Source organism: Acanthopagrus latus, chromosome 16 (genome assembly GCF_904848185.1).
Source record: "Acanthopagrus latus isolate v.2019 chromosome 16, fAcaLat1.1, whole genome shotgun sequence".
NCBI lineage: Eukaryota > Metazoa > Chordata > Actinopteri > Spariformes > Sparidae > Acanthopagrus > Acanthopagrus latus.
Window position 1 is genome coordinate 18,993,180 of NC_051054.1, and position 144,179 is coordinate 19,137,358.

At 44.3% G+C, this 144,179-nt stretch overlaps 3 protein-coding genes and 1 long non-coding RNA gene across 6 annotated transcripts; 3 read left to right on the top strand and 1 right to left on the bottom strand.

The window, feature by feature from the left end:
• Positions 1-2,254: 2,254 nt before the first annotated feature.
• syne3 (spectrin repeat containing, nuclear envelope family member 3) lies at positions 2,255-32,117 on the top strand. Of its 2 annotated transcripts, none has more exons than XM_037071697.1 (18): positions 2,255-2,413; positions 4,172-4,329; positions 4,839-5,011; positions 5,389-5,698; positions 8,219-8,374; positions 9,041-9,400; positions 12,217-12,353; positions 15,865-16,039; positions 16,627-16,809; positions 17,595-17,738; positions 18,388-18,522; positions 19,981-20,142; positions 20,485-20,657; positions 20,806-21,457; positions 22,877-23,020; positions 24,373-24,552; positions 25,066-25,116; positions 28,556-32,117. In XM_037071697.1, exons 2-18 carry the CDS (start codon positions 4,186-4,188, stop codon positions 28,736-28,738), a joined length of 3,462 nt encoding a protein of 1,153 aa, XP_036927592.1. In that variant the 5' UTR covers positions 2,255-2,413; positions 4,172-4,185; the 3' UTR covers positions 28,739-32,117. The 2 variants fall into 2 exon arrangements, with proteins under 2 accessions (XP_036927592.1, XP_036927593.1); XM_037071698.1 differs by having other exon boundaries at positions 25,066-25,107.
• Positions 32,118-44,101: 11,984 nt separating this feature from the next.
• Positions 44,102-82,573, top strand: clmn (calmin). Its single transcript, XM_037125219.1, has 13 exons — positions 44,102-44,571; positions 66,330-66,391; positions 69,019-69,114; positions 69,270-69,353; positions 69,442-69,534; positions 71,912-72,108; positions 72,217-72,410; positions 72,720-72,802; positions 72,912-75,164; positions 77,331-77,509; positions 78,048-78,138; positions 78,244-78,296; positions 80,182-82,573. Exons 1-13 carry the CDS (start codon positions 44,487-44,489, stop codon positions 80,303-80,305), a joined length of 3,594 nt encoding a protein of 1,197 aa, XP_036981114.1. The 5' UTR covers positions 44,102-44,486; the 3' UTR covers positions 80,306-82,573.
• LOC119034331 lies at positions 71,938-85,900 on the bottom strand. Of its 2 annotated transcripts, none has more exons than XR_005079538.1 (5): positions 85,744-85,900; positions 84,090-84,226; positions 83,113-83,234; positions 72,184-72,404; positions 71,938-72,079 (listed from the first exon to the last, which is right to left on the bottom strand). It is a non-coding gene; the product is annotated as an uncharacterized LOC119034331 (long non-coding RNA). The 2 variants fall into 2 exon arrangements; XR_005079539.1 differs by lacking the exon at positions 85,744-85,900 and adding an exon at positions 84,322-84,449.
• On the top strand, positions 84,593-108,524 carry dicer1 (dicer 1, ribonuclease type III). The gene is made up of 29 exons (XM_037125218.1): positions 84,593-84,936; positions 88,849-88,957; positions 89,200-89,400; positions 89,548-89,710; positions 89,872-90,002; positions 90,211-90,345; positions 90,548-90,708; positions 90,942-91,110; positions 91,658-92,130; positions 92,688-92,820; positions 94,405-94,647; positions 94,818-94,972; positions 95,060-95,192; positions 95,373-95,448; positions 95,537-95,676; positions 96,177-96,356; positions 96,506-96,719; positions 96,830-96,983; positions 97,139-97,321; positions 98,116-98,221; positions 98,392-98,567; positions 98,904-99,678; positions 100,008-100,160; positions 100,675-101,319; positions 101,417-101,672; positions 102,463-102,731; positions 103,802-103,964; positions 104,153-104,228; positions 104,407-108,524. Exons 3-29 carry the CDS (start codon positions 89,287-89,289, stop codon positions 104,570-104,572), a joined length of 5,742 nt encoding a protein of 1,913 aa, XP_036981113.1. The 5' UTR covers positions 84,593-84,936; positions 88,849-88,957; positions 89,200-89,286; the 3' UTR covers positions 104,573-108,524.
• The last annotated feature ends 35,655 nt before the right edge of the window (positions 108,525-144,179 follow it).

The window sequence follows — 144,179 nt, forward strand, 5'->3', positions numbered from 1 at the left end:
CATGAGACATGAAATGACAAATAATGTTATCATATGGAGAGTTTCATTCAATAAAAGAAGATAAAGATCAATAAAAAGAGTTGTGTGTACTTCTGATCATTGTTAATAGCTCTCGGTGACAGAAGCCCTGACTTGGTCGTGCTGCAGGGAGGATATCGCCATGAGCCCTGATGCATGTGTGGATTTAGTTACAGGCAGGTGATCTTTCGGGTTGAGGAGGAAGTCTTTTCGCCTTCATCTTTTCTCTCTCACAGTCTGTCTTTGCTCCTGTAGTTTCCAAGTCCCTTTCAATATTGTAGCTGTCGTCAATAATGGATTAAACTCAGTGCCAAGAGCACCAACATAACCTGGAGCACAACTGAAAACTCCTCTTAGGACTTAGAAAAACTCAGACTGAAGTCTCTTATGAAATAGCCCACTGTATTATACACAGCGTTAAAAAAAACACACACAATTTCAAAGTGTTGCATATTTTAAAGCCATTGGATGAAGGAGTACCAGTTAATGATACACTCTCTGCATTACATAATAGTACAATAATAACCATTTTTAAATGATTTAGTAATTCATTTAAACAGAACTCCAATAAACCAAAACTAAGTAAAGCTTGGCTAAAACTGCAGCACAGAAGAGATTTCTGTTCAGTTAATGAACCTGAACTTGGCTGCATGCCGGCTGCTATTTGAATAAGTTGGCTGTGTGGACCGTTTGTGATTTCCATAGATAGAAAAGGAGGGAGACGAATGTGACTGGAAAGAGAAGGAGGGCAGTCACATGTTGGGATAGACAAAGAGAAGATAACAGTGTCCTGCAGAGTCTCTACTTACTGGTTCTCTCTCCCCACATTTGCTGTTTTTGAGACACAATTTTGTTCAAACTGACTGGTCTGAAGGGCTCAATCGACCCGTATCACACAAGCATTTTTTCTTTTCTTCCAGTGGCAGACAGCAGCAAATTGTATTTATCTGGCAACAGTTGGTGAGACATTTGCTCCACGAGTCATAGACGTAGATTCTGTCTGCCAAAGAAAGAGTCCCTCTCTGAAAGCTGGCGACAGGGTGTTCCTTGGAGGGACACTGACTCTGGAAACAGATGTTGCTTATTTTTTACATCTTTCGATGTTGCACCCTTAAACTAATGGAGACATTTCATGCTTTGTTTATTTTTTATGTTTTATGTATGAAAATTCACCTGACTTCCTATTGCAGTGGCATCAATGATAATTGATAATGAATAATCATCATTGGGTGAAATTATCCTTTAAATTCCATTTACCGTACCTGTTTTGTAAAATGTTGAGCTGTAATGCTCTTAGTTTGTAGCCAAAGACTTGTGTGGGAATGCATCCTTCTCTTGTTAGCCACACTTCTGTGAATTCAGTTAATTTAACAGATTAATATATATACATATTAATAACTATATGTTTACTATAAACATGCTGAGTTCACCTAACCAATATGAAATCAAAGGAAACCCATTGTCGTAACATGCTTTAAATGGTTATTTTCTTATGTACTGTATGTTTTCATGAAATGTACTTTCAGTGAAACTCGCGTGAAGCTCTGCTGGACAGCATGGAGACTGGGTGGGAACTGTTGCTCTTCTTTCTGCCAATAGGAGCACACTTGTGAGGCGCGCCCTGCAGTTTGAATCAGTGGCTGTGGCTCCTGACAGCAGCTGCTCTGGATTTGTTCCTCTGCTGGTTCAAGCTGGTCTGCTGATGAGTTCAAGTGCAGCTGGAAAAACTCAAAGGCAATATGAATGGAACTTATGAAATAACTCACACTGTACGCGTCCAAGTAAGATTTTAAAGAAATAAAACAATATCCATTATGCAGCCTTTTTTTATAAATGACTGCACTCAAATGGGAAGCTCTGTGGTCTCCCGTTGCCTCCCACGTTAGCGTCAACTTGTATTTTTTTTAATTATAATGTGAATGAACATGAACATAAACAACTGTAATAACAATATTTGTTCACACACACACACACACACACACACACACACACACACACACACACACACACACACACACACAAATGAGCTGTTTTTTTTGTTTGTTCCACTTTCAATTGCTTTTTTAGAATTAAAGTCCCTGGATATAATGGTAATACAAATTATCTGCATGTTTATTATTTCAACAGATGTTGTTTATACTACAAATAGATCAGAGCATATTCTACTTTTCATCCTAGTTTTGCAGAGTGAACCGAAGACTGCATAGTGATGGATTGTCGGGAGATGTTGTAGTGAACAGGGAGTCAGTGAACGCCGCATGACGGCGGCCTCAGCTCAACTTCCTGCCTGCCGTAAGTTGACAGTAGACAAACCCAGCAGGACTGGACGGGACGGGACGGGAAGGGACGGCGTTCACACTGACGGCGGCGCCTCACACCTGATGAACAAAAAGCTGTAAGTGTTTTTATTTTCCCTGAGCCCGACCGGACCAATTAAGCCGCACCGCGGCTCGGCTAGCTGTACAGTAACGTTAATAGGCCTGCATGTACATGCAGACTTGATCTGCCTGTAGTGGCTCGAGCCTCTGACTAATGGAGCCCGTGATACCACAGTGAGCTGCCGATATTACAGTACCCTCCTCGGTGTATGAGCCAAGACATTACCGTAAACCAGTCCGGTCCTGGCGTTAACTCTTCACCTTAGCATATAAAGTTAGCATATCGTACAGGTGGTAACCAGCACACTGAAGTTAGATGTAGACTCTGTGGTGTGTGCTGTAAACATTCATACACGTCCTAGAACCGGACACAAGTCCTGCAGCCGAACCTCTGACAGAACACAGAGACAGTGAACGTATCACCGCAGTCAGCGGCACGTAAAGGTGAAGTGGATTAAAGTTAATGCGAGTTTACTCCACGAGCTGTCAAAGTCAGGGGGAGGGGCTTCACCGTGGATACCACACACTGGTATACACGGAACCACCAGAACCGAAGCTGCTACACTGTACCCGACCAGTGACCACCAGAACCGAACCTGCTACACTGTACCTACGCTGTACCCAACTAGTGACCGTACCAGAACCGAGCCTGCTACACTGTACCCGATCAGTGACCACCAGAACTGGGGCTGCTACACTGTACCCATCTGGTGATCATACCATAACTTCAAACCACTACATGATCTAACAGTAGCAGCATTTAGCACAGTAGCAGCATGTAGCGTAGTGTGAATGTGTACAGAGGATAGAGGCAGAGACATGAGTAGTGGCAGAGGTACAAACTATGATTTAATACTCATTGCTTCAGGTCCAGATTAGCCGTTGAGTTAACCCCATGCTCCTGTTGTAATGTTGTTACAGTGTCATTGTAGGTTTGTGTGCTTTGTCTCTTCTAAACAACTAGAACACACATTTGAGGCACAAATCCCCCCTAAGAAAGTGTTTTTCCCAGTTTCTTCAGTTGTCATTGTTCAGGCTTTAAAGAAAGGTTTGACATGCTTTGTTAGCCTTCACTGTGGGCCAAGTTCTCAACAAGAGTCTGAGGCAGAAGAAGCATATATTGGGTAGAAGGAATGTTGTGGTGGGGAGGAATGAGTCATTCAGGAAAATGGCCCGTGCGGCCTGCAATTTATTTTCCCTCAAAGAAAAGCTGTGGTGCCTCTTTGTGCTGCCCGGGTGCCAGGACTCCTCCCTCACATCATGCTGTTGACTACCTCTGTTACTTTTGTACTCTCAACGGTTTCCCCCCCAGCTGCATCTCCTGAGGGCACGGCCAGGTTCTGCAGAGCTGTACTGACTTTACTACAGTCGAAGGAATTCGTGGAATTTTACCAGTTCCATGTGTATGAAATGCGTACAGTGCGTGTAAGTTGTATTTAGAAGGTGTGAGTAGTTCAGCAGTTAATGTTTTTGAAAATATCAGAAAATTGAATGAAGATTTTCTGTGTAGAAACTGTGTTTTCCTCCTCATCGCCTGGCCCTGTAATCTTTCTCCTGCCCCTGAGATTCATCTCGAACCCTGTGGGGACCACTAGCGTAGGTCGAGGGCACTGGAACCAGCAGAGCTGTCTTTTGTGTTGTTGCTGTGTTGCTCAGCAACTGCATGACAAGTCACCAGAAGTGTGTCTTCTGGTTTCCATCTTACAAACCACTTCTGTAAAACGATGAGCATTTTGTGCCTGTTAATAGTCTCTGAGTCCCGTTCGTCTTCTCAGGCCCAGCACTGGTCATGACACAGCAGGAGCAACAGGAGTTCACGGAGAGCCTGGAGGTGGCCCTCTCCTGGATGCGTGCCATTCAGGACAGGCTGAGGGCCAACGACAACACCCAGGGGCCCCGTGATGCCCTCGAGGCTCGGCTCAAAGAAACAGAGGTGAGTTACTGCACTTCCTGTTTGACCCTTCACCTCTGACCCCTGCTGCTACTTTAGTCTTCAGACTCCAGAGTGGAGGCAGCTGCAGTACTTGACAGGTGTCACCTGTGCAGTGCAGCACAATGTCTTAACAATCTGACAGCTAACTTGGCGTTTGGAACAACTGCCTCAGAAGAAGCAGTCAAACACAAGCATGTATAACTCCTGTACATCATGTTTAATCATGTAACGAATAAACTGGTCCACAAGGTTGATGCTAACATGCAAATGAGTGACACGCCTGGAGACTTCTGGAATACTTTACGACAACAATTTGTAGCATGTTAGCTTCAGCACTGATTAGCACTAATTTAACATGTTGTGTGAGTCAGTCATCTCAGTCTAGTGTTCTTTCATCCTCAGTGGTTTTAGTGTTTGTTTTTCAATGTTCACTCGAACATACACTGTGTGTAGTTTGTATGGGTTCATATGCCGCTGACCCAAACCCCTGCACCCTGCTCAATGTGTAGAAGATCCATCAGTCGGAGCATGAGGGCCGCGTGAAGATGGACATGGCACTGGTGGCTGCAGAGAACCTTTTGCATAGCGGCGATGAGGAGCTCAGGATCCACACCCACACTAAACTCAAAGAACTGAAGACCCTGTGGGAGGAGACCTGCACCTATATCATCCACTGTCACAGGTGCTGCTCCACCCACTGCACCCACACTTAGATCACTTCACAAGGACATTTTTTTTAAAAATTTTGTTCGCTCTGTGGGAAGTTCTGGCCACATTCTTTGGGTGTGTGTGCCTTCTGGGATTGTTCCACAGTCACAAAAAGACACACGTGCACGTACAGTACTGCTGTTTAGTGATATAGATATGTAACATGCAGACTTTATAAGAACTAGAATGATCTTTAAGACAAGCCGTTTAATTATTAGACAGTTGCTGTTAAAATAAATACATTTTATGAACTATTTCCCTGAATTAAAAACATGTTCATGAACACAATGAAAACAACCACACCCAAACTGCTCAGCCTAACTCTTCTTCATGTGTTTACCTCACACCCAGTCGGATCGAGTGGGTGTGGCTCCACTGGAGCGAGTACCTGAAGGCCTATGAGGAGTTTGAGCAGTGGCTGACCAGGCAGCAGCGCAGTCTGGACGTCAGGGTGGAGCTTCAGCTGGGGGTGAAGGAGAAGCTTTGGCAGGTGGACCAGCAGAGGGTGGTGGCGAGCGACATCCACAGCCAGGCCACGCTGCTGGAGAGGCTGCTGGACGAGGCCGCTGCACTGCACAACAGAACCCAGGACCCCAGTGTGGATCCCCAGGCCCAGGAGAGGCTGCAGGAGGCCTACAACAATGTCCGAGACAGAGCTGAGGTGAGCCGAGGTCTCACTCACAGATTTACTGCACAGGACATCATGTCTTTCTGGATGTCTGCAGTAAATATTGTTTATTCTGTTAACATAACATTCAGCTCACAGCCTGGTCATACCTCTTTGTTCTAACACTGTCTGGCACCCACTGAGTAGTCTGCCCCCCCCCCACCCCCCCAAACCCCAAGAGGCTGGTGACAAAAAAGTCAAACCAAGATGGAGGTAATTGCTATCATCACCTTTGTTTGGGAAGAGTCTAAACTGGGGACAGATTGGAGAGACTGAATTTGGGTCTTTATCTTGTATCTTGTTGTTTTTTGCTTAACTCTGAATTCTAAACTGTGTTTTGGTGAGTATTATTCATGCTCACTTCTCAGCACTCTGCAGCGTAATGCTGAAGTATGTGTTTGTTGATGATCTGTGTTGCATTCTGATTAGTGGTTTAGATTGAAGTGTGTTCGTGATATGGTCCTGCTACACATCACTGCCTCAGGACAGAGCCCGTGGGTTCATGTGTCCATGTTAGAGTGCAAAGATCTTATCTGTGACAATTACTGCAAGTTAGACTTACATGTATTATGTATTAAGCTTATGCTTGTTTATTTGATTAATTGATAAAAAAGAATAAGCAATTAAGCAAGCAACATCACGGCATAGGTAGTAGCATGATTATCTTACAGAGACCACCCACCACTCCTGTGATGAAGTGATACCAGGTCAGTTCATTCTGTTCAGCACCACTTTATGAAGGAGGATGCACCACGTGAGCACAAAGTACAAAAAGTAGATTGTGACATAGATGCCCTCTACAGAGACGGGACTGTTTCTGTACATTAGTATTTAATCAAATTATATTTGATGAATTGACACTCTGGTACCTGAGGCCCCTGAGGAGATTGGGTCCCTGGCTCAGTCGGTTGTGTTTCACCTCAGTGAGGGGTTTACAGCCTAGAATACAAACCAGGTATTAATCCAGTCAGTTCATTTTCTTTTTATGTTTTGCCCCATAATGCACCACGTCACACTGTTTCTGCTTAAGGTGCTATACAACTTGACCCTGGGTAGCTCAGACCCATGTGCTGTGTTTTGTGCTCATGCACGTTGTGATCAGCGTCTTGCACTCTTGTCTGTGTGCAGCCTGTGACAGCCCTGCTTATGTTAATGCAGGAGGAACAACAGCACAGCGCCTTGTGGTTTAAGTACACCACACAAATGTTTGTGTAGTACAATACCTTAAAAAGCATGACGCACAGAATGAGATAAGACTAGTAAACGAATACTAAAGAAAAACTAAATTAATGCTTGAAGACTACAAATGAAATTAAAGCAGGAAATGAAAGCATGTTAATCCTCTAGAGTCAGACAAAAGAGTTCCTTTGTTAGAACGAGGAACAGCCTTCTTGTAACAGGAAGAAAAAGCCTTGAGAAACTGCAGTGATGAAAGCTGTGGCTTCAAATAGACTCCTTACAACACACACACACACACACACACACACACACACACACACCAACTCACCTTAAACTTCATCAACAATATGTGTGTGTGTGTTCTTCTGTGCTTTACTTTCAGTGTAAAGATGCTGCTGGATTAGTCGACATTACCAGAGAGAGCGCTTTCACACTGCCATTCAGATTCAAGCACACACTCACATCGGTGTCATTACATCTTCTGTTCACATGAAATCTGTCCTTTTGACTCTAAATGGGAATGTTGTGATTTAAAGTAGAAAAAGGCAACTTTTCAATCCCCCCTCCTACCATCACTGTCACAAAGACACAAAGACAGCGTTAGCAACACGGCTGCTGCTGACAGCTTGGCTACTGTCCAAATCAAAACCAACCGTCAGAATCCCAGTTTGATGTAGAAACCCAGAAAACAGTGCTGTGTGAGAGGCAGAGGAAAACAGCCGGTTGTGTAAAAAAGTGTGCTGGTTTGTTACTAACTGATCAGTCTCCCTCCTCACTTTCTTTGCCTTTTCCATCAGCCAGGTTCCTCTTCTTGTCTAGTGTAGAGCTAGTTACCTGGGGATAGCGACCAGGGAAAATAATGCCCCCTCTTGTTTTGGTTGAACAATGGCAGACATGCTTGGTCATGCTTGAAATCATGCTTGGTGGGCCAAATGTCACCGTGAAAGTAAGTTTATGGTGAACTCTATGTGGAGGGTGTCATTTTTCTACAGCCACCACACTGTTGGAACAGCGTTTACTTCAGAATGAGTAGTTGAAGTGGAGAAAGTACTATGTTGACAGTTTGAATAGTGATGTGTTTAATGAGATAATGACTCCAGTTTGCAGCTCCTGCCTGTGAAGTGGCTCTTTCTAGTCTCTGTGGTGGCGTTTAAACTCTGAACAGGCTCTCAAAAATTGTGCAGTTGAAGAAACAGACAACAGAGCGTCTCACATAACAATTCACATTCGGGCTCCTCGCTCAGATACTCAAATGTGAAGTCTGTGATGTTTGCATTCATTCTGAACAGTGCGATGCTAAAAATTACCACAAGTTGTTGTCTCTTGCTGTTCTAGGAGCGCCTGTCGCTGCTTCAGAAGATTGCTGAGGAGCACCAGACATACCAAGGCTGCGTTCAGAGGTTCCAATCCTGGCTGCTGTCAAAAACCAAGGAGCTAACTGATCTGATGGAGAGGGAGGATACAGCCGAGAACAAGCTCAAAGCCCTACAAGTGAGACTCACTGAAAGTGAATTAGGGTGCTGCTGTTTGATGTTGCCATGTTCACAGTCTCAACAGCTGTCACTGATTCTATTTAGAGTTTGAAAAAATAATCTCAGATGTGCAACTTTTGTACTCTAAAGATTGTAACTAAATAAACAGTGAATATAATTATTCTCCTGGTAAACAGGATGCCACAGTCCTAAAACCCATGTAGTAATGGTGTAGTAAGACTCTTAGTGGTGGTGACGGTTAAGTCATGCGACCGTGATGTCATCTGTTTATAGCCTAACATTGGCTTTTTACTGCTACACATTTAATTTAGCTTCAAGCATCACAGAGCGGTGTCCATCTGTGGAGATTATTCTGATGAACAGAACCTGGAAGAATCATAAACGTGTGTTTGACACACAGCTCATTAACGCATCATATGTTGAGACACAAAGGAATGGAAAGCTGAAATGGGAAGCTTATAATAAACTTATTATTCTTATGATGATGGAGGCAGAGAGGACACACTTTCAACATTCTGTGTGTCAGCCCCAAATAAAACATGAAGCCCAGTCTTCACTGAGGTGTGCCGGGGAGAATCTCTGTTCATCATTAACATTTCAGCTGTTCAGTGGTCACAGATATGTCCTAACACTTTGATTGTAACACATTGTAATGTTTGGTCAGGCTCTGGATGACTGCGTGGCCAGTGAGGAGAAGACGCTGCAGCATATTGAGGGCGTGGCGGAGGCGGTGAGGGGCAACACCTCGCCTGCTGGGGCGGACATGGTGGTGGAGGAGGCCGAGGAGTTGAGACTTGGCTGGCAGAGGCTGAGGCAGGGCTTTTGTGAGGCTGACGAGGGCCTGCGTTCCAGCCTGGACTCCCACAGTCAGTACATGGCCAGGTGTCAGCGGCTGGGAGAAGACATCAGCCGGCTCAGGCTGTTAATGCAGGGGCTGGACCAGGACCTGGAGGAGAGCCGGGAGGCCGGGGACCGCACTGATGGCACCGAAGAGCAGATGGTGGGCCAGTACAATAAATACATGGTAGGTTTATAAAACATGGTATCATTGAACCTGTGGAAATGTTGTCTAGATGCAGGAGATACTTGTGATCCTGGATATTTACTCAAGTTACATTTACACTAGTTACTCCAGCCATCCTGGAGCTTGTCTGCCATACTGTACATATATGGGTCTCCAGAGATGAGATGTCATCAGTCATGTTGAACGTAGACTGCTGCACGCCTGCATCCAAACTGACACTGGCCTACTGGCTCAGTAAGCCAGCCTCTGACGACCATACAGGACAGTCAGACAGGTTGATGGTGGTCTGTGACTGATATGGTGTTAATACAGGCGATGTACAATTCAACATGGAGGACCTTTTCCTTCTGTCCTCCTCATGCTTCAGCAGGATTTCACCCAGTGCTCACACTGGAGACCAGAACCTTAATTGCAGCATTCAGGATGATATTTGATTTGATTTATGTGCCGTAACTTTCCCGTCACTAGTTTTCTTTTAATTCGTTGCCATTTCCTCTTTTGATGGTGTCAGATCCTTGAAGACAGGGAGCAGGTGGCTGTCAGGAACAACACAACTGTGCTGCTTTTCTGGGTTCTGGTGGGCGATGAAACAATATTGACTGCCAGGCGATCAGAGGATTTACATGCACTGAGTGAAATGTATTTACATGAACTCGTAGCCCGGTTACTGATGTCCTCCTTTACATGCCACAGGTCATCAATCTGATCCCTGCCTAAGATTACAAATCTAATCACACGCTTAATGTCAAATTCAGAACTTGACAGTTGATGGCGCTCAGGGCTGCGGAGACAGTTCAGTCAGGAGAGAAAGAAAGCAGCCGTTGGTTTGACTTCTCTTTGCGTCAGTGTCACCCTGCTCCTTTGCAGCATACTAAAACATTTGGCTCTCAACCTGTCCTCCCCATCTCGTATTCTTCTTTCTGTTACCCATTCTCCCCCAAGATTGCACAACTTCATTTTGTGTTTCTTTCTCTTTCTTTTGACTTTCTGCTGCCTCCTCCGCATTTCATTCCTGCCCACGTCCCTGGTAGAGGTGATAAAATCTACATGCCCTGACGTGATGACTCTTGACTGCATTGTTTATCTCATCGGAATATATTTTACAACCTATCTCACATGCCTGACACACCTGAAACACAATCCAGCAGCCCTGGCATTGAAGCTGCTTATCACTTTAGTGGATCCACTGAGTGGCTCAGAGAGGCGTGGTGGAGCCACAGAGTCATTATCATTTCCATCCGGCTGCCTCACATTGTGACATATTCCAAATATATCCACCCCTTTTTCTCACAAATCACGACTGGTTGTGGATTATTAAGCAGTCTTCTGCCACTGAGTAGCACAGAATGTATCTTTCAGATGTTTTGATGTAAGTGTTTGCAGCATGTGACTGATAAACGCGAGGAACCAGCAGGAGACCGTTCACAGAATCTTTTAGAAGAATAGTTCTGTACGTGCGGACCTGTGGAGCTGCTTCTGCTGGGTGTGACTGGAATGCATAATGACGCTGTGGACTCATCTGTCTGTCATCTGCTGCAGTCGAGACAGACTGTCACCTCTCTATGACACAGTCTCTTCTCACTTTTAGTTGAAGTCGTGAAATGGATTGTTAACTGCTTCAGTTTATCTTCATCCCAAATATTCCACTGTAGTTGAAATATGTTTTACTGCTAAGACAGGTAATGGAAAGAAATGCCAAACCATTATAGGACGTAAAGCACTAATGGATCTAACCTTAAACAGAGTACATCCCTGTGCTGTGGTAAACAGAAGGATTTTAATAAGTCCTCTTAAGTCCCCCTCTTCTTTAATACGTCCTTTTTATTCCTCTGTGGTCAAGACTGAATATATACTTTAAGTAGTTATGCTACATATCTGGTCAGCCCAACAGAATAAGAGGTCCACATTTCAACATATGTCTGTCTACATGTCTATGTGCCTGTCTGTGATGTGAAAACATCACTTTTCCACACAGTGAAGAAAACCTGAAACTTGCCCATAGTTCAGTTATAAAATCCCAGCGCACCATGGAGCGTCTCTCCTGTTGGAGCAGCTCTTTTGTTGGCTGCTGCCGGCACTGTCACAGCAGGGCTGCCTTGACACATTTTGGGGCCCTTAGGCCAGATTAGGATTCTGCTGAATCGAGCTTCTGTCATCAGATGACCAGCATTATATGTTGTCAGTTTGATTTGTGTTGCAACTAATGCTGCAGCTGCTATAAAAATACATTTATTGTTAACTTTATAAATAATCCCTCACTGAGATGTTATGCCTGAGCACTTTATAAGCTTCTATTTTGTATCCTGTTTCTGTAATAGACTTGTAATGAGTCTCCAGCTGACTGACTCATTAACTTTGAGGGGGCAGCTGTAGATCTACCACTGTTTTGCTTTCAGATTTGGGATTGGATCTGTTTATTTTCAGATCCATTTCCATCAAGCATAAAACCATGATTATAGAACACTAGTTTAATTTTATTGGTGACTCACTCAAATGACCAGCTGTGGGTCTAGAGGACTCTGTATGGAAAACCCGTCAGCATCACTGTCACTTCTGACGATGAGTCCATCTCCTTTCAGTTTACCTGGATGACAGCATTAGTGTTCATCCTGTGTTTCACTCCACAGTCATCTCAGGTTTGAAGTCACTGAGTTTGTTCAACTGGGATGTTTTGTCGCTGTCCGTAGTTCACATCTCCAGCTCAGAATCAGAGAACTGTGACTGACTCGTATCTATGTTTCATTGTATATAACAGTATAGAGCTATCTGTAGTAAGAACCACACCCTTGCTTGTGTTCTGTGTTTGTCTCCTGCAGGGTGTGAGGAACACTCTGGCAGGAGAGGAGTCCCAAGTGGAACTTCTCAAGGCTCAACTCAAAGAGCTCTTCAGGTTCTCAGAGGACTCGCGCCACCTTTCTGACGACGTCCTGGCTGTTGTCAAAGAACATCAGAGGTATGTGACTAGAAGCCTGCTGCTGTGTGAAAACCCTGAAAGTCAACATTGTGGATCACATGGAGACTAAGTGGCAGTACCAACTGTTTGGATTGGCCTCAGAACTGAGCCCACTCATTTTACTGAACTGAGCAGTACAATAAAGACTACAGTGCAGTACGATGGATAAAGCAAAGGGTCTGGAAGATTAATTTGATAAAATGTAGCCCTTATTATAAGAGCTGAGGGGTTGAGTAGGGTTTCTCAGAGCTTGTTGAGGATAAAAACTTCAGGTCAGATGACTGATTTCTGTCCCTCACACTGCCAGACATCTGGGAGATCTAGATGGTTTATAACAGAGCAGCAAATCAGACATGTAGTTCAGTCCTGTACCATTCACAGCATTATGAACCATGTAAATGTTTGACTCACATGAAGCCAGTGTGAAGATCTGAGCTGAGGTGATGTGATCCACTGTCCTGGTCTCAGTGAGGGCTCAAGCCACGGTGCTGTTAATCATCTGCAGCTGTCTCAGTCGAGCCTAGTAACGATGACTACCACCACATCACATGGTTACTTTGCTCATGAATCTAACTAGAGGAATCAGAGGGAACACATTCGACTCTCTCCCCTTGTCATTGTATTGTTCTGTTTGAACAGCAGAAGGCGAGTCGTACCTCTCCAGAAGACAGAGACCCACCCTACTCCACCTCTGATTGGTTGGCTTTGTTGGTAGCATTCCCTGTTCTTGACTCACAGAGTAACTCTGGTTATTTTCATTATCTATTAATCTGTGTATTATGTCCTCGATCAATCAGTTAGCTGTTTGTTATATTAGATGTCAGTGTTTGTCGGAGCCCGATATGATGAGCTGTTAGTGTTGTCCTCCACCCAACGATACTCAACACCACAGAATATTTACAGTTTCAGAATTATTGCTTTTTTTCTTCAAATGTTATGTAACTGATTATCAAAATATTTGGTGATACATTGAACAGTTGACAACAAATTGATTAATCATTGCATTGTGTTGTGCTGATGTTGAATGGAGTCTTGGGTGGCACAAAACAGGTTCTGGACTCAAACCAGTGTCACATTGTAATGTAGTATGTTGTGGTCGACCGTGTTGACTGCAGCACTGAGATCAGATCAGAGCAGTCTTGGTGCTGTGGTGTGGTTGACTTCCAGCCTGAAAACTTCTGAAACATTGTATAGAGTCAGGGAGGTATGAAGCTGTTATTTTCTATGATCATACATAAAAATAGGAGATAATGTCCATTATATATGGGTCTATAATGGCCGTTAGTGAGCTGCTTAATAAGTGCAGTTTAAATGCTCTGTGTAAAATAGTCTGAGATTAGAGAAGTATTGATGTTTAGCACATCTGATGACATGTTTTTGATAAAAAGCTGTAGACAGAAAATCAAGGCAGCAGCGGGAGGAGGAATCTGAATGTTGAAGCGCTTCCTCTTTCCTCGCGGCACAATTAGTCACAAAATAATCAACATGGCAATACGGCCAAGTGCTAAAATCCAAATCCAGAGCTGCATGATTCTGCTGAAGGTAACGTGAGACAAACAGCATCATAATGAAGTATTGAGGAGCTGCAGTCAAGTGAAGTCAAGTCAGCAGCAAACTGTGAACAACCCAGCACAAGAGAAGCTGATGTAGCTGCTCACTGCTGCTGCTTTTCTGCCATTAACAACATGTTAAGCTCATTTAGTTTTGCAGTGTTTAGTTACATTTACAACATGCAAAATCTGAAGAACCTCTAGGAACATGGTCAGCTCAGGGTGAGTTTGTTCTCATCTGCCACCTAGTGGATATACCTTTGATTACACACAGAGACGAGGCCATGTTATTAACAGTCATGCTCATGTTGCAGCCACGTGCATATGTACTGCAAACTGCAACAATGTGGTGGATTTCAAATGTAAAGGTCAGAAAACATCTAGAGGAGACTGTGACCCATATATGACCCTATGTAAAGTACCAGCTTAACTTAGTGCTGCATATTCACATTTTACCAAACTAAATAACTGTCAGTCAAATTACTGCAAACTGCTAACAGAGCCTGGGGGGTCTGGGGCCTCTGGTGTGCAGCCTGCGACCTACTGACAGTGTGTATGATGAGTTAGTGATGATTCAACAGTTTGTGGTTATGACTGAATTTGTTTTCTCTCTTTTGCCTTTTTACTGAATAAACCAGCCAAATTAAAAGTAAATATTCTACACGTGTGGACTCTGAGCCCCTGCAGCAGGCTGTCCTACTTAGCAGTAGAGCTACTTTCAGAGATGTGTGGGGCTGAGTGGAGTGCTCCAGTTTTGGATATTCAAAAAACTCAGACATGTGTTAGCTGTTTGGAGATGCGTGTTGCTGTAGCTGGGAGGTAATGGTGACCAAGGTAATATTATATTTTAGTAACAAAGTCTTCAGTAAATTTACTAAGGAGACATTTTAGTGAATTTAGTTAGTTCTGTTCAGTGTATAAGCATTTGTCTTTACTGAAGAGTATCTTTAACAGCTCCATTTTAAACCCCAGCTGAATTATGCATTGATAAAATTTAAACGAATGCTTGCCTGTAACTACGTTTCACATTCCATTTTTGGAGACTATTGGTTACGCTAGCTTATCAGTTAATTGGTTTCCATTAACTGTAAGTATATCCATTTAACTGTCTGTGTTTTATCAGTGATTAATATAAAATCACATCTGCTCTTTCCCACAAAACCTCCAAGAAAATTAAATGGACATTATGAGGAATATTTGGGCCTGAAAGATAAATCTCCTGAGCTTTAATAGTTGTGCTGTCTAAGAGAGAGAGAAGACATGGAAGACATCTAGGTTGTTTGTTGCAGAATTACAGAATAATCACTGGCCTAATTTATAGGAAACTTGCTGGAAGGCTGAGGTGTCAGCTAAGTAAGAGCTGAGTCTGATCTGAATCACAGGGCAGATACCGTAGTTGTCTTTCACTTCCATTAACACTGAGAGATGAGGCATTTGGCCCTGGAGGAAAAATTGCAAAACATCTTAAAACCCAGTAGATGGTAGTGAAGTTCAATAGTGACAATACATCGTCAGATTTAGGTATGAGATGACTCCATATTAAAGTCAGAGACACAGGTAGAAACAATCCTCTGAGATCGCTGAAACTTGTAGAAACTCAAACTTTGTAGGCAGAGCAGGTGTTGGCACTTTTCTTAAAGGAATGTGTGGCTATGGAAACATAAATGAACTACACCAGAGATATTACAGTGTTTTATGATTCACGAGAACAGGCAATGATATTAATATTAAGTTTGCACATGTGACACAAGATCTGAATTTTTGCCTCGGTGAAGGTCTGTGCTCTCCAGGTGCCCTTGTAGTTATGTGGTATCCTCACCACCTTGTGTTCTTTCCTCTGCACACTACCTCCTGGAAGCATTTGTTTTTGACTGTTCGGTCTCAAACTTCTGCAAGTTCCCTCCAACTTCTTAGCATCAGTTTTGAACTGGTCCTTTACAGAACGTTCTCTCATGTTGCAGTGTGAAATGCAGAGCGACGAGGTTGTGTTCAGAGTCCGAGTCGGGGCTGAGACACGTCCTCCAGGACCCACTGCTGGTCTACGCTCAGTGGAGCCACATGGTCTCTCAGGTTCTGGAGGCTTCTGCTGAGGTCACTGACTTCTCCCACATCGCCATGTTGGTCCAGAACATAGAGGTAAACGCACTAATTCCCAACAAGTGGCTATAATCTTTTTTATTTTTTAAGGCAACAATGTTTGAATTTACAGTGTATGCATGTGACCAGAATGGACCAGAACGGCTTTACAGGATTTTACTAGAGGCCAGTTATCTCAGTTCAGCTTCCTCCCAGAGCGTCTTCTTTCACTCTACAGTTACACCACCACAGAAAACAGTCGTGATAAACAATATGATTAACTACACTGATGGGATCTGGATGAGTGTATCCAAGGGTCACCAAGAGAAAGACAAAGAAACATCCTGCTAATATTAGATCACAACGCTTGTGTAACAGTTGCATCACTGTGGCAGCAATGTACTGTCATAGAAATTCTGTATGAAGTTCTGTATGGAGACATTTTCTAGAGCTGGACATTATTAAAACATATCTGAATGGGTATCTGTGTGGATTTGATTATAAAATGCACAGATGTGTTATTGCTGCACTGATATTTATGAGCCTTGTTGCTTTGGTCAGCAGTGGAGCATTTAAGAGAGGTTGTCTGAACAAAGGTTTATAAACCGCACACTTCATGTGTCCTCCATTTCTGTCCTTTATGTTAGCATCTGCTGAAGAACAGTGTCCAGCTGCAGGAGCGTTTCAGTCAGCTGCAGGGGAAGGGAGACCTGCTGGACTCTGTGTTTGGCCCCGAGAGGTCCGAATGTCTGCAGAATGAGCTGAATGCCGCCATGAGGAACAGAGAGCTGCTGCACTCTCAGCTGCTGCAGAGGAAGAGCAGACTGCAGGTATCAGACAAATTTTGGGAAGTGAAACGTTTGTCCTGCTCCAAGCATTATTTTTCATCTATAAATCTGTAAACTTGTAGTTTCAGCCACAACGGACGCTGACTCAAGACTCGTGATTTGAGGCATTGTATCAAACCTCCTCGTTTTTAAACAAAAATGTCAAAGTTAGCTGGTTCTGCCTTCTCAACAGTGAAGAATACTGCTTTTCTTCTTTTGAATGAAGACACTGGATTTGAAGATGTGACTTTGGGCTCCAGTGAAATTGTGATGAACTTTTTCACAATTTCTGACATTTTCTGACTAAAGGATTAATCGATGATTTGCAAAGACAATCAGCAGATGAACATAATCTGGTGTTTGCAGCTCTAAATCAGACTTCAAGGTGTGATTGTAACTTGTTTCAGAACGTGTCCTTAGGCACACAGTGAGGTCAGTATTCCTCCTGGGGGAGGATTTACTGTGTTTAAATGAAATATATGGTAGCAGAGTTTGAGGCTGTCAGATGAGCAGCAGGTAGGATCTAAAAATAACAACACATGCCCTGTAGTTTTTCATTTATTTCCTTTGTCATGTGCAGTGGGGGAGATGAAAGATACATATGAGCTCAGAATTACACTCTGCACATCATCAGAGGTTGAAGCACTAAAACTCCTTGTGCAGACTGATTTCACTTTAAAAAAGGCAAACAGTCAATCCAAAGGTGGAGATACTCTGACTTCAACATACAATCCTGCCATGACTGGCTGTGTAACAAGACATTTAATGACATTTTTTTCCACTCACAGGGCTTAATCTCCAGAACCAAGGACTTTGATGACACCTATGAGTTGATCCGCTCCAAGCTGGCCAGTGTCCGGCACCGGCTGATGGCAGCTGACGGCCCCCAGCCCGACATCCTGGCTAAGAAAAGCCAGTCTGACCAGTTCAAGGTGAGTTTAATCCCCGGTCAGAGCAGAGCCAGGGCCAGAGTCGGCCGAAATGTCTGCTGGAGCACAAGGCTCGCTGTGTCATGTCGTAGCCTCTAGTGTGTAGTGCAGCTGCTCCAAAGCTACAGTCCGTGACCACAGTGAAACGTCAGACAGTGACTCAGTGATGTGAAACATACGTATTTTTTAATCAGAGAGACGCTGGTGCAGTCACGTTCTCATAGTTGGATCAGTGACCAACAACAAGAATAATGCTCTGTTGTTGATTTACTACATTTATTTATATATTAAACAGACTAGAAGATATTTTCACAGCTTGTTGTTGGGTTGTAATGTATTCTGCTACCTTCAGGCAGCCATTGGTTTCAGTTCATTACAGTTCACAGTGAGAATCCAACTGCAGAGCCCTGAAACTGTAGTAATTATTGTGTCTGCATTCATTGTTGTCAAAGTGATAGATGTATTCATTATAAGAGATTTTGCTGCGACATCATGAAAATTACAGTATTCAGGAGAGAACAGATCTTTTTGATTAATGTGGATGAACTCTCTTTGTGTGAGTTTGAACTGAGAGTTTACTCTTAAACCACAATGTTGTGTTGATGTATCATTTCCCCCCCAGCCACACTGTGTCCCACTTGTGTGTCCTCAGGTGATCCAGAAGGACCTGCAAGACCTTGAGGCCCACATCATCGCACTGGAGACTCTGGTCTCATCCAGTCAGAGCAACAGGACTCAGTTTGAGAGGCTGTATGCTGACTGGAAACAACTGCACACAGCAGTGAAGGTAAGAAAGGATGGAGTTTTAAATGGACAAAATGGAGTTTTTGTTTTGTTTTGGGGTTTTTTTGCCTACAAGCGTCGACACATCGTTTAAGTGGCACCAGACATTGTCTTCATATTAACATGACTGTGTGATGGGTTAAGGTAGTCACATCATCACCACATCAGCTCCTCTGACCTTTGCTGTGTCTTTCAGGTCATGTTTTGGTTTTACGGCCTGCGGCTGCACTGCTGCTTTGGTTCAGTTACATTAGACTGAATCACCAGAGCTCTGAGAGAGAAACCCACCAGTCTAGCATTGCACTCCTCTAACATTTTTGGCTTCAGAATGGACAGTTTTTTTTTTTATCAATACTGTCCTTTTTATTCCTCATGTTCTTCTTCCAGTGCCTCCAGGAAAAACGCTGGTCTTTGAAGCCAATTAGACATAGTGGTCAAACCGTATAGTTACAACGTCACGTGATGCACAGGGGCCCAGCGGACGATAAGCTTACATTGTGAAAGAAGTGGCTCCTAAAATGGTTGAAACATTTAATTTTTGAGCGTTACAACCTTCCTCAAATGTATTAATTTCACTGCCCGAATTTGATCCAGTTTGGTCTGATAACATTAGAAAAGTTTGGGAGAGCTACATGATTAACTAGTTTTAAAATTATGGCCATTTAAGTTGGCCCAGAGCGAAACTGTATGTTAGACGACGTGGCTGGTCAGATTCTTCAGTGAGCATGCTCCACGGGACCCACAACTGTAAGATCTGGGTCATTTTATCCCTGGGAAGTCTAACTCTGTTGGTTTTATGCACCACTGATCTGCTTTCATACAACTGAGCGGGACTCCCTCCAGTTCTCAATATTGATTCATTCTTCAACCCTGTCAGAAGATCTAACTTGACCTCTGACAGTGTGGTTGAGATAAGAGTCAGATGTGTGACTAATAATCCACAACCAGACTTTTCTCAAATCAAATCAGACCCAACTTGAGAGCATTCATCAGATGTCACACAGCTCCCTTTAGGAGACACTTGAGGCTAAATACAACTTCTGTCAATGATGCATTAGTATTGCAGTACCACTCCCCAGGGTTGGGCGATGTCTGCTGAACTGCCATATGACGATGTTTACGGTAAAACATTGTGATGGACAGTGACATCGTTGTTTACAACCTTGAGACAGCGTGTCCCCTCAGTGTTGTCGAAGGCAGCAGTTGCATATTAGCTCGCCACTGTAGCTGTTTCTCACTGTTGCTCTGAAATGAATCTCCAACTGTGTCACCCTGCAGAGGAAACTATCTCCCGTTACCGCTGACACACATCTGCGTCAGGTTTAAAAGCATCCTCATCTCTGCACCACATGTCCATAAATTAGCTTTGTTCAGCCTCACATGCATGAAACAACATTGCCGACATTGCCAAAGCATATCATGACCTTTGACTATCCCACTGATCCTTCTCTGCTGTTTTCAGGTGAAGGTGCATGAGAGTGAGGAGAGCATCGATGACCACGAGAGCTTCCACGACAGTCTGCTGAACATAGAGAAGTGGCTGATGATCATGAAGCAGAAGCTGGAGTCCTTCCACAGCCCTGCAGGAAAGTGGAGCATAGAGGGTCGGCAGCACGAAGCTGAGGTGTGTGTCTGTAGACATGTAGTGACTGTCTTCCAGTCTGTGATTAAAACAGCCAAAGGCTCTGCAATGTTTTGATTAATTACACGTTAGGTCCTATCATTAATTTTGATAATAATAACATTGCACTCACTGAATGAATTGCTGAGATAGATGAGGCAAGAAACACCAGCTGAGAGGCGATCAGACAAGTCGTGGGTGTATTAACAAGTTTAAGGGTCGAATACTTGTTCTGCTGTAATTTCTGTCTGGGCAGAGATCGTGAGAGAGAGGAGATCTTGTGATGTTCGGTCTCATCCACGTGACCACCGACTGTGTATATGAAAGTCTCGTCCTTGTCCACAGAGAGCACTGGGAGAGTTTCCAGAGAAGGAGCTTCAGCTGCAGCAGATGGAGGTCCAGGGTCAGGGGGTTCTGGAGAAGACCTCAGCAGAGGGACAGGTCCACATCGTGCGAGACATGAAGCGCCTGCGTGAGTCCTGGCTGGCGCTGTACAACATGAGTCTCAATCTTCACAGGTACCTGGAACAGTAATGAGTGTTTTTGTTGTTTGGGATGTTGTTCTCCGATGTTGCACTGTGTCTTCCTGCGTTTTTCATGTGTTAAACCTACAAGAGACACATGGTGAGGTATGAACACACTTAACTTTCTTTCTTTCTCACCCAGGCTGCTGAACAGCTCCACAGAGCAAGAGTCTAACTTATGGAGAGTTGGAGGCCTGTCTGTAGACAACACGTCCATAACAGAGCTGAGTCTGAACGAGGGGGACAGTCAGGCCAGGACAGGGAGCTCCGGGAGCCAGAGAGGACAACAACAAGACAAGCCAGCAGAGGTGTATGGAGCCTTGGCGAGTTGTGGGGCTGGGAGAGGAGGAGGCTCGGTGCTAGCAGGGGAGACGACGGGGCACGGTGGGTGGCTCCAGGGACATGGCGAGGGTCACCTGATGCTGGCTGGGCATCTCAGTCCATCAAGGACAGACAGAGACAGTGGGTCCTTTAAAGGAGATGAAGTAGACTCCTCTGATTGGAGCATTCGCAGCAGAGCAGGCCAAAAGGTGTCCAAAGACTTGACCACTGAAGGAAGTCCTCACGGTGATAAACAAACGGGGAGCGACAGCAGCGTCCTGGCTGGAGACAGAGGTGCAACATCTTCAACCACAAAGTTCAGCTATGGTGAAGAAAGAAGACTGAGCTCCAGAGAGGGTCACATGGAGGCAGGAGAAGGCCTGAGTCCAGGAAGAGGTGGGGCATTCAGAAGCGTGCTGTTCAGAAGAGACCAAGCCAAGACGTCACCAACAGCCCCAGTGGAACACACAATGGTACTGTTGTGCAGTGTTCATGTTTCCTGCTTGTCAGGTCACTTGTGTAGAGGGTCTAGTGGCCCGCTATTATTTCTCTGACTGTATCACTTAATGGACAGTGTTCCCACAGAGAGGAGGACAGGAGCCTCCTCTACAGGGTTATGTTACAGCTCTCCTTCCTGAATGCAGTACTACAACCTCCTTTACTGATGAGTACTATAGGTTGACGTAAAACACCTCACCTTACTGCAACGCTTTAATGATCTGAAAAACACAGCTGAAAGTATTTCTTACGTTTTCACAACAATGTTCACAAGTACTCGAGAGAGAATATGACTAAACCAGTTTTCCAGCAGAGCTGATAAAAGATAAAAGATGTGTTCAAACCTGTTTGGATCAGCTGACTGGTCACAACATGTTTTCTTACACTGAACCTAAACTTGATGTTGTCAAGTTGAATTAGTTCAACCATGTTTAGGGAAACCGACAGAAGCATCACTCCCGTACAGCTGAGCATTTTATAGAATTTCTACTTCATCACTGATACAAACCAACCCTTAGTTTGGAATCGATGTTCACACATCCATTTTAAGTCCCTCCTGGGGGCTGTCAACCCTACTGACAGGCAAACGATTTACACTGGCTGGACAGAGGAGGGCTCTCCCTCGTGGCAGTTCAAGATAAATAGAAATCAATACATGTCTGTTGGTGAGCTGGACAGATTCAAGTTCTTTGTTGTTTTCACTCCCTGATAAAATTGTACAAATCCCTGGAAAGGTGATGTTTTATTTTTAACCTCAGTACAGTCTCAGTCCAGACTACAGTTTCAGCCACATTTAGAATACTACAGTAATATTAAAGCGGGCTCACAAATGTTCAGAACATATCTTTTGACAGCAGCCATGTGAAAGTTTGACCATTAAACATCCCAGACTGTCAGCTGAGAAGAATTTCTGACCTGCTAGTGATCCATCCCGTCATCCAAGATACAGATCAGTGATCACTGGAGCCATTAGACGTCACATCACTTTGGAATCTGCTCAACTCTACTTGATTTAATATACTGGGTGCATCTTCCTAAATAAATGTATGTTTAGTGGTTGATGGCAGGGCCTGAAGGCAAACTGTGGTCAAGGTGTCACTTGTAGACTGCTCAGTGAACTGTCTGTAATGGGAACTACAGATAATTCACTATATGGTCAATGAAAAGAGTTGGGAAGAGAAATAGTGACACACAGTTCACTTTTTCTCTAATGAATGTATCATAATGACAACAAAGGAGCTGGTGACTTCCTCACTGTTTGCTTTGTTAACAGACAACATATCACCAATGAATCCTACCTTCAAACTCAAAAAGGGCACAGAGTGACTGCCGCCCTGTTAATAGTGTTGGTGTTTGCTGTGTAAGAGATTTCTGAGTTGTGATGTGTTTTGCAGGGAGGCACAGGACAGCACACGCCCAGGAGGAGGGAGTTTGAGGCCTGGCTGTCCAAAGAGAATGCACTCCTCTCAGGGATCCTCAACACCATGGGAGCAACACTCAGTGCCAAAGAAGTCAAGATCCAACAGGACACACTCACGGTGGGTTTCCGTTAACAGCTGGTAGTTGTAGACAAATTATTCAAGTTAAATGTATAGAGTAAAATGACGTAACAGTCAGTGAAAACCAAAATCATCAACCCATCGAGGGCTGGATCTAAAATCACACCCAGAATGAAAATCGCATGCCGATCCAGGTCATAATGTGTCTCAGTCGTGTGTGCAGCCCCCTGAGTGCCTGTAAGCACTCTTGACAACGTCTGGGTGGGCTCCGGATGAGTCTGTGCAGGGAGTCCTGGGGGATCTCCTCCAAAACCTGGATCAGGGCATCAGTGAGCTCCTGGACTGTCTGTGGTGGTACTGGGAGGCATCTGACGCACCAATACATAACATCTCATAGATGCTCAATTGGCCAGTCAATGGCATCAATGCCTTCATCATCCAGAAACTGCCTCCACCCTCTGGCCACATGAGTCATGCTGTTGTCCATGGCTGTTGGGGGGATAAACTGACAGGCCTTTGTTAACATGCTGCTGGCCTGAGGCAGTTGATGAGTATCTGCCACCAAGTTGCATCGCTGAGACAGAACTAGCAGGATAATCATTTTCTGTTCTCCCGACACACTTAAAGTAGCTAATTAGGCCAAGTAGAGGACCCTGGATCCCATTTTACCAAAATGTAGTGGATGATAATGTCTCTAATGATATGCTGATGGTAATGCGCGGTGGCGTAATGAATGTGAAGGTGCTGCTCAGGTTGGTCACTTATAGAAGTACACGGAGCTCACAGTACTGCCATAAGATACTGAGAGTCATCATGCTTCAGTTACACTTGTGTGTTTGTCTGCGTGAATGTAGCACATGTCAGGCACTGATAAGAGAGCTCATGTATAAATGTATGAGTAGATTCAGCAGAGTAGTAAACAGTATAATCCATGCAAACCAAACCAGAGCTGCACATGTGCTGCTGTGGAAATGTGGTCTGTTTGTGCTTCCTGACACAGACGGTGCTAGAAATATGAACAGACTATCTGAAATGAACTAAACCTTCATTCTTAGCATGATGTAGAGCTTGTGTTGGTATTTAGTAACACTTGTTTTCACTCATCAGCTTGTTTGAACTGTTAACTAACCTTGATTGCCAGAGGGTCTTGTGAAACTAGAATATTCTGTTGAATGTTTGTCTTTATGCTATAGAAAAGTCGTTATCTTTCCTGATTTGCTTTGATTGTCAACTTTGATTGTCTGTTCTTGTAATGTTTTTCTTGTTCTGCTGATTGGAAAGCAACCTTTGTGGATAAAGGCCTCCGTTTTTTTGCTCATCATTTCTGAGCTGAGCAGAAGGAACAGCCTCAGGAACCACTATAGCTAAAACTCTCCTTTGTCCTGGTGCAGGGTCTGAGGGCAGGAGTGTGCTGGGGTCAGGAGCAGTTCCAGTTGTTGCTGGAGGAGAGTCGGGGCAGCGAGGATGGTCCAGCACCTGCAGAGGATGTGTCTCTAGAGGAGCTTCGCTACCGCTGGATGCTCTACAAGTCCAAACTGAAGGACTTGGGAAACATCAGGGCCAGGACCAAGGTGAGAAGAGCAAGCCTAACAGGGGCTGTGCATCGTCATCATCATTATAAAGCTTCTACTCTGCCAATATCAAATCTGATGCAAATAATACAGAGTGGAGTCAAAGGAAATGGATGTAGAGAAAGAGAACATGGAGCTCAAAGAGTAGAGAAACCTGACTGTGTTCAGTGGGATGAGTTGTCGTGCTCCCTGCTGTTGTTCACCACAGGGTGGCAGTCTAACACATTTTAAGACACTGTTTGCCCAGTGAAGATACCCTGTCACATATCTGTAAAGTAGCTTCTGCTCAGTGGACTCAGTGACTGAGTCTTCTCCAGATGTGGCTAAACCAGATGTTTTCACAAACTTAAGAAGAGTTCTGCAGGCTGTGCAGCAGTGTGGTCCTGCGTGAGTCAGTGTGCCTTGGCTTCAGTATGATGATTCAGCGCACAGTGTTAGTGTTTGTAAATCTGGCTGACATGTTTCATCACAGTTACCACAGTGAATTGATTCAGAACTGTTTTAACTTTGCAGAAGTTACACGTCAAACCAGAGGACCCAGCCATCACAGCAAAGGTGCAGAAGGTAACACAAAAGTATTCATGACAAACAGAACTGAGCATCATTATGGTGAAGATGGTTCTCACTAAGAACATGTACACAAGTCTTTCCTCACACATACACGTTTTTATAGAATTAACTTGTGAATAAAGAGTACTTGGTTTGGAGTACCCAGCTATATAATTAACTGTAATTAATAGATTAGTTACTTTATTAACTATAATTAACAGTTTGATAAAGTCAATAAACTGTAGATCCCAATCCTTTTTTTAAAGTCCTGTCGATGATCTGGATGCTGTTAGTTATGTAGCATGAACAGAGACATCACTAATATCAGATCAGTGAAGGAGTTCCTCCTCGCGGTGTAGGTCTTGTTGGTATGAACACATACTGTGTGATGATATACGCATGTAAAATGTGTTGCAGATGAATAGTTTAACACAGTGCTCCCACCTATCTGACATTGCTGCATTATTGAGGTATGAAGCATCAAACGTGCTTTAGATGACTGAGATGTAAACGCTGTGATTAGTCCGTCAAATATCTTTCTTGGTCATGCTCGAAGGTCTGAGGTTGTTCTTCGTTGTAATGCAACATGCTGATTGGTATTTCATTAGTTTGTTTGATCTGCTTTGTTTTGGAGATTGAACCTGTTGGAGATGTTCAGGAGGTGCACGTCCTGCAGATGGCGCTCTTTCTTTAGTTTTATAAACTGGTGCCTGTCATTGTCTGTAGCAAACCCCCACTTCTGTTTATTCCAAAGCTACTAGGAGCATAAAATGTTCTTCCTGTGTTCTTCATTAGTGAAGGAAAATGGCCTTGGGTCAGTGTTGAACCTCTGAATCGAGCTTGTCCTGCATTCATTTGGCATACTGAAACCTCCCAGAGGTTTTCAGGCTGTAGAGAGCCAAACACCTGACCTGACCAACCAGGACTGGCATCAAATCAAGCATATCGAACCAGCCTCCCAACCCCCCCTCCTATTCATGTAGTGAGCAGTGGGTGGTGAGCAGCAGATTAAAGAAAGCCTCCCTGTTGACCCCTCAGACGGTCCGGCTCAAACAGCCCTCCAAACATTCCTCTTCAGACTGTGTTCACACGGTCTTTACAGGCTGAGGCTGCCTTTATCTTCAGGAGGGGGGCTTGACTGCTTAATGACGACATGGTTTGTTGAGTCACATCATTTGCTTTTCTCTCCTGCCATGAAGCTCAAACACCCAGCTATGTGTGCTTTGTCATGATATTTCTGATGTTATGGGACATTCTGCAAATGTAAGGTCTTTATAGAGATCTGAGTCTTTAAATGAAGACATAATGTTTATTCGGTCAGGAATGACAGCCATCTTTGTCTGCTGGTCAGTTCTTGATTTAAAGCAGTGTGCTGAACAGAGTGTGCACACATACACATTTGAAAAAAATATATATATTTAATCAAAAAATACAACAAAAGAAGGGAGCGAGTGAGTTTTTATGTATTCATTAATTCATTATGAATAATTCTTCATTTCACAAGCTCATTATGATTGTAGAAATGTAAAAACACTTTATTAAGGGGAGAAACTGGCTCATGTTACAGCTGCTTCATCCAAGAACACAAATGTAACAACATGGAGAAATTGTTAAAAAATAAAATAAATGTAGAATAGAGAATAAATCTAAAGATAAATTAACATAGAATAGATCAAAATGAAGCGTTCTGCAGGTATGATGGTGCTGTATGAACAGACAGTTCATCCTGAGGGGAACACGAATGTCTGACCTTTAAATCATGTCAGTACAGAAGTACATGAGCATGAGCATGACCAGTGGTGAACCAGCAGCAGACTGCTGTGACGGCTGAAAACAAACCAACCAGAGTAACAAGAGAAATGAGCTCCTGTTTGATCCCTTTTTAATGATCAACAGAAGCAGTTTGTAATCATTTCCCTGCAGGGCTTTTACTGTAACACATCTGCAGGAAAGGACTGACTGGATGGTCACTAAACAACCATCAAAAAACATAGTTGAAATGTATTAAAGTCATGAGTTATTACAGTGAGGACAGTTCCAGTCCTGTCACCATCAGCGCAGATGCCTTACATACTGCAGGCCAGACCACCAGCGTCCTCTGCTTCCTGCCGCGTTCACTCTGTCACAGTAGGCTGAGGGCGTGTGTGTTGATTGTTAGAAACACACACATACCTTTGCCCAGTGAGTGTTTGTCATGGAGGTATGGTAAGCTAGTTTCACTTCCTCTTCCATCAATCAGTAACCTTTACACACACAGTCCAACACACTCCACATGCCTTGTCTGTCCCTGTGTCCACAGCAGAGCACACAGCCTCTGTCCGTCTCAAGTGTTTGACCACGCTGTTAGTTTTGGATCTGGTATGCTGTTTCCTCCCTGCTGTGAGATGCCATCACCGTGAAAATGGCTACACAGAAGAAGGGTTTGGTGTCAATAAATCACAAACGTCAAGCTCTTGAACGCAAGCAATCAAGAAGATAGAAACAACAAGCATAGTAGTTTCCCTGCACTACCATCCACCCATTAGTATGTGAATACTGCAGGAGGCTTCTTCAACACAGCAACAGTGGCTGAAGTTATGGGTATAAATTTCATGAACGTTTTTGTCGCGAAGTTTGTGCTCCTCTCATTGATCACAGAAACATGAGCTGCAGGAATCAGCCGAACACCGACATGATGAACATGTTCTTTTCGAGTGGATGGAGACTTTTGAGTCTTGTGTCAGGACTCTGGTGCATGAGGCACTGCAGTGAGCCACTCTGAGGAATTTTAACAAATATTCACACAAAAGTCCTGCAGATTAACACATTAACGATGTCTGCATCTGTTCATATTCGGCGCTGGGCCTTCGCAGGCAAGTGTTGTGCTTTTCATCAGATTATTTCCAGTGCAGGCGGCTTCAAAAGCGAGGGATGAGCGTGGGCAGTAATCATGAGTCACAGAACAACTGTCTGAGTGTAGGGGACTGAGCTGAATCAGTGGACGGTGGGCCATGATGTTTCTGACTGTGTGGGCGAGATGCTTCTGCTTCCGTCTTCAGAAGACTTCACATTTAGATTTTAGATTTCTGAGCAATTTATCACACAGTGATCCTGTCGCTGTTTTTGAATTTCACACACCGACAAACGAAAACATCCCAAACATTCTGAGGAATCTGCAGCAGAAACCCAGAAGAGCAGCAGAGGCAGGTGTGGGTGTGCAGTAGAGCACTGTGTAACCAGTATCTGTTGGTATGAAAAACAGGATGAGGGAAGTACAGTGGGAGCTGAGAGGATGGGTGACCATAAGACACTGCTGTAAACATCAACAACAGTTAGGATTAGATCATGAGCAGCTGGAGACATAACAAACTGTCAAACTGAAATACGTTTAAAGTCTTTAGTCATTTTAACAGTTGTATTTCTGAATGACATGCAGTGTGTGTCTGTGCATTGATGACTCTTCTCTGTGGTGCAGAAGCCTGGATTGTTGCAGCGGGTCTGTCGACTGGCTCTTCCTCTGTGGCTCCTCCTCCTCGCTCTGCTGCTGCTCGCCTTCCTGCTGCCTCTCATGGATGAAGGCAACAGCTGCTCGCTCTCCAACAACTTCGCCCGATCCTTCAACGTCATGCTTCGTTACGACGGACCTCCACCTACATAGGGATTCTTCGCTGGACCCTGGATTATGTAGGAAACATTGACTTACTGTAGGATCCCACATCGCCTCACCCTGTTATCATGCATGACTGTAACAGACCACAAACAGGACCAGAAGGCTGTGCAGCTTCAGAAACTGGCTAAAAGCTTTACTGCTTAAGGAAACAATCAGTGACACACATCTCCTACTTTAAATCATCTCTGGTAGGAAGCACCACAGTCTATGAAGGAAAACCAAACCTAAAGCAGTACTACAATATGCAAACAACAAATCTGTCATTACCCTGATGATCTATTCATTCTGCTTCTACACACTGGGACTGCTGTGACTCATGTCCTCACATCCTGTGCAGCTCAGGGTGTTTTCACATCAGGGACTCTGGCCCGGATCTGAGTACACTTCACCCCAAAGTCCAGGTTTGTTTGATTAGTGTGAACACAAGTGTTCCGAGTACAGTTCATGTACGAACCGTACTCGAGTACACATGAGCCGTACCTGAGTACGGTTTGCTTCAGGTGTGAAAGCAGCTGTACCAAAGTGTGGCAGTGGACTGCTGTGACTGTGTGTCGCAGACGAGTGCTTGTTCTTTTTGTATGTTGGTGGATGGCAAGCTCACTCACTGCACACACAAGTGTACTCGAGTGTGAAGAGGCATTACCAATGTGAAACTGACAAGCAGGAGAGAGGCAGAGAGGGGGGCAGTTGTACTCTAGCACGGTACCAAAGAATCGTTCCTAATGTGAAAAAAACCCTTATAAATCATGTTAACTACGTCTTAAGTACTGATCTCTCATGCTGAATCAACCAGACTCCAGTCCCAGGCTCTCTCTGATGATTTCAGATTATCATAACGAGCCGAGCGAAGGTGTAAAATCATCTGTAAACCAAAGTCATTGTTGTTGTTTTTCAGTGATATTTCTTCCTATGGTCGTCTTCCCACAGTCAGGGTTAAGGATGTGAAGAATCAACTGTAGAGAAATGCAACCTGACGTCACGTTGCTCTGGCCAGTCGTGAGCTAGCGATCAGATCAGCATAGCTATCAGTGCGATGCTAGCAGCTAACATGATGTTTATGTGCAGTTACTCAGTTTGTGCAGCAGTACTGATGGGCCTCACATCCTGGCTTCCTGGGTGAAGCTCTGTCACAGGATGTCGGTGTGATGTTGAAGTTTTGGTTTTTCACCTTGTAGCTTCCTGCAGAACAACATTTCACACCTGATCCTGGCAGTCTGCTCTATCAGTCACTGAACAGGTTGTTCACACACGTGCTCCACTGGTTCAGTGACAAAACGCATGAAGAATCATGAGCACTCGTCAGAAAGGTGTCTTTACTCTTACAATGTTATGACTGATGGCGTTTCCACCCTCTCACCCTGATCACTGCTCGTAGTTTGACACACAGAAAACAAATCCACAGCTCTGAGTTCACATTGAGACGGACATCTTAATGTCATAGTTATGCTTCTTCCCAGAACAAATCAAATCAGACATGTATTAGTGCGTGTCTTCAAAATCTTCAAAATCTTCCTTTTCTGTCGACTCTGTTGGGAGAATGTTTCACGTGGTCCTGCGTGTGAGCATAACATTTTTATACTTTTCCTTTTATTGACACAGGGTTTCTCGGATTTTCATAGCTCAGGTCTGTTCCTGAGTCGGGAGTGTTGAAGCGGGTTCTGTTTGTACCGGTGGTGTTTAATTGTAGTCGTCTCATGAGAGCTGTTGATTTATATTTCCTTTCTGGAGGTGCTATTTTAGCTTAGACACCCTGTTCTGTCTTTTTCACAGCCTAAACCACCAGTGAAAACAATTAGAGAGCCGTGCACCGTGGCCCCGACAGTTTCTTGGCCCACAGTGTGCTCTTGATGCCAGCGCCTGAGCTGTAAACCTTGGCAATCACTTGTTCTGCCCAAACCCAAAATAACTTTAAATAGTTTTTGGGTCCTGAATTCTTTCTCTTTTCACACCACGCACAGCCCTAAAAATACTCAAACACCTCCACATACCCTCACACACTCAGTAACTTTGCCTTTTTTGGCTCAGTTCATGTGCGTTATTGACTTTATCGTGTTTCTGTGGCAACAGTAAACAAATTAAATTAATCTATTACGTCATCAGTCTGTTTTTACTGCGACTTCAAAAGCACTTCAGTGTGTTTCTAATGCAGTGTTAACATCAGCTTTTGTTGAGGATGGAAAGAGGACGAGTGAAGACACCTGAGGGTTCAACAGGTGTCATGAGCATGGAACATATTTGTTTATCCGCCTGATTGGCTGGCCGGCTGTTAAATCATGAGCTCTGGTCAACGCCGGGCTCTGTGAGGTTCCTCCAAACAACAATAATGGACGAGGCAGAGATGAAACAAACTGTCTTTACATGTCAGACATTTTTCATAGGACATAGAATCCTCTTCACAACAACACGATCAGTAATAGAACCAATGAAGTTAATGTTGCACATGCTTTCTTTAACAGCTCCACCAGTGTGTATGACAAAATTATGTTGATGATCTCTTCTAATGCTGTGGTTCTCCAACTCCGTCATGTTCAGGGGCCCTACACATTACGTTAGACCATGGAGCCCTGCTGGACGAGGTTTGGTCCCAGTTCCCCTTCTGAAGAGTATTTAGATTTCCGATGTGTTTATAAGTGAAAGTCTATGAAACTCATGACCAGACCAAGTGTGTTACTGATGGATGGACTCTACTTTAACATCCACTGTTCTAATGTGTAAATATGCTACATGTAGCATCACATGACGGAACAAAGGACATACAGTTATCGTTGCCTTAAAGCTTTATGTATAGCATCCAGTTAGTGAGCTGTACTCAGTGCCATAACCACATGTATGTAGTCAGTATGTAGCTTTGTAAGCACTCTCAGCCAATGTACTGTAACAGTTATATAACCAGTTAAATACGAGGTCTAGTGCTGTCCTGTGTGTTCATGAGTCGATGATAAGGATCTGTGTTTCCGCTGCTTGTTGCACTACTCTTCTATTATGCATGTGTCCCTTTAGAGAAGCCTATGCAACGCCTGGCTCAAATCCTGCATTATTGTGTTTCCACTGATACTATATGCAACATATAAAACGACTTGAATCTCCTGAGCACAACTGGTTCTTTAGATACAGTGTGTGTGACAACAAAGAAGAGATGCTGTCACAGGAACAATTTGAGTACAGTTGTTATGCAAAACTGTCCTAAATGCCAGTGTGCTTCAGATCGAGGTATTCATTATGAGAAGTGAGCTTGTTTTTGTAAGAGGATACAGTTCTATTTTAATAACTGTGTGAAAGACTAGAATGCTTTATGTTATTCAAGAGAGCTCGTATTTAACCAATGTTTTTTTTTTATTCTGATCAAATAAAAATGAAAAGAAATCTGTGCTGTAATCAGTTGTTTGTGTGTATGAGGCATAATGTTGGATTTGGTGATGATCCAACATGATTATATAAAGTTTACAACTCTCTCCGAGTTAGGTGCAGAGTCAGACCAGTCTGATTATATGAATAATGTGAATTAGGGTGACATTTAATTTAGAGCTGTTTTTTTTTTTTTTTTTCAACTAAATTGTGTCAGGATAACATTTAGAGTAAAAAAAAAAAAAACCTCACTATGATCACACAGTGATGTGAGAGCTGCTCTACTGTCTTCTGTAAATATGTCAGTGTGGATTATGATAATGATAATAGATAGATAAATTGATAAATAACTTTATTAATCCCTGAGCGGAAATTAGGTTATTGTAGCAGCAGGAACATTCAGTACATATACAATAAAAATATAAGGGCAAATATAGAAATAGTAAAGTACTATATGCAATATATAAAAACAATGAAATACTTAAGTGGCTATAAAATAAGATAAAATACTGAGGTAGAAGAGGAAAGGTAAGTGGAACATAAGGTGTGGGAGGATAAGGTGCAGCGTTGTAAAGTCTGATGGCACCAGGTAGGAATGATTTCCTGAGCCGTTCCTTTAGGCAGCAGGTTGAATGAGTCTGTTGCTGAAGCTGCTCTCAAGCTTGTCCGGAGTTTTATGGAGGGGCTGAGAGACCCTGTCCACGGTCGCCAGCAGTGTTCCCAGCACCCTGTCCTCCACCACCTCCTCTACCACCTCCTCCAGGGTGACAAGCTCAGAGCCAACAACAGACTGCCTTCTTTATGAGTTTATTCAGTCTGTTTAAGTCCTTCGCCTTGATGCCCGCACCCCAGGACACCTCAGCCAAGAAGATGGTGCTCACAACAACAGACTGATGGAACATGGAGCATCTGGTTGCAGACACTGAAGGACCTGAGCGGTGTTTACCGTTACTTTCTGCCATTGGACTTCATTTTGTTGCCAAAACTAGAACTGAGTATTCCCTCCTCACTCTCTGGGCCTGGTTCAACCATCTGTCGCACATGGTCAGAGGTCCATGGCATAAGTGCATTAAGGGTGTGTACAAACCTTTTTACTGATGAAACAATGCCAAGTAGGACATATGGTATGAAGGTGTTGTATCTAGACTGAATTGGTCACAGGTGTGTTTTGAGTGTAACATAAATGAGAACAATGAGGGTGTCTTCTCCTGTTGTCTGTAAGAGCCAGGTGCCCCTGCTGCTGTCACGTCACTTTATAAACAGGGCCACTCACTCGTCGTGCTATAGGGGTCGAGGTGAAGTCCGAACAAGTGAGTCTTTAGTCTTTTGCTGAAGATGAAGAGTGACTCTGCTGTCCTGACATTGGTTGGGAATTCGCTCCACCTGGGAGGCTGGGAGTCCAGAAGAGAGTTGCGGTAAGATGACCAGCGCTTGGACCAGGAGTTGCGTTGCGTCCTTTGTGAGGAAAGACTGGATCCTGCAGATGTTGTAGAGGGCAAATCTGCAGATTCGGACCACAGCACAACTGACAGAAGCAGGTTAGGCCATCAGAAGTGAGGGCTGGGGGAGGTGCTTTCTGCGTACTCCTCTGCCCATCCAGAATGTGTAATTAGACGTTTCCTGTTACTACCTCCTGCTATTATGAGCCACTTTCTCCAGCTACATCACTGGGTTTTTCACCATCTAAACTAAATGCCTGTTTTTTTTGTTTTTTTGTGAGTGTTGTTGCTTCCATCCGTGTGTGTGCCGCCTCCCACGCTGCTCTCACCTCGCTCTCCCAGCCAGGCCCACCGAGCTGTGCTGCAATCTGGAGCTCACACTCTGCCAAGTACATGGAGCAAAAAATACCAGAGCAGCCTCTCTCCCAAACGAAGATCCAGTCCTCGGCCGTCTGCAACATTTGAACAGAAAAATCGTCCTAACTCTAACAGTAATTGCTTCAGCCAACCCACAAGGTTAGGAGCAGATTTTCACATTTCTAGTTCTACCAACATGAAGATCAGTTCCTCACTGGACTGGTTGTTGTTTTAATGCTGAAATAAGTGAAAAAATAATAACGTGATTAAAAGCTTTTCTTGTTCTAATGAAATAAACCTTTGTTTGTATTTAAGCACTGATCACACGCATTGGTCAATAGCAGATTTATTATATTCAACATTATGATGTAATTGTTTGCTATGCTTTTTATCAAATTATAGCCCAACAAAAGATTTATCAGTGCAAATATGTCATATCTCATGCATTATTCCTGCTTAATGACTTTTACAACATTTGCATTTTGGAAATGTGCCTATTGTTTTCTATTTTTTTTCTACGAGGGAGACTTATGTCAGTGTTGGGCCCATGTTTCAGTCAGGTGCAGTGACTGTGCACAGCCGGCACTGTGTAGTCCGTCAGGTTTGTTATCATTGTGCTTGTGAAGAGACCAAACCCAAAATCTGTTCTCACCAAATATGTCTGAAAACGCTGCACGGTGCCGAGCGGACGCATTACTGGCATGTTACTGCTGTGTGAGTGTTATCTGCCCCTATCTGTCTGTGTTCAGATGAATCAGGGATGTAACATGTTAATCAGCGATCTCACGCGAACTCACTTTCCCGTGTGAGAAACAGAAAACGTGTCATGAGATGAACTGTGTTTCATCAAAGAGTGATCGGACGTCTCCTGCTCGTCAGAGAAAGACGTTTGAATTAAATCAAGCTGTCTTGTCCCGACTTAACCCAAATCACATCTTTGTGAGTCTCCGAGCATCAGTGGCAGGCGGCACCAGCAGGCATCAAGGTTTAATTAACGAAGAACGGCATCCTGTCGCTTCTCCAGGTGACATGAGCACATGACCACAGTGGGGTCAAAGGGGATATTCCGGTGAAAATTTCATCCATGGTCTAAAACACTGTGACACCGGGTGAGACCCCCCCCTCAAGATATCAAGTTTTCTGATCACTGGCTCATGTAGTTTTAGCAAAGCCAAGCAAGCTAATAAAACCAATATTCTAAAGTTTGACGGTTTATTTGAGCTCCAAGCAATCAGTGTTGCAAAAAGAAATGTAAAATCATACTTGGGTGAAAGTATACATATAAAGTTTGAGTGAACATGTCGAATGCTGTTTGACAGTGAAAACACAGCAGATACCTTTAGTAGCCACTGGAAGTGCGCTAAGATCCTTCACACCTCTACACAACAGGACTGAGTGACAGGACGGACTCACTGACAGCCTCACTGCATCACAGCGTGTTCTGTATTCTTACAGACGGAGGAGAAAACGTAACTCTACAAACTGATGCTGGTCAACAGATACAGTGTTTGTTCTACTAACACCTCCTGAGCCCCCATCAACAAACCATCACTATTTACAGACACTGGCCTCAGTAACTAACCTCAGGGACTTTGTGATTTCTCTCAATGCACATTTGCTCTCATCATAACAGTGCTTTTGCTACCTCACTGTAAACATCAAATGTTTTTTGGGGCAGGATTCTGCCTGAAGTTACAGATTTCTATTCTGATGGCTCCATTTACACGCTGTATTAAACAGGCCTTTGGTGATATAAGGCTCCTTGTGGAATCTCATCGGACCACACAGTCTGAGCTGCTACTTGAGAAATAAGGTCATCCACAATAAACACTCCTAAGAGGTTCAGTGAAAACAGGGGTCATTGTTCCATCATGATATCTGATCCTGGTTTAACTTGTCCAGCTGGATGTGAAGAAGTAAAAACAGACTGGAACAGAATCATGTTGTTGACAAGGTTTGATCCTGTCCAGCAGTCAGGTGTGGACACTGGCTCTACACAGCTGCACGATGAACTACGCTGGATCAGATAAGTGCTGACTGTCTCTGCCTCCCACCGTGTGTGTGTGTGTGTGTGTGTGTGTGTGTGTGACTGGATGAACCTGTTCCTGTTTGTTTGTGATGACCTCATGTGTTGAGGAGCTTTTGTTGGAAGGGTGTTCTGTAAGGAATTTATTTCATTTGCTACATGACAAGACTGAACCTCTACTCTGTTTGCTTGATAAACACAGTCAGCGTCAGTCTTTGAGTAAAGCCAGCCGGTATGTGTCTAGTTTATTTGAAATCGATTCATCTGGACCAACAGTGACTGATGTGTACAGGTTTTTCTGAGCACCGACTGACCAAATGTTTCTGAGATGTATTGTAATGTTTCTGAATGAGGGGATCTCATCTTCTACAACATACAGCATTAGCTGTTGTTTATGTTTATTTAAAGGGTAAATTAACCCAAAATATACAATTCAGTCATTATGGACACACCAGGCTCGTTCCTCTGGATTTACATCACACCTCCCAGGTGTGGAGGAGCTGACATGGCTGTTCTTCCTCTACAGGCTGAGGAGGCTCAACATAAAGGCCCACACACACACACCGCCCAACTGCCTTTATCCGACCACTCTGTTGCCTCTCCAACAACTGTTCTGCCTCCTGACAGAGGGCACCACCGCACTATTATATTATATTATATTATATTATATTATATTATATTATATTATATTATATTATATTATATTATATTATATTATATTATATTATATCATATCATATTATATTATATTCCTTAAGCTGGTGATTTTATATTTTTAGATTATAATTGGAAAGAGTTTTTCCACTTCCATGAGGCAATTCCTCAAAACCTCAACATAAATTTCATTGAAGAACATCAAAAATATGTGTGTGTGTGTGTGTGTGTGTGTGTGTGTGTGTGTGTGTGTGTGTGTGTGTGTGTGTGTGTGTGTGTGATACAAAGCTCCTTTTTTGTAATCAACCTTTTTTTTATTATTTTAAATGATTTGTAAAAAGCTGAGGCTGAGGGGGGAAAGTTAATGTACACACAAAATACTAAGAACAAAAAAAATCTGCTCTACATGTGGATCACATCTTGGATCTTCCACTTTGGAGACGAAACATCAGCTCTGTGTGGACTGATGTGGAGACTGTCACATGTATGAAATGTCATATTTTCATCATGTTTTCCATCGTCTGAGGTCTGACTGGAGCTCTGTTTCTTTCTATTACTTTTTATTTACTTATTTTGAAAACAAAATATAAACCACACGTAATTCAAACAAAACACACACGCACACACACACACAAATAGCTGTCTGATTGGATTCAAATGTTGCAACTAGCAACCCGGGACTCTTTCCAAGTTTCTCACTGTGCACAACAGAAATAAGTTCCTGCATCCATTTTCTACAGCATGCTGGAGCTGGAGCCATGTCTCTGTCTAGAGAGAGGGTCCTGGTGAGCGCTGGACAAAAAGACGAGATGTGACCAGAATGGATAAATCAGTGTTGATTTACATTAAACACAAACTGGAGACACGTGTGTAACATTCGACAGTGGCTCGTTGACTCATCTCCTTGACTCCTGTCATCCAGTACATACATTTATTTACACATTGTTTTGCCACTCAGCAAACACCACCTCTGTCATATTACTATGCTATTGTGGACGTACAACCAAACAATTTACTGTACACCTCCTGGAGACACAGAGCAGCATTAGTCCATGATCGACTATGTTCTCCAGCTAGTCTAACTCTGTCTGTCTGCTGCTCAGTGGCTGACCAGAGCGTCCTGGCTCAGAGCAGTCCTCCAAACACTGAGGCAAACAGCAGCACAGAGCTGAAGGGAATCACAGACTTCATGATGATTCTCTGTGGCTTCATCACTAGCGACCTGCTTTGTGTTACGCATGTAATTTCATCTACTGTTAATATAAAACAGGCTTTAGAAGGATTTTTATGAGGACAATTAAGATCTGAGCTGTTTATAAACACGGAAATCTTGTGACATTACCCAGAATTCCACATGCACAGTCTGCCTGAACGTGGTTAAATATAGCCCTCCCTGCCATGTGTCCTCTTGGTTCTGTCTGGCTGAGTGCCCTGCAGGGAATGACTCTGGCCCGTTAGCCTGTTTTTTAGTAACCCAAACCTTAACTTAAACCTAACCTTAAACCAAGTCTTCATCCTAAAATCTAATGATTTCTGTCATGGGAATCTGGAGGTCCCCACAATATGTGACTGTAAATAGATACACATGTCCACAATGTCAGTAATACATATCTTCACAAACACACAGACACACAGATAGATTGATTGATTTCTAGGACAGGGTGCACCCAGCAGGCTTTAATACATACAGACTTTTGATGACTTGTCTTCCCACTGAGACATCTGAAAACATGATTGGAGAAAGAAGTGCTATATGGCTCACTTCCTGTTTATGTCTTCACTGCCAGCTCTGTCACAGCCAAATGTTCTGCAATAAATGATATGGTGTTCCTGACAAAACTGCGGGAAAATGTTAAACGATAGAAGAATGTGATATGTTGAAAAGTGTATTCAGAGCAATGACTCATGGTCAAGTCACTTACACTCAGCAACGTGTGTGCTCGCTAACCAGGACTCTTTGTGTCGAGACGTTTCCTGTAAACCTGTGAACTTAAAACTGTGATCATGACACAGATAGTCTCGCTGTTCTGCCCGTCACACCATCTTCCACATGGTGGTTTCAGTGCTTCATAAGGTTTAATAAAGCAGCATATGAGGCTCTGTCACAGCTGGAAATTGTCACACTAGTGGAGGAGCAGAGAGGAATTGATATCAATCAGTCGGTCAGTTGTCACTTTGATCCAGACTGAAATATGGGATGGGTTTCCTTGAAATTCCACCCAGACATTCATGGTCCCCACAGGAGTAATTATACTAATTTCAGTCACAGACTGACTTCATGTTTGTTTTGATAACTTACTCACTAATGACATTCTTCAGCCTCAGCTGTACTTTGTGCTTGTGGTAACTACCAAATGTCACCATATTTATATGCTGAGCAGAGAGGAAAACATTGGCAGATTAACCTGCATTGACATCATATTGGATGGATGGTAGAGAGTCAACAATTTTTTTACTCACCATTTTGCCTCTATTAGATCGGACAGATGGAGACAGACAGGAGAGGGTGGTGACATGTAGCAGAGGGTCCTGCATCAGAATCAAACCCCAGCTGCTGCATTGATACAGTGAGCTCTCTACCAGGTGAGCTAGTACAGCACCCCATGTTTATAACCTGAAGGTGAAATAAACTATAATTTACAATACTGTAGTGTATCTGTTCACTTTGGGTGTATATACCTTCAGTTTTTTTTTAATTGATAATCATTTGTTGGTCAGAATTACTGGACAAACTTGTTGCCTTGCATAGTTGAAAATTATATTTTTAGCATTCTGTATTTGACCTACTGTACGTAATGTATGAGGACTGGACTACAAACTATATCTGGATTACCAAATAATATTGTAGTATAGATATGACATATTATCGTGACTCACTGAGCCAAAGAAAACATTTTAAAGTTAATCAAATAGTGAGTTCAACCTTCTACTGACTTTTTCAGGGGAAGGTTGGGGGTTCATAAACTGTAGGTGAGAAGCACTTTCCTGCTGTGGTTTGTGTCCTCTTGTCCTCTTAGAGGGAAGGCCCACTGCAAATCAGTGCAGAGTAGTTTGGGGTAGAATCAATGCCAAGAGCAAAACACTGTATGAAAACTTAACTCTCTTGGAACACACGCTCACGTTGTAGTGGCATTTGGTCATTGGCAGTGAACAGCATCATCCACACTGCCCTTTCAAGGAGGGAAGAATACACTGATTCTCTACATAACTGTTGGTGTGAAAGTTACAGATGCAGAGAGATGCTGATCCACCTCCAGAGGTAGTATCAGAGCCACAACAGAGGAGAGACGGCATCTGAGTGAATGGAAAAGCCAGAGGTGCAGATCAGGAGTGTGTCGATCTGATGGTGTTCACAGTCTGACAATTAAACAAATCCTTCACTCATCAAATAAAAGAAAAATGTCCCACAAAGCAACATTACAGGACCATCAATAGTAACGTAGTAACTGGTCATGACTTTCGCAACTTACGAGGGAAAAATACCACAATTATACGTGAAGTGTCTGTCTTCCTTTTTGTCCTCCTGTCTGTCATCTTGTTTGTCCTCCTTTCTGCCCTCCTGTCTGTCTTCCTGTCTGCCATCCTGTTTGACCTCCTGTCTGTCCTCCTGTCTGCCATCCTGTTTGACCTCCTGTCTGTCCTCCTGTCTGTCATCCTGTCTGTCCTACCGACTCCTCATCACACTTCTGCCTGAAAAACAGCATCTGTCTCCGGCAGCAGAGTCAGGCAGCTCCCATAGTTGAATGCTGGTAATTATGTGACACGATTTAGAGCAAAAAACTTCAACTCCCTGTGTCTTTGTCTCCTTCCACTATTGTGTTGTTGTATTTACTGTCTAGAAAAAAATAACTCCGACGGTCAGCCCTCCTGATCGAGACTTCAGTGAGACTCCCCGCAAGTGAGAGTCAGGCAGCGTCCAGTTTACTGATGGAGATTATGCAAATATGTCATTTAGAGCAAAACATTTTTTTCTTTTCTTTTTTTTACAAAGTCACTTTCCAGGATGTTTGTTGGGTCAGGATCTCAATCATAACACATTATAACAGCATACATGATGATGATTATAAACAGTCATTACAGGTTTAGATTGACAGGAGGAAACACCTTAAACAACATAGATCTCAACATCAGGACATGCATCACCACGCCTCTTTTGGATCCACTGCTTGGGTCAGTGTGAACAAACAAAGACAGAGAAATGACGATCCTTATGGAGTCTCTGTGTGAAAAGGGCTATTGACACATGGTCCACTGCTCTTAACCCAGTCCCTACGCACCCTTTGCTGACGTTGATGATGTATTTCAATCATAATATGAGCTTCAGTAATGAGGCGAAAAAATAACACATTCAAACAAACAAATGTTTGAAGGAGCTACTGCCAGCTGTCAACAAGGTAATTCATAAAACTGAATTAACTGTTTATGCATTTACTGCTATCAACACTGGTATAAATGTTCAGTGTCCTCCGAGGATGAACCCCCGTGTGTCTTGGTAACTTTTCATTCAGCACCAGCAGCAGGTTAAAGTTCTTAAAGTCCCATCAGCCTCATCTGTTTTGCTAATCAGCTAAGGTTAGCATACTTACACGCTCCACTGAGCAGCATGTAAGTAGTGTCATAGTGCGCACGTCAGCATGCTGAGGCTAGCATTTAGATCAAAGCACCTCTAATTACAGCTTTACTGAGTTTCTAGATTACTCTAGTAAAAGTACTTACACATTCAAATAATGAGCACTCTCTAAATGGGTCAAACATGTCTGTTTTCATTGTTGAGACATGAGAATCATCATTTAATGGAGAACTTGATCCTGCAGTTTAGCAGCTTGCAGCTTTCGTCTCTGTTGTTATTGAACAGCAGTAGTGGTCGCTTCGGGACGGCTACCTCGGCCCTCTGACTCACAAAATGAGACTGAAGTCTCGGTACATGGCTGCCTCTCATCTGTGGCATTCTCTACATTCCCCTCTAGCAATTACAAGGTTGATGCACTTACTGATAGAAACCACACACACCAACAGGGTCAATGCAAGTATGTGATTATATGAGACTGAGCCACATAAAAATCCACATCAGAGAGACGACGGCTGCACTGGAACAACATGTAGAACTATTTTTAGCCCTGCGACTGGATGACTTATGTTGTGTGCTGATTGTATGACAGTAATTATAAGAAATACATTGTTCTGGTGGAAGTCGCCTATTGCTGTGTGATCTGATTATTTGTTGAGAGCAGCTGCGTGCAGTGAAATGTGCCAGATGGCTTTTAAACAGATCACTCTAGATGATATTGGCCAGTGGCTGCTGATTTTAGTGCACCGAAGATTAGGATCAACTTCAATGCTAATTCATTTCAGTGTCTTTGCCTCAGAAACGTGACAGGTTTTGTCAGTAGGAGGACGATCACTCTGCTCTCGGAGGTGGTTACATAACATCTGCCTCTGCTCTGCATTGTGTGGGCAGGGGTGCTCTGACTCTGCTGTTAACAAGATATTATGGTCGAGGGACAAAATAACCTCGGAGCTGTTGGAGTGCATTAATGTGGGTCGAAATGCAAATGTGCTCCCTTTTTCATCCATACTTATTTATAGATATCCCAGTTTGTTTGCCAGTTGTGTGTCGGCTTGTGTGGGTCTCTCTGTGGGGGCTGGACAGAGTGTAGGCTGGTCCTTGAAAGTTTTGAAAGAAGTTTTTTTTTGCAGCGCACCAGTTGATGTCTATCAGTTGCAGCATGTTAGCTGGCTTCGCTAGATTAGCTCACGTAGTGTCGCTAAATGGCAAACACAAGTGAGCGACCAGAGCTGAGAGATCCTCCCACGACACTGAGAGCCACTGTGTGGAGCGTTATGGTTTCCTGCTAATGTACAGTGTATGTAAAACAATACCGCTCAATCCTGTTTCCAATTTTTACCCCTACCCCTCATTCTGGTGTCGCCCCTTCGCCCTCAGGACAGAGTTACATGGGGTAGTGGTTGAAATCTCCCCCTCTGAAATGGAACAGGGCCCTCATGTGCCATCAGTAATGTTCAAAAGCATTCAAATAAATACTGTAACTGTTGCAGTGTGCACTTGAAACATGTCCTCTTGATGGCATCACCTGAATGTGCACATTGTTTACATCCATGCTGATCACCTCCCAGTCTGTCCTCATCAGAAATATAACATAAAGGTGGACTGTGAGGGTAGCATGTTGCGACCCATATTTATGTTTCTATGAAGCAGCGACACCCAGAGGTTGTAGTGATTATTACAGCAGCAAAGGAGGGGGTCAGGTGAAGTAGTGTGAAGAGCAACAAGGTCGACAGGTCAGGTCAGGTCTATCTATCTATCTATCTATCTATCTATCTATCTATCTATCTATCTATCTATCTATCTATCTATCTATCTATCTATCTATCACTAACCCACACTGTGTGTCTGGTACAGCCTTTAAGCTGGACTTGTTTGGTGTTATCCTTTACACAATAAGCCAGACTGTGTTTGAGCTCGGTGAGTGTCTGTCTGCAGCCGGACCTCTCCACCCTACAGCTCCTCTGTAAACTGAAGCATTACTGTCCGTCTGAAGTGCATAAACACGCCTCACTAATATGATCCTTATTTCCCGTGTGGTGACAGCGAACAGAGTCCAGATGCCGCCGCAGTCCGGACTTAATGACTTCAGCACAGGAAGAGAGGCATCGCAATTATTCAGCTGCAGTCACGTTGAAGCTGTCCTCAGCTGATGCTCTGCACAGATGAACTGGGAGGAAATCCCGAGCCAGTCGTCTCCTGAAAGACCAACAGGCTCAGGCTTTCTTTATATACCAGCAGAACACAGAACGCCGTGATTCTGATCTCACACAACACAGACAGAGTTTCATTTGACGACCAGGAGACACGTTTCTGATGTGAGGAGCTCAGCAGATTGTTTGGGCTGAAAGACTGGACTTCAGGAAGAGATCATGGGATGAACCCTGATGAAATCTAAACACAGCTATTAAAGGTCTCGTCGGCAGGAAAAGATGAATTTTGAGTCTCATTCTCAACCTGTCAGGTACTGACAGGTCGGATCAGGTTGGGTCGGCTGCCATCCCAGCATGTCACATTCTGATGAGTTGGGAGTGTTCTGTTCTGACTGGTTTGGACAGTGTTTTAAAGTGTTAGATAAAGTTATTGTTATTGCTTATCTTGGTATGTTTGTCATCATGCAGTTTTAAGACATTCATGTGTGTCTCCTTTGTGTCTTCACGTTGTATATTTCTAAATGAACCACATGATCACATGGTGGATGTGAGGTTCTAAGGCTCTGATTCATTTATTTCATGCTCACAGTTCAGACTTCTGATGACCGTTTCTCCAAGCCAAAATCTAAAGACGGACAGGCAGTGGTCACATCTAGAAGTGGGAGGCAGGAGGGTTATAGTTGGGTTTTCAATGCTGCTCTATTTCTTCTTTCTTCTGCGTGTGTGTGTGGTTCTCTCTCTGTCACACACACACACACACACAAACACACACACACTCAGAGAGAGAGAGAGTGAGAGAGAGAGGTGGGCGGGGCCTGGATTAGCTCCATCCCACCTCGGAAATACCAACCAGGTGCTGCAGCTCGTCCTCGCCGCTCTCCGTTCATCTCTCCGTGCTGTTCTCTCGGAGCTCCCTCGGCTCCCCCCGCCCTCTCCTCTCCACTCTGTGACTGGATCAGTCCTGCAGTAAACAGCATCGATGTCCGGCCGCTGAGTTGAAGCCCTCCGGTCCCTCAGCCTGTGGAAGCAGCTTGCATGGCTCCCGGCCGGCCAGCCGGACAATAGACAGCCCGCCCGGCCACTGCAGCAGCAGAGGCAGCAGCAGCAGCACCGTCTCCTCCTCCTCCTCCTCCTCCACCCGGGGAGGCTTTGTGAGTGATCCTGCCCGGGGTCCCTGCAGCTCTGTGCGCCGCTCCAGATGGCTGGACACGAGTGGGAGGACTGGTTCGAGCGGGAGGAATTTATCGGGCAGATCAGCGACATGCGGGTCCAGAACCTGCAAGGTAAGAGCATCACACTGCTGCCGGAGAGCGGCGGGCTGGAGCACCGCGCTCTGTGGCCTGGCCACGCATGCACCACCGCAACCAAGCTGTGTGTGTGTGTGTGTGTGTGTGTGTGTGTGTGTGTGTGTGTGTGTGTGTGTGTGAGAGAGAGAGAGAGAGAGAGAGAGAGAGAGAGAGTGTGCGCTGAGAGTGACTTTCGGTGCGCGTACTTTGAGATTTTGGGAACTTTCGGATCGTGTTCGGCTGCACTTCATCGCTGCAGCTCACACAGTCCCAAAGTTTCCAGATGGCAGACAGACAGACAGACAGGCAGACAGACCTGTATCCTCCCACACAGCTCTGACACTGACGAACAGTGATAATCTAACAATAATCAGTGGAGTGTAGTAAGTGCAGATTAACGTGGACGACCGATTTTTTCAGAGAACTGCGTGACCAGCGTGTGAACAGTGTGTATGAACAGTGTGTATGAACGGTGTGTGTGACCGGTGGAGGCTCTCTGCTGCAGCGGTGTTGTCTCAGAGCTCCAGTGATCAGATCAGAACTGCAAATTAAGAACAAGGTTGATTGATTTTTAACATCGGTGTTGAATCTGTCACTCTCTCTGAGTTATTATGTCCTCAGCTTCTCTCGTCCATCCTCATGACATGTTGAGTAATGAAGCAGCAGTGCCTATATTGTTTATATGCTTTGCATAAACAAGAATTGTGGATAGCATTTTGTGTGTGTGTGTGTGTGTGTGTGTGTGTGTGTGTGTGTGTGTGTGTGTGTGGCTCTGCCGCTGACGAGAGGACCTTCCTCCACTTTGAATCTTGGTCACAATTTAAACTAGAGCAATCAAATGTCACAGCTCTGGATCAAGATCAGCAACATATCATTATGAGATTAGTGTCAGAACACAAAGACTGGCTCAGTTTTGAGTGTCAGATAAATAAAGTCTCTGATAACGTTCACTGTATTCTATACAAAAGCAAAGCAGTCTTAAAGGAGCAGTTCTCAGACATCCTCTCCTCCCTCCTGATGATATAATGTCAGGTGAAGTGTAGTAGTCCACAGAAAAGTTCAGGAGCTTCACAGTGAAACAGAGTTGCAGCATTCTGCTGAACAACCCAAGAGACATCAGATGTCTCCATACAGCTTGTCTGCTGTGATCACAGTCTGCAGGAGAGAACACATCACAACCTGATCTGAGAGCACATTTAACCCTTTGTAAAGTGTTAGTGTCTGCAGGTTCATGAGCTTGACCGCACCTCGGCGGTGCAAATGACGTCTTTTCAAAACGATTTGAAAAGCTGCTGCACCGTTTTGCCGCGAAGCTCCAGACATGCTCTGCGGACAACACGACGAGGGTAATGGCTTGATAATGATGTTTGTCTTAAAAAATTGAACTGAGACGCTGTTGCGGAAGGAATTAACCACCACTCCCCGTAGCACTGTTTAGTCAACCTGGGATTGATATTCTCAAAATTAGAAAGCCTACATTTCCCAGAACTCCTCTAAAGGATCCTCAGAATGGTGGGGATCTTCAGTCACAGGTGGCTGCGTGAAGATTTGAGCTTGTATCTGTGACATAAGCAGCCAGTCGATGGAGATCATCAGTGCTTGCTGAAAAGTAAAAAGCTCGCTGGTGTGGCTGCGTTACATTCTGGTCTATTTTCTGCTGCTGTGGGTGTACACATTGTTCTCTCTGCCTCTTCTCCAGTGGATTTATTCCTGTGTGATTATAAGTGCGAGTTGAAAGAAAAGCCCACGCTGAGGTCGCCGGACTAACACGAAGGCTGATGTTCACTGTCCGTGTTGTTGTTGAGATCAGTGAGACATATTCCACTGTGACTGCCGTAAAGATGGATTACTGTACATCACATAGGAAGGGAAGATGACTTTTAATATGAAGAGCACACAACTGAAAACACATCTGTGAATAAACGTTCTAAACAAGGTCCAGTGTGTAGGAAAACTGGTTGAAAGAGCCTTTACAGAGGGACGAGGGGTGTTCAGTTGGTTGGTCTGCAACCTCACCGGCACTAAAGTTCTCTTCAGTAAGTCACAGAGAGCTGTTCCTTTATTTCATAATACAGAATGTGTCTGTTGAATTATTTATTGCTTTCATTAGAGAGACGTGTGTAAATGCACCACAGAGATCCGTCTAACAGCAGCGGATCCGTCTGCTGCCGAAGTACCGCTGGGCTCGCTGCAGGCCACCGCGGAACACACACGTTTAAACAACAAGCAACAAGTCCGAGAAGCGCGACTTGGTTCTGCTCAAACTGGACTGAACCTGTGAATCATGTGGGAAAATCTAATATACTGTAAGTGTTGCCAGTGTGCCAAACAGGGCTTTCCAAAGATTAGAGGAGCAGACTAACAACAGTTGCTCTTTAAAGTGGAAGTAATTGATTTAATGAGTCCAGTAAGAATGAAGGCTTTGTTCAGCTCTAACCCAGTTCATCCCAAAGCCTGTAAGGGGCGAGAGCTAGACGGCTGCTGATGCATGCCAACCATCACTTTGTATTATGAGTTGGTACAGAATACTGAAGTAGTGGTCTTTACTTTTAAAGGTGCCCGCTGCGTTACATCGAGACTACTGAGCACCGATACAAGTTAAAATCCATCAGTGTCAGGACTCATGGAGTACGCACGAAACATCACCAGAGAAGCAACTAAGCAATGTCAGTCTAAAGCTGGCTTACATATGCTGATATAACACCTGCAAGCTTCTGCTCTGACCAGAGCAAGTGAGACAGTAGCAGCAAAAACCCCCTGAGTCAGAGAGCTGAGCCGGGGGGCTAGATATAAAACAAAGAAAGTATTACTTCTGAATTCAGAAGGCCTGTAGTCTCACTCAAACACACAGTCCTCACAGAGAAGATCAGGGTGATGCAGGAGGGAGAGGATTTCTCACTCTTCAGGGTCTGACACTGAACCCCTTTAGGGCCAAAACAACACTAACAAGTGGATTACACTGTGAACCGTGTATCTTATTACACCTGCGGAGCGACTGTTGCCCTGGAAACGCATAACTGTGCGTTGCAACACGGTGCTGGCTGTGACTCAGAGACAGAAGATGAAGATGGACTGGAATGTGAAACTAATGTGAAATTAAAGTTACCACGTGTATTGTCATATGTTTGAGTCAGACTTCAGGAGAGAGGGTTAGTTAAGACACGGTTCTTCAGTTCACGTCCAGAGAGGAGTCTGAGGTTATAAAGACAACATCAGACTCAGACAGTTTCAATTATTATTGTTATTATTATAATTATTATTATTATTATTATTGTATTTTTTGTATTTTGCTTGTTAAAGACCTAATCTGGAGTAAGTTAGATTTGTTTCTTTCTGAAGTGTGCGTCCATGCACTGTACATGCCCAAAGATTCAGCACTAAGTGGTTTCTCAGTATAATCTCCGTGTTCCCATCTAAGAGCACAGAGTCGTACAGCCGGGGCATTGTGTGTCACTCTGTGCCACATTTTTTTGCTCAGGATACATTAGATTGGCCGGAGGCAGCGTGAGCTCGTGTGTCGAGCTCATAAGAATGTGACAGCAGCCACATAACCTGCGCTGTCTCGGTGCACTAATGAGTAGGTTGATGTTTCTAACTGCCTGCGAGCTGCACCGAGGCTTCAGCCCTGCACCGTCCCTCTTCGCGCTGCTTTCCTGTGAACTTTGACTTTTTACAGCCTCTGGAAAGACGCAGAGTTCCGTGCTTTTGCCCGCGTTGTGTTCAACTCTCGCAGATGAGCCCGAGCCATCTGATGAACCATCTGATGAACCATCTGATGAACCATCTGATGAGGGGCTGTGATTCCCTGCATGAAAGCTGGAGGAGCAGCGAAGGGCTTTAAAACAAAGGCCTGGAGGCTGTTGCATAACACGATGAGACGAGGAGAGAGGGAGGCAGCTCCCTCTGCACTACAGAGCTGGAGTCCCACATCACACATCCCACACACACACACACACACACACACACACACACTGCCTCCCACCTCATTGAGATGCAGGTTTCTCTGAGTACAGTTAACATTACTGGTTCTGTGTTTATACAGCAGTCATATCACAGTATGAAACTCTGCATTATTATCAGATGACTGTATGACTCTGATGATGTCATCAAGTTACGCAGAGAATATGCATTTCAAATGGGGCATGTGCAGCTTGCCGAACTTAGACCTTTTTATCCTGGCAGAAATCCTTTAGCATTATGGGAAATGTAGGCTCCAGTGTTGACGCTTGCTTTGTTCTACGTACCAGAAGTCAGGACAGCACGTCCTCAGCCGTGACCGATATAATCCCGGCTTTGCGGAGGAGCGGTGTGCGCTCTTGTGCCACTTTTTTAAACTCAACCTTTATGGAAATGCGTAATGAGGAAAAGAGAGGGTGGTGATGGAAAACGAATCCAGAATCCTCGTAAACGTTAGTCTGATAGATCGGACCACAGAAGAACAGGACAAACACGGAGCCCTGGCAGACTCTTCTCTGTTTGGGCCGTTACCAGGCAACAGCGTCTCCCACTTGTTTGAGTTGTAAGGTAACATTTATGGCAGGGTTGAGAAAGACGGCTGCAACACAGGGTTTCTATTTAAAGACCGTTCCACCTCAAAATACAGGACGGAGCACTCTTAATCCTCTGAAAGTAGTGACAGGTGTTCATTTGTGTGAACAGCTCGGCTCTTATCAGGGACCTGTGCCATGCCTGACCTCGCGCTTCACAGGCGTCTGGTGAACGTGGTGTATCTGAGCTGAGGTGCAGGGATGTTCCTGCCAGCCAACATCTGTCTCTTCATGTCGGCGGCCTTTGCAAGAAATAAGTCATCCACAGCAAGCTGCTTCTGTAAAACAACCCACAGAGCAGGGTGCTTTTGGTTGCATGATCCTGGTTACACAATGGCTCATTTCTGTCCGTAAAAATAATATGCGTTTGTATTATATGCAAGGTGTTTTCTAGATCTACTGTCTTGGCATTATATTTATCAAGCCCTTTGATAATATCACTATACAATCGTGTGTTGCATAAAGACAATTAAGTGAATGTGATATCTTGAGTCGTGTAGATAACCCTGTACCTGTCTGGACAAAAGGCACTTCAAGGTTGTGTGTGTGTGAGTGTTTTGTGCGTCTGCTCTCTGAGGCCGTGGAGGTGTGCGCAGTCAGCCACCGTGTGTGAGCACGTCCTTTCTTTTTTATCGCGGAAGTCAAATGTGTATCTATTCCTGAGTGGTGTGTAAAGGATTCCCCATCACCGGAGAGCAAGCTGCAGCATGTGAAAGGAGAGTTCACACAAACCAAACAAAGAGGCTTCTTCCCACTGTGCTCTGTTGACTCTACTGTCTGAACGGGGACTGTCTGGACCAGCAGTGACAGCCCAGCCTCTGCTGTTCACATGGGGCAGAATGTGGCGTTCTTGAACGCGTGCCCAGTCCCCCTACATCCAGGAGCAGGGTGGATGGCACAGAGCCTCAGCCTTCACACACTCTGCTGTGAGTCTTCTTGGGGTTAGAGGAGGTGGTGACAACAAAGGTCCCTTCTCTTTTGCTTCATCCCTTCGTTCTTTGTGAATTCTCTCCTCCTGCTGCGAAAGATTTTGTTTCAGATGTCCACTTGGTTCACGGCAAATAAGCTCTCGCTGCACAAACCCTCGGGCCGATTCTGACTGGGCAGCAGCAGAATTTATGATGATGCAGCATGTGTTGCACATGCACCATAACAGTAGACTCTGCTCTGCAGCCTGCAGCGTGCTGCAAATTAAATAGCGTTTGCCCCCAGATGGCTTTCAAATACAGTGCTGTGTGCAGATGCTGGTTTACATGCTGCAGTGCCAGTTCCAGGTCTTGGAGGGGGGGACTGTGTCGGATAGCCTGAAAGCCAGATCCCCTTCTGCAGCCACAGCTGACGTTAGCGCGCCTGCAGCCAGCACTGCACTCGCTCATGGAGAGTTGAAGCCTCCCACATGATGGACAAGGTACCACCATCATGATTGACCCTCTATGTCATAAATTAGTTGGATTGTAGAAGTTGTAGCTGGAGATAACTAGGCTTTATTCACTGTCCTGACATCATCTTAGTTTATTTACCAGCGTGTCTGAAAGTCTGAACCCACATGCTGTTAAGTATGCTAAACCAGAGCGTATGTTTTTAGTATGTATGGAACCCATAGTATGTGAGTTGAATACTATTTATTTGGAAATATTACGGGATGCTGCTGTAGTGACAACCACCTAACAGACAATGACTGTTTCTTCTTCTCTGGATCAGGCAGACTAGAAGCTGCAACGTCATAGTGCTTCTCTCTGCTGTTTGTTGGTCAGTGGACTCAAGCTGCAACTACTACGACACTCCACCCAGCCATCTAGCGTCAGTTTTATGTGTGAGAAGCTTTGTGCTCAGGTTAGCAATGATAGGGAATATGCAACGTCCAGTTAGACTTTCAAAATAAAGGCTCTGTGGCACAAGTTATGTCATTTACGTGTGTTTACTTGCTTGGGTAACACTCGTCACTCTTGGTCACTGCTGGGAGATGAACCCTATTCTCCTGAGGGAAAGTGCAGTGCATGAGTCATCAAACCACCCCCGCCGCTCCCTGACTCAGACTGTTATCAGTCTTTACACTGCTGCGCTGGAGGAAAGCCTGCAGAAGCCTACAGCCTCAAACTGAGAGGTGTAGGGCCGCCGACCAGGCCGCTGTCTCTGGGAGTGACACGGGGCTGGGTGTGATAAGAAAATCACCTGAAACAAACAAACGGATGATTGGACTTATTTAAGATTATGATAAGGCAATTCCCTCCCTACATCTTCACATAGGAAGACTGCTCGAACTAGAACAAAGTGTGTCATTTCCTATGTTAACAGGTGCTTTTAAAGATTATTTGCTATGAAGCCGCACAGACAGCCCCCAGTCTCCGCAGTGGAAGTCAGAGGGCTTGATGTCTGCAGAACTGCAGCAGTCAGTCGGTGCAGGCCTCTCAGTTCCAGACTTTGCATGTAATATTTATTTGCATAGACAAAGCAGCTGCCGCTGGTCTCTGGTGATGTTTCGGTTCAAAGAGACAGAAGTCTGTCGGAGGTCCTTTTAGCTCGGCTCCAGCTCCCTGTCTGGCTCCTTAGCAGAGGTTTTTCTTTTTTCCAGGCTGAGGTCAGAACAGCAGAGGAGCTCCATGGACTAATTTAATAACATGGTGTAGATGGAAAGTCCTACAAATAAGTCAGATACAGTGTGTTTTTATTTATCATGCCTGTGGATGATACACTTCCCACCTGCTGTTCCTTGTAAATTCTGAAAGCTAGACCGTTTCCTGCAGGTTTATCAAGAGCTTTTTATAAGTTTGTCTGTCACTGGTTCTTTTTTTACTGTATGCATTCATTCAGTCATCCATCAGCTGTTCCACACAAGCTTTCAGTCAGCCATCTTTCACAGCGAAACACCTGACACACACTCTCCTTTCCTTGCTTTCACTTCAACTAATGTTAAATTGTGGTGCAAGACAGTGTTTAATGAAGTACAGGGGCCTGAAACAGCTGTTTTTACTGTAAGCCTTTACTGTAAGCGGCATACACATCTCTATACACAACTCTGTACACAACTCTATGCACAACTCTTTACATCGCTTTATACACAACTTGGTCTGCTGACTTGTCTCAGTCACTGTCGGATGGATTGTCATCACATTTCTCCAGATATTCGCGGCCTCAGAGGATGAATCCTAACTACATCCATCATCTCGTCTCCTTTAGCGACAGCACGAGTTGATTATTTGTTGTTTTGCGTAAAATGTTGCAAAGTTGTTGTTGAGATTGATTTCATGAATGTTGGTAGACACATTCATCCCCCGCTGAGAGGATAACTGTAAGAGAAGGAAGAGTCATTTCGCCAGCGTACCGACGCTCCTACACTCAGACTTTGGTCCCGTCAGGGATTTTTTCTGACGCTGACTGATTTATTCTGTACAATCAAATGGTTCCAAAAAGGATTATAGTGATAATTGTCAGGGATCATGATGAGTCACATTAACATACTCACCATGGCAAGAGTCCATTGAGTTAAGGACACAGCAGTATGAAGTAACCCTGTCATGTTCATTCCACAGACAGCTGAGGATTTACAGGGCTTGTCATAGATAATGTAATGAATTATAACCCAGCACATATTCTAAATGCTGCACATGGACTTTTTCTCATTCAGGGCCGCTTTATAAATCACACTGAACAGCCTGCAACTCAGCCCAGACATCTCGCTCCTCTCTCAGAGCTGGACGGCAAAGTGGAGAGAACGTCCTCAATACTTGGCTGATTATACTTGGGTCCTTTCTTCATGGCTGCAGACGTGAGCTTCAGGTGGAAGTGGCTAACGTGAGGCAGCGGGTGTCTCGTCCGGTTCGTCGTTTTCAGTCGGTTCGTAAACTCTTGACATGCGACCAGGCGTCTGCTCTCAAGATACTGGCTACGCTTTGTATCCCTGCTGCTGGTCCCTGCATCCCTCTGCCACGTGTCCTCACATCAGTAACACCAGCTTAATGTTTGCCCACAACTTAAAGCAAAAGAGCGACAGAACTTTAAAACTCAACTCCAGACTCCTGACTCCATTCATCAAGAACCTTCAAGATCTGCATCGTGATGCATCTAAAAATGTCGACGATTCTCTAATAGGCACCACATCCCTTCTCTCGCAGCGAGTGGTGAACAGAGCTGAGGAGTGAGGCAGACTCTGCAGTGTGTGGGTGTGTTGAGGTGTGGGCTGACGGGCCTCATGATGAGCAGGCACCTGGTCTCTGTGGAGGAGGTGATGAAACATCGGCGGCGTCACACAGCAATCAGACACCGGAGGGGACAGCGCTGCGCAGTGTGTCCGAGGTTTTCCCCGTCTTCTAAAGTCTTTTGGATTTCGCAGTTCTGTCTCACAGATGGTGCACATCTGTAGTCACACAGTAGTAGTAAATAACTTGAAAACAAATCACTCGTGGCTCTCGGTTGTGACTGCAGAATGGACCCCGTCGTCTACAGGTACAGTCCAGTGTTTGAGCCCGCCCTCACCTGCCAGTCAGACTGTTCTCCTTCTCTACACTGCCGCACTGAAGGCCAGCTACAGCGTCACACGTGGGCTGAGTATTTATGCTGCTTGAAAGGTTTTTTTCAGTTATTACTAAGTGTTGTGGTGCGGCTTCAGATCACTCCTGGTCTTTACCAGACGAGTCCCTGTTAAAGCTGTAGCCTGCGAAATGCTCCGAAACCAGTCAGAGTGCTCCTCTTATGGAGCCGTGCCCTCTCTAAAAATACCTCTTCTCCTTTTAAGAGGTCAGCGTGCTATAAACCTCCACGTGGGTTATGTAAGCCTGGGTTAGTTCACTCTTTGTCTCCGGTCTCCGGCTGGTCTGGAAGGCTGTTTTTTTTTTTTTTTTTTATTCTTTTTTTTATGAGATGCAGGTGGTTCTCCGCTGCCAGACACCAACTCAGCGCTGAAGTGTAGCTGCCCTCAGAGGGTTAACGGCAGCGATGACACAGAGCCCTGCTCTCACCACGCAGGGGTTTCTAAGAGACGAAGCTCTCAGGTTGACCCGCGGCGTTCAGGTAGAAGCCGTGCAGAAAAACACCCACCCACCAGGGATTGCTTTTTCAATTTGCCAGGGTTTCGCGCTGAGCCGCTGTTTGCCTCTCTCCTGATGTTTCGCCCTGTTTTCCCCCTCACTGTCAGGAACGGTGTTACGCCATCACGCTTCATTTTTCTCCTGTTCAAAGCGAAGGGCCGGAGCTTAAAAATGCACGCTAACGGTGATAATGTTCAGCTCAACTCCAAGCACCTGTTGTAGACTCATTTATTTAGGAACCAAAGCCGCCCTCCTCTTTGAGCTCACTGCTTTGGTTTTTGGTCACGAACCTGCAGGTGCTCCTGATCCTCCGGTATTGTGTTAGCTTATCTGTTAAATCGCACCGTTTGAGAAGCTGCTGGTTTGAGTAATCTGCTGGAATGTGGACGGTGTTTGATGCGGGATGACATCAGCCACTGTGTATTATGCATGTCACTTAAACAGTTGAGACAGGAGCCTGCTCAAAGGGTATCTGTCCGGTTTAATCTGCGGGATCTAAAGCCCAGTATCACTTTGTGTTGTCTGTTGGTACGGAGTGTCTGCAGCCGAGACGAAGGAGCTCAGAAGATGTTTGTCTTCTACCCTCATTATGAACACGCACCATTATATTCGTCAAGCTTCTGGCATCCTACTGAGGATACCTTCACACTTAGTCTATGTCCTCGGCCTCGGTTCAGGCTGTAGAAACACGCTGTTGAGCTGATGACATCATCACAGTTCTCTGAGGTGAGGTTTTTGTGTTCCCTCAAGTTGAGCTCACATCTCTGCCGGCCTGAAGTCAGCGTTGCTCTGTCAGGAGGGCGAACCTGGGATCAGCTGTAGAAAGGCAGGCACCTCGACGCTCGCAGTTTGGTTAGGTTTAGGAAAACATAAAAATCAGGTCACCTATGTAAATTCAGTTATTTGCATATGTTACATAACCCCAGGTACCATGTTCGTGACATAACAACGTGACTCGTGTTCAGTTCCACTGTTTCTCTTTGGTTGGTGTATTTAAACGTGCTGAGTCTCTGGCAGCTCTTGGCTTGTTTTTTTTTTTCTTTTAATTTCAACATATTTTCTTCACGCTTGAATGTTTTGGTTTTTTTTGTGCGTTTCTACGTTTCTCCATACAGTGACATCATTCAAACAACATTGTAAACACTTATCTGCGATGACCATGCAGAAAAATGAATCCGTGAAATGGCTTTCCTTTTTTATTATAGAAGTTTGGTAGCAGTTTAATTTCAGTTGGACTTTAACAGTTTACGAGATTCCGTGGAATGGAACTCAAACATCAACTTTAATGTAAACTTGCAATTTTTAAAATCATCACTGTAACGCGGACACACTTGTGAGTAACTACTGAGCGTTCCGTGTTCTGGGGTAAGGTGTGACTGCATATTTAAAGTCTGTTTTCCTTCCGTCTTCGTTTGTGATGAAAGCTGCAGCCTGAGGCGCTTCAGCTCTTTGTGCTGGCTCTTTTAAAACGGTTGTGGATAGAGTTGTTCCAATTCCGATACCAGCATCGGAAATGCCTCCGAAGCTGCCGAAAATGCCGGCATCGGTATTGGCAAGTACTGGAGCCCAGGCACCGATCCGATACCATGTTATTTATTATTTGTTAAATACTGCACTATATAAAGATTTAAATGCCTTTTTATTTAAGTACATAATGGCTGCACTTTAAGTTTGTTTTTAAAAGGAATCATTTAAGTTAATCACTGCTTTTTTATGATGTTGTACTTAAATGCCTTTTTTATTTGACAATATTGTGGCTGCACTTTAATTGTCACCGTATAAGTGATACATGAAAACATATAATGATTAGGGCCTCTGAAACCCCCACACACAGTGTTACCTAATATGTAAAGATGTCTTAGGCGATGTCATTAAGTGTCTTCTAGAGCGTTATATATTGTGATGGGTCTCGGTCTGCCCACACTGATGGATGCAGTAAAGCTTCACATTATTCTGTCATCAAAGCTCCTCTGACAGAAGCTTTTATCATCTGTTGAACCTTCAGATAGTTGTGTGCAGAACTCATTTGTCACTTAGTCGACCTCTTGTGTCAGCTGATCCTCTGAGCAGTAAGGAGGCGAGGTAATGGTTCTGTGCGCAAAGAAGCTCTCATCTAGTTCGTCTTAAATGTGGGTAGTTATCGTCACGCCGGTGGTGGATTCTGCTGCCGTCCACACGTCCTCATCCATACAAATGCTTCTGGCAACAGAGAGCAACTGCATTCTGTTTCCGTGGCGACTGAGCGCCGAGCAGACAGTGCGTGTGGTCCGGGGCAATGACACCCGAACCAGAACTTGTCTTTGGCTGCTGACTAGTGATTAGACAAACATGCTGACTACATCACAGAGACATGTGATGTCACTTCCTGCCTTATTTGCCATGAACCCGTCCATCACTGGGACAACAGACACAAGTTCCTTTTTCCACAAAACAGAGGAGGTCAGTTGAGTAGGCGGTCCGTCGATGTTGTCCAGGACACATGCTTGAACACACTGCTGAAGGAATGTGACCGCCTCCGGATGTGGTCTGACTGATCACAGTTGTCCTAAGTGCATCTTGGGAGTGTTCACACCTGCACCTAGAGATGTCCACCTGTGATCACATGACTGAGGGAGGATGATGGTAGCATTTCTGAACAGGGCTGTTGTGCCGTTATGACATCATGTAGCGGGGGTGACTATTGCATGATATTGCATTAAACTTCGTGGCTTCACTGAAATACTTTTGTGTTCTTTCGTGCAATACTGACGTCAGTCTGAACGTGGCCTTGGAGGGAAACTCCTGGCAGTTGTAGTCGTGCCCATTTTTCCCGTAAGTAAAAAAAAAAAAAAACACTTGTCAGGTTAAAAGCTGCATTCTGGGAATGTTGCCAAGTTCTGTTACGTTCCTTTGACCTATTTGATTGAGCTTAAGTAATGAGCCAGCTGCAGAACAGTCCAAGAGAGTGAATGTGAATACAGAAAGCCTGACTTGTTGATGCAGGGTCTCAGTCATCCAGGTCAGGGTCGCATTAGTGCTGTCTTGTAGGCAACTTGTTCCCTGTCTGTCTTCTTATCACTGGGACAGTTCTGAGTTAAATTGCTCAGTATCCAAGTTGAAGTCATCCATTAACATTCAGACCGTGTGACATGTGTTCAACCTCTTCTCTGTGTGTTTAAGCGTAGCATCGACCCACGACTCATTAACCCTCTGCAGCAGATAAGCCCGATGTGTCAGCTGCACACATGGTGACTGGCCCATTTCTTATCTTTGAGTTTTCATTTCCTCCAATCACTTGCAGACATGGACCACTGAAATGTTTCTTTACAGCTTTATTATTCCTCCACAGAGGACAACATCCTGTTCGTCATGTGCCAGCATCAGTGACGACGCTTAAAAAAAAATGACCAGAGGTGAACTAGAGGTTTGTTCAGAGCTGTGCCTGTTTTTGAGTGAGACGCTTCATTGATCATGTTATTAGAATTGATGAGTGATTAACTGCATGTGGATTTTTGATGACTTGACGTTCCTTTAGATGTGAATGGACCTCTTTTTTGAGTCAGTATGTAATCACACTTTTGTGAAGAGAGGAAATCTTGTGAAGTAAGAATCAGGTTGCCATTCATTTGATAGGGATAATCATGGCACTCCAGAGGGATGAGCAGTTCTCACCACAGACATCTGGACTCGTCAAACAGGTAGAACTGATAACATGAGTGCGGCTACATTCCGCTCAGGTGTAGCACTGCCACGGTGGCACCGCACATGCAGGCACACATGCATTTTTGGCACACGCTGATGGAACAGAGGCATTTTTCAGTTGTATCAGTTCCTGTTAGGGCTGTGCAGCATGGCCAACAAATACAACCTCCATATTTTCAAAGTATTTTCTTTAAAATGCAGGAAAACTAAATCAGGATTGATACGTCACACTTTTTAGGACTTCGTGGAGTCTGTCAGCAGCAGATGCCTCAGTTTAGTGCAGCACAGACAGGTAGTTTCAGCCCTGCACAGTAAAGTCACCAATGTGCACAAATTAATCTGCTCCTTTCGTCTGCGTTTTTGACGAGACACCAGCCTGATACGTGCCTGACTGGCTATCGTTAGCCTCCCAGCTACGTGGTAGTGACAGTCTGAACACACATCCTGATGATGTAGACAATGTCTCATGTCGTGCTAAAACAAAAAAAAAAATGTTTGTCAGATTAATTTGATATGTCGCTTGACTGTAGCTCTACCTGCACTGCTCTGCTATGACATGTCAGAACTACCTTTCTTACCTGGACCCAATGAAAACAGGCTCAGTAGGTATCACGTGGACAGAAAAGTATGTATGTACCAATTAAATAAAACCAGTGAGTGGATTATTAATGTGAAAAGTAGGAGAATGAGCCTTGAGTATGCCATGAATATCAACGGTTTCACATCATCACATCACATCAAGTATCTTAATCTTTCAGCTCTTAAGCTGTATTTGATCTGCGGTGCTCAATTTGTGATGCACAAGCAAATAACTGAGAATAATCACAACAATAACTTGTGATGGAACGGCATTAATACCACAAAGAAATACAGTTTGTGTGAAGTGGTGGAGACATGGATTTTTCAAAAATGAAAGATTCTTCGTTGGGGTAAAAACAATCTTTTTTTAATTAGTTTTTTTATTTCATTGTGTCTTTATTCCAATCTGAAAAAAAGTGATGACAAACAGGTGAGATGATGGTTTAGCCCGAGAGGGAAGAGGAGGCCGAGCCTGTCTGTGAACTCAGCAGTTATGTAATACCTCTGCATGGTGCAGGGCTGGGACTGAGGGGATGTCCCTGTCACTGCTGCTGGATGAATATTTCAGTACACGGTCTCTCCTGTATTTTTCATATTCTGTTAAAGCACCTTGGGGTACATTCAGACACACTCGCAATCGTACTTCCTGTCAGATTCTGATGTGCTGTGGCCTCGTCACATAACACCTATCGCTTTCATCTCCTGTGTTCAAAGTGAAGCTGTGGATCCAGAACATCCGTAGGCGTTTCTTTGTACTCGATCAGAGAGGAAGAAGTCATCTTTTTGCTCTAATTGGCTCCAAGGAAGACTGAATGAGATAACAGGGCAGTAGGAGGACGTGGTGTTTCCAACGGTGCTCAGCTGAGACCGACCTGAGAGATGCCACTCGACTGAATGAAGAAGTGGAGAAGCTCTTATCACAGAGCTCAGGCTGACATCGTGACACATGTAAATGGAAGTTGAAACTGGAGTCAACTCACCCGTGAAATCAGAGCTGCTGATTTATTAGATCTGATTCAATAAAAGCAATCCTTGTCAAATAGGGTTGCAAGAAATGAGCTTAAAGTAGACTTTTTAATAATTTATCATTAGGTCCGTTTAAATCATGCAAAGTTGGAAAGCATAAAATGTGATGAAGTCCTGCTATGCTAAGCTAACGTAGGATGGTTTGGTCCATCAGCGTCACCTGCTGAGCTGACTCAGACCACTCTGACACATCCTGTCTCCTCATTCATTTAATCATGTATATGTTTAATTATTTATCATATGTCATGCACTGAGCCACATGTACATCATGAGAATGAGCAGAGGTCCACCTGCTGCTGTGGCTAAAATTCTGACAGTAAAAGGAGTCATTTCGCAGGGTTGTGAGGCTTTTATTACTGTTTTACAGACACGTCTTTCAGAAGTCCCCAGTGCATCACATGACCATGTAATTACACAGCTTGGCCCCGACAAACACTGTCTTCAAGGCCTGCCTGCCTCTTTGTGGGGGCTTGAGCTCGATAATGAGGCCAGCCATCCTCTGTGCAGTGGAAGTTACCGTCAAGCCAATTGCATTAGATAGTACCCCTCCTCTTCTTCGCTGGTTTTACTGGCGGACCTAAAACCACACCGCCATCCACTGTATCGTATAGTATATATCATCACGCCATTCACTGACGGGTGCGCCGTCTTCAGTGAGTGAGAACGGGACACAGCTCCAAAAATCAAAATTCATTATATGGCGGCCACTGTTGATGTTGTGGTGGACCGCCATAAATAAATTAATGTGTGGGAAACACTGTGTTACTATAGCTGTGGTACCATAGCTGCCATCACGTTACTGTTGCTGCTTCCTGATTATATTTCTTGATCGTATACTTACATGTACATAAGACCAAGAACATGGGTTTTCTATCTATATTCTATCCTAGCTTTAAAACGCTATGCATTTTGCCCATAAACCATATCACTCTTTCTGAGTCGTACTTTATCCTCCCACTGATACAGGACAGTTACCCTGTGTGCTTTGGTCTGGACTCACAAAACAAAGAGACACTGATGCCACAAAACCCTTATTTATTTATTTATTTATTTATTTACAAAAGTGCATGCATTTATAGCCCTGCAGAGAGCTAATTGCCATTCTGTTATATCCGCTTGCTCCCTGTCTGCCTTCCTCTCCACCTCTCTGACAACAGAAAACGTAATGAAGGAGTTGTGGTTCTGACACAACATTCATGCTCCTGGCAAAAGGCTGCTGCAGCATGTGGATCTGGTGTCAGCTGAGCCTCGCCTGTTTGCATGACAAGCAAATCAGTCAGAGCGATCACAATGAGAGGGCGCTCATCTTAAGACAGACTAACTCAGAAATATATGCAAAGGAGGTAAACCACAGTGTCCTGTGTTTATATATGACAGGCATGAGCAGCAAATGTTCAGAATGATGCTTCGTGTTAATAAGTTATTTGAGTCGATTACTCGCGCTGCATTTAAATCCACATCAACAGTGTTTACAGTAGACAGGCCTGTGGATCAGTGTGTGTCTGTACTGTGGATTAGATGAGTCGATCTTCCAGTGTCTGTTGTCCACAGTTGTTTTACGCTGTATGAAAGGTTCCACCTTAAGTTCATTAAAGCCCCGAGCTCAGCCTTTTTACCAGTTGTTTGTGTTTTTTTTAGTTTTCCATACCTTTTACTGTTGTGTTCTTGAACACACATTACAGTGCATTCGCTGCTGTTAGACATTTTCCATATGATTCAACAATTGACAACACAGTGAAATAAACAGTGAAAAAGCACCAGAGTGATGCAAATGCAATCAGAGAAAATGCTTCTCCAGACGTCTTGTTCATCATTATTTATTTGGATGGATGGATGGATGGATGGATGGATGGATGGATGGAGTAAGTATTGTTTGCAAAGGCTCTGGGATGGGATAAACCACCACCTGCCTATCTAGTCTGACCAGTAGAATACAACAGGTTTTTGCTTCTGTGTTGTTTTCTCAACGCTTGAAATAAAATTGTGCTCATAGGTAAAGTGACTATTACAGTCACTTCAGTAAAAGCTGGTTTCTAGAGATGATTTCACTACATAAAGGTCAGTGGAATTGTTCCTAGAAACACAATCCAGTCGTCCCTATTTATCCCAGAAGGCTGGGCTCTGTTCCCAGGCCCCGCCCCTTGTCACGGGGCCAAGTCTTGGCTTGTTCCCAGCTATGAAAAGTGGATGCTGAATGAGTGCAAAAGGCTTGATGGTAGTCGTGATGGTGAGGGGAGCCCCATTAATACATTAGACTCAGTACTCACACAGAGGCCGGGGGCAGCCCTGCACACAGACACAATATGATTAATGGAGAGGACTCTGTTGTGTTCGAACCTCCACAGTCTGTGGCTACGAGCCAAACCGGACCGCAGAGCTCGCTGGTTTCAAGACCTCATCACTAAATCCTCGTTTAACGCAACCTTTACAACATCCCCGTGAACCGAAATCACACTCTCACGATGCTACAGACATAGTTTGATTAAGGGTGCACAAGATATCATGTCATGGCAATAAATGATTGGCCAAATAATGGGAAATTTACTTTGTGGGCTGGAAGGAGAAGGAGAAATGGAAGAAGAGGGAAAGGAAGGGGGGAATAAGAGGAATAAGTAGAAGGAGAGGAGGAATAAGAAGAATTACCTGCCGACATGGCATCAAATTGTAGAGCCACTCAGAATACAGACACATTCAAACGTGTCGTCACCAGTGCAGACGTTGTTTTTACAACACAATTGGAATTGGCATGGACATGTTGAGAGAGGAGGGAAATAATATAAATCCTATGAGAGCTCTGGGATAGAAAACAGTCTGATAGGGGCAGTGGAGCCAGAAGTGCAAGTAACATTGTACATTTCCAACAAAAGAGATGAATGTTTGAATTGACTAAGCATGTGTAATAAATATACTTATACACACCAAACTAACGAGGACAGGTATCGTTAGGACTCATGTTGCTGTGTTGCGTCTTTTCTTCTGTGTATCCTGTTTTAACTGATCACTGATCCACTGTAGCACACACAGCCACTTTATTTGTCAAGTCATTTTCCACATTACCTTAATAACACCTGTTTGGGGAGTAATTATGTAATCTGTCACCCTGAGAGAACACCTAGAGTAGGACTGGTGAGCTCAAACGTTCCATAACTTTTTTAAAGAAGCCCCATTATGTGCACTAACAGTGATGTCACCTCATGTCATGTTTCCAGGTATATGATCCAAAAGTGGAGCTCTGGTTTGTGTTAGGGAAGGACTGCTGAGAGCGTGGATCTGATGTCAGCACAGGCTTCAGAGTGTTTGACACTTTTATGAAAGATTAGCTCACAGTATCCGGACTGGCTCACACACGGCAGAGGTTTCGTATGAATGTGTGTATTGTTAGCTCCGCTCATTTATTTGGTGGAGGTGGCCAAGAGAGTCACTTTAATGTAGTCACTCCACTGCTGGTTGCCTGTTCTCGCGGTTGTAGCGATAACTCATTTTCTCCCACACTGTGCTCTCTCCACAGGGTGCAGCGCACGGTACCTAAACTCAGGTGTCCTGTCAGAACCGGGAACAGTTTTACAGTGATGTACACGTACGCTGAACCAAGACAGAAACCATCATTATAGACAGTACATAAAATAAATGTGCTGAAATTTATGAAACACAACAATAAACAGCAACACACAGTGTTTGTTGTAGCATTTGAAAAGGACTAAGTGGGTTAGAACCAGTAGAGGAGGCTGGTCAATATATTGCACAGCCCTAAAAGCCAATATCAGATCCTCGTTTCAAATCTGATTCCTTTTGAATCCCCGTGTTAAATCTAATCAGGTGCAGCTATCAATGTTTGTAAGTAACTGAAGTGAAAGTAACTCAAAGTCACAGATATTCAGTTGAGTTTCTGTTTGTTGTCTCAGACGACAGAAACACAGCTGAAGCTTATGGACCTAACTCATTGATCCAAACACTGGAGGTCCTGGTGCACAACCGTGACAATCAGCCTCAAATACTGAATGTTCATTCAGGTTTAGATTCAGTTTTAGTTTAAGGACGTTCTCTTGAGATATATGATGCATAAACTTTGACCAGAGTCACTACAGAAGAACAGATGCTGCGTTCATGTCATCTCAGAGAAGTCTTCATCAGTTTCAACTTGTCGATCCAATAAATCCAATGTGTTCACATCAGTAGGACTGAACGCTCCAAATATCTCTGACACTGAATTATACATAGGTGCCCCAAAACCAAACCCATGTGGAGGAATCAGCACCATCTCATATCTCTGTGTTGGTGTTGCCTCAGAGCCACTAGTGGAACTGACTTGATTGCTTCGTAATGTCACAGCTCATTGACTCGAGGAGCATGACGGGAACAATACACACAAAGTTCTCCTTTCAACCACTGGCTTAGTCTTTTCCTAAATGTGAGGAGTGAACTGTACGACATGTTCCAAACTGTACTTTGTCTCCTTACTGAGAGTCCTGTACTCGACCCACTCAGCCACATAGGCTGTCGCAGAGTCACTGTGTCACACACAATGTATGTATCAGGTACAGATACATACATCTGAGCTCATCATCCAACTGTCTGAAGGGGTGTGACGACATGGATGCTCACATGTCATGATCATGAGAATCCTGATGGCAGTCTCAGAGCGATCAGAGGGATGATTCTGTCTCTCAGCCGGTCTGAGTGCAGACAGCAGCCTGTCGCTGTAACAGGTGACAGGCAATGCGGACTCGATGATTTCTACGCAGCTCTTCTTGCTGTTTAAAAGAAGTTTAATAAAAGCGCTGTTAGTGTTGGAGTTGAGCAAATCTACGAGGTACTGTGCCAGCTGGGAACCAAATCCAAAATGGAGCCGGCTTTCAGAACCCAACCCACATATGGAGTGTTTGTAGTGCTTGTTGTTTCTTTAGAAAGTGCTCCTCATTTATTCCCCATAATGCTCTGCTCCCCTCGGGCTGTCTCTCACTTCTTCCCCCATCAACCCTTCTTCTTGTCATCCTCGTCCTCCTCTCATCTCCCTCCTCCCCCTCCCCTCTCCTCCTCCTCCACCTCCCTGTGTCTGCTCCGACAAAGATTCATGCTTTAAAGCCTCAGCTACGCCTCCTGAATACCAACCCACCTCCTGCAGAACACTGGAGGAAGCCCTCTGCGTCCTGAGGCGTCTCCCCTGTGAGGAAGCACCAGACAGGACAGACTAACACCTCCTCCACCCTGATCTGTGTTTCCTGCTGCGACACCGGGCCGTCCTCTCCGTCGGGCCTCAGTGAGGCAGTCATGACTCCACTGGAGGAAAAAAACAATCAATACCATCCCATCAGCCCAGCTCTCATCACGCTTGATGTGTATGTAGAGTTAGCCCCGTGCCTCCAGTGAGCCATGCTGGACATAAAAATGAATAACAGCTGACTGCTGCCATGGTAACCCCTCCAGAGGTCCCCCCCCACACTCCCCTCTGTTGGTACCCCCCTCCCCCCCAATATGTCTCAGTTAGTGTTCTGGTGCAGCAGAGTCATCCAGGACTGCAGTCCCCCTCCCAGTACAGAAATGATATATCATGTTGCTCAGAGCTGGAAGCTGAACGACTCACAAACAATACGCTTGCACTAATATGACGCCGTGTCGGCTGTACTGACTCTGGAACTGAGTGAAATGGCGTCCTAACTTCCTCCACTGTGGCCCGCCGTCATGTGGGTCCATCAGTCTGACTGCAGCAGCTCTGTGAAGCTGCTGCCACTTTAACATGTTCACATCTGGTCTCATGCAGCAGCCTGATAAATATATATAAAGACCTATGAACATACAATATTAATATGAAATGTTCAGTGTAAATGTTTAACATTGTTGAAAAGCTCTGCAAAATTAATCCAGCATATAAACACACGTAACATATATTTTAATGTAAAGAGGTTACATTAGATTAAATAAACATCAAACCTATATTGTTTTTTTAATGATAATGTGCTTGTAGTTAATAAATTAGACAACATCATTTTATAAAACAGTGACGTCAAATATTTGTGTCATCAGGTGATGATGAACTCATGATGTCGCAATGGGGATGATGTTTTGGTGCATGATGTCATAACAACTGATGATGTAATAATCTGCTTATATTGTAATAAGAGTTGAGTGAATAACTTTCTCTGCGCAACGTAATGAATATTACATTTTGTTTAATCCATTATTATGGTCTGCTTCAGATTCACATTTACTTTATTTAACAAAATACAGTCATACCACCAGCTCCAGTGTGTGTGTCAGTGTGTGTGTGTGACGTCTTGTTTTTGTACTGCAGTTCATTATTAGCCTCGCTACAAATGGACTCATGAACTGCAGTACATCCAGGCAACTGCAAGTCACACACACATACACATAGAGATACCATAGTCATCACCAGCATTGATAATGATACAGCTGAGACTTACCGTTAAGAACTATCAAGCTGTACAGTAACATCATTCTCAGTGATACATGCAGTTTGGTAACTTAACATGATTCCAGTCATAGCCCTGATTCACCAGTGGGGAAGACTAAGAGTCTAACTAGCTAGAATTATGCGGAAACACCTGTATGAGTGTTCAGCCCTCATTGATGTACAGCACAGAGCTTATGTATGGAGATTATTACAAGTCAAGTCAAATGTGTCCTGTTGAAAATATCAAAAGTCACTGTTTGCACATCTTATTCCTTTAATTATCCTCACAGTCCTCACTGATGCTTCTGTCAGGGTGTGTGAGAGATGGTTAGATAACTGTGTGTGTGTGTGTGTGTGTGTGTGGGTGATGAGCCTCTGGCGAGAGGTGATTCATGCTCCCTGTCTTCGTCTCCTTTGGTCTCTAATGTACGGTGGCTCTGTGCTTCAGTTTCCTGGCGACTGACCTTTTCTTCTCCCTGTGTGTTGCAGTGGAAAGAGAAGTGGTTCAGAAGAGGACCTTCACCCGATGGATGAACCTACATTTGGAGAAGGTTTGTGACTGCCGAAGCACACAGGGAGGAGGAACACCAATTACGCTCTCTGCGCACTGACTGATGACAGGGCTGCTCACAGACTTTTCATTTACTACCTGGGTGGAACAAGACAGACTTCTTTCTTTTATTGCCACCCCACCCTGAAACCCAGGCTCGCACCATCTTCACCACAGACTGTATCACGGCACTGAGATTCCTCCACAGGCTCGCTGTATGTGTTCGCGCTGCAGCCGAGACACGTGCAGCGCGTAAACTGCTGAAGTCGCTCCTTCCTGCTCTTTGAATTATACATGTGGTTGTGTGGAGCCGCCTGTGTGCAGCATTAAAGTTTTATTAGGCTGTAAAGTGTTAATCTGAGACAACAGTGACAGAGTTACAGGTCTGAAGAGCCCAAGGTGGTCGTTGTGCTCGCCACACCACCCAGCTAGCTGCTGAATGTGAACAATGGCCGAGTGGAGGAGGGCCTCTTTCTCTGCTGCCTGGGGCTCTGGGCCAAATGCAGGAGAAATGCTCAGAGGTAACCAATGACGATCCAGTCAGTGAATGGGGCGGCAGACTAAGGACGTATGGAGGCCCAGAGGGGACACATAAATGCACTGTTATAATCGATAAATTACAAATAAATGGTCATCATATAATTCTATTTAGATGTAATACTGTCGATGAATGAGTGGATACATTATAAAGAATGTATTTATTTTTCTAATTATATTTGTTAAGTGTATTGTAGTTCATGGCAGCTGGCTTCACTATCATAGACAAGAAATACAAACATAGATCAAAAGTAAAGTTAAAGTATCGACTGATGTTTGTTAAGTGTAGATTGTTAGCATAAATATGGATTAATAAAGTAAATACAATTAGACATGAACTTTTCATTCAGTACTTGAGACCAAATCAAAACTTTAAGAAATTGTGTTTATGTTATGTGGATCATCCATGATATGCAGACGTAATCAGATGGTGGTGATATTCGCACATGTGTTATTATCATGGTATCACGCACCTGTCTGTGATCAGCTTCCATGGTCATTTTATATGCTTTTAACATAATAACATCAGCACAAAGAAGGGTCATAGCATCCCGTGAATACAGTGTGCGTTTTGACGTAAATATTACATTAAATTTTGTACAACAAAAGGGACAGAAGTCGATAGACAGGATAACAACAGCGTAAGAGCTTTCACAGTAATCACCTTCCTGGTTGATTAATCTGCTGCTTTTTAACAGAAGTAATCCATTCAGTGGGCCATCTATAAAATGTCATTCTACAGTCCAACCTGATGTCTGAACATGTTTTTTTATCCAACAAGCGATCCACGAAAATCCTCTTGGCAGAAACACTGGAACCAGAGAATATTTCATGCTTTGGCCGGATAACTGATTAAAAAGGCCGATCAGTTTCCGTCTCTCCCTAACGATGTGCTGTCCTGATTCATACTGTTCGTACTGAATGACTGCACATTGACAAAAACAAGATCTCCCTGCCTGCTGTTACAGTACACCTGTACCTGTAGACACAGTGAGCTCCAGCAGAGCTGTTCACACCGACACTGCACGGTGTCTCTGTGGCGTTTTGCAGATACGTCTGTCCCCGCTGGGTTCAGTCCCAGCCAGGGGTGAGTCAGTGTGAGCTGCGAGTCTGAGCAGTCTGATCAAATCTTTTGTTTTCTCTCGCACAATGAGCCTCTCTTGTCTTACTCACTGTTTGGCCCCGCTTCAAACCTCTGACCCACTAATTGACAATCATACATTTGTCTTGTGTTATCTTGGAAAGTTCCAGTCACTTTAACCCCCCCACCACCACCACCACCACCTCCCCTCCGCTGTTCAACCCTTGGCCACGTCCAGACACGTTCACGGAGGTCTGACTTAGTCACGGCTCGTTGTGATAACAGACTACCGGTTGGCTCAGGCATGTTGAGAGCTGCTGACTGGTTGTTAGCGATACATATGAGTGGTTTACTCTTGTGGCATTTGTTGGTGTATTTTGATGACAGTCGTTTTTCACAGCGTGAACATCTCAGCTCATGTCCTCGTTGCGACTGACAGCATACAGAAATGACTTTATTTTAATTAGTTCCGTGAGAGACAGGTGCTGATAGGAGCACTGTGGAGGGTCATGTGAGGTGTTGAATCTCAGCTCTGGGGTGTGTTCGACAGAGTCGTGGTCACAGTGTTGATTGTAGCGCTGTGCCCTTTGTTATCTTTGGAGCAGATCGCTGGAAATGATGGTGGCCCCGAGGGTCAAGACACAACAGCATGTCAGAAAACACAACAACATTTCAGATCGCAGAAATGGTGAAACACGCTTTGTGACTGGGCAGACAGTTCAGTGTCACTGCTGAAACGTTGCGTGTTGTGAAGCGTCTTGTCTTTTGACCCTCGGGGCTGCCGCAATAAATACACGATTTTCACATTTCACATTTCCCAGTATGTGACACAACAGCTTATCTTCATACCCCTCATCAGCACATTACCATCATAATGCACTGCTGCTCTCTGTTTTGACATTTTCAGAGGACAGGGCCCAAAAATATTTTCTGTTTTATTATCATGTATAATAAAAACAAGTATTAAATTCTTCTTCCTGTCCTCTCCCTTTCTCTCCATCCATTTTCAGTGTGACCCACCGATTGAGGTTCATGACCTTTTCCGAGACATACAGGACGGACACATCCTCATGGCCCTGCTGGAGGAGCTCTCTGGCTGCAAGCTGGTCAGACTCTGACACTCTTTTAGTGCCACAAAATATCACACATGTAACTGTATGGCATTGTGCACAACAATCATAATAGTGGCTCCTTTAGAAGGTAGCAGATGTAATTGATCATTTTTGTACTAACACCTTTTTTAAATCCGAATCATTTTCAGCTTCATGGGTTCAAAAAGTCCTCCCATCGTATTTTCAGACTCAACAACATCGCCAAGGTCCTCTCTTTCCTGGAGGAGAGAAACGTGAGTACCAGAGCAAGTCGCTCAGAGACACATCTACCTGCTGCCTGTTGATTGGCAGAACTGTTAACAAACAAATGTGTGGCCTCAGGTGAAGCTGGTCAGTATCGATGCAGCTGATGTTGCTGATGGAAACTCCTCCATCATCCTGGGGCTCATCTGGAACATCATCCTCTTCTTCCAGGTAATCTGCTTCACCCCTGTTTTATCGATGCTGTAATTTAAGACCTCATCGTCCACTCTCATCCGCACTTTGAGTTTCTGTCTCCCCTCCGTTCTGGCCCTTTTTTCACTCAAAATGAGGTCAAGTGTAAGAATAAAGTGTCTACTTCACAGTCTGTGGATTTTCCATTCACAAAAGCCCATCAAAGTGCAGCTCGCTGAGTAGTTTATGTAATCCACACTGCGGTTCAATGCTTTGGACAGACACCATGAGGAAACAATTATCTCTGCAGTTCACACAGACTGTCCTCTCATTCTGCAGGCTTTCCACTGTCTGAAACTGTCTACACTGCCAGGTCTGACCCGGGGAGAAATAGTGATAATGAGATAGATACACTGAGCGTCTGTCATGGCCTCTTACACACGTTTGTCTTTAATCTACTCAGATCATCTGATGGGTAATATCGCCAAAGTCTCTTATAAAATGAAACCATGCCAGTCAGAACTAGAACTCTACAAGTAACGGCCACTGTAAGCCTCTATCACTTTACCCCAACAATTCAGTTTCCCGAGTTTCACTTTAGCTCTGCCATGTACTCTGTCAGCTTCAAAAGGGATTGCTTGTTTTGCCCAATTAATAGCAAATAATGAAACAATGAAGAAAAAATTCATCATTCTTTCTTTTTTATGTTTTTCCATGATACCTGCGAGTAGGCCTGTATTCTGGCTCAAGCCAGTATCCGGCAGTAAAAGGTACCCTTACCAAAGGAATGACCCCATTTATTTCAAGTAGACAATGGAAAGTCACTCACTTGCATGGCTCTTGCATTAGTTCAGATTTCATTGTTGCAGAAAACCACTGGTTTTCTTGCCTGCCCTACTTCTACTTGGTCACCTTGTTTGATTACAGTCTCTGTTCTTGTCTTAAACTGTTAAATCAAGGTGTAGCTCTGGTTACCCCTGTTTTTTTCGGTTCTAATACAGTGGTTTGTGAGCTGGTGTTTTCTCATGAAACATAAGAACCTCGTTTGAGCTCCTTCCAGTCTGCTGCTGCCCTTCTCAGTGTCTCTGGGCCAGGCAGAGTGGACAGGCCAGGTGTCTGCAGGGCTGAAGGGCCACCGCTGGTTCACCATGAATCCAGAGATACTGCAGCACTGACAGCTAAAGTGGTCAGTGTGTTTACCGGGGAAACTACTGCTCACAATCTGCTGTACCAACCACAAGAAAAACACAGACACAACCTGTTAATACCAGGCAACCACTGAACATACAGTTGGAAAATAGCATGCTAGCTAGCTAATCCTTATGTAATTTGTAATGTGATTAAACAGTAAATCCACTCTCTGGTTGTCTGGCGACTACCAGGGCTTCAGAAATCTGTCGGTTTTTTCGATGGGAAGAAGACCCCGATCAGCTGAACCCTTTCTTGCCTTCTCCTGTTGAAAAATGTGTTGGATGTCTTTAGGATAGAGTTGCAGGACACCAAAGCTATCAAGGCTGTTGTCATATGAAAACAATAGATATAAGCAAATTAGACGTGGACAGGGGTGCGTCATACAAGAAAATCAAGTGGGATCCATAATAACCTGGCTGTCACCTGGGTAATTGCCCGGCAGACCACTACAAGATGATGAATCTTCTAACCCCTTTATTTTTTCATTTGTAATGAAATAATAGTTTGATAAAGAGAGAAGTATTACAGTCAATGCTTTAATATTGCATAAATATACAAGAAAAAAAAAGAGGGTTTCCCCTTACCTTACACCACCTGAACGTTTTTGTAAATGTGCTTTAAACATGTTAAGATTCCAAATTCTAACCTGTGAGGACATGACCACTTGATGTGTAATGTTGCATGATAACATGCACAAAATTCTGCTAATTTTTTGTTTATTTTTTTTGTTAGCTGGCTTGTGATACCCAACCCCAGTTTGTTAGACCAACTTTCAAATATAACTTTGGTGCCACAGAAGACATTGCAGTGGCCCTGCTTTGACTGGCTGAGCAGGACTGATCTTTTTGAATCAGCTGATTGTAGGTGCAAACATTCCCCTTTAATTCCTTCTCCAAGAAGAATGACTCTGCTCTGAAAAGATCCTCTCAGTATTTTAATGGCTGTGAATTTGACTTGGCCTTTCATCTGTTAGTAGTCTTTTCAAGGAATTTCTAGCAACAACAATGATACTTTATACCTGTTCAAGGTTAGCATCACACTCTGATGAAAGTAGCCCACTAAGCAAGTTCTTGGTTGCTGATTGTTGAAATGATTTTAGTTCAGCAAAAACTGTTTTACATTGACACTTAATCTGCTGAGGAGACATGGATGAATTTGATACTCAGCAGCTGAATTGACAGGTAAAACAGTCGACTAAAGGGGAATATAACCCAACTCTTTCCAGATTAAGGAGCTGACCGGAAACATCAGGAGTCAGTTCCCCTCCACCTCCAGCCTGTCGTCCATCCCCACCAGCTCCGACTCTGACACGTCCTTCTGCAGCACGCCATCTGAAGAGAGACAGTCAGCGTCCATGGCCATGCGAGAACATGGCAAGGCCATCAAGAAACTGCTGCAGTGGGTACAGAAGCGAACACGCAAGTGAGTGTGGTCTGCCATTTTCAATAACGATTGTTCTTAGAAGTGTGAAAAATGTAACAATTTCAAATTTCTGACCTTGTTGACTGAATATGTCCTGTCATCCTGTAGGTTTGGTGTGGCGGTGCAGGACTTTGGGAAGAGCTGGACAAGTGGTCTGGCCTTCTTGGCTGTCATTAAGTCCATTGACTCTAGCCTTGTGGACATGAGGAAGGCATTGCTTAGGACGGCCAGAGAGAATCTAGAGGATGCCTTCAGGATAGCCCACTACAGCCTGGGTATCCCACGCCTCCTGGAGCCTGAGGGTAACAAGGAAATAGCTATTTTTGTATAAATCCGGTTCCTGTTTACATTGAACTATAACATCATGCTGAACCAAGTTTACACTGTATTTTCCAAACTGAGTTAATCTCCCATGAGCTAATTAGCTAACAATGGCTGGGTACAGCAAAGAGCACCTCTAATATTTTTTTTTTCAGCCATGGGACCTCCATATAAAATTGCCAGCACTTTTACATAATAAAGTGAACATTATAACTGTCAGCAGGAGGCTGTATTGGCTGGGGAGGCTGTGTGTATAATGCCACTGTGTTCATTGTTTTTTGCCTGGACAGATGTGGCTATCAACCCACCAGATGAACAGTCAATCATGACATATGTGTCGCAGTTCCTAGAGCACTTCCCAGGCATAGAGGAGGTAAAAGCCTCTTCTTACAATGCATGGATGATACGTGTTTGACATCAGATTTTTACTTCTGAATGTGAGCACTGACAGATTTCTACAAACTTCTTAATTTCTTCCTCAGCCGGAGGACCACTGCCAGGTGATTGAAAGAAGCATCTCCATGTGCCGACTCAACTTCCGCGACAGCGACTTGGACTACATGAGGAATGGTGCCAACAGAAGCAGAGTGAGGGATAGGTCCTATATGTTCCAGAGGGACTCTGCCAAACCTCCACCCAAAATCTTGGTTTCCTCTGTGTCAGAAGACAGAAGCACCATGCCATCTTCCTTCAGACGGACTGCAGCTCGCTCGTGGTCCAGTGAGGACTTCTTGGCCGATTCCCCCCATATGGAGGACACCAGCAACAGTACGGTCGAAAAGCCCAAGGAAACTTCCAGTGAGGTCTTAATCAACTCAACCTCTAACTCCCCCCAACAGACTTACGCTCACTCACCTACTGGCTCATCAGTGCCTGAGTCTGTCAACACTGAGTCAGTAATTGAAGACTCTGCAATCAGCTCACCAGACTCCTGGGTGGAGAGCGAGTTTGGGGTCACGCCAGAGAAGCTTTGCGAGAGCCGAAGTGACAGTTCTCTGTGCGACAGTGGAACAGCCTGGGATGTGTACCGCGCTACCCCTGTGGAGATCACCACTCTCGATGAAGGATTTGTCCCATCCGCGGAGGATAAAGCCCCGGATGATCAGTCGATCACAGACTCGTATATTGATGAAGGGATTTACTCAATGAGCACATTGGAGAGCTTGCAGGAGAGAACTCAAGGGGATTCTGGGGAAAAGCAAGCAGAAGTGACGAGGGAGGAAGAGGCCAACCTTGAGAAGCACAACCAGGACACAGCACTAAAACCGAGAGAGGAAGAATCTTCTTCTGGACTGGCTGATGCAGAAGCACTAGCCAACTCTGGTTTTGATGATCTCCTCGAAACTAAAAATATAAATAACCAGTCCCAACCTGCCTCCAACACTGACCTACCACCCTCTGACCATTGTGAAGTACTTGTGAAGCAAACCAGTGTTGAACAGAGCACTGGAGAACCTTCAAAGAAAGCTGTGGACTTCACTGGAGATACTCAAGACCACGCAGGACAAATTAATGGTCAAACTGAGAGTCAGGATGAGAGAAAGAATAAATCTGAGGAAGTCGAAGTGGAAACCAAGTGTCAGAAAACAAAGGCTTCTTCAGATGTGACAAGACTGGAGTCAGGTGAGGGGTCAGGGATTTTAGAGGAGAGGGATGAAGGGATTGCAGAAACAGAAGACAAAGCAAGTGAAGGAATTCTAAAAGAATACACAGCTCCTAAAGAAAGCTTCAGCTCAGAGATATGTGATGCTTTAGCAAACACATCTCCAGCCAACCAAGACGGAGCCTCAAGTTTGGACCCAAGCATCGGCATGAATATCCCTCTGATCTCTATTTCCAGTGAGCCAGAGCAGCAGAACGAAGAGGGAACATGTGACCCAGAAAGACGAGCTCAAGCTGGGGATGATGAGGCACATCGGGGAGATGCAGCTGACAGTAAGGGAACTGACACAGATGTTAACAGCCCGCAAAGTCCAGATGAATCGAGCTGTTACTCCAGTGACAATAAAGACAAAAACTCTGTCGACATTCTTTCCAGTCCGGTATCAGAAAGTGTGAAACCAACATCTTCAGAACAAATAAGAGACATTGAAATTGGACATTTGGGTGACACGGATGAACCCAACATCAGCAGATCATCAAACTCAGACATATGCGGGCCAGACTCAATAGATACCAGTGAAAGAAGTGAAGCCAAACAGGAATGTGAGTCTCCTCAGCATGACTCTCAGACAGGTAACACCAAGAGTGACTTGACAGCTCAGACATCTTCTTCAGATGTTAAATCTCAACCAGAGAATACTGAGCAAGAAAAAGATCTGACTGATCAACTGGATGGAGTCCAGGTCAGACTGGGTCGCTCCTTTTCTGACAAAGAGACAGCTGCCACGCCGCAGAACACAGTGGATGCAGTCGACTCAAAACCAAACGGTACCACAGGCAGTGTGCCCGGCGACATGGACTTGTTTTACACAGGCTTTGATCGAAATTCTCCCACAGATGATTTAGTTGGCGACCCTGTTGAACCCATGGATCTGTTCTACCCTGACAAAGAGGATCCCATGTTCACAGAGCCACCTGATACCGAGATGCAGAGTTGGCCATCTGTTTTGAGCGTATCTCCTCTCCAGCCAGCACCGACTTCAGAGATGCTGCCAGAGGACCAACCGCTCACCCTGCAGGGTGAAGATTTCAGGAATGGAGTAGATTCTGTCCAAGAGAAGGACGAGGCAAATGTAAGTTTGTTCAGCAGTTTGGTCAAGACTGAAATTTTGTTTTTCAGACTTCACACATGTATTTATTGTGCCACTTGCTATTAAATGTTAAGTTTTGTACAGATCATCTCAGTCTTCAGAGGATAAGTCCTAATGCCTTTTTTCCTCAAAACACAATGAAGTTGATATTTTTGGTTTTCAGTGAATACCTCAGCCTCTTCTGAAGCGCTTGTGATATAATTTGTTACATAAGTTTGCTGCATCTTCCCCTCAGAATGAGCAAGAGTCACTTTGCTGATTCCATGACTTTTTAACTAACCCCATCATCAGGTCACAACATCAGTTTGTCAACTACTTTGGACAGTGACCACATACATTCCCTTCAGTGCTAGCTGTCTTATTTTGGGGGGGCTCTACTTAGCTGTACTTTGTATTTAGTGTGAATTAGCAAATGTTTGCATGCAAACTCTCGGCACCAGTTTATTTTCATTTTCAACTGCTGTACAGATGTTTGGCTGTAGTGCAGCAAAATGGGGTAAACCCTGCAAACAAATATGTGTCAGTCAAGAGTTGGAGCTTCCCCATTGGCTGCTGCTGTTTCCCAATGAAACGTGTGAACAGAACTCTTGCTCTGTATTGCAGTATTCTCTAAAATGGCAGAGGGGTACAAACAGAACATTCTGTAAAGACGCAAGAAGTCATTAAATGTAAAAACTATTCAATGCTCTCCATTGACTTTGCATTGCGTGAAAGTGCACCATGTCTGAGCTTTTAAGAAGACAAAAGAGGTTAAAGGCAATAAGTGTGTGTGTGTGTGTGTGTGTGTGTGTGTGTGTGTGTGTGACTGCCCAAACAGGAACATGAAGCGATGTGACATTTCACACCTCCACAATATCTCACCTAATGACCACACGACCTGTTAGAATTCATCACCCACAGTCACACCATCATTCTGCTCACTGATGTTCTTGGAAATCTTGACACCTGTCAGTATGATGACGCAAATGTTCTCTGTAATTATGAATTACTCACTAGAAAAACGGGATTGACGATTCAGAGAAACAGGGAATTATCCGAACTCTTGTTTGAGCCATCCAGGGTATTTGTGTGCCTGTTTTACCAGACTCAAATGCCATTCCTTTGAAAAAAAAAAAATCGTTTTCACAGCAGGGGTGTCACGATTCTTTGGGAAATCGTTTTACAACAACTTTTAAATCTGCTTTTCTCATTTCAGTTGATTCAACTTAGAATCAAAACCGTGAATCCCGGAGTGCACAGTCATATGCAACGATGCCACACTGTGATAGATGTGGTAATGTTTTAACTAGTTATTCTTCATCTAGACATGCGAAGCGTAAAAAACATTCTTAAATGAGAGTTTGGTTGAAATGAGATTAGATGCAGAGATGATGTCGATATTATAAAGGGGTCAACTTCTTGCATGTATCAAGTGTTTCTCATGTTTTTTTCTCCTGATCTTTACCCCGAATGAATCCTCAGCATTCTTCAAACAGAGCTGATTTTATGATGTCACATCTTGTCACAAGCAAAGAGTGAACAGAGTAATGACAGGATAAACAGTGCACACCTTTGGACAGTCATTCCTTGAGGACAATCAAGGCCTTGTAAATGGTTGTTCACATGACAACTGACAGAAGAACTTGAATAAAAAAAGAGAGCTTCACACCTCCATACACCTGACCAGCTACTGTGTAAGCAGGTATGGTTGTCAGACAGTTACAAGTTCTCTCTGACGCAGCCAGTAAATGGTGTTGGAAATGCAATGGAAGTGTTGGCCTGAGGCTGGAACCACAACATTGTTCATAGTGTCCAAAATAGAAAGTGTTGTTGTTCTACAGCTTTCATGGCAATCTGCCCATTAAAAGAAACAGTTCTGGTCTGATGGTGGTGGTAAAGGAAAAGGTCAAACAAAACTGATCCATCCTCTGGGGACAAGGAGTAGCAGATGTCATTGTTGTGGACCTCTGACAATTTGGCCAGTAGTTGCTGAAATGTCTTGCTGCAGACATAAGCGACTGACTATGACCCACACACAGACAGACCACCATGCAGGTTTGCACTGTAAACCTGCAAGTATCAGGCAAACATGAACTGGCTGCCATATTTTCCTCCTGTGGGTTGATAAGCTGCTAAAAGATCCCTGTCGTTGTTTTTCACTCTTATTAGATGATCACCAAGACGAGCCAGGAGACAGACAAAGCATCTGAATCCCAGGAACACTGCCTGTTGCCCGGGGAGAAGACAGGAGGTCTCCGGGGTGGTGATGTTCCAGTAGATGGCAGTGATCTCAGTGAGGCTGAGCAGCAGATCTCAGGCCCTGCCGGGGGAAGCACAGCGCCTGTGAGGTAGGCTTTCTATTCTTAGTCCGCTCCCTGCTGCACTGAGAAACACACTGGACCCTGGAGGAAACCACTGTTATGGCAATGGATGGGACTGCTCTGACCCGGCCTCTCTCACTTTGCTCAGATATGTCCTTAAATGTACTGAACAGAGTTATCAGTGTAGGCTGGTGATGGGAAATAAGACAGGCCTTATGAGGGTGGAGGGACTGTGGCATGGACAGAAGGAACAGGCATCGATGTGGGCAAGTTAATGAATACAAGCCAGCTTGATTCTGTGCATGTTCACAGAAGACTGGTGAGCACAGTTCTTTTGAAAATGATTGCATTCATTTTCCAAGTTTTACCAACGTTTCTGGAACCAGGGTTGTAATATAGAAGAGAAAATGTCTTCCTGGGTTCGGTCACATCTCCACTTGTGTAACTGATGAGCTCTTAAACAGGTCATCATATTTCTTTCATGTTGGGGTGTGTGAGCTCCACGCACTGATCCTCAGAGTCGCTCTGAGGATGAACCTAAACTCGTGGATTTTGTCTTTTTCAGGATTGACACTTTAAGGTCCAGCAGACAAGATGAAAGCCAGATCCCAACAGTCCTCCGGCACAGAAAGGGGCTCCGCTTCACCGAGTCCACGGTTGGTTTGACACTCCGTTTCCTTTTCTATGGACCTATTACTGTCCTCCGGTCAATACTCTCACTGATACTATGTACTGAGTGTTCTTCTTCTTTTTCCTTACAGGACAATCAGCCTGCAGCGACCAGAAGAGCTGACGATGGAGACTCCAATCTGTGGTGAGAATGTTTCCCTCCTTGCCTTACATTTGCATCTACGTTTACATGTAGGGCATTTAGCAAGCATTGCTTGTCCAAGGCAACTTACAATAAGTACATTTGTCCACACATGGGTTTAAACAGAGAGTTAATAGAAGTCCTGTCATGGATACTGGTTTAGCTTGTGATGTACAGTTCAGTGGATTTATCTCCACCACAAATGGTGCATTATTATATGGATGTATGATATATGATATGACTCTGTCATGCTTTTACTGTATTCCCCACAGTAACCATGTTTTCATAGCGTCACTCAGTATCTGTGAAATAAAGGATGACGGACCAAAGATTAAAACCACACAAACGTCACAGTGTCCGAAAAAGGAGAAGGGAGACATAAAACTCATATGTCCATACCTCTTTCTCACTGCTCTTCTTATCACATCGCTCATATATTATTTCAACAAATTCTCAACTGTATTTACAGCTAATATACAATATACAAACAATGATCCCCAGTGTATTTGCCACCCAATTAAATAAACAAACAATCCCACTTTATACATAATCCAAATATCCACCCAGTGTTACAGGATAAATATGAACTTCCCCCACACAACCTTTCCTTCTCCATATACCTGACAGAAATATCATTTTTGTATACTTTTTAAAAATGTATATATGTGCTTTGTTTCAACTCTTCACCGACCAATTCCAGTTAAGTCCAGCCCATACACTGACACACACAGAAATTAAATTACAACCCTACCACCAGATAACTGCAGTCAGTCCCTGTCCTATCATAACCTGTTCTCCTTCATGCTTTGTTAGAGATGTAATCATGTTCCTCTTCATCCATGAAGTCAAGAGGCACTGACGACGGGAAGAAGTGTTTGTTAGCTTACCTCAGCAGCCACTTCCTGTGGCCTAATGCTCCATTTATATTCAAACACGTGTATCATGAGATACAGACAGAAGGTTTGTGTTGTATCAGTTCAGTTTACTGAAGAAGCCATTAAAGATCTGTGACATCACAATGAAAAGTCTGTGTAGCAGGAACTTGTGGGCGGGGCTAGTGGAATAACCCACCTGGTCAGCTGCATGGTTATCAGCAGGGTAGAGGGTGAGGGACTCAAAGATCAAGTTCAGCACCTGGAGCCTGATCAAGTTCTTCCATGACAGCTCTCACATACGAATGCCACATCAAGTACAGTTTCATCAGTGCTGACTGACAGGTGCACTTCAGTGTCTTCACCTCAGGCACCGGGACAAACGGTGAGGGAGGTCCAGCTGTGTGAGACTACTGTGCTCCTCACTCATATCTGAGACGCTGATGGACTATTAACAAAGCTCCTCTGTTATATAACATCATTTTGCTTATGAGCTGGTTAGTTAGCAGTTAATGGGCATTGGCTGTCCAAACCAACGTGTACTGAAACTGACATCTGTAGACAGCGAACCAGCAACTGAGACTGGAGGATCACCATGACGCCACAGCTGAATCAGTACATGTGAGCAGCGACTGATGAACACTTAAAGGCAAGATTGTGTTAAATATGTCAAGTTGACAGATTTAACATATCTTCACATATGAACTGCTGCATCAGTCAGCTGTGGTCACTCTGGATCTGTCCTCAGTGTCTAGACTGAAATGACTTTGTCGACTGGATACGACTTAGTGAGCTGCAAACTGCAGACGACCTGGCCCCTTAACTGGGACACAGCACAGGAGGAAACCCAAAATAAACATGAGAATCGATCCCTACGCGACGCGTCACGGTGTCTGTCCTCTGTGACTAATGACTGAGACCTTCTGACTGCAGGGCTGCTCGCTGTCATCTCCTAATGTTCTGTACATCACTGTATTCTGACCCTATTCTGTGTGTGTGTGTGTGTGTGTGTGCAGGTGCAGTGACAGCTGGGAGCTCTATCTGCTGCTGCTGCTGTGGCTGCTGCTCTACTGCTGGTGGCTGCTGCCCCAGATGGAACTGAAGACTCTGCCCAGCCAGCTGCTGAACCTCAACCACTGAGACGCTCACACACAGACACACACACACAGATACGTACACAGCTACAGGAGAATATAGTCAAATATATACACTTTAACGCACCAACCAACACGCACACAAACATACACAAACACACGCAGCTCAACTGCCACTTCTCTTTCCTCTTCACCACACTAACTGTACTCCAGATCCAGTGAAGGCATTTAAAGATGTGTATTTTAAACTACTACAGCTTTTATAGGTTGTTGCTTTTTAGCTTTTAATGTGTCTTGAAGTAACCTGTCTGACGGTGTGTCAGGACCACAAACTGACGCCTGGGACTGAAGGACAACACTGCATATTCTGAGGAAAGGTCACAATACTATGAAAAGAGTTATGAAACACTCATAACGTTGCGGGAGTAAAATGGCAATTTTACAAGAAAAAGTCATAATATTTCAAGAATAAATGATTCAGAGAAACAAAGTAATAAGAGTTAAAGACTAAAGTTAATAAATCTTAAGAGACTGAAGTTGTGAATGTAGGCATGAAAGTCGTATTAAAGGTGAAACTCATTACAGTTAAAGGTGCAATTTGTAAGAACTGGCAACCAATTAAATTCATACTAAAACAACAGGGGGCAGCACATCACCCGAGTCACCGCTAACTGCTGCTAACTGTAGCTGCCTTTAGCTCAGTTAGCTGTGCAGCTAGCAGTTCTGACTGGGAGCTTGCACAGCAGATATCTCTACACTCTGTTGCTCGTTTTAGTTTTGAATTTCTTTGACTAAATTTCTTCCATGTTGCCCCTTTTAAGTTGTATTTTCTTGCGATCACAGTTTATATGAATTTAATAGTTAAGTTTTTCTGTTGTGAGAAGAAGGTCAGAATGTTAAAGAGTCATTTTTAATAAGAGAAAATGTTTGTCTTGACATGAAGACTTTTCTTGTAAAGTTGACACTTTATTTTCAACATGCTTACTATGACTGCGCTCATTATTACTATTTACTCTAACACATAATGTTTGTTTTTGTGTTACATTATAATATTCCTCAGAGTGACCCGTAACATAGCCGTATCTTAGAATATGACAGTGTTGTCTGCAGTCTGAGGACAGCGGCCTGATGTTCTGATCCAGATGTGCTCCTGTTGTAAAACACTATAGAGGTTTGTGGTTTATTGCTTTGCAGAGCGGACCTTGTAAGAATATAACACTGCACAGCACTCTGTAAATAGAAACAGGACATGCTAGGCTGTATGGATGCACAGTTGCCTCTCTGAATAGCCATTTAACCCTGAAGGAGAAGTTGAAGTGCTTCAGCCTGATGATACAAACTGGAGACGATGAAGCTGAAGCTGCAGAATGAAAACAAGAATATATATGTAAATATATCTGCCATTAGGCTCATGGGCTTATATACCTGTACTAACACAACCAGAACGAATCAGCCTGACTGAAGGGGACTTTGGGTCTGTTGCACTTTAGAAAAGAATTCAAACTGCCAAAGATAGTGTTGAACAGAGAGTACACGACTTGCCACGAGCCAACAGTGGACGTCTTGTTTTTAGTCTGGACAGCTTCTGTACTAAAGCCTCAGCCCAACTCCATCACTATGTTGTACAATAGTCCAGGCAGAACATGTATTTGTAATATTTTATGGCTCATAAGATGTGTGAATGGATTTTTAAAGTTTTATGACACAGAAATGTTTAAAAGCGATGGAGCTCTGCTTGTCTGGCCTTGCCAGTGGAAAGAGAATGTTTTACATGAAATATCTTTCTATATGTTATTTTTGAACCATGTCTGTAGTGAAGCACTCTGACCAGGTGGATCTGATCGTTGTTCCACACCAGCCCGCCTGTGGTGACGTGTCCGTTTACTGTTACTGAATATTAGTACAGCTCCTCCTCCAGCCTCCAGACTGAGGGGCAGCAAAAAAAAGCCATTCATTCCAGCCCAGAACCAACCGGGTCAGCCTGCAGCACAGTGCATCAGTCACATCTCAGGAGTGTGTGTGTGTGGATGTGTTTTTTGTACTTTACCCTTGTGAGAACTAGAGCTGTGTCCCAGCTCCATACTGACCCACTGCACAGGTCCAATTTCTACCGGAACACTTTCAGAACAGACTTCCCGGCTGTCCCACGGTGAACATGGAGCTTCTCTCTAACTTTAACAGACTTCTTTGCTGCTCAGGTAAACGTCAAGTCTCGCATTCAAAAAGCCTGCGAAGTAGGCTACACAAGTATTATCTGCACATGTACCGGACATATCTAAAATAAAAAAATAAAAAAAAAAAGTTCATATCTGGCTCTTCCACTGTTCCCTGTGACTGACTGTGAACACGTACACTTCATCGGATGGTGGCAGGAGCATCGGCGGGGTGCAGGTGTCAGCAGGGTCTTACACTTCGTCTGCATGTTTTAACTTTGCTATTTCAATTCAACTACGGAGCCTGAGAGAAAGTCTGTGGACATCTGAGATATGAGCACAGCAGGAGTCAGCACTGCACTCTTATACTCTCACTATGTTTGACAGATTAAATCTTAATCTGAAGAGTATAACTACACAACAGAACTACCAAATACATTGTGTGGCATAAAGGGAAGTACAGATAATAATCAGTCCTTTAGTAAATGTACTGTACTTTCTTACTGTGCATTCAGTATGATATGGGGAAATATGATTTGGTGACATCACAAATATCTAAATCATTTCTAAAATACAGGTGTGTATAAATCAATGGATTCAGTCTGCCTGAAGGCTTAATGAATGATTAAAACATATATCAGAACATCCTACTTGCTCACATTGTTATTTATGACAGAAATGGGACAGAGCTCAGTCTTACTGAAGAGATTCAGCCAGCTGTCAGCCAAGAGCTCCTTCAGGATCCAGTCAGATAAAGACGGAGACAAGACGAAGCACGAGATGATCACTTGTGTCCGTCTGTCACAGCTCGTCAGGTGAGATCTAAACAATCATTTCATGACGAAGACACAGTCATTTGAAAATAATGACTCCTACAGTAGAAACCATTGAGAGTTTACAGTTGAGAACAGAATGAGCATTGGAGTAAGCGACAGGTTAGTGTAGCGTCCTGACAACTGAAATTAGGATTAGGTTTAGGTTTAGGTAGGTTTGAGTTGAGTTAACTTGGTGCTGTGGCTTATTTTAGTGTCATCAAGTTTTAAAGAGCTGGTGATCAGAGACCAAACCTCCAGAGTGGTTAAAGAGCCTGGACATGATGTACCTTTAGATCTCAGTGCTCACCAGAACACCTACTGAACACACTCAGTGTTATGCACAGGTGGATGATATAGTCCAGGATGCACTGGGTGAGTTCACCAGCTGGACCAGATGTGCTGTGGTGGTCCCTCAGAGTCGGGACAGGAGGTGAGAAAACAGGGACTTTAATGTCTTTACAAGGACACAATAGACTGTGTGTGTGTGTGTGTGTGTGTGCGTGCACGTGCATGTGAGTTCCTCTAGTGACCATGGCTGCAGGACCATACCAGCCACCCTAACACCAACCCAGCACCACCACAGACCTACAGGACCGACCCAGCAGGAGCAGGTCCGTTCCGTCTTCTAATTGTTTGATCAGCACCGGTCAAGTGCAATAAATGACATGTTTTAACCCCTTCATCTCTTGTTGTGTGTCCTTTGTCTTCACTTACACTGACAGATTATCAGTGTGTGGATAGTTTGACACATGCACACACAGGAGGAGGTGCCTGGGTAACACCATCTGAGGTCTGGTGTGTAATATCATGATCATCACGCTGCTGTACTGTAATTAACAGGCACATATCTGAGTTTGCTTACGCTGTGCTTGGCTGGGCCTCCTGACCGTCTCAGCGCCATGATCACTTCACCTGGTGGCCTCTGTGATGCTTCCTGCTGACTGTGAAGTGGAGACCACACTTCTCATCTGTGGGCTGGACTGTCCTCCCATCGCAGGCCTTCACAGTGAAGGAGATGTGGAGTGACTATGTTTAATGAAGTTGAAGACAACTCTACTTGCATCACACAGTATTTAACACAACATGCTGCTGACCATCAACTCCTATCGAAACACGCCGTGTGTGTGTATGTGTAGAAATGCTGCCATCTGGAGGACATCCTCCAACACATGAGCAGGTTCAGGAGGAGAGCTGAGTGTTCACAGCAGCACCTGAAGCCAGGACTGATCCCGGAGCAGCACCTGGCCAAGCACCTGAACCTGCGTAGTCTTATTACTTCAAAGTATTGAAATTATTTGCAATAACTGTCTGATACGCATGAAAAAAAACTTTTTAGTAAGATTTAATTCACAGACACGTTCGCGGTTCATATATTCTTTATATAATGCACGAATAATAAAACAAGTTTGAAATGTGTCCTGGTTCCTGGTTGAGTCCGTCCACTTGTTCTGCAGGTCAGCACACGTAAGAACTGTAACGCAGACGTGGTGGTCGTGTTCGGTCGTGGAGCGCGGTGCCGGAGCGCGTCCGACATTTACGCAGCGTACGTGAATGTTTTGGCGCAGCACGGGCCCAGGTGAAAGGAAGCGGTCCCACCGTGGACGAGTAGCCTCCAGACCGACATAGCTAGAGTGAATGGCACTGAGGATATCCGACGAATGCTTTCAGAGCTTTTTAGTCAAGACCACCAACTGAAAAACACACGCCAGGTGAGATTATGTACCGTACTGCGTGGTGTGTCTATCTGGAAGAACCTTATTCTCTGCATGTGTTGGCCTTGCTAGCTAGTAGCTAGTAGCTAGTAGCTAGCTCGCTGGCTGACATGTTGATGGTGCGTGGTGCTGCTGGTCCACAGACGCTGTGTTGCATCGCATGCTTTACATTTTGGGCGAAGCCGTGTTTCGGTGTCGCTCTTTAAAATCACACAGTCGGGTCTGGAACAGCGCACCCAGACAGACCTGCCTGTGTCCATTAAAATAGCTCGGTCAATAACTGGTTCCAGACAGGCGCGATCCGTATGGTTCACCAGACGTTAGCATGCTAGGCTAAGTTACCCCGTTGGGTTTCCATCGCAGTCATGCGAGTCTCTGCTCAGTCGGTACCGCTATGTAAGCTGCTATCAGTCTGTCTGACACTTTGTTTAGCTCCATTTGAACGTAGTGTTTTTTCCCCCCGGCACAGCACCCCGCTGGACCAGCTAACACAGCGTAAATAAAATCATTTGTGATGTGGTGAGGCTAGCAGCCAGCGGGTTGTTAATGTATGCTAGCTCACGTCACGGTTCACACTGCCACCAGTAATGAGGCCAAGGACCTTCAGAGGCTTTGGTGCTCTTAAGTTTACATATAATTCAACTAGGATCCTCCAAATATGAATAGAAATTACTCGAGTGTTATGATCATGTGTTTAAACCGTGCTAACGTTAGTCATCTATAAGGGCTTTGCTGAAATTGAGCTGCTTATCTGCTAACTAGCTAGCTAATGTTACTGAGCATGGTCTGTGCAAGTAACTTTACCTTAATGCTTTAGCTGAGTGCAACCATGAGTTCCCTCTTACATCCTGAGAGGGGAAGCTAACATGGTGTAAATGTGTGTAACCAGCTGGCTTGACACTGCGTGACACTACTGAGGACCGACTGGTAGAGATGAATGTGGCTGTGGCCCGAGGTCATGGAGTCAATCAACTATTGGATGTGATGCATTAAATATGAATTACTGTGGATGGTGCTGAGAACATTGTGTTCTGCCACATGTGAGAGTGCTGGATGTAGCTGACAGGAACACTTTGCTCTCCTCTGGCAGCAGCTCCTCACACACTGTGGGACAACAGCAGATGTGCTGAAACGAGCATGAGCTCACATGTGAAAGAGTCTGTGTGTAAAAAGGTGACATGTTGGGGTCGAGGTTACGTCTGGTCCTGTCAGACCATCATCCACTCTGTTCATCCTGAACTTGTCCTTGGCGTGTTTGAGAAAAGTCTCTGTAATACTGTGTAGCTCTGACACTCAGTCCGGTTCTGACCCAACAGTGCGTTTCTGTAACTTTCACCCTACTTACAGCGGTATCCAGAGCAGTCACATCCACACAGACATGTAGACTGACATCACTGGAGAGCTCCTGCAGTGACAGGCTGCCTCAGTGTGTGTGTGTGTGAAGGGGAGATATCACTGGTCCCTCCTGCTGCTGTCGGACCGAACCGCCAGCGCTGCTCCTGCCAGACCACACACACACGCAACCAGAACTGACTCCTGAGTAATCTCAGTATCAATGTGCAACAGTGTCTATATTTTGAAGTTTTGTTCAGTAGTGACATATTTGCCATAACCACCAGTGACATGGCCCATAATAACGTTACAACTCACTAGATATCTTTACCCGAGACTAAACCAGCTTTAACAATTCCAAACTGTATCACACATGTTCAGGGCTCACTGTAAGCACCAGGTTCATGATAGGGCTTGGTATCACCAGGTACCTCACGATACGATACCATGACGATATTTTGCCCACGATAGCAGTAATATCATGATACAGCAATTCTGCGATAATCAATATATTGCAAGAAATTTCATCCACAATACATCACGATGTCTGTGTCACTAAAGAAATTCAGAATTTACTGACTGTACTGAATCCAATTCACAGTAATTACAAAACTTTTGTCAATCAATTTCACATGAATGACAGCCAAGTAAAACAAAGTGTATACTTCACAGTGGCTCTTCCTAACACACACACTGACCACAACTTAAATATTATTAGATATCGATTTTTGGCATCAGTGTATCGATAACATTCCTCAAGACAAAATATCGCGATATAACACAGTATTGATATTTTGGTACACCCTTAGTTCATGAACAAGTTGTATATATTTCATGACAGTCGGCCTCGACTCCAGAACAACAGCAGCGTAAAGACAGAGAGTCAGTCTGTATCAGTGCTGCCCCACATGCTTATAGGTGTGTGTGTGTCCCCTGTCGAGTGGAGAGCACAGAGTCTTCAGTATTTGGCAAATGTTAACAGAATAAGTGTTGACCAGACACACAGAGCATTACATTGACTGAACCAGCAGATCATGTCTTCATTAAAGTGTTAATCCAGGTGCTCCTGGACCTCCTCCAGCCTGCTGCTCACAACCAGAACTGACTCCTAAAGCCCACTGAGGTGATGAGCTGTGATTTTGGGGCTATGTGTATAAAATAGACTTATAGATAGATAGATCACATACATTAAACCCCACTGAGCTTGAGCTTCTCCTGTGAACTCCTCACCTGGGTAATGAAACAGCATTTTAGATAATTGAGGCTGTCAGTAATTGAGTCACTGGTGTGGTCCTGTTCTGGTTCAGTCACTGGATGTGTCTCTTCAGAGCTGTTGGAATTTGTTCTGCAGGTTCAAGGCTTGAATGAAGCTCAGTAGCTGAGAATCAGGTTGTGTTGTGTTTTTTAATCGCCTGCTAATTGGAGTCACTTGTTTACAGCTGTGGGTCTTAGTGGACACAGTACAGTCATGTGGTCTGGTGGTGACTCAGGGCTGTGTTAAACCACCTAGTCATTTCTGACCCCGGTCCGTTTGTGTCGAGGTGAGAGGACTTCAGAGGGGAACAGCGCTCTCACGGTGTTGTAACCTGAATATGACTCACAGAAGCTGACGATGCTTCCTCTACAATGTGTTTTAGTTAGAAATAGAGAGATTCTGCTGTATGTTCTCAGTCTTGGGTCATTTAGAACCATTTATCATACTGCTTTTAATAGAGATTGGACTGAGTTGATCCAGTAACAGGATCCGATCCTGCTGATCCATGTACTAATCCAGATTCTATAGTCTGCTGTCTTTATATTCCTGTGGTGCTGCTGATGCCAACACTGTACTGTAGGCAGTGTTGCTAAAAGTCATTCTTCAATAAAAAATAATATGTATGACTTTTGGTGCAAGTGAAAGTGACTTAAAGATCCTGACAGTAAATATACTCTAATAACAACAGTGATTTTCTGCCTTTTAAATCTACTTGTGTCAAAAGTACATGTAAATTATGCATATATTTACAAGCAAATAAAGGCTATAAAATGTATACTGTAGGTCAACCAGCTGTTGTATCATCAGATACTCTATTGAGCATGTTTCTGATTACTGGTGTCAGTGTGTTTTGTCAGGTGGTCAATAAAATTAATCAATTTAACAATACACTGCTGCAGATTGCATCAGAAACAAAGTAACGAGTTAAGACTTATCAAATAAATGCACTGTAGTAAAAAGTACAGTATTTGTCTTAAAGGTTGTAGCATGAGGGTGTGATAGTGAAAGTTTGGATAAGATGCTTTGGCAATATTGTTGTCAAAACTTTCATGCCAATAAAGCCCCTTTGAATTGAACTGTGTAAATGCAGCAAGAGAGAAGTTGTCCAGTTGAAAAAGTTTTTGTTGTGTGGTGTGATGAGGGCTCTGGTGGAACTGTACTGGAATCAGATTGGAGCAAACAACAGTGGACTGGGGCCGCTCTCCCTTCTGCATCCAGAACCACCTCTTCATTGTCATGTATTAGACTGTTGTGTTTCTGTTCATCTGTCCTGCGTCTGAAATACACGATTATAACAAAGTTCTCTGTTTCTGGCTTCTCAGGTCTGTTTCCACCTACATGTGGAGGAGCATCAGGAGTTGATTGAGATACTTTATCATGAAGCCCAGATTAAGTGTTGTCTGCTTATCTAGAAAGTCTCAGTTTTTACCTGTAAGTATATGTCTTATTTGTTAAGACATTCACTCTGTTATTGTTATTCTAGCCTGTTCATCCTCTTATCCTTGTTCTGGTCTTAACCAGCTGACTGGTTAAACAACTTAGTCCAGGCATTGTCTCTAATCGTACATATATGCTAGAAACTGTCTTGTTGGAGAGAGAATGGAGTGTGAGAGCAAGTGTCAGCTGTATCTGCTGCCTACAGTGCATTAACACACAACCTGATCCTCTACCAGTGAACTTCTGCACAGAAGAGGATGATGAAATGAGATAAAGTGGACGCCTGGAGGAGCCCAGCCCCCTCACCTCCACCTCTTTGAAGCATGGCAGGCCTACAGCTTGTCACCCCTGCCACTTCACCCATGGGGCCTTTCTTTGGTCTGCCGTGGCAGCAGGAGGCTATCCATGATAACATCTATACGCCTAGGAAATATCAGGTAAGGACACTGATGTATATGATGCACAGGCTATGGCATTACTTTGAAGATTGCTGCTTTGTGTTGTGATTAATGAGTGTTGTATTTATTTCATTGAGTCTTTTCTCCATCAGCTCACTGAGTGTGACTCTGAACCTCCTTCCACAGGTAGAACTTCTTGAAGCAGCTCTTGAACATAATACTATCGTCTGCTTGAATACTGGCTCAGGGAAGACCTTTATTGCAGTACTTCTAACAAAAGAGCTCTCCCACCAAATCCGTGGACATTACCAAGAAAATGCGAAGAGGACTGTTTTTCTGGTGAACACAGGTAACTGTACCTACCTCTGATGTGCAGCAGAATGTTCTGTGTGCACCTTTGGGAACAGTAAAAATAAACACTGTTCATTCTTGTTGATTTCATCTCTTTGTTCACTTGAATACATTCATGCTTCCAGTTAGCTGACCGTATATCTTGTCTGTATTGTCCAGCTCTGTCTGTAGTTCAGCAAGCAGCTGCAGTCAGGACTCACTCTGACCTCCAGGTGGGAGAGTACATAGATTTGGAGGAGACCTCCGCATGGACTGACCAACAGTGGAGTCAAGAGATAATCGAGAAACAGGTATGGTCCTTCTAACACAGGTGGACAATACAAGCCTTGAAGTACAGTAAACAAGGTATTGAACGAACACTACATCATTAATGGCCTCAACCCAACCTCCACATTCAACTTGAGTCAAACTGTTAAGTTGATTTTGACACTGAGAGTAAAACCCACCGAGGTCACTGCTGACATCACGTCTCCTCCCTCTTGTCGTCCTCTCGTGCAGGTGCTGGTCATGACTTGCCACATATTCCTGTACATTCTGAAGAATAAAATCTTACAATTGTCTAAAATCAACTTGGTGGTTTTCGATGATTGTCACCTGGCCATCACTGACCACCCCTACTGTGAGATAATGAAGGTGAGGTTGTGTTTTTGTTGGAGTTGACACCATTGTCTGAAAGAATTGTGGATGAGCTGACTCTCTCTCTCTCTCTCTCTCTCTCTCTCTCTCTCTCTCTGTCTCTGTCTCTGTCTCTGTCTCTGTCTCTGTCTCTCTCTCTCTCTCTCTCTCTCTCTCTCTCTCTCTCTCTCTCTCTCTCTCTCTCTCTCTGTGTATGCAGCTGTTTGAAGGATGCTCGGGCAGTCCTCGTGTCCTCGGGCTCACAGCCTCCATTCTGAACGGAAAGTGTGACCCATCAGAATTGGAGCAAAAGATCCAGAATTTGGAGAGAATCCTGAGGAGCAATGCTGAAACTGCCACTGACCTTGTGGTCCTGGACAGGTACAACAAGCCTTTATATGACCTGTATGAGGGTGAGTTACTGTGTATGTGGCTAGAGTTATTACCGCTAAACAAAGGATTTCACTGATCACCATTTATTCAAACAAAAGGAAGAAACTGTTTTTGTAAGATCGTCTGATGAGTGAATAGAAGACAACAGAGTGACAAGCCACTAACAGACAAAGACTCAGAGGTGTGCGGGAGTTCAACCTGTGCTCTGTCGTATGTTTCAGATATGCCTCTCAGCCAAGAGAAGTGGTGCTGGACTGTGGCCCGTACTCAGATAAGAGTGGCCTCTCCACCCGTCTGCAGGTGGAGCTGGAAGAAGCTCTCCACTTCCTGAACGATTGCAACATATCTGTTGCCAGAGAGGACCGTGATCCCACATTCATCTCCAAACAGGTCTGTGTTTTTTTTTTATTTTTTATTTTTTGATCATATTAGATCCCTTTTTGGAAATTCATTTGTGCGTTTCCTAGATATGCAGCAGCTATCTTCTTATGAGCGTCTTCTGTCTTCACACCAACTAAACCACAGGTGTTTGATAAAAGTGTTCATAATACTAAATTAAGAACCCTGCATCTCTGGCATTCAGACATGCAGGTCCAAATAGAGCTGCGATCTAAAGGCCTATTTGTGCATACTTCTTGGACGTTCCACCATTTCAAAGAATTAGACCAATGAAAATAACACAAGACAACACAACAGATAACATTTCTTGTAATTTACTATATTTTGCATTTCATGGAAAGGATATGTAGTGTGAAAGGAGATGTCAACAGAGAATTGTCACTAATTCTGAGTTCCTCTCAGCTCTGCGCTGCTTATTGTCTTTTCTTATTGTGTCAGTTTTCCAGCATGCAAACTCTGCGCTTGTCGAACTGGTCTCTGGCAGCAGGTAACTGTGAAAAAGCACCGACTAACTTTCTGATCATCCTGTTGTGCCAAGGTCCTGACGGACTGCTGGGCTGTGCTGCAGGTTCTGGGACCCTGGTGTGCAGATAAGGCAGCAGGCATCATGGTGCGGGAGCTCCAAAAATACATTAAACACGAGCAGGAGGAGCTAAACCGCAAGTTCCTGCTCTTCACCGACACCATCCTGCGCAAAGTGCACGCCCTCTGCGAGGAGCACTTCTCCCCCGCCTCACTGGACCTCAAGTTCGTCACTCCGAAGGTCCTCCGACTGCTCGAGATCCTGCATGAATACAAGCCCTTTGAGCGGCAGCAGTTTGAAAGTGTGGAGTGGTACAACAACCGCAACCAAGACAACTATGTGTCCTGGAGTGACTCCGAGGATGAGGATGAGGATGAGGAGGTGGAGGCCAAAGAGAGGCCGGAAGCCAATTTTCCCTCACCGTTCACCAACATCCTGTGTGGGATCATCTTTGTGGAGAGGCGATACACGGCGGTCGTCCTCAATCGGTAGGCCTCCTTCTTCAGTACAGATGTCTGTCCTGATCTATGACAGCTGTACCTCAAACAGAGTTTATAAACTAAAATAATCCAGAGTCTTGACTTCAAAGCATGATTGTTGGGTGTTGGTGGCCTTTAATGCTTAATGAATAGCTCTCGCTTTTTCTTTTCATGCCTCTGCGCCAGTGACAGCCATGGCCTATTAATGCAAAATCTTAGGAATGTCTCGAGGGAGTTTCTTCAAATTTTGTACAGATGTACACAATAACTCAAGGATGAACTGAGTAGACTTTGGTGGTCAGAGGTCAAGATTACTGCCACCTCACAAAACACATATTTGGCTGCAACTCAAGAATTAAAGTTAAAATGATGGATTAATGACATTCGATGTCCAGAGTCTGTGGTTAAATGTACTGTGACATCATAATATTGGTCTGGCTATTATTCAATCCCACAGCTCAGGAACACAAACTCGACTGGTGCACGGAGGCATAAAACCTCATAAAATCCTAGTTGAACCAGGACCCTATTGAATACACTGTTTTTAACTGATGTGTCTTCCTCAGTTTGATCAAAGAGGCGGGGAAACAGGACCCAGAACTTGCTTACATCAGCAGCAACTTCATCACCGGCCACAGCATCGGCAAGAACCAGCCGCGTAACAAACAGATGGAGGTGGAGTTCAGGAAACAAGAGGAGGTACGCTGACATTGACATAGATGTTACAAACTCATGTTTGTTACTGCTAATGTATATTTAAATATACATACTTTGTTGTGCATTTGTAACACCTGAGCATCACAGAGTGTCTTTGACTCAGAACTGTCACACAGCGCAGAGAAAAGCTGTTGTAAGCAGCCAGTTGTAGTCACTTCAGTTCACGTCAGTCAGTCACTTCCTTATTCTGACATTTTCACACATTGTCCACACCAGCCGAGACTATTCATGTACAAATCTGCTTTGTGAAGCAGCAGCTTTTTCAACCAAAGGATCTTTATACTAAGATATATATATCTTTATATGTCGCTTTAACTTGAATCATTGTCGATGCGTCAAAGGGTTTTTTTTGATGAGGAAGCAGGAAAAAAACAGAGATCGTGTTCTGACTGATAACATGCAGCTGTGTAGCTGCTGAGTATTTCATCTGATTATTATTTTAGTCACAACACTTTAAGTGGGTTTATATAAGGATGTTAGGATTTCCATCTTAAATCAAAAGTTGATTGAAATGAGCTTTAACTTTCAATCAACAGAATCAAAGTCCATTTCAGAGAAGACTACAGACACACAGTAAACACAGGACAGTTCTGTCCTCTTCTGCCATCTGATGACACTTTCTTTGTATTGTATCTTAATTAGTTTCATAGTTTGTTCCAAATAGACCTGTGAAATAAGTTACTGTCATTAAATTCAAAATAAACTATGTTCATTTGGCCGATGCATTTTAACATGTTAGTTATTACAATCTTTATAGAGTGTAGTCTTTTTAAGAAAAATATAAATGAGTCTTCAGAGAATAAAACCAGTGATCTGTTGAGTTCTGAAAAACAAATGTTTTAGTTTTACATATTATCATAGCAGTGAACTCACGATCCATATTTTGTTCCTAATAATGCTGCTCTGTGAACAACAAATCAGTATTGAAAGTCTGCAAACTGTGAGCATATCTCAATCATCATGACCTGATACTTTCTGCTGCAACAGACCACTGCTGACTCACAGGTTTCAGCTATCAACGTTTAAACCTAATAAACTAACGGGGTCACTGTCGAGAAGAATCAGCTCTGATTGATTCTGTATTCTCTCCAGACGATGCTGACAGATGATGCTTCACTGTTAAAAAGATTCAGCTTATTCAGGACCAATTGTAGCTTCTCTCTTCAGCTGTCCATTGTCACATGTTGGTGGTTGCATTTATTCACTGAGATGTTGTCTCTGAGCATTTTCATAAGCTTCTATGTTTTATCCTGGTTTTTAATAGTCTCTGACTGACTAACAAATCAGCTCTCAGAGGGCAGCCATGGACATGCCACTGTTTTGTTTCAGATTTGGGATTTTATGTTTTATATTATTAGTTTAATTTTCAGATACATTTTTATCAAACATATAGCCATGATTATAACCATATAACATACACATGACTTAAACTACAGTTGGTCAGAAATCCCAGATTTTGCTGGGGACCCAGTCTAATGAACACCTATGGGTCCTGAGGACCCAATCAAACAGTGAACATCACTGCAGTGTCAAATCTCTTGTCCCACTGCCCTCTTTCTTTCACAGGTCCTTCGCAAATTCCGGGCTCATGAAACCAATCTGCTGATTGCCACCAGCATTGTGGAGGAAGGTGTGGATATTCCAAAGTGTAACCTGGTGGTGCGGTTCGACTTGCCCACAGAGTACAGGTCCTACGTCCAGTCCAAAGGCAGAGCTCGGGCCCCTGTCTCCAACTACATCATGCTGGCTGACAGTGAGAGGACCAAAGCCTTCGAGGAAGATCTCACCACCTACAAGGCCATAGAGAAGGTGACCTGTCTACTTGTCTTGTTCAGTTTAGTTAATAGTTGATTTAAAGATGTTAGGAGAAATTTAGAAATGAACAATCCTTGATCAGACAGACAGACTGACCATCAGTATAAAGTATATCATAGTATAATGTGAGGTGCTGATGTAGATGTCATTTGTCATTTGAGCAGATCTTAAGGAACAAGTGCTCCAAGTCAGTGGAAGTGAGCGAGTTTGAAGTGGAGCAGGTGATGGACGATGACAACATCCTCCCGCCCTACGTGCTGCGATCTGAGGATGGAGGTCCGAGGGTCACCATCAACACAGCCATCGGACACATTAACAGGTAGATGAAGTCTCTAAATGTTTACTTCTCAAGGAAATAACATGAGCACATATTAATATTCGGGGATGTTTTTGCTCTGATACTCAGGTATTGTGCTCGGCTGCCTAGTGATCCCTTTACCCACTTGGCACCAAAGTGCAGAACTGCTGAAACGCGTGATGGACGCTTCCAGTCCACGCTCTACCTACCCATCAACTCCCCTCTGCGAGTTCCTGTCAAGGTGAGCATAAAAATGTACTTTTTTTATTTATTTATTTTTTTAAAGGTTGCAGTCTGAAACAGGTGTGTTCCACATGTCAACACCCAGACTGACTTCACTTATTTAATCCATGTACACTAATGCAGTGTTTCCAGCCTCCCTCCTTGGATTCATTGTGTTGATGTATCAATGTCTTTACAGGGTCCGATAATGAACTGCACCAGACTGGCAGAGAAAGCAGTTGCATTAGTATGCTGTGAGAAACTCCACAAAATAGGTAAATTAGAACTGAGAACTTGGCCTTGGTTTGGATTTGATAACATTTCTCTCTGTATCTATTTGAACTGATTTATTTTACTTCTCAGGTGAGCTGGATGATCACCTGATGCCGGTTGGGAAGGAGACAGTGAAGTATGAGGAGGAGTTGGACCTTCATGATGAAGAGGAGACCAGTGTACCAGGCCGACCCGGCTCTACCAAGAGGAGGCAGTGCTACCCTAAAGCCGTAAGTTTGGTCCATTACAATTAGACCTCACTGACTCTCACAGGACGCTGAGAATTAGTATCTCAAGGTCAAAGCCAAAATTCATACAGTTTATATCTGTAGTTTGTCTCATGGGACGAAGTCAGAATTACCTTTTGATGGATGTGCATGTTGTTATGTGAGACAACCTGTATCACAGATAAGTTAAGACATGAAACGCAATTTTCACATAAATGTGTCTATAGTCTGTTACCCGCTAAAAAGGTACGTAAAGTGATAAACCTCAATTCCATGACTTGGCTTCTTTTCTTCTACCTACAACAATAATGTTCAATGAGATCACAGTATTTTCACATAGTTGCATAGCAGCAGTTTGTTGAGGAGTTGACTGAATGATACAAATATTGGCACACATTGAACAGCATTCAGAATGCCCCAGCACATATTGTTTTAAACTCATCACTTCACAACTGTAAAGTTCTTGTAAAATGTAGCATTTTGTCTCTTCTCTTCCCGTCCAGATACCAGAGTGTCTGCGGGACAGTTACGCTGTACCAGAGCAGACTTACTACCTATATGTGATTGGGATGGTTCTCACCACCCCTCTCCCTGATGAACTCAACTTCCGCAGAAGGAAGCTCTACCCACCGGAGGACACCACCAGGTGCTTCGGCATCCTGACTGCCAAACCCATACCTCGAGTATGTCACCTGGTCAAGACTCCTCATAGTTCTTTCATACCACATGAACATGATTTCACTTCTAAGGATGTTGTCCTTTTATTCACTTATCAAAAGACATAATAGCTCCAGGACCGTCCTCTGCTAACTGATGCTGTCCTTCTGTCCAGATCCCACATTTCCCGGTGTACACTCGCTCGGGTGAGGTGACCATCTCCATCGAGCTGCAGAAATCTGACTTCACACTCAGCGCGGTGCAGCTCGACCTCATCACCCGCCTACACCAGTACATCTTCTCCCATATCCTCCGCCTGGAGAAACCTGCCCTGGAGTTCAAGCCCACACTGGCTGACTCAGCTTATTGTGTTCTACCTCTGAATGTTGGTGAGTAGAATCTTTCTCAGTCGTGCTCAGGAAAGGATTTTTAAGATATGTGCAGATGCTTATTGATTTCCTTCTATTATCCTCTCTGCTGTTTTCATTGGCTCGTTCAGTTGGAGACTCTGATACACTAGATATGGACTTTAAGTTCATGGAGGACATCGAGAAGTCTGAGGCCCGCACCGGCATTCCTACCACTCAGTACACCAAGCAGAACCCCTTCACCTTCAAGCTTGAGGATTACCAGGATGCTGTCATCATTCCAAGGTACCACTACACCTTCTGGTACATACTGAAGTTACTTACACTGTGGACTGAGTCTGCACAGATCAGATACTGTAACAGTAGCTTTACTGTGTATAAATGCTCTACTAAGCTGGTTTTGAGCTACCGTGACTGTCACACTGCTCCTCCTCCTCCAGGTATCGCAACTTCGACCAGCCTCATCGCTTCTATGTTGCTGACGTGTATACAGACCTGACACCGCTCAGCAAGTTCCCATCACCAGAGTATGAGACATTTGCAGAGTACTACAAAACCAAGTACAACCTGGACCTGTCCAACCTGAACCAGCCGCTTCTGGACGTAGACCACACCTCCTCCAGGTCAGCAGCATGGGAGACATGATCATTAGATATAGCTGTGAACCACTGTCCACTTTCTATGTATTGGATGTGACGGTTCAGCTGATTAGACAAGTGGAGTTCTACAGCATATGTAAAAGCGTTTGGGAAAATCTTTTGTGGTTCCTATAAGAAGGAAGAAGGGATAAATGTCACAGTCAGCATTGGTTTGACTGGAAAACTATGAGCACAGAGTTCAATGTCAACAGCTTTTGGCCTGAGGGAAATATTACGTTTGACCAATGAAATCCTTTGTTTCCGCTAATGTCCACTGGGATTTTTCTGTGTTTACTTTTGGCTACGCCAAGTCAAACCATGCTGTGCCGATTTGCATTTCCATCACTAGTTTTACAGCTCCACGTTGAGCCAGGCCTCCAGGCTTTCTGCAGACGATTTGCACCGGACCCAGTGTTAATGGTTGTCATTTGGAAAGATTTGCCAGCTGTATTTTGTATTCCCACACCGCATTGTGGCATCACACTGGTGATGAACGGTTTCATCTCTGGTTCTGCTGCTGTGTTAGAATTGTGCTGTGAGAGTGGGGCCCAGGTGCATGGCCTTTAAAATGATATCATGCCTTTATCACGACATAGACTGAATATACCTGCTGTAGGTCTTGTCTAATGAAATGATTGACAACAGCCACATTTTAAGGCCCAGTATCAATATCCCAGTGTAATAACAGCACTTGGTAAGCATTTCTCTTTGTACATGGATTGTCCTTCTTGACAGCTCGAGGGTTGACACTCTCTTCTGACTCTTTCTTGTGTTGTCAGACTGAACCTGTTAACCCCTCGGCATCTGAACCAGAAGGGCAAAGCCCTGCCCCTGAGCAGTGCAGAGAAGAGGAAGGCCAAGTGGGAGAGTCTGCAGAACAAACAGGTGATGACTGCTTCTCTAGTCAAGTTGTGTGTTAACCATAACTGTTGTTGGTATAAATGTAGACATGGTGTTTGCGTGAGTGTAAATCTGGCTACTAAAGGTTCAGCTTCATCACTTTACATACATTCTGTACTACAACACTCAGTCTAACAGTGTGCTGTGTTTCTCAGATACTGGTTCCAGAGCTGTGTGCCATCCACCCCATCCCTGCCTCCCTGTGGAGGAAAGCAGTGTGTCTGCCCAGCATCCTCTACCGCCTCCACTGCCTGCTGACGGCCGAGGAGCTCAGAGCCCAGACAGCCAGCGAAGCTGGAGTGGGAGCTCAGACCCTGCCCCCTGACTTCAGGTCCCTGTCTGACACACTACACAACTTATGAGCTCAGTGTGGAAATGAGCCCTTTCAATTACTCCATTCATTTGTACATATTTAGCATCAGTATCTGAAGAAAGTCCTGAAATGAAGTGAGTTCTTTGCCAGCTTACCATCACAGGTGGTGCACATTAAACACACAGTGACATGTCTATCACACGCTTGATAAGCCCAAGTGTCCCAGTGTCCCGTTCTACAGGAATTCTTTGACACCATAGAGCCTTTTATTATCTGAGTGTGTCAGTAAACTTCAGATGTTGATCGTTGTGATTAAAGTTTCTAATGTATAGATGGTTTGTTTGTATGCGGCAGGTATCCAAACCTGGACTTCGGTTGGAAGAGATCCATCGACAGCAAAACGTTCATCTCCTGTCCTGAGTCCTGCTGCGATGATGGTGAGGGTCTCTGTAGGCACCAAGAGACTGTAACCCCTGAGCCCAGTTCTGTAACACCTCCCAGGAGTCACCACTCTCCCCTGCCTGAGCAGGGCCCCCTCACAGCCCTTGAGCCCGGAGAAGCCACCTGCACAAGGAACCTAATAAATGGCACTGCCCTACTCGCCAACTGTGACGATGACGGCCACCAAGATGAGCACCTTCACCAATATGTCAATTGCCAATGCTCCCAGCCCAGCTCTCCTGAGCTGCAGAGCCCTGAATCAATACAAACCACTACCTCAGTTCCTGTGCAGCCCTCTCACAGCTTGAAGAAGCCCAGCTCCAGTCCTCCGCAGCCTAGTGATGAATGTAGACCTGGGAGGACCTCAGACCACACCAATAAAGCTACCTCAGTCTGCAGCAGCGCAGCAACGGGTTCCACTGCTCCCACTGCTCCCACAGCACCTTCTACAGACCTGGTCACTGTCCTCCAGCACAGAAGCCAGGCAGGAGACTCTCCCAAAAGCCTGGGGCCCAACCCAGGCCTCATCCTACAGGCCTTGACTCTATCTAACGCCAGCGACGGCTTTAACTTGGAGCGGCTGGAGATGCTGGGAGACTCTTTCCTCAAGCATGCTATCACCACATACTTGTTCTGCACTTACCCCGACGCCCACGAGGGACGGCTCAGCTACATGCGCAGCAAGAAGGTAAGACAGGTCATGACTTATTCTGAGGACAATAGGGCATCATGTGTGAAATGCCAATTGTGGACAAAATCTACAGTTTTAAGACATTTTATTGCTGCTAAACTCACTATCATCACATTCAGGGGAGGCATTCTATTCTTCCCGGATACTGTTGTGAACAACAAATCATAGAAATACACCAGAGAAACCTTTGCTGTCCACAAAAAAAATCAGTTGGTTTTGGATCACCTTTGCATCTGTTTTGCACAGGTGCAGGGTTGGTTGAGTACCCTGCTGCTAAATGCTGTCAAATGCTGTTGACTCATGCTCTGTGGTCTGCCCATGCCCAGGTGAGCAACTGTAACCTGTACCGTCTGGGGAAGAAGAAGGGGCTCCCCAGCAGGATGGTGGTGTCCATTTTCGACCCCCCTGTGAACTGGCTGCCTCCCGGCTACGTGGTCAACCAGGACAAGAGCAGCACAGACAAACTGGACTCAGAGGAGGTCAGTGCACTGCCTGCTGCTCTGTGTGTGTGTGTGTGTGTGTGTGTGTTGTACACCTGCAGAGTGGGACATTTAACCTGGCTCTGACTTGATTGTGTTGTGGGATTGAAATAAGAGTATGCAGGAGGATTGAGATTATTCAGTTTATGTTTTGTTGAGACTCATTCATTCGCTCTGACACACATGTTGTTAGTGTTATGATGCTGTCAGGCCACTAGACGGCAGGCTCCCACCTTGTCTGGAAACACACTGCATTTTTCTCCCAAAGTTTCTTCTGCTCCTACATGATAGGAACACAATCTGTAATACTGCTACAATGAGGTGATGATGAAAATATATTTATGTAGCGCCTGTAGTCTGCTTTTGTTTTTACTCATTGATTTACATTTTGTGAGGCATCACACACTGGAACCCCTACAACCAGGAGGTTTAGTTTATTGGAGAATAACTCAAATCTATTTAGATATAGTTTCATGTGAACTCTGCTTCCCTCCTGTTTGTGTCCATCATTCAGGCCAAAGAGGAGCTTCTCGCCAACGGGCAGTCTGGGAATGACTATGATGATGATGACGAGGAGGTGGACGAGGTGGACGAGGTGGACGAGGAGGGTGAGCTGATGCTGAAGGATGAGCCAAAGGATGAAGTCAACATGGAAGATGATCTGGAGTATTACAAGGAGCACATCAAATTCATCGACAACATGTTGTTGGGATCTGGTGCCTTTGGTAAGAAGATCTCTCTGAGCGGCTTCCCTCCCCCTCTCACCCCGACCTCTGGCCCCTCTCCCGCCATGGAGTCCCCATATGAGTGGAAGGCCCCCAAGAAGCCCCTCCATCCCACCACGGCCCACTACCCCTCGGAGCCTGCGCCGAGCGGGCCCTCTGCAGAGGAGTTTGATTACAGCTCATGGGATGCCATGTGCTACCTGGATCCAAGCAAGGCAGGAGAGGAGGACGACTTTGTGGTGGGTTTTTGGAATCCATCGGAAGAGAACTGTGGCGCCGAGCTTGGCAAGCAGTCCATCTCCTACGACTTGCACACAGAGCAGTGCATCGCCGACAAGAGCATTGCTGACTGTGTGGAGGCTCTGCTGGGCTGCTACCTGACCAGCTGTGGAGAGAGAGCTGCCCAGATGTTCCTCTGCTCACTGGGCCTCAAGGTGAGTGATGAACTCCAACACTGTTCTAATACCAAAGTTATGTACCAGTGATACAATGGCTAAGCAGAGATATAAGGCTTGTTTCTGATGGTGACAGGTGTTACCATTGGAGAGAGGGACCCTGACAGGAGCGGTGGTGCAGAGCCGTCAGACCACAACCATCAACCTGTGCTATGGCTGGCTGAAGATCCCGCCACGCTGCATGCTGGCTCATCCAGACGCAGAGCGAACTCTAAATCACCTCATCTCCGGCTTTGAGAACTTTGAAAGAAAGATCAACTACACCTTTCAGAACAAGGCTTACCTCCTGCAAGCCTTCACCCATGCTTCCTACCATTACAACACCATCACAGGTCAGACTGCAGCTCACAGCATCGGGACACTTTTATCATTGTTTGCTCACTCTGTTCAGTATGTGTAAGTAATACTGTGTGTTGTAGAAGCAGAAGAATCATTGAAGGAGAAGGAATGTTTTTACAATAAAGGATGCAATGAGATAATGTTAAGAGTTAATGTTTAACAATTCCTTCAGTACTTCTCAGTTTTGGTGCACATGAGTCCAATTTACTGAAACTGATGTTTAAAGCTGCATTTCTTATACATTTCTTTTCCCTGTGGGTCGCAGCTGAACAAGCTGTAAACACAACACTGATGCAGAGTATTCTCACTAACAGGACTACTAGAGTTGTATCTCTGGCTGCCTGTAGCCAGTTCACCAGCTGTTTAGAAGTTCAAACTTATCCTATAAGAAGTGAGAAACTCTTATCTACCAAGAAGAGCAAAAACTAGAGCAACAGTGGCCTCATATAAGTTGGGTGTCAGCCTCGTGTGTCCTGGCCCTATAAATAAAAGGCATTATATGCAATGGCCAACTACATGTAACCAAATAACACAGTATACTTTAAAGAACAAAATGACAACATTGAAATAAAAGAACCAACAGTATTTGTTAGACCAGCATGAAGATCACCAACTCTGAAACGCACACATTTGTTCAAGTACAGTGTGCGTGGTGGTAAAGTAAACTGAGAGGCTTAAACACAGAGCTGAGAGAAACTTGGGGTTTGTCACTCATGTGACCACTTTCAGATTCAACTGCACCTCCCCACAGCTCTGACTGTTGTTTGTGTACTTTCTCCTCAGATTGTTACCAGCGGCTGGAGTTCCTTGGTGATGCAATTCTAGACTACCTCATAACAAAGCACCTTTATGAAGACCCGCGGCAGCACTCTCCTGGCGTGCTGACCGACCTGCGCTCAGCACTCGTCAACAACACCATCTTTGCCTCTCTGGCCGTCAAGTACGACTACCACAAGTACTTCAAGGCCATCTCACCCGAGCTTTTCCACGTCATCGATGACTTTGTGCAGTTCCAGTTGGAGAAGAACGAGATGCAAGGCATGGACTCTGAGGTGAGTCCTGTTTCTACTGGAAGCACTGCGCGCATCAGTCCTGAACAACAAAGTCCTGCAGGAAGAAACCTAATCTCTGCTGTTATAGTTTTTTCTTTCCCTAAAATAATGGTCATATTCAAAAAGATCTGCCTGAGTAACGAGGCTGTCAGCTTCCATGAATCTGGTTCATATTCCAATGATTTCAGTCCTGAAGAGAAAATACAGTTGGATTTAATTTGCCTGGAAATGGCTATCTTGGCACCAGATCTCCTCTCATTCTGCTTGAGAGGTACTTCTCTGCCATGGGACAGCAGGCACATACACAAGCATGCTAAACAAACAGCTGTAAGAAATAAAGGAATGTGCCGTAGTAACATGGTATGAATCTACCGCTCACTCTTAATCAATCCAGAGTAACAATAGCATGATGAAGCTGTTAATGCAGCATGCTTCAGACCGTTACATGTACTGTTGGTACATTAACAGATGAGTCGAAAATGGCTCCAAACTCACATTTGATCATTCAGTTACATACTAGTCTATTTAATATTGGTGAGGTTAATATGCTCTTTAAATGGAAGGATCCCTAATTGTTAATGACTCTTCATATTCTTAAGAGGCGAGCAGAGTTACACTTTGCACAGGAAGTCAGGCAGCTGAAGAAGCAATTTGTGAGATATGATCAGAAGAGTGTAGACACAACAGTTTCAAAACGTGTGTGTGTGTGTGTGTGTGCGCATGTGTGTGCATGTGTGTGTGTGTGTGTGTGTGTGTTATGTTGCAGAGATGTGAACTGAAGGGAGCAATAATCCAGCCTGCTCTGTCTGTAATACCAGATTGTACCAGCAGGGGGCAGTGTTTATTGAAATCCAGGAAACACAAGAGAATATTCCATACTCTGTGTGCTCTCAGCATCCTCTCTCTGTTAGTGGTCAGCACTCTGTGCTCTCAGTGGCCACAACATCTCACGAGTACAAGCTGGTCAGCACTGAATAATCTGAATTTGCAGAGAAACTGGAAATGAAATGTCTCAGATTATGTGAGTTGTGACAGATCATCTGACAGCACTGTGTGGTTTTTGTTTCCAGCTGCGCCGCTCTGAAGAAGACGAGGAGAAGGAGGAGGACATCGAGGTCCCTAAAGCTATGGGAGATATCTTTGAGTCGCTAGCAGGAGCAATTTACATGGACAGCAGGATGTCTTTGGAGACGGTGTGGCAAGTGTATTACCCCATGATGAGGCCACTTATAGGTGAGAAGAGTCAAGCACATTTATTTATTAGTGTCTGTGTTTTTTCCCTCTCAGCTATAATTGTTGAGGGGGTCATACAGGGGTTAGGATTGTGGTCAGCTGTGTTGACATGTTGATGAATTGAATGTCTGAAGATGTTTATGATGCCACATTTCTCACCTCACTACCCTCCTTCTCACCGCTTCCAGAGAAATTCTCTGCTAATGTGCCACGCTCTCCTGTGAGGGAGCTGCTCGAGATGGAACCAGAAACGGCCAAGTTCAGGTAGGAGAACAGAACCTTCTCGCAACTCTCATCAATCATTACATTCAACGTATGGATGAGATATCAGTTGCCTTGACGCAGACGATGTGCGCCTATGTCTTGTCAAGTTGTGTTTTTGAAATTAAACTTTACAGTGACCACTGTTTTCTCCAACCCTGTCCCTTTGCTTTGTACACAGCCCGGCAGAACGAACGTATGACGGGAAGGTCCGGGTGACGGTAGAGGTCGTCGGTAAAGGCAAGTTTAAAGGAGTTGGCCGCAGCTACCGGATCGCCAAGTCTGCGGCAGCGCGACGAGCTCTGCGCAGCCTCAAAGCCAATCAACCTCAGGTCCAAAACAACTGAGCTCAGCATTAGCACCTAAGCTATTGATGCTAACGGAGAAAAAGCAGCATCGGCTTCCCAACACAGCGCGATGCTCGCCCTGTATCTTCAGCCTGCGATGGCACAACCAAGGCAGCCAGGGAACACTGTGTGGAGACGCAACAAAAGAAGCAGACTGATCTCTCAACAGATTTCACATCGGATCTTGTACCTTTTTTTTTTTCTTTTTTTTTTTTTGCGCAAACACAATCTTTACTTTCCCTCTCTGCTTTGTGTAATCACATGAGTGCTTTATTAACGTTTAGCAAAGTGTTTTTAAAAAAAAAAAAAAAGGTCAGGTCGCAATGTCTATTCCTCACTGTTTGATTTGTGTTTGTTTGGTTAACCTCCATGTCAGTGAGATGAGGCTTATGCTTATTGTGTAGTATTAGACTGTACATAGTTCAATCAAAGGTGTAAATCAAAGTATGTAGTAGGAAGAAAAAAAACGCTAAACTCCTCAGCCTGTGCACTAGTGCCAGTCAGTTTTAAAGCGGTTTTAAAACGCTAACGGCAGACATGGCTAACAGATACCACTGGAGCAAACACCTGGTGGCACTTCTGTCTGAAATCTGTCTTGAAATGGTATTCTTAATCATTTTTGCACTTATTACATTAGGGTCTGTTACTTTGAGAATTGTGTGGTCACATTGACACCAAAATCATATACGTAGCAAAAAATATAAATATATATAAAAATGATATTCTTGGCCTTAGATGCGAAGGCTCACCCTCATATCCTGCGAGATGGGTAGGAATTTCAACATTCCCAGTTACTGTAATTTAAACTAGTTTTTAACCGCACTTGAGGTTGCATGTTCTTGTAGCTTATGTATAAACCATGACAACTGGATGGCTTCTATAAATGTTCTAAATCTATGGATATATCTAGAGTGTGTGAGCGCGAGATTAGATGTTTATGGCATTATCTTGATGATTTGGTTTAAAATGTTTTGATACCAAGAATGGATGGAATTGAATTAGTCATTCTTGCGCACTATATGTCTTTCCACAGAGCGAATCATCCAGTTTTGATATAAGAAGAGAAAGACATATCACACATTCAGTATGCTGCAGACTTTTCTACAAATTGGATACTTGTGTAAGACACACAATCTTTTCAAATACAGTCTTTGTGGAAAAAGGCCAATTCATTTCAACACACTAGTGTTCCTCACATCCCGAACCTACCAAAGCTGAAACAGATGTGACACTATGAGGTTGAAGTTGATTCCTAGGGAAAAGGATACCAGCCTTTTTTTTTTCTTCTTTTTTTTTTTGTTTCTGTTCCGACAAATTTTGCTTCTCGCTAAATGTCTTTTTGTTTTTTTTTCTCATCAGTAAGCCCTTTTTCACTTGAATACCTCAGTTAATTGCATGCATTTTCTTTTCTTTTTTTTTTCTTTTTTGTTTGGTGCTATGTTTTTGTATTAAGCTTGAATTTCTCATCTTTTTTGCACTGTAACTATAATACCTCTTTATTTGACCTTTTTTTTTTTTTTTTTGAAATCTGTTTGATTTGGTTGTCCCGTTCGTCAGCCATCAAGCTGCAGAGGAGAGCTGCGTTGTCGTCTTTTCCCCCTCCCATACTTGAGGTTGATGATTTGTTATTTTATTTTTGGGGTTGGAGGGGGGTCAGGCAGATGTTCTCTGCACATAAGCCTAACTGTTTTTTTTTTCCACATTGATTAGCGATTAATTTGAACAGCTAAGAATCTGTTTTTGAGTTCTTGGCCAAACAAACAGGACTGATCGATCAGATGAGTTGATGCTTGTAGAGTTAATCAGATTGCACTCTCAGACTTTCGCTGACATTTTCTTCTCACCATAGAAGGAGGGAAAAATACTTGACTTCTCCACAACTTTGTTCATAAATGAGGGTTGGATGAGACGTGTGGTTTCTGAAGTGTAATGTAATCCAGCCACAGGTGCTTCTACCTCACAGACAGTGTTAAAGACTGCAAATCAAATGGAAACAGCTCTAATAAAGAGACAATACTGTAATCTAAACAACATACAGATATCTGCTTCACTGAGTCCACATTCCCTCAGTGATTTGTCATCTGAAGAGAAACCAACATCTTCCCTGCTGGACATCAGTGTCTGCACAGACCGATTTAAATTCAGTCATAGAGGGGAAATTGTTTCATTTGTATAATTCTAATCAAAGAAACATCCAGTAAAGTGATGAGTGGATCTTGTGTCTTCAACTAGAGATTTGAAACCAGAGACAGCTGATGCCGTCTGCCTCCTGCAGTTTTGTAAATCAGCCTACAATCTGTACAGATCGGTGATGTCACCTGTTGAACCCACACAGCTGCTGGAGGCCACCCGGCTCCTGAAACCGCTCTTGAGTAGGAAAAAGTAGTTACAGTGAATGTTTCTGTTGCTTTGTTCAACACGGGCAAAGTGAGCAGATGCCTGCCCGAGGGCTCCTGGGCTCACCATGTAGCAGCAGGTTGGTGATCAATGGCAAATTCATTTCATAATGCGTCAATAAAGCACACCCCACGGTGTAACACCTGGATTACTTCTGTCAGGTCGACCTGAGCAGAAATCAATTTGTGAGGACGTCACTTAAAGGAACAGTTCACCTAAAAATCAGAACCATGTGAATCCCACAGTGTGAATTAATGAAATATTTAGGCTCTCACTCTGAAAGTGAAACAAGAACATCTGTGAACAACCTGTCAGTGTTAGAGAGAGTGCAACCTGTCATTACTTCTCAAGCAGCTGTCTGACCCGCTTACACCTGGGCTGTCAGACACACACACACATGCACACACGGCTCAACACACTAATTGTGTGTAAGTCTCCAGGGGGGAGGAGGTGGAGATTACTAATAAGAATGTGAAATCAGTCATACGGTGCCATGCCCACTCTTATTTTTGTTGGTGACTGATGAAAATAAGAATCTCAAATGATCTTGTCAACCACAAGTGGCATCAACATCAGCGACCTTGTATGTTTGTGTCTTTAGTTTTGGTCTGTAGCTGAGGAGGGAGGTGTGTGTGGGAGTGCTGAAGTTGAGGAAGTCCTTTGTTTGTCAAAGCGGACTAAGTTTTCTTGTACTCTCATTTTTTTTTTGTTTTGTTTCTTTTTGTACATGTAGCACAATTGAGCATTGCACTTGGGCGCCATACTTTACCTCATGTCAGAGTATGAAAGGGAGCGTAAGATGGAGGACAGAAGAAGTGTATATATGATGCCGTAACGTTAAAAGGACTAACTTGTGGTTCAGGCTTTGCTGCTGATTCAGTTGCCGGTATTATACAAACCTATTTTAAAGGAGAATGAGGGGCTCTGGGAGGGAGACGGAATGTGCCTGCAAGTCATCGTCTGACAAATACACTGTAAAAAAAAAAAAAGAACCTCTGCAATTTGGGCCCAAAATGTCTGGACGTTGCGTAGACGGATGTCCTGCCTTAAACATGTGTTTGGAAATGAAAGGAGAGTCAAAGTACCGGGTCCAGGCGTGATGTGAATGAGACGCCTGGTTTAATTCTGTCCTGACTACTCTGATGTGGACGTGTCACTCCCAAACGATGCTCCAGCCTCATTTCTATTCCGGCGCTGTTCATTTGGAATATGAGAGGAAAACCTCCCGCAGCCCTTTATTTAGAACTTAAAGGAAAAATCCACTCAAACATGCTCCTGATCTCCACACCGACTGTCATCAGGAGGTGTAGCAGCGCGTCTGTTCTGGGCCAGTCTGTAGAGTGGGGCTGTCACTGTGTGTGTGTGTGTGTGTGTGTGTGTGTGTGTGTGTGTGTGTGTGTGTGTGTGTGTGAGAGATACTATGTTCAGATTGAAACTTCTCAGCAGAGTGATTGACACTTGATTGTGGTTCTGATGCTGTTCAGGTCATTGTGGATCTCAGCATATCAGCAGATAAACATTATCTTTAGTTCTTATAAGATGCATGTTGAATTAACAAGACGATCCTCGTTAATAGTGGCAAAATAAACACATCTATTGTTGGACTGTATAGAACTTGCCAACAGTTCATAGCTTCAGGAGTTTCTTCCAATCGTTTTACAGCATTACAAACACGTGAGTGTAGCTAACTCACCTGTTGTGTCACCATCAGACCTTCACTCAGCATTCTTGTTGCTGCATTAAGATGAGTACGTATAATACATTACAATTATGTATTTCAGAACTTTGCTTTGTGTGTGTGTGCACGTGTGTGTGTGGTGACAGCCCTCATGTGTGATTCTTCGGACCAGAATCAGCCACAGCACGGGTCAAACAAACTGCTGATGAAGGCTGCGAACGAGCCTTCAAACTGCCAAGAGCTGTAAGTGTGTTCAGATCCTTTGTGGTGGACGGGAGCCTGCAGGGTCAGCTGCTGTGAGGGCCACGGGCCTGGAGGCTGCATCCCGTGAAGTGGGTAAAAGAAATGTCATCACCTGCTCTTTGGTGAAACTTTTACTTTGCGTTTGTTGACCAAAGAACTGGCACCATGAACGGTTTGGATCCCCTCACTCTGCCATCACATCATCGTGGCTCTGTTTGAACGTCACTGCCTGTAGGAAGAATTCATGGTGCTTGGACTTGATTGTGTTTAATCCGGATATAACGCTGAATCACTGCTGATGTAGTTTGGACTTTTTTTGATATTAATCTACTAAAACAGAACTTTTCGAAGTGACCTATTGGTAGTAGTTAACTAGTGGCCTCCCGCGGTTGAAACAGTTTCTGTCAGATTATTGTCATAATCTTCCAAATAACTAAACATTAGTGCTTTTCAATTACCTTTTCACAAATTTGCGTAGACTCCTTTCTTGCACCTTGTTATCCTTCATCCTGAACCACCTGAATGTGTTTCGCAGTCCTGCATCACTATCTCCCAGAAGTCAGTGTTTAGATCTTTCACACATAAAGTATCCAAACACCAGGACAGATACTCCACGACAGACAAGACCTCCAGCCACAACTCAGCTGAAGTTAAGAAAAAAAGGGTTAGGTTAGGGTAGTATGAGGGAAACGTATGCCAAGTATCAGAACAAGTACCGGTTAGGCAGTAAAATGGCCCCCGACTGTTGTATTACTGTAAATGGAGTTATTGTGATGGTATTGATGCATCAGTGTGTCAGGTACACAGGTCATCTAGAACAATATGCTGCATTTTGAACAGTTTGTCGTGGAACATCTCGACCTCTGACACTCACATCTACAGAAGAGACAGGACATGTTTGACTTCTTTTTCCTATTTCTGCGATTGAGTCTGACTTCTGGGATAAAGTGATTCGGGATTCTGATCCGTGGTTCTGCCTGCAGTGTTCTGTCGGTCAGTGTTGGTTCTGACTACATACACAGTGATTTCACAGTCCGTGGAGTGCCTTCACACCACCAACAACAAATGAGCCTGATGGCCGCGGTGTCTCCAACAATGTGAGCTCTGGGTGGATTTTTCCTTTAAGGTCTGTGTATAGAGTTGACAGAGAAGTGAGAAGCCTTGGTTCTGAGTGTGGTGGGGAGGAGAGGATCAGGGGTCTCATGAAGCCAGCACAGGGCGCCTACACTTGACTGTTTCTTCAGGCGGGTCACAGAGCAGCAGAACACCAGCAGAGTGGAGCTAACCGGGTGGACGGATGAACTGTTATCAGAACGGGGAATTATGGGCCACCACACCTGCAGCATTTGTCGAAGGGACGTTGGAATAGAACCTCCTCACTCATACTGTAATACCGTGCTGCAGTGGTTTGCGGTCTGCACCTTATTGGATCACAGATACCTTTAATTTGTTTTGTTTGGGTTTTTTTCTTTTCTTTCTTTTTTTTTTATAATTGTAGCCCAGTATATCTACAATAAAAGTAATGCTATGGTCATTTACATTTCACCCTGTGGGTTCACTGACTGTTCTGTTGATTACTGAACTCTGATTGTGTGATTGTGCGTTTGGGATCTCCAACAGCTTTGTGACCTTGAACAGTGTGCGTTTTTAAAAACCATCACTTGTTATTCTGATGAGACCTGTGAAATGTGTTCAGATATGGACACCTCCTGGTCCTCACTCTGACAGCACATTCCCTCTTCTACCTTTAAACGTGTTCAGATCCTAAATTCAGCGTCTCATTCATTTCTGTTTGAGACAAGAGTGTCTATATTACCCTGATGTGTGTGTGTGTGTGTGTGTGGAGTACGCGGCTGATGACTCAGTATAACATCAGCTACATCTGCCAACAGCTATTAAACTCACTGAATGACACAAAGTTGATCTATTCACAAGCAGAGACACAGCTGTGTTCTCTCTAGTGTTCCTCTAGTGCCACCAGCTGGTCAAACTGTGAACTGCTGGCTGATGGTGGCTCACACTCATGTGGAAGTACAACAGTGATGAGTACCTTCACACAGACGTCAGTGTCGTGTCCCTGCAGCTCTGAGACCACAGAGACCACGGAGACATTCACACTTTAGCTGAGGAGTTGTCATCAGGACGTCGTGGTGTTTCTGGGAAAAGGACCTCAAACCTCAGCCCGCTGTAGGAGCGATGACTTCATAGTTGTTCACTGCGAGGGAGGCCTCGGGTCATTTTGACCCACCAGATGTTTGTTTTAAAAAATTGTACATCAAAACAACCTCGGATTAGTTCAAGCACGTTGAAACGAATATTGAGTAGATTCCAGCAGAACCTTTTGAAATGTAGAATGTAGCTGTTCAGACGCTGTGCTGCTCCACCTGCTGACGCACTATAGACAACATATAGGACATATAGAAGACACAGGACAGCACTGCTCAGTCAGTGACAGTCATGTCGAACTCATGGCTCTGAAACAGTCCTTTATTTATTATTGATCATGATACAGACACAGAGGATTGGGATAATTGAATATGACACAAATCCCAGTGCACTTCACTGTCCTTGATGGATCATGAGATATCCTGTTGCAGGTCATTGTGGTGTACATGTGTTTTACTCGTCTGTGTGTATCAATACTGATATTTTTTTAATCCTGGTCGGGCTGGACTCTGACCCAGACTTCTCCATGAACATAACATGAAATGGAATCATTGGTGTTGTCAGTGAGCTGAATTGTTACATTATAAAGTGACGTGGGTCAGACGTCTGTTCTCTGACATGTTGCAGCGCTCTGTTTTCACTCCTTCAGCTCGGCCCGAGCGCTCGGCCTGGCCGTCATGCGCTCGGCTCCTCCGGGCTGCTGGCTCTGAGCTTCGTCAGCAGCACCCACCATATTGGCTCGGCCCGAGGTGCCTGCTGACTGGAGCGCAGCGGCCGTGTGAGCAGGACAAGCAGCTTTAGCGCTCCCTGAGGACCACACAGCAGGCTGAGGCTCACAGCCCACTTTCAGATCAGATCCAGTTGAACCAGCCGATTCTGCATCGCTCTGCAAGTATTTATGAGTGAATATAGAACTGTTGAGTTCACTAATAGTTCAGTTGAAGGGGAGATGAAGTGGGTCAAATTCCAAGTTGTTACATCAACTATTAAATATATACCATACTTTATGACATGGATGACACATTTGATGTCAGATTAAAGGTTTAATCTCTGAAAAAGGGTTCCTCGTGGAGTCCTACAGCTGACCCGGAACACTGATCCAAGTGTCTGGTCCTGACCCTGAGGTCAGCGGCTGCTTCCTTATCTGCTCATCCTGCCAGGTAGATGTAACGTACGCGACCTGAATGAGTGCCTGGTCCGATGCATGGTTAGAGCGTGTGTGCTTTAAAAAAGACTTTTATTATGCACTGAACTGTGGACACATGAGCTCTACATATAGATATATGATCATTATTACACCAGCATGACATGTTGGCTGGAGACACAGCTGAAATCCTTACAGGAGTTCAGTCATTTAGTTGAAGTATAGGATTAAGGGGGCAATTTGACCAGATTTTAGCGTAAAATAATCAATAAATGAACAACATTACAAACAGAACCTTCTGTTAGCATGCATAGCAGCTACCCCCGGCCCGTCATGTCCCCTAACACCACTTTTGTTCCTCCACAGGCGACAAGAGTTTCAGCTCAAAGGTGTAAAAGCAGCAGGTTCATGAGTAAAACAAAGTAGAGTGCCAGTATGTGAAGAGAGGAGGTGATTGTATATTTGTTCTCTGTATTAAACAGAAACAAACAACTGTACAGCTGCGACCTCACCCTGACCCTAACCCTCACCTCTGACTGTAAAACACACTTCAGTCAAACTGGACATAAGACATAAGGTGGTAACAGTGGAGCACAGGTGTAGACACTGGACCACAGGCCGTCACGAGCTCATCACACAGCACATCATGTGTTCCGCAGCAGAGTTCTCATAGACTACTATGTTCTCTGCACTCCTGATTAACTCATTGTGACAAAAATGATTAAATTCATTACTTTCAGTCAACTCTCAGAATAAGCTGTAGCTCTGAAATCCACATGTGTCTTGTGTAGCTGTGCTGTGAGCTGAGTGGACGTGAGGCGGAGCCAGCTGCGAGCGGTGGAGGGTCAGAGCTGGGCCTTGTGGGAAGGAGCCGGCTTAATGATGACTTATTGCCTGTGTTGATAATGTGCAGACTGGTGCTGTGTCACATGAGCCATTTATTCTGCGCTGTGAAAACAGAGGAGGCCATGAATAAATATGCGAGTTGAAGGATGGAAATAAAAGTTGCGTGGTGACCTGCAGGGCTGATGTCCCCAGTTAGCGCTGACGCGTCTGTCAGCCGGCACACACACCGCTCACCCTCAGCCCCACAATGTCCCGCTGTTCTCCAGCGTTTCAACCTCGGTGGCATTGTGGGACATTTTCCAAATGAGCGCACCGTTGTCCCCCACCATTCAGTACACGGCATTTCACTTCAGTGAAGCGAACGAAGAAGCTGAGGTGGCTCGTGTGTCTCTTGCCAAAAGAGCCCATTCAGTGTTTGGTGCTTCATTAATAAACACAGCTTAAAAATGTGAATGAGTGGCTGAACAGCTCGGAGAACAGTTTGGTCCGATAATATCTGGATAAGGTAGAAGAGACGTCAAATCGGTTTAATCCCATTCAAGTTAGCCGAGAGCTGGGCTGAGGTCAGCCGCTCAGTGATGAAGATCTGTTCTGGCCTCATGCTTCCTCAGCAGTGACGCTGATGTCTCCACGTCTGCAACACACACACACACACACACACACACACACACACCTTTTTTTCTCTCTCTGATTTATTCATTGGGTAAGAGTTAGGGTTATTCATTTGGGTATATTAATAATTTTTACTACAAACATTTCTATAAGATCAATGGTGTTATAGAGCTGCTTTATTAAAAAGGTGCTCCTGATGTTTCATCAGACCACTGTGTGATCTCAGCTGACACTGTGTAAATAACACATTCATACATATATTATCACAGTTACTGTCATCAGATAACATTGTGCAGGAGTTGTTGTACCATATGTCATTCTACAAACAGTTCCTGGTCAAAGGCCCCAGGCTGAAGGTCATTCTCACGGTGGCGTCTCACGGCGGTCTGCTGCGCTCCTTGTTCCCTCAGGCTGCTGTCGTTCGTGTCAAATGTTGTCGGATGACAGGATGCGACAGTATTTCCTCCGGTTCTTTGTTTGTGTCCGGCTTCAGTGGCTGCCGTCGGCAGCACCTGATCTCAAAGCACCTTCGGCTGCCGTAATGAAAACCAGTGCAAACCAGACGCAAATGAGAATCAAGCTGTTGATTGAAGCCTTAGAGAGTGTTAGAGAGTAGGAAATTGAGCTGACGGCGCCTGCTTAGGCAGATAATCAACGCAATGTCAACTTTCCACGACGCTGCGGCCGCTGCTGTTTTGTTTGTGCAGCGGCTGCTGTGTCCACGCTCACCACCCTCTGCCAGAACAGGTCCTCTGACACCCTTCAGACGCTCCTCGCTTTCCACTCCGGCTGATGAGACGCAAATATTGAAATGAGGTTTGGCCGTTGGAGGCTCGGGGAACAGCATGGGGACGATGGGAGAGGTGCTACATAATTAAAAATATCATTTCAGCTCCTGCTTGGCCTATTTCCATTCAGCATTACCACATCTCCACAGGTAAATTGCTCCCTGTACTCCTGCGATGATGGTAATGAGCAGTGGTTAGGTCTGACACCACGTCTCTTTGATTTAACCTAAATGAGAAATATGCCATCAACAGGGGGGACTCAATCATAGCGACTTTAAATATGATATGAGCCCAGCTGAACTGGAGGGGGTGAATCACAGTGTAGAAGTATGATATTAGGCTGGCTGATGGAAAGAGATACTCACACATCGGTGGTGTTTGTGCGTGTGTGTGTGTTATCACATGACTCATCGGTCATCTGTCCTGGACAAAAAAAAAAAGAAGAAGAAAAAAAACCTTATTATACAGATAATAATATATCAAAAACGTATCAGCTTTGGCGTTGGCTCCCAGCTCGTCTTCTTCGTAGAGCGCACGCTGTCACCACATCTCGCTCCCATTGCATTTCAACTAATTGTGCACTTCATTCACACACAAGGGAGAATCAGATTTGATCTCCTCCCACAAGGAGCGTGTTCGTCTCAGGAGACGTTTTACGGACTGGCCGCCATTAACCACAAATCATCAGTAACATCACGAGATTACATCAAAACGTATCAAAGTTTGTTTTTTTTTTCTTCCGAGAGCACCGATTCGTTTGTGTCGAAATGCTCACAGCGCCGATCCTCGTATAGGTCGCTCACTTTGAATACTTTGGCGTTCAAAGTTTTGCTCAGAATTTCGGAGCGTTTCTCCTTAAGATGAGACCAATTCGGCTTTTACCACCAACATCAGCGGGTCAGCACAGGTTTTAAACATAACATCGAAAATAACATACACATCAAAAATCACCTGTTGACCCCGTTCCCGCTCCAACAACGGGCCCATTGTGAAGGAAGCGTCTTTGAAACGGTGGATACGTTATTTTGAGAGTCACGACCCCGAGAAAGGACTTATATCACTGCCATGATTTGAGCCAATAACATGATATGGCAGTACATTCATCTAATTAAGCTATAGTCTGATGTTGGCTGCATTAAATGCATAATTTGTGAGGGTAGAATAGCCTCTAACTACCATATTTTGTATCTGACATGCCATTGTGTGTGATTTCTAATTAGACTAAGATCTTGTAAAATGGTGTCTAATAGTATATTAGGATCTCTGATTTGGTTTGTAATTACAGTATAATTTGGTATAATAGTGTCTAAGTATAGTAGCCTATATTTTAAGTACAAAGACTATATGTGGTTTCTGATAACAGCATAATTTGGGTAGGCTGTATGGTGTCTAATTACACTATAACTTTTCTTGTTTACTATCTAATTAAGATTACATTATTTCTAGTTGTCTAATTTGACATAAAGTACAGCTTGTTACATCTTATTAGTGTATTGTTTTTGTCTAATTTCATTCAAAGTACAGCCTGTTACATTCTATTAATGTACTGTAAAATAAAGTGCGACCGACTATGCTGTGACAGAGTAGCACGGTGCCTGTGTGGAGGAGCTGAGTGGGCTTGATATTTCCACGATGTTAGCCTATGATTATTAGTGATTAGTAACTCTAGATGAAAACATTAGCTTGATTGTGCCTGCACTCTGGGGGCATCTCACCGAGCGGCAGACATGCATTATTAGAAGAGAAACTAAGTCGAATGATTGTTGTGCGCTTTGAGCGTCAGACCGCAGAAATCGGTGCGTCGGTTTAAATTAGACACTGATCTCTTCAAGCTCCTCAGCCTGAGTATCAGGTTCACACTGCAGCTCACACAGCACCGCAGCACAGACGGACTGGCACTGATGGATGGAGGATCTGATTCTGTGTGTGTGTGTGTTTCTTGGTTAATATAATGTATTTGAATCCAACAGGATGTAGGCATTATTATCACAGTTGCTCCATCCAGCAACCCAACCAACCCAAATCAAGTGGTTGTTGATGTTTTGTAAGAATTCATCCACATCACGCCACCTCCGCCAGAACACAGCTCCCCTGACAGAGAATCGTGTTGGCAAGATGCTGAAATGGCTGCAAAGTCAGACTGCGTGTCTTCAAAATGGGTATACCACCCTAACTTTGAGTTTAAAAGACAAAAAGGACAGAACTTAATGATCAGGTGCAGTTTAAGGAAGTTTACAGATAACTGATTGGACTTTGGTCGTCTGTCTGCCGGCTCGTCCCTGTGTCCAGCGCTGTTGGTTTATTTAGAGACGTCGAGGCTGTTTGATCATCATCGTCACACTTCTGTGATATCAGTGGGCCAAAAGTTCAAAAGACAGTAACTAGTAAAAGGTAATAGATTGCATTTTTGGTAGTAACCAACACTGGCATTAACACAGTGGAGTGAGTGTTCATGTGACAGAAACTAGAAATGAAGTGTGTGTTTAATGTCTCAGATATCAGCCAACACAGCTTTCACTGTGTAACCAGCTCGTCCTCAACAGAAAAAACAACCCTATAGTTCCGCTGTGAATGCAGCTTAACACAACTCATATTTAAGTTTCTTGTGAGGTGGAGGCCTCTTGTGGGCGGAGCTGTTGTTACAGTCGTAAAGGAGGAAGTCAGGTAGCAGAGGGGCCGATCTGTCCAGTGTGAGAGTCGACGGAGTGTTATTTTAAATTAGCGATGTGGTTCAGTAATGTCACGTACGTAACGTTACTGCAGCCGGGCAGGTACGTAGGTACAGTGAAGTTAAATAACCACGTAGGCGCTGGTAGACGTAATGAGGCTGTGTGGCCTGTGACCCGTGTTCTTCCACCACCTTCAAGGCAAACTTTGGATGAGCGCGTCGCCTCAGGACACTGTTGATTCTCTGTAACAGTCTCTTGCTGTGAACTGTAATCTAACTGCAGTATCTAGGAGACGGCATTGCTCGTAAAACCTGACATTTTACACCCACCGGCTGAACTCTTGTTCATAAAATTAAATCACACGGGGAACAACACACGTCTGATTGGCTGTTGACAGCCGATGATGCATAAAGTTAAGCTGTGGACATCTTGTCTTGGCCGGCCACGTGCTGGCTGAGCTCCCACGGTCACTGAGCTCTGTACAATATAATCGGACTCCCGGTGCCTCTGTCGATCGAGTGTGACATGCTGCTTAAAGCGCGCGTGAGTCATGAAACAGACCGTGAAGGAGAAGGGATGGAGGGAGGTGATGAGAAAGAAAATGTTGACCTCAAATACTAAAAGTGAAGGTAAACCCCTGGAATGTGGGTCTTGTCTGTGGTGGCTGCTGGGCGCTGATGAAGATGAGATGGAGCTATCAGTCCAGATGGTTCTGCTGAGCATCTCGGCGACATCGATACCGCCAGAGATAAGCCGCAGCATCTCCTCGTGCGGAGAAACCACAGCCGTCTACGTCGAGCTGTTGTGATTGGTAATACAGTGCAGCTGTGACCATGAAATCAGGACTTAGCGTAATTAGTCGCTTTGAAGCGGAGATTTAATACCAAAATCTTTGACAAAATACCAGGGGATCTGGTGCTACTTAATGATAATCTGATCTCCAAGCCTCTCGTCTCATATATTTTCCTTCTTAACAACTGGGCCGTTTTGGGCAGAGATGGGACCTGGGTTCCATTTGGATCGTCTGTTCGTGAGCCAGACAGAAATGCCACGGTGCAATACCCTCAATTCCTATTTGTAGGAGGGGGCCTAATGTGACACATGCACTTTCTGAAAGAAAAATAAGGAGTAAGTATAATATTACAGTGTTATTAGGGCGACTTTCCCCTGCTGTAAATACCTCTGTGTTGGCTCCACACAGCTTCAGCGTTGAGTTGATCTGCAGTGGTGTATTTGCACGAGGCCTCTGACAGATGGCATGCTGCGTTCAGGCACATACACAACGCCGGCTGCGCAACACGCTTATTAACTGTTGCATTATGCGAGCGTGGCTGCAGGTTATGTGTGAACGCTTCTAGATGTTAGACTTCAAAACTGCACTCAATCGTAGTCTTCACACGACAGATGATCAAATAATGGGCCTGTGAATTTATCAAGCTAGCATGGCACTTAGTAGAGCGCATACCTCCACCAACAGTCCCATTTGATTCAGTCGAGCCTAAAACCAGTATCAGACTCAACAGTCCTGTGCCGGGCCACGGTTTAACAACGTCAGTCAGTCTGCAGAGACTGTTTTCAATGAAATGAACCACATCTCGCAATGTTCCAGGAAGAAAGAGAATATTCCTCATCCCATCCTGAAGCATTAAAGACAAAACACACAATATACATATATATATATATATATATATATATATATATATATACATATATATAATATGTATAAATGTCAATAAGGAAGTTTACAGACTACATGTGTACACTACACTACATTACACTCATTTTCAGGTCTTGTTTGGCCTCTCTGCCGTTGTGCACGTTCTCTTTGTGGAGGCTATCAAGCTGAATTGTTTCAGACAAAGTAATCCCTTTAAACTCACAACTGGTTGTTTGTGAAATATCCCTAAGCCGACGGTGACTCTCCACCAGCAATGTAAGCTGAGACCCGGCCGGCCGATGATGAGGCATAAACGGACCAAATCAAGGCTCCACTTTGGGCTGAATTGGCTCAGGCCTCTCAGCTTTCACCCTCAGCTGTTTAATGCCTCTCCGGAGCAGTTGGGGCCGAGCCGCAGCGCGGGGAGGCCCTTAATGAAGGGCTTTCAGATGGAAAGGCTTTTCAGGCCTCGCAACGCTCCTATCAACCCCCCTTCAAGTCTAGAATAAGAGAATTAGCTAAGCCTTGTCCAGACCCCCACCCGCACCACCCCCATGCTAAAAAACAAACTTCAGCCCCCGCGCCGCCCCCTCTCAAATCCCCGTCCGACTCATTTTTCCCCTCCGCCGCTGTCCGTGTTTAATGAAGCTGTGATATATTTATGGCCAGCCAAATCCTGCTCTAATCCTACCCCTGATAATAACAGCTCGGTAACTGTTTTCCTTAAACATGCTTCACGAGCACTGGCTGCAGACCCACAGGCCCCGGCTCTGTGGATATTACTCAGTAACCTAATTTGCACTTGCTGTATGTAATGCACACCGATGTACAGAGGGAGGGAGGTAGCAGCAGGTCAGTGGCAGGCTGCTGCATTGTGTCGGGCGGCTCTAAAAAAAAAAAAAAAAGGCGGGGGGGGGGTCCCTGTTTGCGTCACGAAACGCGCACCTCGAGAGGTTGAGGGGGCAAAGGCAACAGCAGGGCTACCTCAGCGAGTAACGAGGTGTTGCTGGACCTGTTTTTTAGAGTCGAATTACATCAGAGCTCCTGAGAGCCATTGTAAACACGAATAAACCGCGCCGGTCTCCAGAACTATATTCGAGAGAAAACAATAATTCGCCTGTACAGGAATGACGTAAAGGCATTAATACTGTTTTAAAAAACATTCTGAAATGTGTGCTGGCAGTGACAGAGGTGATTTAACTTTTTATTCTCCACTATAAACAAAAATGTAATGGACATAAACGTGTCGCCCCTCCGCCGCCGCTCGCGCTGCCGATACGATGCAGGCGAGGGTTTAACCTGCGCATCGAGCCGAGTAGTTCCACTGGAGGTAAAGGTGTGACACACTGAATTAAAGCGAAGAGCTACTTTAAGATGGTGAGAGGAATTCTGCAGCAGATATTCCATATTTTAATTCACTGCAAGGATCTTTTATCTGGTTAGGTCTTAATTAAATGCCGATATGGCCAAACAAGACCGATGACAGACACTTCTGTATGGATATTCTAACTATCCTCAATGCCTCGGTGTCACTGCGTCACATCTGGAGTGGATCATTAAACTATGAGGCTGTGTCTGATGGTGGAGAGCTGACGATGAATCTGTACCTGGTGGTGCGGCACTGAAACAAATCTGCTGTGTTTGACCGTCGCTGCAGAATGAAAGAAATAGAAAAATATATTTTAACAGTAAATTCAGTTTCATGGTGTTTAGCAGCGAAGCCTGTTTTATTTCACGCTGATCTGATCACTGATTAACCGGAGAGGGCGTCACCATCATCACAGCCTTAGACAGCCTCCCTGGCAGCATTCAGAGAGCCGTGGTTATATTAATAACTCTGATTAAATGAAAGGTAAAAATCAAAGTGAAGACCTTAGTGAACTAAAATAAAGGATTTAAAGGGTCATCAAAAAGACAATGAATTTTAATATAAGGCGTTCACAATACAAAATGTCACTGAACATCATTTAAAGAGTTAACTGGGCTCGTTAGAGCGTGTCAGCGGTGGGAATCCATCGATCTGATGAAACCTGGGGTTGGCGGGGGTGGGGGACATTTAGACTCTGTGAAGGTGAAACGTTCACACCTGAGCCGTCAGCGGAGTGAGAGAGAGAGAGAGAGAGAGAGAGTGTGAGCGAGCGCCGGCTTCCTCCTGGACGTCAGCGCTGGCAGCCCGGACGCCTGAGAAATCACAGAGTCCCTCTCTGTGGACTGTTGGTGCCATTTCCAGCGCGCTGTTTATTTTCACTGTTTCACACAAGAATTTTAATTCATTTCATCGTCCTTTCATTTTTCTCGGCGGCGCTGACCGTTGTTTAAGGATACCTCAGCTCCCCCGGGCAATTATTGTGTCAGGAAGAGTGAGCTTAAACATCTGCAGCCGCCGAGGGAGACTTAGCTGCATCTCCAGGGCTCGTCTGAACCGGTGTTACGTTCAGACCACTCATCTCTGTCATCGCTGGGGGGTGGGGGGGGGGATGTGGCCTGATGGGCTGGACGGGGATTTAACCTGGTTAAACACATAAAATCATTTCAGAGCAGAACAAACTGCTTGTTGTTGTTCTTTCCCTCCAGATAATGCCGCTTGGCTTTCATCTGCAGAGCAACACCTCTCGTGAAAAATGTTCCGCAGGCGCTTTCTCTGCCAAGCCACGGCCGGAGACCGAGTGTGGATTAGCATTCTTAGCTGAGAAATACCTCCCGATTACCCTTTTACACTGTGACAATTTCTGGGGCGATGCCTTACGAGCATTTCTTTGTTTAAGCTCCGAGCCGCTCCTATAAGAGCGAGTCGGCCCGACGCACATGGCCAGTGTCAGCTGTAATTAGCTTTGACAGGGGCATTTAGTGGTTGTAATTCAAATCTAATTCAGAACATCTTAACCCTGAAGTCTGTCAAGACGCTTGAAATGCCCTAGAACGCTCATGGTCCCAATCAGGTCTGCGTTTGTGTGGCAGCATGCTGATGTGTCAACAAGGCCAGTTAGAAAAACAGGCACCGAAACTCATACAGTACAGAACCGGACGGGCTCAGAGCAGCAGAATTCCCCCCCCGCCCCCCCCGGCAGAAACAAAGAACATAAATAGTGATAAATCTGCTTCAGATTTGGTCCCCGCCGCAGTGATTACCTTTAATGCAGGACCCTCTTTGAGCTCCGTACTCGGCGTCACCTTTTGAACTCATCTACAATACAACAAAACATCTTCGCGGCTTGTGGAAAAGAAAACACAGCGGGGTCTGGTTGAAGGAGAGGAGCGGAGGGGGGGGGGAGATGGTGGAAACACAGCTGACCTTCAGCTGAGGAGACTCCCGGACAACACGGAGCTGTAATCTGTCTGAACTGTGCGTTCGGCACTTAGCCTTCTGCAGGAACACTCTGGTGCGCAGTCAAGGTTTGAATTTACTAAAGTATTCTACATTTTCGTTTAGTCTTCAGTGATCCTCAGATTCTGCGCCAAAGAAGAAACAGATATGCCCCGGCTGGATATAAATAGGTGCGCTCAATGTTTACTTTGACCACTAAACAGAGAGAGTGTCCTTCAGTCAGGCTACTGTAGGTCGAGCAGAGTGCTACTTTAACGTCGGTGGTACCGTCTTTCAGCCTCGGCTTAGCTTGAATTAACGGACGGGACGCTGCATCATGGAGGCTGAGAGAGGCCGGAGTTACAAGTCAGAGCTTCTTTAAGATGTGCAGCTGGAGCATAAGTGTGCGGGGCTCATTCTGCATGAGGAACGGGTCTGGTTCTGGTCCTGGTTCTGTTATTACTGTTCCCTTTTTAAAGCATTATTAAAGTTTTCAGGCATAGTATCACATCTACAGCTCTTCATTAAGCTCATTTAACAATCAGTGAACTGGGCAGAGGCGGACAGACACAGCTGTGGTAATGAAAACAGTACAGCACACACTCTTATCGCTCTTATAGTATATGGTGTTTAAATATACAACTAATGGAAACTATACCAGCACAAATACCATGAAGGTTTGTGCATGCAGACGACTGAACTTGCATTTCACTGTGGTGTTGTTCTCATCCTTATTCCCCAATATTCAGAATAATGTGAACACTTCCACTAAGTGAGTCCTCTCCAGCTCCCTCCACTGATTTAACCAGCGGCCGTGCACACTGACACGACTGTAGGTGGATCTGCTGCCGAGCAGCAGGACACAAACAGACCCAGACACAATGCTTCAGCCATGTTGTTTTGTTTGCCTCGAGACGGTGGCAGATTACTTTTCCGCAGCACATCTGTGGTTAACAGAAGTCTGACACTCTCACAGTGTTCATTAATAAAGGCTGCAGAGACGAAATACATTTCAAAACCCAGCCGCGATGTGATGCATCCCGGTGGAGCAGCGAGGATGCTGTTCCCCCTCCATATTATTAGACACCCATAAACCTCCACATATCTGATTTCAGAGCGCCACACATGCCTCTCTAAGTGTCCTTTTTTTTTAATTGCAGCCTGCCTAACAGCGCCGTCGTGCCTGCTGCCAATCCCGTCCCTCATTCAGCGGACAAATCCTCTGCCAGACGACTACTTGTAATTTTCTTTACAGTGAAAACAGTAAGCAGAGATTCAAAGAGCCGGGAGAGGCCAGCTGTCGGACAGCATGCATTTAAGCTGGCATATTTGCATTTCTCCCATAATATAACACTTCTGTTAAGTGACACATGATTGATGATGGGGAGCGAGTTGGCTTTTCTAACCCCTGTAAGTGCACTAAAAACAAATTAAAGCTTTCATCATTGTAACATGTCTATTACAAGATGTGGTAATAGCCCCTCTTTGTATCAAATTATTTGTGTGTCTAAATAATTTTGAAAAATTAAACTATTAATCATCCCCGAGAGCGTCTGACAAAAGATCAGGGCGAGGGCCCAGTGGAACGTGCTGAGCCCATTCACAATACACTTAGAGGTGTTTATGGCTTACTTTGTGAAATGGGTGTAATTGCTTAATTGCTCATCTGTTGGTGGCTGCGCTGTTGTCGGGCTAAAAGTTACCGTCTGACTTGAGTTTCAGCCGAATTATCCAAAGTAAAACCAAATGTTCTCTTTGAGCTTTTTATTGCTAATTTGAAACTGTGAACGTGTTGGGCTTTTTTTTTTTTTTCCCCCCCTTTTCTTTCTATTTTTTTTTTTTTTTTTTTCACAGCACACACACACACACACACACAGGGCACCGTTCATCGTTCGACGAGCCGGTTGTCAGATGAATTGTCAAAGCAAGAGGAGCTACCTGGGGGAAAGTAAGAGATACGCACTGTTACATTTCCTGCTTCGTAGCGTCGGGGCTGCTCGTACGTTTTACGCTCAGTAACGTGACCCCCGGGATTGATTTCCTGAACATGTCTTATCCCAGCAACAGGGTGTTATGGTACAGCCAAGCACGAGCTCCAGTCCAGGACAGAGGGGAAGGGGAGAGAATTCACACATGGAGGTAAGTGGAGGTGTCGGCTCTTCACGCTCCGGCAGCTCTCTGAGACGTTCACGGGTAAGCAGCGGCCGTCCGCGCTCTTTGTTATTAAGCAGGTCCAAGCAAAACACAAAGGGATCCTGTGTTTTTTATGAGTAATGCATTAACCTGCTGAGGAAAAGTTCATGTTAAACGTATGGGCTCGGACAGCACAAGATTTATGGCGATGGCTGCAGAAATTATGCTTTTCTTCCCCCCAAAGGCACTTTAATTATGTAATTATTGCCAGCTGCTTTTCATTTGCGGTCGCCGTTAATTAGGGCCCGGGGTCCGCAGTTCAAGTGCTGACTCTCCCTGTCCCCCCCCCCAACCCCCCTCCCTGATAAGTCCAGTTGTCCCGGGGCAGCAGCGGCCTGAGATGATTAGCCAAATCCTCAGCAAAACTCATTTATTATTCAAGCTTTACCCGACAGCCTCCTGCCGGGCTGGAGAAAGAACCCCGGAGCCCAATTTCCTCCACATCCTCCGCTCCTTATCCCTCCAACTCATCAGCAACAATTGTCCTCAAATAAGGAGCAGTGATATCTGTGTTTGCTTTCCTTATTAGGCCCCCAAATGTAGGAAAACATATCAGGAGAGGGGAGCCGAGGGGCCCCGGCACCTGATAATCTGAATTAATCTCCCCCATCACATTTTAGAGTGGATTCCTTCAAGCGGACAGCAGGAGGGCAATGAGTGGAGGTGGAGGTGGATGGATGGACGGCAGGGCGGAGGGAGGGAGGAGGACTAACAGGGACCCACAGAGCACACCGGTGCTGGTCCACGTGCTAATTGCTGGATTGATATTCAAAGTAAAACTCCTGAGGCAGACTAACAAAGCGTGAGCGCGGAGGTTTGAGCGGCGTCCTGCGGCAACTTTCCTCCGTCACCACAGCAGAGGATTCATGAAGAAGGTTAAAGTCATGAGGATCAGACCCAGAACGGAGAGTGTCAGACTATTATTATTATTATTATTATTATTATTATTATTATTATTATTATTATTATTATCATTATTAGATATATTTTAATTAACTGACAGTTGCCACAGTTGTCAGATAGCGTTCATTTTAATTTATGTATTTCTTCTATTAAAATGGACCGGGTAATTCACACAATTTAATTAATTATGTCTATATGTGTGTATATGTATATATATATAAAACTAATTATATTTTTAGATTTGTTTTTTAGATTTGTAAAATGTGTAGAACATCATGTGTTGCTTACGATATAATATAAATCAATAAGTTAATGTCATATGTTGAACGTCATGACAGCTTGTTGTGTATCAGCTCAATATGATCTTCTGTAACTGCTTCAGTAGTTATTAACACTGTGCACTGTACTGTGCAATGTATATTTTTTTATTTAGGCTTCATACTTATTATATATGAGCGTGTGATTTGGTGTGTTCATATGAAAATGTAATTTTTCGTGGCTCACATCTTCTCTGAACCTGATGTGACTGAATGTAAACATGAATAGTGAAGGTAAATGTTTTTTTCTTTTTTTTTAAAATTTACCGAGCCTTTTGTAAATTCAAACTTTATTTTAATGCAACTCTGTTTATTATAGACCCTGCTATAAGTGTCTACCGCAGCTGTAATTCTAGGATGTAGGGAAACCAAATCACATGAAGCAGGTAGCAAACAGGGGGAAATTGATTTAAGTGTAAGAACGGGCTTTCATTATGAATCATGCAATCATACATTCAGTTCATTTTCCCGATGTGATGTGACGTGACTGCTGCTTATTAACCAGCAGCAGCCAGTGAAAGAAGCTGCTCACACTGAACCCTGTCCGTGACTGCGGAGTTAGAACAGGCTGGGCTGCACTCATGGGTTCATTTTTTAAAACAAAAAAAAAACATAAAACTTTAATATTTCGCCACAGACATATTTCCCTGGCAGCACAGAGCGAGCTGTGAAATGTTGAGATGGAAACATCATCCTCTTAATGTCTCGTAAGGTTTGTGACAACATGTAGGTGAAACACAGACGCCATGACGTCCTTCTCCTCACCGCAGACTGTTTTGCTGTGTTGAGTTATAAATCGTTGCAGTTTACACATAAATGTTGTGATGTGGGAGAGTGTTCCCTGGAAATGAAGCTTGCAGTAAAAGACAGTTAAAGGTCTACAAAAAAACTGTCCATCTAAGACATAAATGGGGTGACAGAGGGACTCTGATGTGTTGAAAACATGTGAAAACCGTGAAATATAGAATAACGTGGAAAGGGGTGTTAAAGTGCACGAGCCCGGTCTTTACACTCTCAGGATGCATTGTCATTTGCTCACACTCACCAGCAGCGGCTGCAGCGTGAGGTGGAATTTGTGAATTTGGAGCTTTATGGTACATATAAATTGTGAGAGGTGTTCTGCACCTCGGGGCGGCTGATAAACTGCTCCACATCAGTCAGAGGTACAGGCCCTGCAGCAACCAGGGCATCCAGTGTCTGAGCAGGAGTGCTGGACGCGGCAGAGAAAGAGTTCAGTCAGTAGAGGAGGCCATCGTCCTAATCTAAATAATCATCTGCCATATGTCCAGGAGAAAATACACAACTAAAGAAATAGTCAGGGAGAGTGAAGGAAAACAAAACAGACCAGACAAATGACTTTTCCCTCCACAAACCTCTTTAACGCGCGGAGTGTCTGTAAATGGTGCCAGCAGAAAACAAAATGACTCTGCCGGGCTAAGTGCTGCCATTTCTCAGCGCCTGCTCCGGCCCGGCCAGCCAAATGGTAAACCACCTGACACTGAGCGAAGAGGAGCGTCTCGCCGGCCCCTCAGCTGTCACACGTGTGAATACAAATGCTTTCTTTCTTCCCCATGAGCCATTGCATCCATTTGACACTCGAAAGGGAAAACTCAAGAATAAAACAAAATACATATCTGGAGACGTGGGCGTTGCAGAGGCTTCCCAGCATGCTTTGAGTCTGCGTGTGTGTTTGTGTGTCGGTGTGTGTCGGAGCTGACAGGTCTGACAGGGGCTTGATATTTTACTCATGGAAATGATGCCCTCAGCAGCCATCAGTGTCACACAGTCTCCCTGGGTGTCCATCACGGGCTTTGGAGGAATAAAAATAACCCGGGGGGAGGGGGGGCAGGGGGCCGCCGGTAAAAAGGATGTTTTTCATGTTTGGAGTGGCCGGCCGATTGGCCTGTCGGGGGGGAAGTGGTGAGAACTGACACACATGTGATTACCTATGCATTAGGGGAGATGATAAGGGCCTTACAGCTCAGGAAGCTTCAAAAGAGCTGTGAAACATTACAGCAATCTGCCGCTGAATGCATCGAAGCAGAGGCCTGTTTATCTGAAGCTTATTTATTCCAGCTTTCATAATGCTGGCTGAGATGTCTGTGGCTGCAATTGTTAAATAACGCACCAGCACAAGCGGTGTGTTGTGAGGCCCTCTGCAAGCGTAAAGAAAGAAATCTCAGCAGCTGGATGCGTTTGTTATTGCAGCTACCAGAATGATGCAGCTCCAGTGCAAGATTTAAAAAATCTGACCTCAACTTGAAATCAAGATTTTTATATGAAGAATTAATAAAATTAATATCAGTGATTATTACCAACTCTGCAGGTCCCTCAGTTCCACTCAGCTTATCGTCTCTTTATGATCATTGTTTAAGTTTTAGATTTCATCCACCGAGCAGCAGACAGACGGATAGACAGACAGACGTCAGCTGAACTCAGTGTAGGGTTTAACAAATAGATCCTGTGTGTTCTTCAGGAGTCAGTGGAGACAAACTCAGTGAATATTGGACTGACATTCATCAACAACTAATCCATTAATGCAGCAGAGACCTCAGCGCTGTTGTGTCTTTAAAAGTGTTTTCTGGTGTCGAGGTGTCTCTCGTGCCTCTGCTCAGTGTTTTTACAAATGCTGCCAAAGTACCATCAGTTCACTGAGCTACCTTACATTACATTTTATCAACCGAGCCCCACTAACTCCAAACGGGTCTGAAACCTAGGATGGAAACTGAAACACAAAAATAATGATGATAATTGAAATGATTAACACCAAAACGAAAACCCCAATCAGGTAGGATTCAATAGAAGCTGATGAAGACATTGTGATCCCAGCCTGCAGCATACAGCAGCATTAACACTTCTGGTTCCTCCAGGTGAGTGATTGAGCCTCACAGTGTTGACTGTGGCAGGCTGGTTAATCGATCACCGATCACAGTGGACGCATAAACCGAGCTCACTGAAGGTCTGACTCTAAGAGTGGATTTGTGACTTCACAGTCCTGGTTCAGTATTCAGCAGGCAGGTACACACACACACACGCACACACACACACACACACACACTGAGACTGGACTTTACTGTGAAGGAGGAGACTTCCCATGTCTCTGATTCAACTTGTGGAATGACAAATATTTACATATTCATATATCGTGGAATTTGTCTGAGAGCCTTCACACTGAGTCATCTCGGTGTGTACTGATCTGACTGGAATTATTTCAACCACGGACGTCTTCATCCAGTAAAGAAGTGACAGACAACACAATGACAAATCATCAGCTGATGATCAATCTGCCACATGACACCAGCACAGCATTCAGTCTGAAGCTCTAAAGAATGGTCACTACATAATGAATTATTTTACACTATTATAGATCAAGTTTTCTCCTGTGTTACATAAGACTCTATTACAGGACAAGTCTGTGTCCACACGTTGCAGTGTCAGGACGGACGTGTCAGGTCCATCAGCTGTGATGTAGCCTGTCCAATCACATGACTGCAGTGAGACACAGACTGACTTGTTCAGGTGGACAAGGATCAGATGTTGTGTATAGTTAATCCAGGTGTGTTCACTCCTTTACTGAGAACGCTGTCAGTTCTTCTGTAAATGAGCCGTTAGCTCGATCCTACATCTAAATGTAATGGAGTATATGTAACTAGTCACTACCCACATCTGGTTATTTTCCTCAACCTAACCCAACTGTGACTGTCTGACGCAGCTCCGGTCACCTGTCGCTCCGGTCACCTGTCGCTCCGGTCACCTGTCGCTCCGGTCACCTGTCACGGGTACGTTGTCATGGGAACAGTGGTGTAGGTTGTTTTGAACTGCCGTCCAGGTAGGACAATGTGTAAAATAAACTTTAAGGGTTGGGTCATGAAACTGAATGCCTAGTTAAGGTGAGGCAGTGAACATGCTGCCCGACCATCTACATATGAAACACACCACTATCTGCAGTCTGCAGATGAAGGACGATACTGGGAGATTTTACTTGCCGACATGTAACTGTATGTATGAAAACTGATATTTGCAATCAGTGCACCTTCCACCGGGAGGGGGATAACTGGGGGGATGTACTGCTTGTATCACTTTTTGTCCGTGATAAGTACACAGGATTGAGGAGTGCGTGTGCTGTGTGTAGTTCCTGGCATCAGCATTGGGCTTCAATGAATGCTGAATGTGAAGGCAGGCCCTGTGAAGATAGTAAAACACACCACCAAACAATAGGACATTTCATAGATCCCCTCTGCATTTTCATTTCTTCAGTCACAAATCACAAACATTCTTATGGCAACACATTTCTGGAGAATAAAAAAAAAAAAAAGTCGTGCATTAGCTCGGTAATGGAAAAAGGGATTAAGTGTTGTATGAAAAACTCAGGTCTGGTTTCCAACTGTTATACGATATCTCTCGCTGGGACTTTTCTATCCACTTAACCAAAGCTTTTCAACAAGCAGAGTTATCAGTAATAGTCCACATATCATGCTCATACACAGTTGGATTGTGAACACGGTGGGAGAGGGTCATTTAAAGGGAGCATTAATCAAATGAAGGTTGACTTGTGCCTGATGGCCATTTCCAAATACCTCATTAAGATTCCTCAGTCTTCAGGACATTTTGACTCGCTCACATATGTTTTTGGAATCAGCTTCCATGTGACCTGTGAGCTTCCCTTTCCCCTTTCGGATGGCGCTTTTTAAAAAGCCGATTGTCTCGAAACGGGCAAGTCTGCAGAGCAGGCAACGAGTGTTAATGTACTCTCAGAAAAGAAAAGAAAAAAAGCCTGAGAACGCTTTCAGCAGAGCGAGACTCACACTACAAATGAAATGGACAAAAGGTAATATTCCAGCAGCGAGGGAGCCAACAATAACTGTTAGATTACAGAAAAGACCTGTTGCATAAAAAAAACCTGTCATTTCCCATAATTAAAGCAGAAACAGAAAACTTCTCCTCCCCCCAGTGTTTCCCTGTGGTATCACTGTTGGCGCCAGTGTCAAGAAACAGAGCATTAGCTACATGGACACTGCTAGCTGCCTGGCTACTGTCCAACGCTAAAGCAATGGAAGAATCCCAGTCTGACCACCAAGCCCGAGTGCTACAACAGGCTAAAGGGCAAACACTCTGCTGTGTGAATAAGAAGGCAGGTCTGTTACTTTCTCGTCTAGAAGGATCCGTCTCAAGTCTCGGTGGGAAGACGAACCCTGTCGATCACTCGACTCGGACACAACACCGGACCTCCATCCAGTCAATGTCCATCTGTTTTACCTCGCCGTCCATCACTCTGCCTCTCCACCTTCCTGTCTGACTCCATCAGCAGCTTCTTTGTCTTTCGCAGTGGAGAGTTTCCACCGTTAGCTACCTGGGGATAGTGACCGTGGGAAACAATGCCTCTTCCTGTTTTGGTTGTGTTTTGGCAGACACACTTCCTCTGTGCTGTAATCTGACCTCCGTGTTTCCAGTGAAAACGCTGGGCCGGCCACATCGCGCTGCGAGCAAAGTCAACCAAATCTGAACATGGAGGGCATCGCCCTCCTCCAGCCATCGCACTGTGACATCAGGACTTACTGCACAGTGACAAGTGGAAGAACAAAAGATGCTGAGGCAGTTTTTAACTTTCATTTTATATGAAATCTTGCTTATTTTAATTTATTTTTGTACTGTTTAACGAAGGATGTATACATTTTTAATTACCTTTATGCTCAAACAGCATTTTAATACAAATAATCAAGCTTAAAATTGCAGAAAAGCTGTTTTTAGTTTAGATATTGTAAATGGTTATTAAAACAAAACAATGTTTATGTTGTGAATACGTTCATAATCATAAAAGATATGTCATAATCAACATCTGTGACCACTACAGAGGAAATACTTTCTTACTGTTGACACATGTTTATCAATTGTATTAATGTAATTACAGTTTTAATTAAACTTGTATGAAACAGTTGAATCTTTTTCAAAAAAATTTGTGAAAATATTATTTACAGTGAAAAAAGTGTTATTTATTATAGTGTTATTTTACATCACACTATTACATTTATGGTCTATTTATGTAATTGTATTAACTTTTTTTGTACATTTAGAAAAAACTAAAATTAACCACGGATATTCCTTAAAATCACATTCATTTTTTTTACAGTGTTGTTAGGTCAAGTGTGAGGTATATGTTCGCCTGCTGACACACCTGTGACTGTATGTGAGTCAGGTCATCTTTGGATCCCGCTCAGTAAAAATACTTCAGTCTCTCAGTGCTCCGGCCCCTCACTCCTCGCCATGTGCTGAGAGACGCTTGCCTTGCTCTGCTCTCTCTCAAATGAAAAGTGCTATTGTTGGGAATTAATTTTCAGAAAAGACAGAGCAGCGGGGGGAAAGTCGACGCAGAGCGGAGGGAGGGAGCTCTTGATTTTTACAAACTGCAGGCCTCCAGAGCTAAAGGTTGGGAGAAATACCCTTGATAGTTCACTTTATGAGGGGTTTGAAGTCCTTGTCTTGTAATAATATATAATGCCTGCCTGGGTCATCTGCAGTGAAGCGGCGGCCGTGACCTGGGGCAATTACAGACAGGCATCAGGGAAGCCTGCCTTTAAGTCCTGCCGTGTCTGAATTCTCCTGACAGTGCAGATTACTCTGCTGTCAGGGCACGGCCACCACATGCATCTGCTGAGGCCAGAAGCCTGCAGCTTGCTAATGCTTGGCTCGCTTGGAAAATGCAGAACATTATAAATCTAATAGGGAGAAACACCTCGGATTAAAAAAAAAGGGGGGGTCACAAAGCGCCCTCACAATACTTGACTCCGAAGATCGGGGGCTGCAGTCGCAGGGAGATGGAGGGGCTGGCGGGGGCGGCTGGAAAACTGACAGACGCATCGGGTTGTTTTTACTTGCAGGCATGTTTCTCGTTTGCGTTGCAATTTGTTAATTCAGCTAACGCGCTCATAAAGCATGGCTCCTTCACTGTGAAGGTGTTTGCCAAGTAGATGCTGGGTATTTGGACTGGAGCGGTTGGCTTTTTTCTCTTATTTTCCTGTCGGAGCACTTGATAAAGGTCAAAATCCGCACGCAGCTGTCTGTATCTGTGTGGCCAGCCCGTACAATGAATTGACGCCATCCCTGTCGAACCACCCAGAAGTATGACAGAGGACACAGTGGACTCATTCTGACAGTAAACGTATGAGTCCTGTTTTCAGTCCTAATCCTCGCAGATTTATTGGTGCCGTCCCCTGTGTTCATCCTGTTTTTTAACTCCGTTCTCCCGTTCACCCTCTCACAGGAACTTATAAAGGTTTTACAGGGTTCAGCAGCTGTTTATTGGCTCCAGCTGCTGGACTCCATATACGTTTTTATAGGATAGTAAGAATCTTCATGTGCAGGTAGCACTGTGAAAGCGGCAGGGCGAGCCACCGGGCTGGGGTTATGTAACAAATAACGCCTGTTGGAATCATTTTTCTACGCGGTGGAATAAAGCTGAATAACCCGCCCGATGATAGTGTGCAGCTCTTTACTTTATATTTCATGCCTGCACATCTCCTGGTTCCTTCACAGCAGGACTAAATGCACAGTATGTAACTTCTGCCACTATGATGTCTCCAAATGTGGGATTGTGGGAGTTGTTGTCCTCATTGTTAAACAGCCACTGCTGAATCTATCCATGTGACTCAGACGGAGTTTAATCACATTACGTCGGCACAACTCAACAATCAACAAGACTAGCCTCAAGTCTCAAGTTGTTTTGGGGCCTTCTGAAGCAGAGCCATCACAGACTACATCTTTAAGTGTTTTCAAACCAAGCATTTACTCAGCTGGTCAGTTGTGATGTCATGACGTGCTGATGCTTCTCTGTAGCACGCATGCGTTCTGAAACACTAACCTTGTCCCTGGCTCATGAGCACACTGTGGCTGTTAGCATTTAGCCAAACGTCCCTCTCGTTCTGTTTGGTGTGTGAATGCACTCGAGCACTCTGCTCTGACGGAGCGCGCTGATGATGTGTCGGCGTGAGAAAGTCTTGACGTTCGATGACAGCCGGAGAGCACATCAGGCGAGAGCGGGAGGCAGATCTGAGTGACCGGAGCTGCTGCATTATTTTCACTTTGATTTGCAGATTTCATTCGTAGATTTAACACCGACCTGACACTCCGAGCTGATCAGCTGAAGAGCTTGGGCCCGGGGCTTAGTTCACAGAAGCAAACTGCCAAAATAATATAGATTTTCTCCAGCCTAGAATCCTGAGAAATTACATCCATGTTGGATTATTGCATCATTTTGTCCAATATACAGGAAATAGCGACCTCTCTCCGCTAAGATGGAGGGTGGAGGTGTGGAGGGCATCTGACTGTCATGAGACCAGAGTTCACGTGGACCTGCAATTATCTGTCGCCTTTTATTTAAAGATCCCATATTATACTGTTTCTCATCAATTTCACACAGCTGTCAGAGGTCCAACAACACTGTATTCGATATGCATTGCCCTAAACCCATCCGTGGTCCTGAATTTCAGCTGTCTAAAAGTTGCTCAAGTGAGCTCTACTGAGAGCAGGCTGTTTCTGTGCCTGCACCTTTAAATGCTAATGAGCTCCATTTGTCAATGCCTCTTATGCTAGCAGTAGCATGCGCTAATGTTTATGGTGGATGTATATATGTATCGCTATGGCTCACAGAGATGCTGTTGTTCAACCATACCAGTTTGACCCAGAATCAGACCCGGAAGGAGAGGCTCCTGAAGAAGTACAGACTCTGCAGCTGCAGCAGGACGTTCCAGAATGGTTAGTGTGTCTGAATAATGTTAGTTTGTTCCTATGTGTTGTTACAGTTACTGCCATGTAGCTAATGGCTAACAGCTAGCGAAAGCTGTTTTTGTCTCCAACTCAGACTCTAAACTCTTGGACACTGTTTGCATCGTCTCAGTCTATAGTCTGCACTTTTCCAGACTTTTTATTGTGACAACCAAGCTCCATCGTAATATCATTAACATTAAACTCGCTTCAAATACCATTGCAAAGCATGGCGACACTTACCTGTGGCTCAGGTAAAATTGCTGGGTCCGGTATGGTTGGGACTGATCCTTTTACGAGGGTCAGTGTCGAGGCAAAGCCAGCTTTGTACTGACCCTTGTTACTGAAGCAGTCTGATGTGAAGTGGTTAGCACACACATACAAGCTAACACGAACCACAGCGGGCACGCTGTCATTAAAAATGAAACGCAACCACTGTCTCTTCTGTTGTTCTGTAGCTGGGACAGAATATAGGCACTTATGTTGATTTTTACAACCAACAACAGAGAAATGTGTGTGTCTAACTCTGAGCGACGACATTGCAAAACACTGCTATCTTACCACTGGACACACAGAACTTCACCTCTGGGATGAACACCCCCTCTCAGATATCTCCTATTATCACGCAGAGGAGGTCGGCCTATGAACGTCTCTCCTTTTGTTACGTAACAACAGGAGCTGAATCTGAGCAGCCTGTAGGAGCGCTGTTTTACCAGTGGGTGGGCTGCAGAGAACCATGCAGGAATTGTTCGCTTTCCTCATTCTGGGAGTTGGCAGGCTCAGGGAGGACCAGCTTATATATGTAGAGACCAGAGAAAAAAAACAAAAAAAACGTGTTTTTCATAATATGGGACCTTCAAATCATGCCTTTAAGCAAACCCAACCATGCTTTACGTCCTGCCCTCAATGATACCGCAAGTCACTGCACGATATAGCAGTATGACATACAAGACAACTGGTGAGGACAAACAGTATCAATACATGACATGAAAATACAGTGTCAAATAAAAAAGAGTCAGAGAGTTTTGAGATCACAGTTTTCACTTTGACAAAGACAGACACCCTTCAGAGTTCCTGAAGACAACATGTCATGGGTCAGACAAACACTCAGAACATGTAGCCACAGGGATAAACTGATCTCAGAGAAATATTAAGGCTGTTTTTAAAGCGGGTAGCTTATGGGTGGCTACAAGCATCATCCGAACTTTGATTTGAATGATTTATTTACACGAGTTTCTGAAAATCTAACAATGTTTTGAAAATGGAATAGAGCGAAGGAGCAAACACATATTTCAGCTGTAAACGGCGGTGGCGGTGGTTCATGGTAGTCAGGCTGATCGGACCCTCTGGAGCTGATATCTGTTTGATCAGAGACCATATTAACTGCAGCTGACCTTTTTATCAAGCTGGCTGCCCACCGGTTCACCATGCTCATGATTATGTGTTTATCCGTTTGTCCTGGTCCTCGCTCTGTGATGATCGTATATTTATGTGTGTACTCGTCTGTAATCTGGCGGTGGATTACATCACACCCCTGTGGTTTTTCAATTACCATAGTGACAGGCCTGGCAGTGGTAATGACCTGTGAGTGCTCGGTTCTGCTTTCTGGCTCCGTCGGCCCTCCGTAAACCAGTTTGACTTTGGGTGTCTGTCAGAGCCGGCCTGTATTTACACATAACTCAAACAAGTGGGGGTCTGCTCCCCGTGTGAGGTATTCTGGCTCTCGCTGACAAGACCAAGGTTGCCTATTCACCGCGTCGAGCCCTCTCTCAGCCGAGACATGCTAATACCACGAGGCTGCGCTGATGGAAAAGGATAATAAAGCAATTTCTTTGTCAACAGCCAGACGCGGATGATGTTGAGCCACTGCATTTGGAAAGGAATGCAGATTTCTTAAGCACTATCGTTTCTTTTTTTTTTTTTTTTTCCTCCAGGCCTCATCAATGCTAACGCCCAGACCCTGGTGCCCTAGAAAATAATTCAGATGAAGTGGTCCCATTTTGAGCCTATCCATCCCCTCCCATCCCCATCCTACTGATTTGTAGGTAAATCATGGCTGTCAGTGTAGTAGCAACCCTGATTAAAGTTCAGGGGTTTAATAGATCATTTTAAATAACCCCCAAATTACTCCCCTCTCCCCAGCCGATCCACCTGGACCCCTGCCCTGGGTGCATGGCAGTTTTCAGCCGTCGCTGGGCGAGCCAAGTCCAGCCTCGTGGTTCCTGCCTATTCCCCCAGGATGGTGCGCTGCAGGCCTAGACCAACATTCTCAGCTGTGTTCAATCTGCTCTGAGACAAGCTGGCTATGAGAAAATGCAAAGGGAAAAGGCACTTGTGCACACATGCACATGCACACACACCCACACAACACACACACACACACACACACACACACACACATACAGGAGGAGAGACATGGAAAATCCTGGACAGTTAGCGCGCTTTGTTCACTTGGTTCAGCTGGAATCTGTCCAGAAACACCCTGACACACACACGCACGCACGCACGCACGCACACACACACACACACACACACACACACACACACACACACACACACACACACACACACACACACACACACACACACACACCAGCTCCCCGGGCGACTGGAGTCGAATCCAATTAATCGTGTTTAACCATTCTAATCACACTTTAGCACATTAATCCTATTTTCAATCCAAAACACATCTGAGGTGACCGGCATGTGGCCTGCTGATTTTTTCCCCCTTTTTCTTTATTTTTTATTTTTTATTGCCACCGCAAATCAGATGAAACCCAGAGCCGGCAGCAGGCCCCTGCTCCAGCCTGCACTCTCACTGAACTTGGACTTTCAATCACTTTTTTTTTTCCCTCCTCAGCTCATAGGTAGAATTTATAGCATGATGCTGATGCCTTCACTCAAAATATGTCCCTGCAGAATTTAACAATTACCTCGGGTGAGGTAATAAGTTAAGGTTCTGTATGAGGAAGTGCAGTTTTTTTTTCCCTTGATTGTGTTGTTTTATTGTGTATCATGTGGATACAGTCACAGTGTCTTATCAGTTTGACATCCTAAGTCACCAAGACAGCCAGATAATTTGAGCCCAATCCATCTGCTATTGGAGCTCCCCTGGAGGCAGGTCATGATACTGTATCTACACTCGTTTAATGCTCTTGGAATACATGTGAGCTGTATAATTTCACTATGGATCATCGGGAGGCTAACAGTTATCAAGAAGAGGGAGGTTGTTGTTCTGTGAAATTACATCTTTGGGGTCCTGCAAGAAAAACAGGGGGTTTCTGCCTCTTTGTGTGTTTGGATACATTCACGCTGGCAGCAGCGGAGGTGTTTAGCGCCCCCCGAAGTTCCTCCTGGAAAGCCCGAGAAAAATCACAGATCTAACCTCTCCTGGAGCTCCTAAAACCCTACAGCCAGGGGTCCTGTAAAAGGTGCTGGTGCATTGATAATTGAGCCCTGCAAAGCAAACACAGTGTCAGAAATGGCATTTTAATGGGCACTTTTCAGGGGCTCTGCAGAATGCGAGAAACATTAAGCTAATTGAGTTCTCGAGCCGATGTAAAACTGGCAGAGAGCGATATTCAAAATTATGAAAATAAACAAAAGGGCTACTCATAGGAAAACAAATGGCTTGGAAGCTGAGTAAACTGAGTGACATCACTCAGCTGAGTCCCAGCTCAGCATGTGGGTAGAGTGATGTAATGGGAGCTGGAGCTGCTCGCCTGCCGCTGACTTCTCTAACCTCGAGGCTGTCGTAACCCCCCCACCCCCGTCCTTCTATACTCAGCCACAGAGACATGTTTTAATTAATCATAGGTTCATTAGTGCAGAGAGCCGAGCCTTTAACTGCCACTATTAGACACAGGAAAAAACACTTGTGATGGCATGACAAGTTCTGCTCTTAATGTGGCTGCTTAACATAATGGTGAGACAGCGGACATTAATCCACGAGGAGGTGGGAGGGCAGCGCTCAGCGTGCTCCACATAATCTCTGGTTAGTTACAAACACACGGGAGTGAAGTGTCTGTCTGAGGGTCAGCCTGATGCAACAGATGGTTGGATCCCACATGTATCATGAAGCTGTATTTGATATCATTGCTATCATAATTCTAAACCTCTGTTTGTGACTGTCCATCACATAAAAGAGTTTCTGATGGAAAACACTGCAGCAACACCACTGCTACTTTTAATGTGTGGATAGCTTCAGACGTACAAATAACTGGAACTATTTCATCAAAGGAACAGTTCACCCAAAGATATCACCCAGTCCTCTTCTCCTCCTCCTGATGATATAAAGCCATCCTCTTCTCCTGATGACATAAAACCATCCTCTCCTCATCCTGGTGATATAAAGTTCTCTTCTCCTCCTCCTGATGATATAAAGCCACCCTCTTCTCCTGATGATATAAAACCATCCTCTCCTCATCCTGGTGATATAAAGTTCTCTTCAACTCCTCCTGATGATATAAAGCCATCCTCTTCTCCTGATGATATAAAACCATCCTCTCCTCATCCTGGTGATATAAAGTTCTCTTCAACTCCTCCTGATGATATAAAACCATCCTCTCATCCCTCCTGATGATATAAAGTCCTCCTATCCTCCTCCTGATGATATAAATTCATCCTCTCCTCCCTCCTGATGACATAAACTCATCCTCTCCTCCATCCTGATGATATAAAGTCATCTTCTCCTCCTCCTGATGATATAAAGTCATCATGTCCTCCTGATGATATTAAGTCATCCTCTCCTCCCTCCTGATGATATAAAGTCAGGTGAAGTGTAGTAGTCCACAGAGCAGTTCTGGTGATTCGCAGCAAAACAGAGTTGCGGTGTTCTGTAAAACAACTGAAGTAGCTGGAGACTTGATTTAAAACAGAGGAATTCATTCTTTCAAATGTTACATAGACTCTCTTTAAAAAGGCTGCCTGTCTTAAATGTCATGTATACAGTACAACAGATCTCTAACTATGACTTCTGATAATCTCAGAGAGCAGTGAAGTTGAGATGGTCTGGCAGGATGGAGGACTCGGGGCTGACTGCTCAGGGCTCCACAACAGCCCGGGCCTGCCAGGGCTGTTTCTTCGGTCTCGGTCACACACCACAAGTAGTGAGTACTGGCTTTTTTCTTTCCCACTGTGACTCCTGCTGACCGTTCAGTGACCAAACAAAGGTAACCAGATATGTTTCTATTTGGACGTCTCCCGGCACAGTGTGCGATTTAGAGAACATCTGAGAAGGAGTCTGTTCCAAGGGGGCGGCTTCCTCCAGTACCACAGAGCGTCTGTGTGCTGGAGCATGTGCACCAGCACCACTGCACTGGGCATTATGTCATGAACTGAGCTCAAGCGGAGAAACGGGTCACCAGCAGTTTCTGACCACACTGTCTGGGAGCTTCCCAAAACCAAGCCCCAGGAGCACAGCGCCTGAGGAGATGTCCCGTCCTGTTGGAGCAGACAGTGCAGGCTGCATCAGTGTCTCTGTGCAGCACAGCTGACTGATGTGCTCTCCATCCTATTTGTGTGTTGGATCATTTAACGGGGAGATTTAGGAGCTTCATCACCTCCCCCGGATTCGGAAAAGTAATCAATTCTCATCTGCAGTTTGTGGACAGAAGAGAAGGAACATTCAGATTAATCAGAAAGTTTGGCATCCGTATGTTGAAAGAAATGGAAAAACCCTTCCTGCTGGAAGTAAACACTTGTGTAATTGGTGGGTGAGACGAGGCTTATTTGAGTTAATGTGGATCATGGAAGTTATTTTACACCCTCAATGCACGGTCGAGCTTGTGTACCCACTTCAGGTGAGGTGCACGCTAACGTTTCTAACTGAGAAGTTCCGGTGAAGGTTTTGCCTAAAAAGGGTCTAAATAAGGACTTTTCACATCAGCTCTAGATCTCTGGGCTTCTGCAGACTGTGATCACAGCAGACGAGCTGTATGGAGACATCTGATGTGTCTTTGGTTGTTCCTCCGTTTTAAATCAAGTCTCCAGCTACTTCAGCTGTTCAGCAGAACGCTGCAACTCTGTTTTACCGTGAAGCTCCAGAAATGTTTGGTGGACTCCAGCTCTCCCCTGTCGGCCATGTCTCAGACCAGACAGCTGTGGAAAAACCATTATTCAAAAAGTTCAGTTTATAATTTTTAACCGCATCATGGCTCCTGGCAACCTCAAACATGTGTAATTGGAGACATTGCAATTGCAATTAAAAGACAGTTTAAAGACTGCCACATACACAGCACGGTTAACATGCTCAGGAGTCCTCGACGTTTGATATCTTCATGTGATTTTTCTTCTGTTTAATAATGAATTAAAAGGAGCAGAAGAAGAGATTATAAAATGCTATGAGCTGCTGTTGTTTCAGATCACATACGTGTCCTGATGGTCTCGAATGACAGACAGACTTTGTGATCTAAAGTTATCATTGAGAAAAATGTTAAATACTGACGTTGTCCTCTGATTATATCATCCTGTATATTCTGTAATGTTATTTATTTATTCAATTATGAACACAGAATTAAATTTAGGACTTTTTGCTGCACATCAAAATATTCAAAAGTAGAGTGACGTTGATTGGATCTTTGAGGAAACGTAGATCAGTCTCACTCAGTCTTACAGGCTCAGAGAGATTCATTAAAAAACAATTCTGACAGCTTGAGATGTCACTCCCTCAGTTAAATGATGTCAAATGCTCTGCAGTTTCTCAGCTCGCACTGTGAAATATGTGTGCGGGCTGAGAGAGCGTCCTGAAGCGGGCTAAATGTTCTCACTCAGCAGCGTGAAAAAAAAAACAAAAAACTTTACACGTGCTCTGAGAATGACTCTTTGTTTCCTCCCTTTTCCACAGCCACCACTTAAAGCTACGCAGAATAAATAAGCTGGCAACACGAGGAAACACTAGAGAGACAGAGTGTGTTCTCTGGAGTCGTGCCACCACTTGGTTGTCAATGTGAATGTAAGTAGGCTGCAAGTGTGAGCAATCACTGGAAATTATACGCTTTTAGAGGGATTTCATATAAAGGTATTAAGCCGGTCTGCCATGTTTGGCAGCCAGAGATTTGTGGGAATTATATTCATGGACATGATGTGCACCGCAAATGTGGGTTCTTGTCAATTCCATCGCATTGCATATTTTCCAACTTTTTCTGAGTGTATGATGTGGATCCCAGCAGATTGGTGTAATAGGATAAATGTGGCTATGGAGTGGGCTCGGGCCCGGTGAGGGCACCACATGGTAGGTGGGATGGAAACTCTACTCTCCGGCTCGTATCCCTTTCCCCGCGCCTCTGCTCAGCTTGTAGCGTCATTGGAAATTTAAGAAAGCCTCTAACAGGCTGCTGAAGGGAGGATGGTTAGGATGAGTCAGGCCTGTATTCATTTAGACTTCTTCGTCCTCGCTTTCACCAACATTTCTTTAGACTTCAGATACAAGAGCCATCTACGAAAAGGGGGTGGACGACCGGTTAGGAATGATGTCTGCCGCATTTAGCGTGCGGGGCCGATACATGGTTCAGTCTACCATCAACTCCCAGTGTGGCCAATTGCAGTCGGCACGCAGCCATGCAATCAGCTCAACATTTCAAGCTCAGTTTAGTTCAGCGTTCGACGTGGTTTCTCTGAGCACGCAGGTCCAGGGTGTGATGTCAGTACACTGCAGGTTATCACGGCTGAGACGGAACCGATGAGATCGACCGGGGTGTCCGTGTGTGTGAGATCACCGCACAGCTGCGGAGGTGATCTGCTCCGCTGCTTCAGGTTTGATTGTAAACGGTCGAAACTGACACCGAAACTCAATATTCCTCCAGAACCCAGCGTTTCCTCCCACTGTGGACGAGGACGCTCTGGAAACTCACGTTCTCTGCAGTTTGTTCAGTTGGACTGAACTCAGCTCATTTGAATGTTATATTTATTTATGAAAATCAAAAGAACAAAGGTTAGCCAGTAACTGGTGCTGTAAAACATCTGGAACCACGTTTGAATCGTGTCCTCAGAAGACTGACAGCTCTCTTCTGATACGTTTGAAATTGTGATGGAAGCTCCTGATAAACCTGCTGTCACATTAACACCCTCAACAACTGTTTCCTGTCTAATATGTGTAAGTCTTGACATTTCTGACAAAGTGTTCTTTTCTTTTCTTTTTTTGGTTAAAGACTTTGGTCACTAGATCATAAAACCTGTTGGTCTGTGGTGGTTTTATCACACTACAGCACAATCAGAGAAGTTTATGTGAAATATTGTGGTAATATTAATAGTTTTCATATTTTAATGTACATTTCCAACCTGACTGAGGTCACAATAGTTTCCCGAATATAAAGATGAGCCACATTATGGAGGAGCATCATTATGTAGTAATGATATGAACACACACTAGACTCAAACAGTGGCACAGTAACATCTGTGTCCAAACTCTCTCACATATTTACTTTTATTTTACTCTTTGTCTCAGTTTACATGAAGTAGTTAACAGCCTGTACAGATTGTTTAATATAGAACTCAGCCTGCTAGAACTTTTCTAATTGAAGCCTGAAACTTTCGTTTGAATGTTCAAAGGATCATTTAATGTTCATTTTTCATTTTACCATTATTAATGGTGGAGACATGTAACTATCCGTGTCCTGTTTGTTTTGATGGACAAACAAAGACTTTGCGATAAAAAGTATTATTATGAGTTAGAACAGTCACCAGGAAAAAAAAAAAAAAAAAAAACGACACGGAAAATGTTTTAATTAAACTACTGGAATAAAATAAAAATGACTTCTTATTGTAAAAAAAGTGGCAGAATAATATTATTTTTTTATATAATTGATAATTTCACAGAGTGTTGATGATGAAGTCAGTGTGAGGAGTGAAGCTGCTGTGCAGTCTGCTGGTGCAGCAGCAGATACTTCTGTATCTGTTGTCAGATGGCAGCAGGGTGAACAGACTGTGTCTGGGTGGATGTTGTCTTTTAGTATCTCTGGACTCTGTGCAGACATCTCACCTCACTGATGTCACTGATGCTCTGTAGACGCTACCAGTGATGTTGTGCTGGTTTGGATCAGCTGCTGTAGAGCCGTCCTGTCCTGGGCCGTGATGAACCAGACAGTTTGTGATGTACTCAGTCGGGATGCTTTCTGTTTCCAATTCTATTAATTTATGAGGCCCAGCACCAGCAGGGGGAGTGTTAGATGGTACAATGAGTCATTCCTTCATTTATAAACACACAACAGAATGAAGTCCCTGCATCTTAGTCAGATGTTTTTCTTGGCCCTCTGTTTCATCACTGTATAAACTGAATATTAAATTCCACAGTATCTACAAGTGCAATGATCACATTTCCTATTTTTTAAAATAGGAAACCTCCTGATTTGGAAGAAATATTTCTTAAAACTAAATTAAAATCTGCCATGAGGTAAAATATGAGCAAATAGAGTAAGTGGGACCACATGTAATGAATATGAATCTAATGAAGCATTATAGCAGGAGGTCCCCCCCCCCTTTAATTCTCTATCTCCAGTACATCTCTTCTATCAGTACCATCTAATCCAGGCGAGGCTCAGAGCAATACTCTCTACATGGAGAGGTGCATGTTTGTTCTGATGCTGCTTTCATAAGCAACAGTGGACAAATGAATAGTTTTTTTTTTGTATTCATCAGCTGCATACTGTTATCAAATTCTTATGCTGGCGATGTGAAGCTGACATGATACGAAGGCTAAAATGCATTTGTTGAATTACAGCGGAGGCCGAGTCATTACTGAGTGTAACAGATAGCCTGCGCCTGCTGTCCACCTCCAACTTCCATTTCTCATTCAGAGACTTGAGATTTCCCAAACCTCATGTAGGGATAAGAAACCTTCATATTGGTTGTTTTGACACATGAGTGTGTGAAAATTGCCTGCCAGTGCAAAGTCCTCGGCCCTGTCAGAGGTTTGTAGCTGCAGGAAAATGTATTTAC

What these genes read in the sequence shown, in the direction of transcription:
- syne3 (XM_037071697.1), top strand. Translation starts at nt 4,186, where the DNA reads ATGACACAGCAGGAGCAACAGGAGTTCACGGAGAGCCTGGAGGTGGCC. An exon ending in GTTGTCAAAGAACATCAGAG is followed by an intron (nt 12,354 to 15,864) that starts GTATGTGACTAG and finishes CTCATGTTGCAG; the next exon opens with TGTGAAATGCAGAGCGACGA. An exon ending in AACTGCACACAGCAGTGAAG is followed by an intron (nt 18,523 to 19,980) that starts GTAAGAAAGGAT and finishes TGCTGTTTTCAG; the next exon opens with GTGAAGGTGCATGAGAGTGA.
- clmn (XM_037125219.1), top strand. Translation starts at nt 44,487, where the DNA reads ATGGCTGGACACGAGTGGGAGGACTGGTTCGAGCGGGAGGAATTTATC. An exon ending in ACTTCCCAGGCATAGAGGAG is followed by an intron (nt 72,803 to 72,911) that starts GTAAAAGCCTCT and finishes TTTCTTCCTCAG; the next exon opens with CCGGAGGACCACTGCCAGGT. An exon ending in TCCGCTTCACCGAGTCCACG is followed by an intron (nt 78,139 to 78,243) that starts GTTGGTTTGACA and finishes TTTTCCTTACAG; the next exon opens with GACAATCAGCCTGCAGCGAC.
- dicer1 (XM_037125218.1), top strand. Translation starts at nt 89,287, where the DNA reads ATGGCAGGCCTACAGCTTGTCACCCCTGCCACTTCACCCATGGGGCCT. An exon ending in CCTACTGTGAGATAATGAAG is followed by an intron (nt 90,346 to 90,547) that starts GTGAGGTTGTGT and finishes CTGTGTATGCAG; the next exon opens with CTGTTTGAAGGATGCTCGGG. An exon ending in CCAGAAACGGCCAAGTTCAG is followed by an intron (nt 104,229 to 104,406) that starts GTAGGAGAACAG and finishes CTTTGTACACAG; the next exon opens with CCCGGCAGAACGAACGTATG.